Here is a 109473-nt window from a genome sequence, read left to right on the forward strand (position 1 = left end):
CTGATGCATAGTTCATACACCCTAGTCTTGTATCTTGTAAAGCGCTTTGTGATGCTGGTCCACTATGAAACGCGTTATATAAAGATTATTATTATTATTATTATTATTATTATTATTATTATTATTATTATTATATAGTTTGCTTATTATTATAGTTTGCTATATATTGCTAAGAAGCAGGGATGGCAAGTAAATATGCACCAAGTACTTACATTATGAAAAGGATTTATTTTGCCTTATTGAATATCTATCTAATTATGCAGCTGTGTCTTTATTATACATTTTAAGGCAGTGCATGCTTGAACAATCTTAAGCCCCTTTGACACTGGCATGCTCTACGCAGGTCAGAACCCAATGTCATGTGGTTCAGCTACATGATTTCAAACTGCTTTTGATAAAGCAGGGCTGACCTGGGTGCAGAATGCTTGTATCAGTGCCCTGGAAGCAGTTTGTTCCTGACTTTCCATCCAAGCTTCTCTAGATTGAACCATCAGCCGAGATGTCGATTACAGCAAATGTTTCTTAATCTATGCTGCAATCAGTCTAAACAGAATAAACAGAAATGTACCTTGCAGAAGTTGTTGTTTGTTATTGCATTGGCTCATCATGCATTGTGTCTCGCTCAACCCGGGTCAAAGTGTGTCGACCCACACCATGAGGTGCGTCACTGAGACCTGGGTTAACGGGTACAGCCCAGGTATGTGGCTTCGCACTACACGGGATTGGGACCGGGGTAGCTAGGCTTTAGAATGTAATATTTGGGAAGTCTGTTTCATTGTATATCCTCTTTTTAGACATGTCAGAATTGTATGATGGTTAAACTCATAGCTGAATCAACTGTTCTGTAACATGAAAAACATTCTGGAAATATTTGATGAATCAAAAAGTAATATGTAAATGTACAGTGGTCTAGTGAAAATCAATTGGTATTACACATTAACCCATCCTGGACATAACAGTTCATTGCGATCATTTGTCTTTAGCAGGTAAAGATGAGTTTTTGACATTCTATCAAAATCTGTGACAAATGTACATGTAACAAGTCTCTTTGTGTACCGAGGTGCACAAAGAGAGTGCCGGTATAGATTGTTTAAATTCAGAAACATGTGGAAGAAGACTTCTAGGGGAATAGGTTGATGTTTTTGTTTGTGGGAGGAAGGGTGTATTCAAAGTGTATACAGTACTTAAAGTGGCTTAAACAAGTATCCAGTATTTTCACACCAACTTTTGCTGTTTCTGTCAAGTACTGTAACATTTAACAATATTCATCAAAGCTTTTTTTTTTCCATATGTATGCAATACTTAAAGTAAAAAAAAAAAAAAAAAAAAAACACTACAAATCTTATAGAATAGATTGTAAAAGTGAACAAGTTGAGACATTTGCTTTAAAAGCATGATTTTGTTTATGTTGTTAAATGTGTATTAGCTGCTCTCTTTGCTGCCTCATTCTTTTAGAGATAGCATTTTATCTTTTGTTGTTGAATTATGTCATGTTTGCTTTGTGTTATTGTTATAAGTAATATTATAATTATACAGTTATTATGTTTAAAAGTTATCTATAAGAAGTGTGTAACTGCTTCTGGTCACAAAATGTAATGATACCTCAATCACAAAAAAATGTCCTACTGGTACTTCAGCAGTCAAACAACAGTTGATTCTGCATCAAGAATTCACATTTTTTCAGTGTTATATGTTTCATTCATTCTGTGTTTTGTCAGAGTCTTATAATAAAGTGTATTTTTCTTGGCATTGTGTGTTCTTGATAAGTCAGGAGTTCCAGACCCAATACATTGTTTTTCTGTTCAAATTTTCTAACCAAATGTATTGGCTCTGGCTGGGATGAAATTCAACAAATAAGTGCAGGTACTCATAGCACAGCCAGGTGTAAACATTAAAAAAAAGAAGACAATTTGATTGCAATGAATAAATACTTTAAAAATGTATACATATCAGTACACGATAAATTTATGAATACAAAATAAGCCTTAAAAAATAACTGATCAATTATAACCAATTCAACATAAACAAGGAAGCTGAAAATACTGAAAGTGTATCCCCTGCATGTAACACCCAGTCATGTACTGTAATATGTCACTTAAATTAAACCTTAAATGACAAGCATTAAGAAACATTACACTGTGTGGTAACTGCTGTTGAGAGGGAATTTTGTTTGAAGATATCCTAAAAAAGGGATGATATTATAAAAAATGGTATTAAAAAAAAGCTGCTATGAAAGAAATTATACAAAAAGGTCTAAGTCACAATACGGGTGAAAATACTCCTCAATTGTTTTATTTTTTTAATGTAACAGGCACTACTACAACTAATGATGTCCTTGACTAGGCCATTTTAATATCCACAGTATTCTCAGCAATCATGGTCATACTTTCCAGACCCTGGGTAGTCACCTACAGCAGGACCTGGCCATGCTACAATAATAGCCTTGGATTAAAACATATACACCTGTTTCTTTTATTTATTTTTTCTTCTTACTTCTCCTACAATAATAAGTTCTGTGTTTCTCTGTTGTGTTTCTGCTGAGATTAATTACCATGATCTATTTCATGGTAATTCCAGGAAGAAACAATATAAAAGCAGACTTTAAAAAAAAATAAAATAAAATAATAATAATAATAATAATAATAATGTATACCTGGTATTATGGTTTCTGCACAATAGACAAAGTGGCAAGAGTCATAGTTTCATAAAGCAATGTTATTACTGTGGTTTACTTATACCTTTTAAAAAAAAAAAAGATGTGAAAATTCATGTTTAACTTAAATCAATTCTTCAAAATGTTTTAAAAAAGGGGGCATTGCACAAAAAAAACACCTCACTGTTTTGATTTCTTGTTTATTACAGTCCTCATAACAGAAAATACTAGGATCACAACAAAACAAAAAGTTGATCACTATGCTTAACATGTACCTTGCAAGTTGGGCCCGTGTTTGAAAAGCGTGAAGCACACCTACATCTGTATCCCGGTTCTGACTCGCTTATCCAAAATCTGAAGCAACACTTTCTGATCCTGCTTTTTTATGTTAATCCCTACTGTCCCACACATCACTTGCCATTATAGAAACTTTCATGCAGATTCTGGGAATGTGGTAAATCGTTGCAAGGCAAAACGCGTTATGATAATTATTTCTAATATTTATTAACTATGTAATTTATGGAAAACTCTGATGTGGCTTTTTGCCTTCAAATTAATGTTTAGCAATGTTCATTTCAAATATTAGATAGTTTCTCTGCCACACTAAAGAAAATAATTATTATTTAACAATAATCAACATTACTCTATGCCGCTGTTTTCGTATCGCACTGCTAAGGTCTTCTATTGTTGATCAGCAAATGGGCACTGACACAAAACGAAATGGGTGGAGATTTGTGACTTATGCTACAATGAAATCTGATCAGAATGAAAGCTTGACCAACCAACATGCAGTGATTATACTGACGTTAATGGTGGCCAATATCAGCTAACAGAAGCAGTGTGAGGAAACAGAATGCAAGCAGCATAAACTGTGCCGAATGAAAGTGCATTTGAGAAATGTTGTGTGAGTGGGTTGAATGCATCTGCTTTGGATGAAAAGCAGATTAAATAAATCCTGGTACAGAGTACCAGTGATACTGGCAGAATTTCACCGTTTCAGTCACAATGCAGTAGAAATTGCAATGCTGCCCGGTGGTAAGTGAGTTTGACAGCAGTGACTCTAGAGAAGACTGAAGATTTTCTATGGTGAAAATGAAAACAAACCAAACGATTGGTGGGGTGTGTAGTAACTTGATACTCTGGAGCTGCTGGAATTGAAAGGTGTCTGTGTTCAAAGTTGCAGGCATTGAAGTGATGTGTTACCAGTGTTGAGGAGCAACACATTACTGTAATCTGATTACATTGTTTAGTAACTTGTAATTACAATGGTTCAGTTTTCAGACAGATAGCTAAATGTGGTAATGCATTACATTTTATGTGAAAAAAATTACTTTGTTTCCTTAAAAAAAGACTGCGGCTAATGCGTGACATGGAAATCAGAAAGTACATTACATGCTTTTTATATTATCTTGCTAGAAAATTCCATCAGTGGAGGGAATGAGTGAGTTTCATAGCTGGATCTTAAAAACATATTTCATGCTGCGGCCTGATAAAACCAAAAAAAAAAAAAAAAAAAAGATTAAAGTAATAAATTACTGTAACTAGTTACAATTTTGTTTGAGCAACTTGTAACTAACAGATTACTTTTGAAATGTAACTTTCCCAACACTGTGTTACAGAGAGGTTTTAGATGTCAATTAAATGTATATTGTGCCCTCTTGACATAGGCAACTAACAGAAAGAGGAACATGCAGCAATTAGGACCTGAACAGATTCATGGGAATGTTTTAGAATTCCTGGAAAAAATAAAACACAACCATAAATTAACACACTTGACAAAGGTGTTTAGTTTTTTGGTTATAATTTTAAATAGCGAAATATTTATATAAAATATACTAGCATGCTCCATCAAAGGTGAGAAGTGGAAACTGAGGTACTGTAAAGAAAGTTTCCTCTTACAGGTCAGTTGAGCCTTAGAAAAATCTATATTACTGTGTATATAAGACTATATTGAGCTCATGGTGCAGATGTCATTAGTACACAGAAAAAGTGAAGAAAAGGTCCTACTGATACCACACTGGAAATTAAGTTTTTCTTCTGTTTATTGTTGACCTGTTATTCACGGATCAAACAGCGACCATGCTATTTGAATGAATCATTATTCCAATTTTAACAGCGGTTATTTAATATTTTCCTAAACTTTTTACAAGATGTTGTACATGCTTTGCTATCTTTTGGCAGGCAAAAATCCAAATTGTGCATGTCCTTAACAAAGTGAAGTGAAATATTGAAGAATAGAACACAAAGTAAACCAATCCTCAGACCAGACAGGTGGCAACAACTTGGAGCTGCTTGAGCCATGGGAGGGGGATGTGATCTGGAGGTTGTGATTGTTTCAATCTAACAGCCAAGTGAAGGCGATGCATCATCACTGCTGGAAACTATCTGAGAAACAGGAGCTGAGTTATCACACTGGAAAATGTGTAAAAACCTGAGAGACTACCAGAACTTTATTGAAGTCTGTCTACTAAATCAAAACTATTTTCTGTGGAGGAGAATGTGAAACGACGTTGCAGTGATGTTTTACAAAATGGGGTGAATGATTTCCATATGAAAATATAAGGCACTTGCAGTGTATTTAAAATGGAACAGAATCCCATCAAATACCTGTAAATAAATATGCCAATGTTTTTAATAAAGCTCTTTTGAAATGAATCCAGTGCTGCCACCTGCTGATGCTAAGTGTACTAAGTGAAAATGATCAAAATCCATGGGTCCTGATCTCACAATTAGCCTCATCACTCTGCGCCTCGTGACTCACAATGCATGTGACACGTTGGCTATCTCAGGATAACTGCAGAACTTCTTTAGTTCTGTTTCATGAACGAAATGTTATCCATTACCGAATGGGGTATTTAGCTCCTAGAGACCTTGAACCTGAATATTTTATACCAAAGCTACTCTTAGGAAGCCTCCGTAATGCAACCACACTGGTCAAAATAAAAGGCACAAGGGCCAAAACAAAAGGTTTGACAAAAACTCACGAAAATGTAAACAAAATAGACAGCCCTCCACCTCTATCACCAACATCAATCCTAATCCTTTATAATTACCACCCGTGAATACGTATTTTATACACCTATGGTTGGAGCCTAATTCATCACTTAATCATTTATTCACTTGTCAGGTCCAGCAACATTCCTACATGTATTGACAGGTAGAAATTTATCCCCCTCCCTGCCAACCCAATATTCCCCACACACAAACACGCACGCACGCACGCACGCACGCACGCACACACACACCCCGGCATGGCTTTCACACTGCCACATTTTCCATTATAACTTATCTATTTACATGTGTTTTCTGCACTTTCAATCTGGTTCTGATTACATCCCGTTGTGGCCTAGTACCCCACCAGAAGCCAGCGAGTTTCGCTTGCTCCTTCCCCAGGGATCCGTATCCAAAATTTGACTGACTTTGTGCTCTCCTCCCAGGCTGCAATCATTCCTCAAGAGCATTCGTTTTGTCTCATTTTTTTGTTTCTAGCATTATAAGAGAGTGTGGTAATATCATTTAATTCCTCCTTGTGTATTTCTTTCTGTTTTTCAGATTTGCGTGCGGGCCTGTCTTCAACATGTTGCTTTTGCACACAACACAGACGGCTCTGCGCAGGACCGAGATACTTGCTGTGAAAAACCACAGTATCTTGATGTCATTCTGCTATTGGTAGCATCACCATTACAAAGGCTTCCCTCTAACAAACAGGCATCTCTCAGTCTCGTGTGGATACTGACTGAGTATGAACCGATTCCGATCGGGTTTGTGGCCCGCTCAGTTGGTATATAGGCAGATTTCAGTTACCTTATATTGCAAACGTGTACTCTGTTTTTTGCTTACCCCTTCCCTTGCACCATGCCCGGGTTTCACCCCTGTGAGCTATGCAAGGTCAATCTGCCTGGAGGACAAACATGACAGGTGCTCTCCCTTCCTGTATGCCAAGGAAGTACTGACAGACTGCAGTTTCTGTGATTTGTGCTTCTCTTTCGCCAAGTGCACGCTTGAGAAGAGGCTCTCTCGCCAGTCTAAGGACCATTCCGCGTCCCTTACTCAGCAGCCCAGGTAGGAAACTGCCTATACTGCGGAGTTCCTCATGTTCAAACTCTGCCTCTCGTTCCCCCTCCTATGCGGAAGAGAAAGAGGAGTCGCCATTCCAAGCTATCTGCAAATAAGGAGCAGCTACAAAACCAGATGGATAAAATCTGGTCAGCTGTGTCTAATCAGCAAGCTGTACTTGCAGAGCTGCTGCAGGAACTGGGGTCCAGGGGGCTATGAGCAGAGAAGAGCACGTGGAATCAGACAGCATGTCTCCAGCGGTAAAGCTCTCTCTTTTGGAAGAGCTCCTGCCACTGATCATGAGGGCCACTGCAGTTTTGCAAGTGCCCAGGCTTACAGAAAGTGAAGCAAGGCGCTCCATTTTCGGTAAGGCTCCAGCTGCCTCTCAACAGCCCCTAACTCCTTCAGTTCACCCGGAATTTTTATACGAGGTATAATCTTCCTTGGCTCATCTGGCAGCAGCTCCTGCTGTCTCCTGCATGATTGATAAACTGTACAAGGTGTATGACACAGAAAAGCTGTGCCTAATCCATTTTCTGCTGGTTAAGGCTTTGATTGCTGCCTTGGTCCAGGCTCCTAATCTGGCTCTGCTGTTCAAGGATGCCTCCTGCCGTAACAAACAGTTAATCCTCAATAAAGCTTGTGCAGCCGGGGCATTCTCCACATGGCTAGGAAACTATACCAGCCTCTTGGTGGCTTGACACCCAACCTTGCTTCAGTCCCTCTTCGCAGACCACAGGCCCTCGCCACAAAAGTTGGACGAGTTGTGCCTAGTGACGAACAACCTGCTCCAATTATCCAAATATAACGGACAGGCTTTAGGAAATAACCTGGCAGCGCTAGTAGTTGCCCACAGACAAAGCACCACTGTTGGATGCCCCAGTCACTCCAGGGCATACGTTTGGCCCCACAGTAGATGAGATGCTACAGCGCTGTTTCTGTGCGTGAGAATACACCAAGGAGTTGGTCCGTCTTCTACCTAAGCGAGCACCTCACACACTCAAACCATCGGCACACTGGCACCCCAGGGCCTGCAGCCCCAGAGACCGGCACAGCTGGCTGCATTTGTTGCAACAGTTGAAGCTCAAGACCAGCCCACAGTCTCTTATGAGGAAGGCCGCTGTATGTTCCGCTGCTCTGCGCCCAAACAAATAGCGCAGGATGAACCGCAGGCAAAATAGAAACCCCTTCAGCCAGCAGTGGAAGCTGCCGACGCACCGCAACCTGCTCAGTCAGATGCGGGGGACCCTGTGGCACCCCGACCCATTGAGACGGCAGCTCTGGGTCTGGCCCCTGAGTGGCTGTACTTGAGTTGGTTGGGTTTGTCTAATAGGGTTATTGACACCCTACCGAATGCCAGAGCAGCGTCCACATGTTCCCACTACGGGTCTAATAGGGGCGTCTTCCAGGCGTGGTGTCTGCCTCATGGGTTCAACCCCATGACTTGATCCAAGGCAGTTATACTGCAATTTTTACAATACCTTTTCAATGACCTCCACTTTAAAGGTTTATTTGGCAGCTATTTCAAGCTTGCCATGTCAAAATTTACTCAGTCTCCCCAGGAGCCCACTTCCTGGCGGATAATTTTGTAAAAGGGCACAGCAGCTTCGGCCACCTGTAAAGGACATTGTTCCTCACTGTCGGTTGAACATGGTGCTTAATGCACTAATGAAACCTCCGTTTGAGCTCCTACATTCAGTTGAACTGAAATTTTGATAATTAAAAGCAGCTTTCTTGCTAGCCATCACCTATGCGAAGCGAGAGAGATGCAGTCATTCTCTGTTGCAAAAGCCTGCTTATTTTTTACAGAGGCCAGAACCAAGGTCACACTTTGTACCAATCTTTTTTTTTGTGATCAATTGTTTTTTTTATTTTCAATAACAGAAAAAAGCATAAAAAAAACCAAAAAAAAACTAAAATAAACTATTTGCAACATTGCCAATGCTTGCACATTAAAATAATAAGAAAATAAATAAGAAAAAGTTACTACAATATTGATATCTAAAAATAAAACTACATACCAAAAATAGAAGCTGGTATGAAGGCAATGGAAAGGAAGCCCAAGTCATTTTAACATCAGCGTAGCCAAATCGGCAGCAGTTGCATTCCAAAAAAACAATGCTTCTAAAGTCCGAGAGACAGGTAACAATCATAGAAGGAGTAGGGTCTATCCAAAGTCATAAAATTGATTTCTTCCAATCCCACCTTTCTACCGAAAACTATTTTGGCTTTCCATGTCAACCAGTCTGTGGAAATGGAGGCATTCCATTTCATCTACATATAACAATGTTATCTAGGTAGTGTTACCACTGTGTAATAATTATTACTGCTGTTTTCAATGTGTAATGTTAAAATATACAAGAGAGAACTCTGATAATGGCTTCTTTAAACACAAGTCCCCTATACAGTATTCCCTTATCAGGAATTACTTACAATATGTTCTAAACTGATAGAATTCAGTAACTAATTAATTGTACAAATAATTTGTTATAATCAATTTTAATTGTTAAACGGAATTTGCTATAATGTAGTTTCTTTTCTTAACCGCTCTAATAAAATAAACATAGACGGCAAATAGAAATGCAGCTTTATTGTTATCATCAATCTCCTACAGGCTGCTGACGCACATTGAGAGTGCTTGGTTTAAAAGGCATGCCATTATTGTGCCTGCTTCCCCCTGGGGTTTAATGGATTCAGTTACTCAGAAGAAATCACCTTCCTGACCTTTCTAATTGTATTTTCCATGGCTTTGAGAGAATGAGATTCAGGAGACACAGTATTTTTTATGGTTGGTTTATTGGGCTCAAAAACTGATCAACCTCTATAGCTTTATATTTTGATTGTATAAACAATAAACCATTTTCTTTTCTTTTGCAGCCATTGTATAACTCACATTATTGAGACAAAAGATCCATTTTGAAATCTGTGCAAAAGTTGCCCCATTCTTATGAAAGGAATAAACAATTGCTGTTAAGAAGTTCAAATACTTGATCTCGTCTGTTGTTTTTTATTTTTTATTTATTTTTTGCTTGTTTTAGTAGACTATTTCTGCTGAGAGCTCCCGCTTCAAAGTAGTGTGGAGGTTCCACAGGACTAGTTGCTTTAGTTGAAAAACAGTTACAATAATAACAGCATTTGAAGCTATTTACTTTTTAAGCAACATAAACAACTCTTGTTTCTTTTTTGTTTGTTTGTTTTGTGTTTGAATACCAGCCATAAATCTGGAAATAATTTATAGTTGAAGAAAGCGATGTTTCCAGTTGTTGGCTGTATGGAACAGATTTCAGTTTTAACATGACCACACACACTCTCACAGTTTGATCGAACTCAGTTAACAATGCTGTTTTCAATTACTTTGGCCACAGTGAATTTTCATTCTTATTTGTCAATTTTCTGACCAATGCACATAATGTGATCATAGCTATAATCAACATTCCGAAGCTCATAAACACACATTTTCAGATTTCTTTGCTTCATGTGAATTGGCTATGGAGGAGACCCATTTTCAATGGGGAAAAAGAAGAACAATACTGCCTATTAAATGTTTTCTTTTATTTATTGGAATGAAATAAACTGAAAGAAATTAATAACTAACTTGTTAAAAAAAGGACACAGATGGGTTAGTCTGGAAGCCACCCACGGTTATCATATTTACAGTTTGGCCACCACCAGGTAATGTACTGAATGTCTGTAAAAGAAAACGCCTACTATAGACAGCATAGTCCAAGGATTATACCAAACAGGGTTAGAAAAGCGTCACACTTTAATTGTTTACTTACAGATGCCACTGTGCTTCTGCATATGGTATTGCAACTGAATTTTGATCTTCAGGTAGTATGTGGCTATTTTACAGATACAAAATGACGTCTCAAAAACCTTCTCTTTCCATGAATCTGGTATACTCTAGTGCAGTGGTGCGCAAAGTGGAGAGAGTCGGTAAGGGGATCACGACTATATCACTAACGTGGCAGTTATGTCTTTTTTTTTTCTTTTTTTTTTTAAGATAGAACATTTAAAATAAATATATAATTGACAGATAATTCGTCCAAGTTTTAACCTTTGAAATGAGCAGTTGACAATCACTCTAGGATTTGTAGAACCAGAGAAATTAGATTTGAAGTGTCTAGTGTCAGTGAAAATGCAGTCACAGAGCCGAAATTGTGGCTTCCATGCATGGGGCGACAAATGTAAATAAAAAAATAAATAAAGGTGTTTTTTTTTCTGGATTTTATGTAAATTGCATATTTTTTCCTAGATTTAACCAAAAGAAGAGTCCAGATTTAGCTAAATACATAAATGATAACAAACACATTCTTAAAAGTTGGGGTGTAAAAATGCAGCTCTGCAGCAAAGGCCAAATCAAATGCATCAATGGGTGTGGGCTTGCAAGTTAGCCTCAGATATACCGGTGTGATGTAGTGCTATGTTCAGATACGACATAAAAAGTGGTACGCAGCGGGGTGCGCTTGCTCATGCATTCCTAAAAAACTTTCGCTAAGAAAACAGGAAAACGTCTGGTATACTACGTCTTTTTTAAAAAATTAAATGTATCATATTTTCCAGTTTTTACGCCGTTGTTATTGTAATTTATCATATTTTCCCACCATTAAGAAAATAGTATGCAAATATTTATCATATGCAATACATTGTGTCTTGCACATTTTTTTTTACTTCTGCAGCTTTGCGGTGGACTTCTCATTGTCTTGTTCATCGTGAATTTATTTTTTTATTTTTATTTTTTTAGAGAAATTGATTGTCCGTTTCCAGTTTAAGTTTGCAAAAAAATATGTATAATTAATAGCCCATGTGACAACTTATCTCTTTCCGATGTTACACGTGTCAGGATTTATCTGTTAGGTAAATGTTGAATTACCAAGTTTAAAAAAGATTTAAGTTACATGTATTTTTTTCATGGATTTATTTGGTAGAAATGTTAAGGAAGTGTTGACTGGCCACGTTTTTAAACAATATTTAAATTCACTGATTTATTTGTTAGAAATCCAGATTTAACATGCCAGCTAAATATTTCACTCACTAAGTGTCAAATAAATAAAATAATAATAATAATAATAATAATAAAGAGATTTGTAGATTGATTTTAAATGTTTAATTTGTTATACGCTATGTATTTAGCTAAATCTGGAGTTTTTGTAATTAAATCTAGGGAAAAAAAATGTGATTTACATTAAATCTGGAAAAAAAAAAAAACACACAAAGTATATAAAATATAAAGTTAAGTTCCAACATTTTAATATCTGCCATCAGGTGGGTGCAACAAAATGTATGCTAAGAAAAGGGGCCATCATTTAAAAAGTTTGCTACCACATATACATATATATATATATATATATATATATATATATATATATATATATATATATATATATATATATATATATATATATAGTGTGTGGCATGAACAATTTGTCTGGTGATAAAAAAAAAATATATACAGTATCATTTCCTTCTAAATGACCAAAAACAATGTGCATGGTTGCAATTACTGTAGTTGTGAAGCAGAAAGATAATTGCCCCGTTCAATCATACAGTCGGGCTTTGGTGTGTTCTAAATGAATGGTTGCTTTTGTCCAGTCGAAAGGGATCTTTCCAAACTGTGTGAATCATTATAAATAGCAATATTTGGTTATTGATAAAAAAAAAATGGCAAGTTAATTTTTACTGGGCCAAATTAAACAGTTGCTGGCCGCCTGTGTGTGTATAGACTCTGTTACTCCTGCGTACAGTCCAGGTTTGAGTATTTGATGATGCTAGTGTTAAATGCATTTTGTTGATGGTGAGGCTGGCATCACAAATGCATTAAATAGAAATAAGTGAGTGCAGTTGCCATGGGAGCAAAAGCCTATAAGTACCTCCACTTTGTTTTCAAACATACTTTCTATTGGCAAAGGTATGTTTTGCATACCAAAGCGTTGGGAAGTTGGCTTGGGCAGAAGCCCTGCACATTAGAATATATGTTTTTGTAGCTGGCAGCCATCTTGAAATCAAAAAAACATTTTATGCCAGTGCAAGAAGTTAAATTAAGGACCAATATTCAGTCTCCAGTTTTTTAATGCTGAGTTTGACTAAACACGTATTTTAACAGTAGAAGTTCTAACATCTCTGCTGACAGCAAGTTTAAAACCAGCAGTAATGTATTCATGTCAGTCAGGAACTCAGCAGGTAGCGACAAGGCCAGACACAACCCCCCGAATTACCATCCTGGATTTTGAACATCTGAGGGAAACTGCGGTACTGTCCCCCGGTCAGATTGGTGCGTAAAGTCTGGTTCGATCGTCAACTTAATCTGGCACGACTTGGACGCGAGGGGTGTCTGATAAATAACAAAAACATATTTTGAGATCCAAAAGAATGAAAACGTACTAGAATACGTGTAAACTTTATAGTAAATGCTTGCACATAACGAGTTAACAAACTCACTTCAAGATCTGGCTTTTGTCTCTATCAGCTGCTCTCCTGACTTCCTTAGTGTAATTTGAAACTCTGCCCATCATCCAGTTTGTGCTCAGCCCTCTAGTTTCTACTGAGATGGCACTTTCCATGCAGAAATTCACAATAAACAAACATTTGCAATTTATTTTTAATAAGTGAACAATTAATTAAATAAAATAAAATTTGGGACTATAGTACACTGCGGCTATATACACTATAAAAGTTTCTGGTTTTGTCTTAATTTTAATGTGTTTTAATTATTTCTTGTTATTTTTCTTCCCTCAAAATGACAGGTTGCTGTGTTATAAGTTGTATAAACCACTTTGGGCCATGCGGTTCCGATGATATATACCACTTCTGGGGTGGTTAAAAGCACCACCCCAGGCGTGGTATACAGTGCTGTGAAAAAGTATTTGCCCCCTACTGATTTTCTGCATTGTTGCACATTTTTCACATTGAATTTGGTCAGATCTTTTTGTGGGTTGTAGTAGTACATAGAGGGAGTGCGAGAGAAAAAAATGACACCAAAGTTTGGTGCTTCTTTCATTTGTTTGGTGTGCAAGGTAATCAAACATGCAATCTTCAAGTGTGAAAACGTTTCCCCCCCTAGTTAGCTCAACCCAATTAAAGGGATAGTTAAGGTCAGCTGTTTGAATACTTTGGTTAACAATCAAGCCTGATTTGGGCCAGCCCTGCCAAATATAAATCTGTCTAACTTTGGCCCTTACCATCAGAGTGAAGTTGTGAGCACACAGGTTCTAGAGGCACATCATGCCACGATCAAAAGAAATTCCTGAAGACCTCCGGAAAAAAAAAGTTGTTGATGCCTATTAGTCTGGAAAGGGTTACAAAGGCATTTCTAAGGCTCTGGGGCTTCACCAAACCAAACACTGCATTCCACAGCAAGAACCTCGTACCAACAGTCAAGCATGGTGGTGGTAGTGTCATGATTTGGGGATGCTTTGCTGCATCAGGACCTGGACAACTTGCCATCATTGAAGGAACCATGAATTCTGCTCTGTATCAGAGAATTCTACAGGAGAATTTAAGGCCATCCGTCCGTGAGCTAAAGCTGAAGCTCAGCTGGGTCATTCCCATTGAGATACTGTGGCAGGACCTGAAACGAGCAGTTTATGCATGAAAACCCAAAAATGTCACTGAGTTGAAGCAGTTCTGCATGAAGGAGTGGGCCAAAATTCCTCCACGGAGCTGTGAGAGACTGAACAATAACTACAGGAAGCGTTTGGTTGCAGTTATTGCTGCTAAAGGTGGCGTAACCAGTTATTGAGTCAATGGGGGCGATTACTTTTTCACACGGGGGAATTGGGTGTTGCATAACTTTCTTTATTTAATAAATAAATTAAATAAGTATAAAAAATTTGTGTTATTTGTTCACTCAAGGTACCTTTTATGTAATATTAGATTTTGGTTGAAGATCTGATAACATTCATTGTCAAAAATATGCAAAAATACAGAAAATCAGACAGGGGGCAAATACTTTTTCACGGCACTACGGGCAGAATGATATATCTTTGGTGTGCCGGGCAGAACCAAACGGCCCGTCTTGGTTTATATACCATATAATATAATATATATATATATATAATGGGTGCTCAGCATTACCAGCAATTGCAATAGATAAGTAACAAATTGTACCGTGCATATTTATCCAATGACATTGCAACAGAATGTGAATATAAAAATGTTACCGCAGTATTACCAGTCTCCCAATGGGTCATCATTATTGCTGTGTACGCGATGCAAGTTATGTGTCTGAAGTAGCAAATGTGGGCAATAACATCAAACTGACAGCCTTTCATTTTCCCCAATTACATGAGCTGCCTGTGTGAAATGGTGACTGAGAAGGTAGCGCTTTCATTAGACTGAGGCCTTTGCACTTAGCAGCGCACTGGGAGTCTTATTAAGTTAGATGAACATGTTGTTTAAAGCAGAGATACAGAACACGTGGCCAGTTACACAAAGTCGCTGTCTGTGCCCTTCCTATTGATCTTGTTGACATTCAGCAGTTTACTTTTTTTGTTAGACCTTCAAGCAACCATCGGGTGTTTGTGTTAAAAAACTATCAAGGACTATGATGGGACCTTGTGTTCTTCATATTTTCAAGGACAATATTAAGGACAGACCCCAGACTAGTACTGCAAAAAAAGTTTGTTGGCATAAATGGCAGAAGCACATTTTTCCCAGTTTACTCCGTTGAATACATCATTACCTTCTTACAAGAGCTGGTCTATTAAACAAGAGACTGCAGTACACTTAGCAGAGTGAATAAAATGTTGAACCAGCAAATGACCAATCCTAAATTGCCTTGGAAACATGCTTGTTTCAATTAGATGCTTCAATTGTTCATACTTATTGAAACAGTGTAACATATTTGGAAAAACAATGGTGAACAGTACAGGTGCAGGTAAAACAGTATGGGATTCCAGAGGATTAAATGAAAACGGCACAGACAATATTAAACTGTTTGTGATATAAAACCACAGGATTGTGTTGTACACATAGCTGAAGAATACAATATGCATGTTTACTTATGCAGCTATTTTTCCTTTCTATATGTGTAAGCCCACAGGTATGTGGCCAGGTTTGCCCTGCTGGCACATTGCCACTCTTGTTAAACCTCAGAGGCAGTGCTGACTTCTTGCTTTTCACAGCACTTATGTAAACATTTGATTTTTTCAAGCATTCTGAATGAACAGGTCTCTTCTTTGGTCAAATACGTTTGTCAGGGCTAGTTTTAGCATTACAAGAGACAATTTTAAAACACTGTGAATGTAGAAGCCTTTCGACAACTTTCAAGTGATTTGATTGGCTTGTATAATACTGAAAGTTACATATCCTGTTTTCCCATAATTCTACAGTTACTGCTTTCTCCCACCTTAATTCAGAAGCTTACTTACTCTCCTGAGCTTTTCACTGGCTCAGAGAACAGTTACACTGCAATGACATGCCTCAAACAGTGTGAAACATGTGTGCAATTCCAAGTTGATTGGCTCTTTTTTATATATATATATATATATATATATATATATATATATATATATATATACACAAAACACACACACACACACACACATATATATATATATATATATATATATATATATATATATATATATATAATATATTATATATTATATTATAATTGTTTTATCACCGTTTCAGTGGTGTTTAGTAACAACTATAATAAATCAATTACCAATGATTTTGTTTATTAACAACTAGTTTACTAAAACATTACCAGATGTTCATTTTGTGCTAACAGTTAATTAATACTGTATGGTGACCAATTTATAAACAATTTAAAATATATAGTATAGATATAGATTTAGATATAGATTTAATTTGCCCTTTAAAATACATCATGCTCAGTTCAGTTCATTTTACCAATACTTTGGCAATTTAGCCTTCCCTGCACTCAGCTGTTACTCTTGGCACACATGTCAACTGTTTTCATACCAAATATTCAGCTGGTATTAAAATAACACCAGTTCATTTCAATTAATGTACAGATGCACACAACAGCTCTGAACAGGATAAACCAGCAGTGGTCACGACAACAAGACCATTTTCTTACTAAATGCTTTCCTGCGTTCAGTTCATCCTTGTGTGCATTCTTGACACCCGCCCTCCCGTTTCTTATCGTTTGTCTTTTCCTGTCAGGAAGTGCAAACAAGAAACAATTTGATGCCAGACTGTATTTGGCTTTTTTTTTTTTTTTTTGAAGGACGTTAATATAAGGTGAAACTAAACAAACAAATAAGTCGTTGCAGCAAATGCATTACAACTGAAGTGTATGTTGTATCCTAGACACTTTACAACAGTACTTGCGGCAGTATTTATTACAGTAAATTATGTCGTAATGACCCGTGCCCTTGAAGATTGAACAGGGCGACAGAAACGTTGCCGGGTCAATTGTAAAACAATTTATTAGTTGAAATGAACACGGTTTCTGTTTTGGCCAAGACCACACCACCAAAACAATAAAATAAATTATCCCTTTCTGTCACTACTCTACACGTTCACTTTTTCTGTCTCTCACTCGGGCCCTCTTTCTCTGTAATGAACCCAACTCCATTGATTCGTCCGTTCACCACTCGAACCTGTAACTTTGCCTCACATTCCCGCCCATGCGGTACTTAACTCTTCCACTGCTCTCGCCCACTCCACTCAGACTGACCAACCAGGTCTATCCCGGGTTCTTTCCTCATTCTGAGTGGCGTGGTTGCACCCTTACAACTCTGTACATCTAACACGCACACAGGACAAAACAGACAAGACAAACAAACGGGACCACATCAAAGTCCAGTAGATACGCCCGGCACCCAGGTCGCTACAATATGTTGTATTTATATTTAGGACACTTCACAACACTATTGCAGTATTCCACACATAGTAACACACTGAAACCTGCTCCCAGCAACTTGTTTTAAACCTAATACTCATGCACATATCTTTAACATGTAAGATAAACTTTGTACCTTGCATTTGACTTCTTGTGTTTTTTCAACATTTGACCCTGCAATCTCCCCTGCATTAATATCAGAAAGGACGAACTATTGTTTATGGCACATTTATTTTGTACTTTTTTATTTATGTATTTATTTGTTAATCGAAAATGGAAAGTAGCACCCGCGTTAGATCCACAATAAAGACTTACAGCTATCACAAATAATCATATCCTTTTGTTCAGTGGAGGTTATACGCTGCAACGACCTACAATGTATTTTTTGCTTGCAGACAGCGCTTCATTGAGAAATTGCTTGCAGTTTCTTCGATTTTTTTCCCCCTTAGAGTACAGCTACCACCTGGTGACCATATGTTGTTATTGCAGTTCCTAATTTTTAAATATGAAGTAAAATCTAAATAGTCTGATTTGAAATGAAAGTAGTAACAGACATACAGACTGAGAAGTTGTGTTGCGCAGATTGGAGTAAATTGTTAGAAAGCATAGTCTTTTTCAACGGTTAGGAACTGAATAGTACTGACAGATCGAGGCAGACCAGTTTGATATTTAATTATTTGGATTCTTAAGGGATTACGATCAGCCCATACAAACGTTAATATACATGGAATGAGAACGACAGCTTTTTTTTTCTTTATTAAGGCGAGTTTATTACGTCGGCGGGTTTTGTTGGTAGCAATTAAAGAGCGTGTCTTCACCGTGTGACAGCAGGCGGCGCGCGCGTGCATATATATATATAAAAGATTAATAAAAAACGCGGGAGGATTTACTGTCGCTCAAGACAAATTGTAAACGACCAAAGTACTGGAAACAATGTGTAAAGTAAGACTGGGTACGTGGAATAGAACATAAATACACGTACATAAATAAAGGAATATATAAGAAACGGAGAGTGTTATGAATATCCTCGGACTGTGACGTCGTGCTGTGGCCACGATTTATTTAACCTGGCTGGCTACACTACCTGTAGTTTTGGCCTTTCCAAAGCATTACAAAACATAGTTGAAGACACATAGTGAAAAATACATTCACAATGAAGAGGGTGAAAGCAGTAAGCCTTGACAAAGTTATTGAAGATTTCTCCTTGTTAGAGCAGGTAGGGTTGAGGAAAATAGCCTAAATTAAGTTTAAAGTTTAATTTTAAGAATAAAAAATAATCAAGAGATTTTTTAATTTGCGAAAACCCAATTGCCCGACATTCTACGACATAAAGATTAACTACTTCCAGTCACTTGCTTTATTTTTATGCAGAAAATAACAGAACTTCAAGGAAATAACAATATATTGGACATAAAACTAGATGAAGCCAGCAGGCTGCTGAAGTTGGGCCAAACTAAAGAGACTTGCATAAAGGAAGGTACGTGACAAAATAGTAATCAACAGCAGGAAAAAAAAGTGGACATTCTCCATAGTAGCTAACTATGCCCACGCTGAGAATTTCTGTCTAAACAAACCTGTAGTATACATGCCTATTGTTTGAACTAACATGTGGAGACTGAATAGCTTATATTTAGGAGTGGTTTGTCCTGCATGGGCTTGAATTCCTAATTGGAAACAAGGAGGCCTACATAAATAAAGGATTGTTAAATTGCATGTTTATTCATTTTTTATATACTAAAATAACTGACATTAACAACAATAAAAGTACAATATACATGTAGTACCTGTAAGTAAGTACTGTCATTCAAAGTCTCCTAAACATTCTCAAGTTCTAAAGGCTGGAGAATACACTTTTACAATATGGTCATTTTGTATTTATAGAATTCAGGAGGAAAATAAAATCTACCAAAGACCAGGCATACCAAACAAAAGCTCAGCCGCTTGCTAAGAGAATACCTTCTCTTGTAAAACTGTATAGAATAAATCAGTACACAGTTTTACTGTTTTCATTTCAGAATGTGCTACTCTTCGGGCAACAATAAAAGGACTTCAGGAAACAATACAAACCCAGTTTGACTTACGAGGTGAGGTTGGGAATATAACGATTTTTTTTCTTCTTTTTGTTAGTAAAAGTCTGAAAAATAAACTAGTTAATGTAAATAAAACATTTTCATTGGTCGTGTTTTTATGCAGTGTGACAACCACCTCCCAGCGATTGTAGGCAAACAAATGGCAGTAAAATCTATTAATTGTGCAATAATTACCGGACCCCACTTTTATTGTGCTGAAAATGTTTTAGTAATGTTTCTAGTTCTTTTTACATTTTTTATTTACTTTTTAATTCAGGAGGATATGTACATATTTAAAATACAAATCAGTAGACAAAGAGTGTTATTCTGGCACCATCGCTGTAGGTCACATTGCAGCCAGACCACTGGAGTGAGTTTGTACTACAACACTTGAACTGCTGAGGTGCCAAGAAGCAGCAGCAAGTCTTTGTCTGTAGTGTTGTTTTTGAGCTAGCTGCATACTCTAAATTCAAAGATAAAATACAAACAAAGAACCCAAAGATATTCAACACAGTTAATGGGGGATACGGGGTAGAATTGTTACTGCTAAATAGTAATACATGTTATAATCTATGTTGGCACTTAAAATTCTTTTTTTTTTTTGTAGATGAAAATGAAAAGTTAAAGAAGAACACTCGTACTTATGAAGAAAAAAATAAAATTAAGGAGCAGGTGCAGTTTTCTTTTTATTTAAAATTCCATACATTGAACTATAAATGTGTGGGTTTTTTAAATTAGCTGATCTATTGGAAGTCACCAAACCGACTGTGGGGAAGAACTTACTGGTGCACACCCCTAGTGCAACCCTAACATAGTGGTCACTTGGCCGCATTACATAAATTCACCTTGCCCAGGGTTAATCAGATATTGCTTCAAGTTTAAATTTGTGGGTAACTTGTTAAACATGCAACACATTCATCAGCTCAGAAATATGAATTGATGATGATTAAGAACACATGTAATGTGAGAAGAAATATATTATAAATACATACTAATAAATCTTATAAAGATTCAGAGTATATACAGTATTCCCTTAAAGTAAGGTTACAAACAAGTGTGCTTTTTATTTGAGTCTACAGCACTATCAGAAATACAAAGGTTTTATTACTATTTTATCAGTTATGTTACATTTTTGTTCAGAATTCTTTTTTGTAGTGTGTTTTAAATCTAAAGGTCTTGACAGAAGCAATGCTTCTAAATTTGTACAGTTTGTGGTATTTGGGTATTATCACACGTTTATCTCTCAACTAAAATGTTCTCTAATTTAGTAGAATATTGGTTAGGTTTTTGTTAATAGTTAAGTATACAGTAAGTCTATCAAATCATAACTTGGATGTGCTTGGATCACACTGATTAATAATAATGGGTATATGAGAAAAGGAGTACACATTTTTTATATGATCCGCTAGTATAAAGATTAAAATGAAATACTAAAAAGAAAATGTATTAACTTGTATGGAAGTATAGACATCTCTTACATACTCTTTCTAACTGTAGAACGAGTATGTAAGAGATAAAGAATGTGTTAAGTGATGTGTGAGGGGCACAGAGAGGGTGAGATTTTAGTACAGTTAGCTTGGAGGTGCTGTTATTTATACCAGGAAATTATTACCTAGACTTAAACCGGAAGAACTATTTTGCAAATGTTTTCAATATACTGTTTGTGTATGCATGTCTCTAATGCTATAATAAAAGCTTATACAACAATTCAATTTCAATGTATGCTCTGAACACAGGAGCATACATGTCATGTTGAGAGAATAATGATGGAGATGAAGGCCATGCAGCAGGAACATAAAACTGAGCTTGCTGAGGTTCAATGTGACATGAGAAGAAAATGTAGGTTGGTTTCCTGAATGTTATTTAATATCAATAATTAGTAAAAGTACTTACCGATGGACACACATGATGCTTGTAAAACATTAGCAGATGCTACAATAGTTTACCTGTTGTTTTGACATCTTAGACAACCAAGTGTCTTATTCATGGTCCTTTTGTTAGGTTGGATGTGTTTTACTCTTTCACAATTAACAAGAAATACTGTATATATTCTGACAGAGAAAGTAAGACACACTGCAGTCCAAGCAAAATTGCTAAAGCTCTTCTGCACATCATTTTTAACAGCTGAGATGAAAGAAACAGAGTTGAAAGATGCCGTTGTGACAAAAGAGGCTGAAATTCAGGCAGTGAAAAAGCAGCTGAAGGATCAAGAAAGGGAGAAACAGAGTGAAATAATTAAACTTCAAATGGAGGTGTGTGGCAAAGTGCCAGCCCCTGTGTGTATTTTGTGTTATGTGTTGTGTTTTAATGTTGGTGTATAGTCATTGGTACACGGGATATAAACGGGTCTCTGTAACACGAGTGTTTCAAATGTATATTTGTATTTAGGCACGAGGATTGCACAGCACTTCACGTGCAAGTAAAAAGTAATAATATGTGAGCACGGGGAATTGCACTTTATTAATTCACCTGCAGTTGTATCGAGACTCCAATTGAATGATTGATTAGCAATCGAGTCTCAGTACAGCTGCATAAAAGCTGCATGTTTTTACCCACTCGAGGTTGTGTGTTAGGTGAGTGGAGAACGGGATTGGAGACAGAGGTAATTGTAACAGTAATAAGTAAAATAGAAGCTCACCGTGTTTTGTTTAGTGTTAGTCCGTTTTGTTTGAGGTAATAATAATAGTAATAATAATAATAATAATAATAATAATAATAATAATAATAGTCGTAGTTAAATATCCTCTCACCGTGTTTTGTTTAGTCGGTTTTGTTTGTCTGTTTATTTTGGCGAATGTGCAGTGTCCTGTTTTTGTTAGTTACAACCGTTTATTTTCTGTCTGTCTGTTCATTCATTAAATGCTGAGCGAGACCATTCGCTCAGCTCCACCAAACTCCACCTCTCTCTTTGTTTATTTTCCTGTTTCTGGTCGGACGACCCCCACTAGTACAGTGTTGCAAATTAGAGACCGTTTTTTACGCCTCTGTTTGCTTTAAAGTAGTATTGAACTTACTTTGTTTGAATGCTGATTAATACAGTTATTTCCTTTTACTTTGCTATTCAGTTTAATGCAAAGCTGGTAAGAATTCAGAGCACCTCAGTGAAAGTCCAGCATCAAGATTCCTCCATCTTAGCACAGAACATTTTCAAAAGGGTAAGTTTTATTTATTTATTTTTTTACTTTCGAGGGTACATTATTTTACCCCATTTTATTCCACAATTAAGAATGTGCAATTATGTTCCTTCTTTACAGCAACTCCCCACAAAAGCTCAGGAGCTCAATATCAGATATGCAAGTTGTAATTAATTGATGACTATTGAAAAGGCAGCAGTTACAGTTTATTTTTTATTTTACAGAAACTGCAGTTTCTGCAAGATGAGAAGAACAGAGAGAGTGAAGCCTTGCGCAGAACGATCAAAGAGCTGGAGCAACACCTCAGTAGCCCTCATGATTCTCGCCTGAAACGCAGACGGTTTTAATCCAAGACATTTAGAAAACAAAATCAGCTATAGACCATTTTCCATTATTTCCAAACCCCAATTCTTAGATATCTTTAAAGAATAGAAAATATTACCTATAAAAAGTATAATAGAAAAATGATACAGACCACTTACAATTAAAAAAAAAAGATTTATTGAAACATCAATGTATTGTTTTTTTCATGTGGCTAGCTCTTTCTTTCAAGGTCTCTGCAGAAAAAAAGGGATGTCCACAACCTCCTGCTGGGAGATACCTTCAGGCAGTTTTTTTTGCTGACCCCTGTGATTGTGGGAGAATCTTTGTGTTTGGTGACTCTGCCTATGGTGGTGGCCATGCTGTCTGCCAAGGTTTGTGCCGTGGGAGTCACTGTGGCCCTGGCTGTGCTCGTGGCAATGGCTGTGGTGTCTGCCAGGATTTTCAGTGGCCTCTTCTGGCTTCTCTGTTGCCATCACAGTGTTGTTACACACTGTTAAATCTTCAGGGCTCTATAAAAAAAAAATTATTATTATTATTATTATTATTATTATTATTATTATTATTTACAGTTTAAATAAAGTTTAGGAAAAATAATTAAACATAACATTGATTGTGTATAAAAGTGAAAAAAGCTATTATGATTAATTTATTTTGAAATAACACTACATTTTAAAAAAGAAAGCTTGCAGCACTTATTCTGGTTACTGCTGGTGTTTGCCAGACAGCAACAATGCATGTACCCAAAGTGTTCAGGTTACTTTTTACATTTACTAATGACTGATGAACAGGTAACTTTATGTTTACTACTGCCACTGATTATAAGGACATTTTTATTTCAGCATAACGTTTGTCATTTTTTTTGAGGTTGTGATTTTTACTTGTTTTGCTTGAGAACTGGTCTATAGTGAGACAACATTACCTCAAATGAACAGTTTCCACAGACGCTACTGCAGTATGCTTGTGTGATTGATTGCTCCACATATGGAAAGGTAAGTAATGAATAAGGCAGACCAAGGTGGGAAGTCAGACGGCCACATCTGAAACAAAATAACGAGATCAATTTATTTACCCATAATTGATGTTGACATCCTTCCCTACACTCTAGAATTGCTAACTGAGCTAAGGAAGAATGAATGTAAAAGCTTTGTGAATCCACCCAGACCATTTAGTTTTTGTACATCGCTTTACTAAATGTTTGCCTCCAACAACAATTTTTTTTTTTTTCCCCAACAAAATAAGAGTTGCCAAGAATTTGCATCCAGGTGATATAATGCACAATGCTGAAGAAAAAGATGGGACATACAAACCTGTCATAGATGAGGAAGTCATCTTTATCACCAGCCAGGAGTTTCCAGACATCTTCCTGGAGGTTATCTTGATTATACACAGGGATATTCACAGAAACCTTTTTCCGGAGGAGGGGATACAGATGACGAGACTCGTGATCCTGGGAATTCACAATCATGTAGGATATGTTGTTCAGGCCCCGCTGCTCTAACTTCAGACGCAGGTCATCTAATCTGGGAAGCACAAGAAAAGCAAAAAACCACAAAAAAAAAAAAAAAAACGATAAATCAACACCAGTGAGGTATTGCCCCATTTCACAGGATTTTTTTAAAATATATTTTGCAGTAGGAATGTGGTATATAAATCCCCTTCCTTTTCTTTTTAGCAGTTAGCTAAAAGTTTTGGATATATCGAAATAGTTTCTACAAGTAGGTAGATGATAAACAGAACTTTAAAATCAAATTTTACCTGCTCCCTCCCCCCCAAAAAAAGAAGCCACCTTATTGCTTACACTTTCGTAGGTATACAAAGGATAGAAAGCTGTTTATAAACTTAACCTTGAATACAAGCACTAGGAGGTGCTTATATTGGCTCTAGACTTATCCCTGCAATTACTGGTCCACTGGTCCACTCCAATTACTGGTGTTAGGAATTTTAAACCCTAATTCCAAGCAGGTGTAGCAGAACCAAGGCTGTAGTTTATAAATCTCACTGAAGTTCAGCATGTATATAAATTCAGCAACACATAGTTGTTTTAAAATTCGTTTTAGTTTTGTCTCGCTCTTATGTACAGATTAAAATGTACTGAGAAGATAACCAAGTGCATATCGGGAATCAAAGCTAGCAAGGTACCAGGGGGAATGGCACTTCTTTCTCTTTCCCAAAATGGCTTCTCCCTGACAAGAGAACATTGAGTGCATCTTCATTATTGTCTTTATTTTTTTTTTGATTCTCCCAGTATAAAAAACTGTTCAAAAACTCATCCCAATTCTGTGTCCTGAGGGTGCAGTGGCTGATCGCCTAAAACAAAAAAATTACATGATGCAGAGCTTCAGTCAAAAAAAGTGCTACAGTAGACCAGAGTAGAACCTGCATAGTAGGACTCGCTACACAGGCTAGTGACTTTTAGTTTTCTGGTGGGATATACATAATGTAGTTACCTGGATGCCTGCACCAAACAGAAAGAACAGGTAGCCTGGAGGAGTGCCACCACTGTCACTTGTCCCAGTGACTCCTGCATAGGGTTCTCCTCTCCAATGGTCCATTCTGGGGGCTTCTTACAGCGTCTGCCTTCGGCTTCACTCTCTGGCCTGCTACCGGGCAGAAGGGAGAGGGCCAGGACCAGGCTCAGCCCTGTCCACATCGCTGCAATGGATTTCAGCTACAAACCACACGACAGGTGAAGAGAGATCTTTTTAAAAGCTGATAGGAAATGTACCTTGCTAAGAGTTAATGGTCCATATTGTAAAAGGCATTTATTCTAGTCTTAAATTAACTACATTAAGTGCAAAACATGCATGTTAATGTTACCAAATGAGAAACAGACCTAATGGGTCAATTGCAACGAACTTGCAGAGTTAGTACAGAGCTGCGTACTAAGTTGCATACCATCTCGGGATCATCCCCAGCTGCGTAGTAATTTAACACCAATTTCACAGAAAAAAAGAAGTGGAACAAAGTTTGGGATTAGCTGTTCTCCAGCTCTAGTACGGTACTAAGGATTGTGGTTTGTTTTGGTGTGCTTCCAAACAGGAACTGAAGAGGACCGGGGCTCAAAATCTGAGCGATTGGTACAAATGATAATTTAAAAGTGTGGTTTTTCGTAAAAGTTTTTTTTTATTTTTTTTATTTTTACGAAACCTAAACATCTTAATTATTTTACTTATTTTGATTTATTCATGCTTAAGTTTTAAACTTGAAAGGCTATATTATTTACGCACAACAAATACTGAATTGCACCTTAAGGTTTTTATTTTTATTTTTTTTGTTTATTTATTTATTATCAAAATGGACCCCCCCCCCCCCCCCCCCCCCCCCCCCCCTGACAAACTGTTTGGTGTTGTATGTAGTCTAAACATTGAATACAATATTTTATTTATTTTAAATATTAAAAAAAAAATGAAAATGCATTGCACAGGCAGAAATTGATCCCAGCACCTATAGTGCCGATCCGCTAAAGAGCCGCGACGCCGTACGAGTGTATCTATATTGTTGTGTTGCGTCACCTACCAATCCTGACCAATACCCCATTACAAACATACTCATATATTAAATATTGCAATTTTGTTCCACGTGTGTAATAAATTATTACTGTACGGCTTTAAATATGTTCTAAATTATTTCATGATATTTGTAATAATTCCTTTCAACCGTAATTGTAATATTTTGCCGTTAGATTATTTTTTCGCTGTGGAAGCGTTTTGATCAGTGTGGGGGTAACAAAAGTTGTCAGTACATTTTGAGTTTTTTCACATTTGTTCCACTTAGTACGATACTATAAATCGTTAGTCTACAGAAAGGGTTAGAGTTGACCTAACTTTGTCTTGTACTTTGTATCCTCTAGAGGGCAGCAACAGTTATTTAACTTTTTAACTTGAATACAAGTTTAGTACGGAGCTGCGTACTAACCACGGGATCACCCCAAGTTAGTACGCAGCTTTCAGTTCGTTGCAATTGACCCAGTATTACCCAGTTGTTTGGTTGTAGCTTATTAACAGGTGTTTTTCTCCATCCAAAAAATAGGAGTTAATTAAAGCCTGGAGTAAAGGCTTTGAAAGCATAGATCTGCAGGGTTTAACAGATTTTCTGCAGTGTTTTGCAAACAGTGTGTGTGTGTGTGTGTGTGTGTGTGTGTGTATACAACTATATATATATATATATATATATATATATATATATATATATATATATATATATATATATATATATATATATATAGTTAGTGTTAGTTGTTATTTTGAACAATTAGTTCTCCATTTGTTGGCTACCTCATGAAACATAAATGCAGCTTTAAATTGATTATATAAAAGACAAACTAGCATTCGCTGATCTAAATACAAACCCAACTAAATATGATTATGTAACATTTCTAACATAACAGAATTTGTTAGTAAACAATACCCCCTGCTCTCCCCTTGTCCCACCAAAGCTGAAAAAAACATAAATAGCAAAGCACCTTGGCAGGAAGAGCTGGGGATACATAGTCATGGTAATTCATGGAAACAATCCAAGCTAGTTATTAAAGAACTACTGGGAATGAAAACTTAAGACTTACTCAATACAAAAAGAGTGTACTTTACAAGATCTAAGCTAAATTGTTCCTGGTACTGGACTTAAAATGCCAGAAATGCAAGGTTCAGAATGTGACTCATACATGCTTTTTGAGCTTGTACATAAATTATATTTTGGACACTTGTATTAACGTGATTAAAGCAGATCCAAGCACTTTGGAAATGTTGTTTTTATAAGCTATAGAAAGCTTGTACATGCTTACTTCTTGTTTAAGAAACTACACATATTACAATAACACTCAAACTGGAAAATACATAAAAAAACTGTTTATAATACATGGCTTACATTCCCTGTAGTTCTTCAGCTCTTTCCCTCTGTCCTCAGTCCTCTCAATAAACACCCTACTGCTGCTCTCTACTATTTATACACCACTTGTTTTTCCAACTTGGACTTTGGGCAAAGTTCATTCAGTTTTATCTTTGTCTACTTTGGCAAGCTTACAAGAGTGCAAAACTTGTTTTATTTGTGTTTTTTAATAAATTATCAATTTTCACCCTCTTAACCCTCAGAGTGGTATGTTCCAAGGAGGGAACAGCTGCAGAATCATGCTTTTCATGATTAGTTTTTTGTCTATTTCTCTGGGGCAAAAAATAATTGGAAGTCATAATAAATCTATTTTGAAAAGAAAAAACAGAACAGTAGTGACCCTTTTAAAATGAATTATTATAAAGTGTATACAGTATCAAGATAAAATAAAAAGGTTGCCTTGCTCTATAATATTATGGACCTAGGAGGTGTTTTAAATGGTTGTGGCAAAGTGGTGAGTAGATACAGGTGAGTGCAGTGCAGGTACAAATCACAGACAATTATGAACAGGTGCAGGTGCAAATCACAGACAAAACAAACAAGGTTTTCAAGACAGACTAACAGGTTTCTTTTAAATGCAGGGACTCCTTTTAGGTTGTTTTTCTAACTATTTACAAAGGAACAGATTACTTTGCTACATCCTTATTTTATACCCTCGCTCATGACCCCTTGGTTAACGAGCGCATCCGCTTCTCCAATCGCAGGATGCTACACCGTTTCCCATTAGGGTCTTTGAGTTCGGTACCGTAGCTCGGTCCCTTTTCTACGTGGCCAACTACCACCTACCTAGTGGAATAAAGTCTTATGCCTTTTAGTCCAGGGTATTCTGCTCCCTTTATCTAGTACCCTCTCAGGTCGGAAGGGAGATCTAACACCAAGCGTCAATCGATCTCTGTCACAATGATAGAGAAATGTGATCTCTCTATCCTGTCAAATCCCTTAAGAATTGAAGGAATTAAGATGTTGTGGCAAAGTGCCCGCCCCTGAGTGTATTTTGTGTTATATGTTCTGTGTTAATGTTGGTGTATAGTCATTGGTACACGGGATATAAACGGGTCTGTGTAACACTAGTGTTTAAAATGTATATTTGTATTTAGGCACGAGGATGGTACAGGACTTCACATGCAAGTAAAACGTAATAATATGTGAGCATGGGGAATTGCACTTTATTAATTCAAGTGCAGTTGTACCGCGACTCCAATTAAATGATTGATTAGCAATCGAGTCTCAGTACAGCTGTATAAAAGCTGCATGTTTTCACCCACTTGGGGTTTTTGTTTGTTACAACCGTTTATTTTCTGTCTGTTTGTGCACTATTAAATGCTGAGCGAAACCATTTGCTCAGCTCCACCAAACTCCACCTCTCTCTTTGTTTATTTCCGGGTTTCTGTTTCTGGTTTGACGTCCCCCACTCCGGCTGTATTTGTGACATGTGGTGTCAGAACCAGGAGCAGGGACCACATTTTTTTTGGAATAAATGAATAAATAAAAAAAGAAATAATAAAGAAATAATAATAAAGAAACGGAAGGCTGGAGCTGGAGAGATGGCTGCCAGGATCTGGAGGATCTCCTCAGTCTAGAGGACCAAGGCTGGTGCCTTGCCTGTGGGGAGTTCGGGCACCCGATGGTGTGCTGCCCCTACCAAGAGGGAGAGGAGGAACCGGCCCAGGAGAGGAAGGCGAGGAGAAAGAGGCAGAGAGGGGAAAAGGTGAGGAGGAAGCAGAAGGAGGCAAGGTGGTGCAACCTGTGCATTGCCTATGGGCATGAGGACGAGGACTGCCCAGAGCAGGAGCCAGAGGATGAGGAGCCCGAACGTCCTACGCCTGAATGGGAGGAGCCTGAGCACCCAATGCCCAGAAGCAAGGAGCACAGGCGTCCACAGCCCACGTCTCCACCAGCAGAGAGAGAATGCCTGCTGTTTCCACCTCCTCCAGCAGAGGGAGAATGCCTGCTGTTTCCATCTCCACCAACAGAGAGAGAATGCCTGCTGTTTCCACCTCCTCCAGCAGAGGGAGAATGCCTGCTGTTTCCATCTCCACCAGCAGAGGGAGAATGTCTGCTGTTTCCACCTCCACCAGCACAGGAAGAATGCCTGCTGTTTCCACTTCCACCAGCAGAAGAAGAATACCTGCTGGTTTCACCCCAAGAGGGAGAGCCGCATCAGTCCCCTGCAAGAGAGGGAGAGCCGCATCAGTCCCCTGACAGAAGGGCAGACTACACGTCGCTCCCACCTCCATCGCCAGGAGACTACACGCCCCTCCCACCTCCATCGCCAGGAGACTACACGCCCCTCCCACCTCCGTCGCCTGGAGACTACACGTAGCTCCCCCCACCACCGCTTCCACTACCAGGAGCAGAGAAGCAGGAGCTGCCTGTGCCTCCGCCACCTCCACTGCCAGGAGCAGAGCAGCAGAAGCTGCCTGTGCCTCCGCCACCTCCACCGCCAGGAGCAGAGCAGCAGGAGCTGTCTCTGCCTCCGCTAACCCCACCAGCAGAGGGTGAATGCCTGCTGGGTCCCTTTCCACCAGCAGAGGATGAATGCCTGCTGGTATCACTTCCCTCACCAGTAGAGGATGAATGCCTGCTGGTATCACTTCCCCCACCATCACGAGGAGAGGAGCTGGAGTTGCCTCTGCCTCCATCACAATCAGGGGGAGAGGAGCAGGAGCTGCCACTCCCTGCATCAGGAAAAGATGCTGGTGTTCCCCAGCAGCTCTTGCATAGGCTGCTGAGGGAAGCACGGGGAAGAACCGCCTGGCCGCAGTGGCCGAAAAGAGGGCCAACGCCCGCATCCCAGCTTGTCCTGACTCCCTGCCTCGCTTCGCCCAAGGATGCCTGCCTCGCTTCGCCTGGGGTTGCCAGCTGTTCCGCATCGCCTGGGGTTACCAGCTGTTCCGCATCGCCTGGGGTCACTGGAACTGCTTCGCCAAGGGTTGCAGTCAGCTCTGCTTGGCCGCAGGGCTCAGTGTGGCCGGAGCCCCACCAGAGGGAGCTGCCAGCTATTAAAAAGGAGGGAGAGGTCAGGAGACCACCTTTTCCCGCAGCAATTTCGCTTCAGGAGTTCTGGGGGCTGGAGTCTCCCCAGAGGGAGCTGCCAGCTATAAAGGGGGGAGAGGTCAGGAGACCACCTTCCCCCGCAGCAGTTTCGCTGCCGGAGATCTTGGGGGAGGTCTGGAGACCACCAACCCCAGCAGCTTTTCAGCTGCTGGACTTGCCTCGGCTGAAGGCCGCTGCTAGTGGTACAGCGGGAGGAGAGATTCGTCCCACTGTTAGCATGTCTGCTGACAGCATGGCCAGTTACAGCCTGGCTACTGGCAACATTGCCACACATCAACCCCTTAAAGTCCCTGTTCTTGGCCCAGGACTTTGAGCGAGACTTTTGAGATTTTAAGGGGGGAGGTGGCCATTGAGGCCACATGTGCTTTGCACAAGGGGGGGTATATGTGGCAAAGTTCCCGCCCCTGTGTGTATTTTGTGTTATATGTTGTGTGTTAATGTTGGTGCATAGTCATTGGTACATGGGATATGCTCTGTGAGCAAGGGTTTATTTTTGTTCAAATATTTTGTTTATTTTTGTTCTTTAATAAAACGGTGCACACGCCACTGCATCGTACCTTCTGTTTTGGTTGTGCTTCTTCTGGTCTGGGTCCCCGCAAAGCCATTTCCTGCCACAAACTCACACATACTTTAAATGATCTACAGTGCATTTGATATCGACTAATGACTTTTTAGACCCTGCTGTTCATTTTGATGTTGTGCTTTTTATTTGTACTGTAACCCCTGTAAGTGTTTGTTTGTGCTGTTAAACGGGACTACCAAATATTGGGATATACACACACTCTCCTGCACATTTCTGCCATATTACAAGAACAATGTAAGTATATGGAGCTGATCAAAGTTGCTGCTGAAGCTTTACTTTTCCTTCCATTACTTGTCTTTATGACAAACACCATGTACACATCTTTCTTGGCTTATTGACAGAGATGGTGCAACAATGACCCTGCAGGTAAAGCATGATTAGTCTGCCGATATGAGGAGGGTTCAATGTCGTTAGCCCTGGAGACTAAAACCCTTGTGCAACACCAGTGCACAATGGTACAGAGCCAGCAAGCTTCCCCACAATGCCATAAAATGTGTTTCAGCTTCCTTTGTTTTAATAATAATAATAATAATAATAATAATAATAATAATAATAATAATAATAATAAAGTCTGATACGACAGTCTCCTATAAGCCCAGTCACTAGATAGAAATTACTTTTTAGGTTGAACTCAACCTTTGGCTGGAAAGAAACCCCAACCCACAGATTGAAGTCTGACTGTTGCATTGCCAATACAATTGGCTTGACTGTTTAGTATACATTGCCAATTAAATTTGATAACATTTTGAAAAAGAAATAGATAAATACATTTATCTGTGTTTGTCATGGGATTTTCAAGTTTTGGAAGGAATATGTCAAAGAAATGATTATGTTTTGATTATTGTGATTTTAAGAAATACTAATATTAAATAAGTGATAATATTGCTATTAATAAGTAGCAGCAGTATGATTTAGCATAGATTAGTGGGTCTTCTAGACTCTTAAAGCAAACACTGCATGAAATATTGTTGTTTGTATATTTCTCTCGTGATAAATGTACAAGATTAATTATTCATTTGCATGGGTTAGTGTGTTTACAGAAACACATGGCAGGATCACATGTTTTCATTGCAAACACATGAAGGTCACCCAGTTATTTTCTATTGCTTTGGGAATGTTCAACTTGGGAGGATAAGTAACTTCATGAAACCTGCTTAATGTAACTATGTTATAAAATACTTCTTGTTTTTGTCTTATCCTAATCTACAAATGGTGTCCGTCTCATGAAAAAAAAACAGAACAAAACAAAACAAAAAAACTTGCTTCTATTGTTAATTCTATTTTTAATTTGCTTATATTGTATAAAAGATAGAGATATTTGTGTATCCTTAAGTTCAATCACTCACCCTTTGATGGCCTTCCATTTCTTCCAGTAAACTGTGGATTGTGGTGGCACTGACTGCAGTTTAATGTTATCTTTTCCAAAGTAAATAATTTTGTTGTGCAGTTTTGCATACAGAAGCACAATTATTGGCCATCTATCAAGGCCTGTGCGGTCTTTGCTCAGCATGACTGAAACAGAGTTGAAGATGGGAGATGCAGCGTTTCTGTACTGTCGGCACCCGTTCGTCCACCTCTCATAAATCAGACTCTCGTTTAGCTGTCGGTTAGTGCTGTAACACATTGATTTTAATACTAAGCACTACATATAACCATCACAGTGAATGGCTAAACAAAAACGTTCAGCAAACTTTCTTTTAAAGACTGTGGGTGCAGTAGAAGTAGTGAACAAGCAGCACATAGTGCAGCACAGTTACAATATTCTTGTTCCAGTAAATTTCTTGAATACACTTTTGCTGTTAGCCAAGTGTTAAATGTTTGGATTTTAATCATAATGTTTAATAGTTATAAGAAATGTGCAGGGCAAATGTGGCTGTAAGCCAATGGAATTAATATTCAGTAGTTATTTACAGTCGTTTCTGTATTCAATTTAAAGCTGTACACATATATACATGTTGCAGTGCTATACAACAAAGTTATGATGGGCTTCTTACGATGTTTTTTTTTTCCTGACTTGATTGCAAACGTTCCTAGTATGTTAATATTTAAAGGTTCAGGAAATGAAACAGAAATAACTACCTCTAATTCAGTTCTAAAAAGCCTTTTTTAAAAGAGTACGTAGTGGGGATCCAAAAAAAAATACAGCGCCCCCACGTGATGCTACAACTGTTTAAATAACGTACCTATAATCTTTTCATTGTTAAAATCCTGACAACGTTTTACTCTTATGACTAATTCTGTTTCATTTTTTTGTGTGTGTGATTGAGATCTGTCCTCTAAATCAGTGGTTGGTTCCCAACCCCGGTCCTGGGGACCCCCTGTGTCTGCTGGTTTTCATTCCAACTGAGACCTCAGTTACTTAATTAGACTAAAATATTTTTATTCATGTTCCAATTTTGGAATGTCCAATTATTATTCAACCTGGCTCACCATGGGAAATATGGGCAATAATCCTTAATCAGTGAACTACAGCGGACATTTTGAAATGGGTATACACTGTATAGGAAAGACAGGCAGGACAGAAGAGGAGGAGGGGTAGCGCTATACATAAGAAACAGTCTTGAAGCCCAGGTGTTAAACCTGGACAAAGAAAATAAAACCGAATCAATATGGGTCAGAATAACAGACAAAAATTCAAAAGGCATAATAATAGGAGCATGCTATAGACCGCCAGATTCAGACGGTGAGCACAATAATCTGTTATACAATGACATTAGAAATGCGTGTAGCAAAGGAGAAGCCATACTAATGGGGGATTTCAACTTCCCCCAAATAAAATGGGAAAACCCGGTGGGTAGCGCGAAGGATGAAATAGAAATGGTGGAAATGACAAATGACTGCTTCCTAACATAATTTGTGAAGGCACCCACTAGAGGGGAGGCATGCCTTGATTTAGTCTTTTCAAATAACGAAGATAGAATAACTAAAACAGAGGTCAGAGAACCACTGGCAAACTCAGACCACAACATGGTCTCATTTGAAGTGTTTTTTAAATCCCCAAAAATAAAGACTAAAGTTAAGGTTTACAATTTTAGAAAAGCAAACTATGAAGGTATGAAACAGAGACTAACAGAAGTAGATTGGAGTAAAATAGAGAAAACACCCACAGAAGAAGGATGGTTGTTCTTCAAAAATGTAGTACTAGAGGCGCAAAACAATTACATCCCTAAAGTAGACAAATCTAAATGTAAAACTAAATTGCCAAAATGGTTTAATAGATCAATTAAAAAAAATATTCAGCGAAAAAAGGCACTTTACAGAGCATTAAAAAAGGACCAAAAAGAAAGTACGCAGAAAGAGTACACGGAACTGCAAACGCAAGTCAAAAAGGAAGTTAGAAAGGCCAAGAGAGAAATAGAAATGAACATTGCTAAGGGAGCTAAAACCAATTCCAAAATGTTTTTCCAATATTACAACAGCAAGAGAACATTCAAAGAGGAGATTAAATGTTTAAGAGATACAAATGGCAAAATCGTAGAGGAAGAAAAAAAATAGCAAATATGTTAAATGATTACTTTTCACAAGTTTTTACAAAGGAAGATACTGACAACATGCCCCACATGTCATCCAGTTCCTATCCAGTTTTAAATAACTTTAGCATAACTGAGGCAGAAGTGTTAAAGGGACTAGGAGCTCTTAAAATAAACAAATCCCCTGGGCCGGATGAGATCCTCCCAGTAGTACTCAAAGAAATGAAAGAAGTAATTTACAAACCGCTAACCAAGATCATGCAGCAGTCTCTTGACACAGGGGTGGTACCGACAGACTGGAAAATTGCAAACGTAATACCGATCCACAAAAAGGGAAACAAAACTGAACCAGGTAACTACAGACCAGTAAGCCTGACTTCTATTATATGCAAACTTATGGAAACTATAATAAGATCCAAAATGGAAAATTACCTATATGGTAACAGGGTACTGGGAGACAGTCAACATGGTTTTAGGAAAGGGAGATCGTGCCTAACTAACTTGCTTGATTTTTTTGAGGATGCAACATCGATAATGGATAATTGCAAAGCATATGACATGGTTTATTTAGATTTCCAGAAAGCTTTTGACAAAGTCCCGCACAAAAGATTAATTCTCAAACTGAACGCAGTTGGGATTCAAGGAAACGCATGTACATGGATTAGGGAGTGGTTAACATGTAGAAAACAGAAAGTACTGATTAGAGGAAAAACCTCAGAATGGAGTGTGGTAACCAGTGGTGTACCACAGGGATCAGTATTAGGTCCTCTGCTATTCCTAATCTACATTAATGATTTAGATTCTGGTATAGTAAGCAAACTTGTTAAATTTGCAGACGACACAAAAGTAGGAGGAGTGGCAAACACTGTTGCAGCAGCAAAGGTCATTCAAAATGATCTAGACAAGATTCAGAACTGGGCAGACACATGGCAAATGACATTTAATAGAGAAAAGTGTAAGGTACTGCACGCAGGAAATAAAAATGTACATTATAAATATCATATGGGAGATATTGAAATTGGAGAAGGAATCTATGAAAAAGACCTAGGAGTTTTTGTTGACTCAGAAATGTCTTCATCTAGGCAATGTGGGGAAGCTATAAAAAAGGCTAACAAGATGCTCGGATACATTGTGAAAAGTGTTGAATTTAAATCAAGGGAAGTAATGTTAAAACTGTACAATGCACTTGTAAGACCTCATCTTGAATATTGTGTGCAGTTCTGGTCACCTCGCTATAAAAAAGATATTGCTGCTCTAGAAAGAGTGCAAAGAAGAGCGACCAGAATTATTCCGGGCTTAAAAGGCATGTCATATGCAGACAGGCTAAAAGAATTGAATCTGTTCAGTCTTGAACAAAGAAGACTACGTAGCGACCTAATTCAAGCATTCAAAATTCTAAAAGGTATTGACAGTGTCGACCCAAGGGACTTTTTCAGCCTGAAAAAAGAAACAAGGACCAGGGGTCACAAATGGAGTTTAGAAAAAGGGGCATTCAGAACAGAAAATAGGAGACACTTTTTTACACAGAGAATTGTGAGGGTCTGGAATCAACTCCCCAGTAATGTTGTTGAAGCTGACACCCTGGGATCCTTCAAGAAGCTGATTGATGAGATTTTGGGATCAATAAGCTACTAACAACCAAACGAGCAAGATGGGCCGAATGGCCTCCTCTCGTTTGTAAACTTTCTTATGTTCTTAAAAAAGCTTTGAAACCTACTTTATAAAGGTATAAGTGTAAAAAGCTGTCAAGATGTTAACAATGAAAATAAATTACAGATACGCTATATAAACAGTTGTAGCAGCACATGGGGATGTGTAACGCTATCTTATTTTGGGGACCAGGCTACGTACTATTTAAGTCACTGCTTGTGAATGATTGGCAACAATAACGTTAGGTTACCGTAACCCTAGTTCCCTGAAAGAGAAGACGACCACCACTGCATTAGGTATGGGATATTCCTGCCCTTTGGGCAGGTATTGCTGAGCTCTCTATACCAGAGCTGCTGAAAGACCCCTTCCTGGGATGACGCACTCGGTCCTGCCCACCGAGGGAATAGAACCATCACCCAGATGAACCTCTTCCTCTTTTTCCATCGAACCCGTGAGGGTGACCAAAGCAACCTCGCCGGTGGTGGTCGTTTTCTCTTTCAGGGAACCAGGGTTACGGTAAGTCACCTAACGTTCCCTTTCAATTTGAAGATGACCACCACTACATTAGGTATGGGATAATGTATACCAAAGCCATTGTGACGGAGAAGGAATGGCAGCATATGAGGGACGCACAACACTGTCTAGACCAGAGGTTAGGGGTGTGAACTTACACCCTCAAGGACCCTTATGCCTACAGAAGCCAAGGCAGGGTCTACCACATTAAGGCGGTAGAACCTGGAGAAAGTATGCGGCGTAGCCCAACTAGCCGCAGTACAAATATCGGACATCGAGGAACCTTTGAAAAGGGCCCAAGATGTAGCCAACCCTCTAGTTGAGGGTGCGGCTACCCTACCAGGAGAGGGCAAGCTAGCACCATTATACACAGTTGAGACCGTGTCCACAATCCAGTGCGACAGACGCTGCTTAGAGAGGGGTTGTCCTAGGAGTATAAGGGCTCAAAAGGGGCCTTCGTGAGAGCCTCTAGTACAATATTAAGGTTCCACTCGGGGAGAACAGTCCTCCTAGGAGGGCGTAATCGCTGTGCGCCTTTGAAAAAATGGGTAGCCAAAAAATGTGCACCCGGGGACATGGAATCTACAGGGGCGTAGCACACAGAGGTAGCCACTAAATACACCTTCAAAGTGGAAGGTGACCTTTCAACATCAAGCAGTTCTTGTAGAAACTGCAAGATGACTTGCATAGGGCAAGAGATGGGGTCATGGTTTCTAGCCAGACACTAAGCTTGATAAATACTTCCACTTACAGGTATGCAAAGACCTAGTGGAGTCTGCCCTAGCGCTCTGCATCGTACCCACAACCACGTCCGATAGCCCTAGGGCTAGCCAGCGGTCCCTTTCAGGGGCCAAACCCATAGCTGGAAACTGCCCGGTTCTGGGTGCCAAAGAGAGACTTTCACCCGACTGAGGAGACCCAAACAAAGTGGAATCTCCCAGGGCTGGCCATGCAACAACTGGCACAGGGTCGAAAATCATATTCTCCTGGGCCAGTTGGGAGCCACTAGGAGAACTGACGCTTTCTCTAACCCATTTTTTTTTTAGAAAAGCCGGGAGCAGTGGTATAGGTGGGAAAGCGTACAAAATATTTTGGGCCAATTGTGCTTTTGACACCCTCAAGGGTGACCTGCGATCCCTGTTGAAACAGGGAGAGGCAACCCTGGATAGCTGCAACTCTGTTGTCCGACAGGCATGCACACATCATAGTGGTCCAGCCGGATCCCCTAGTACGCGGTGCATTGCACTGGTGTAAGCCGACTCTTTGCATCGTTTATGGTGAGGCCCAGCCTGACCAGATGCTCTGTCACAACCATTGTGTGGGCCAGTGCTCCCTCTCGTGACTGGGAACAGATCAACCAATCATCAAGAAGTTTATTGCTTTGATCCCCTGCAGGCGCAGGGGAGCCAGGATAGCGTCCATGCACTTTGAAAATGTACGTGGAGCTAGGGAGATGCCGAATGGCAGCACAACAAACTTGTACACACTTCCTTAAAAGGAAAAGCATAGATACTTTCTGTGCTCTTGGCGAATGGGAACATGAAAGTATGTGTCCTGTAAGTCCACGGTGGTGAACTAGTCGCCCGGCCGGACAGAATGGAGGATGTGACAGTGCGTCAGCATTCGGAACCTCTTTTAAGTTTAGAATATGTGGCGAAAGCCGACGACTTTATTGGGTACCAGAAAGTACCTCGAGTAGTACCCCTCTCCGTGGGAGATGGGGTCTACAAGACAAATGGCTCACTTCCACAGCAAGGTGGCCACTTCTTTCTGAAGTACCGAGGCTTGTAGAGGGTCTATCATGAAAATATTTGTGACAGCTCAAAAGGGAGGCGGTCCCAAGTGGAATTGAGCGCATAGCCGTTTTGCACGGTGGCGAGCACCCAGGAGTCTGAGGTGCAAGTGCGCCAGTACTGCAGCTGTTGTACGGAAAAGGGGGTCTGAGGCCACCAGCCTTCAGGGGCCCTGCTCGGGCTACTGAGGCTGGTGCTGGGCACTAAGTGCACCACGTACCGTGCAACGCTATTGTGCACTACCACTGAGGCACTGGGCACCGTATGCCTCTTGCACTGAGCACCTGCGCACAGATATATAGATATCACGGGCTACGCATGCTATAGCAGGGAATAAAATACTACTGTTTATTTTATATAAAAAAAAACAAACAAACAAACAAAAAAAAACTACTGAATGTGTTAATTTCATTTATCAGTATTAACGTTATAGAATCACAGCATTATCTACCCTTTATTGCCATTGTAGCGGTAATTAGAGGGAGCATTGAGTGTAGGGGAAGAGAACAGGCTGCCAAGTGGATAAGAGGCAGGTGAGATTGTGTGGCAAAGTGGCTGCTGATAGTGAACAGGTGTACTGCAAGTGCAGTGCTGGTGCAATAATCCAAAGAAACCAACAGACAACAAAGTACAGGTGAAATGGTTTGTTTATTATTTGTTATTATACAAGGGTTATTTTACAAGGGTCTGATGACCAGACAGTAAATAATAACAAGCTTGCAATACACAACCATGTGTATTGCGCAGTATTGAAAAAGGGTTGTAGTCCCATAAATAATATGCACAGTACTTAAACACACACAATTAGACACACACAATCTCCAGTCCAAAGTGAGTGCTCTCAGTGCTTGTGCTGCAGTATAATATGTGCTTTATTCGTGAACCACAGTGATAACAGTGTTAATCGTGACTGAAGTGCAGTGTTGATCCGGTTTGTGCTGACCCTTGGCGACAGCTCCGGATTTGTGTTTAGCCATCTAGTGCTATAATCAGAAAATACAGACTTACTAAACAGACACGGACAAACAAACAAAAATACTCAAAAATATTTCCAATACGCTTTCTCTGCGTCTCTCACAGTCCTTCCAGTTTCTAACCCAAAACCAAGCGAAGGAAAAGATTTGCGTTTCTCTGGTCCCTTTTATGCTATCCCGCATGACCTCTTGGTAAACTATTGCAGCTGTGTCTATTACTTGCAGCTGCTACCTCATTTACCTTCCAGGTCAATACGTTCCTGCAACAGAGTCTCGCTTCCTTTGAGGCTGACTGACTTCCCAAGATCGGAAACGAACTGTCAGGGCAGCCTGTCCAGAGACTTCTCCTTTCACTATTTAGCACCCTCACAGGTCAAGGGAGATTTACAACCAGAACTCACTGTATTTCTGTCACAGGCTGACATAGTGTTTGCTGTTCACAGGAGTCTGCAGGACAAACTGAGACTGTAAAAAACTTGGAGGAATATTACATTTAAAAAAAGAAAAAGAAAAAAAAGGAGACTATTTTGAGATTTTTTATATTTTATTCAGCATTTAAATAATTTAGATCGACCCGACAGCTTCTTATAGAAGCAGGTGGAGTCAGATTGAAAGGTCAAACCAGCAAAGGTTAGCAACAATTCAGAATCTGATTCAGCAAAATAATAAAACTATGCAAATCTCAGTATTAGAGCAACATCCGAACCACTCAATTATTGTGAACTTTGTAAAGAGGTAAGGGAAGGTAATTTAAAAAAAAAAAAAACACATGAAAATGACATTTTTTAAACACTTATGTCCTTAGGAAGGAATGCAGGTACAGTACATGGGGGAAAAAGATGCCCCGAGAAGCTTCTTATTGCATAACATACACTGAAGTTTACAAATTAAATTTCGGGAGGAGGGAAAACCGTCAGCACACCTGCTTTATTAAACAATCAACACATTATCAGCACACTCCACCTATACAATAAACCCAACAAAATAGTCCATAAGGTTTCTTACTAAACCCCCAGTTCAAACTCGCAGCCTTTCTTTGCTCCGCAAGGATTTCCTGTAGACATCCAGGACTGTTCCAAGTTAGAAAACAAACAGTCCTCTACATTGAATCAGAATGAATTATAACCCACAATGTTATCTTCACTCACTGCTTTGCAGGAAGTCAAACTCTCATGGAATAAGGAATGCTATTTTCAACCAGCAATCCTTATAGCAGAGAAAGAGTTCCGCAACTTTTATTTTGTTGAATAAAAGAGCAAACGTGCACCAAGGCATGTCTGTCTTGTAACGTACCCCTGATTGATTGAAAAGGGTTTCATTTATAGACACCTGGTTGTTCATGTGGCTTGGTGAGGAAAACATGGGTCAATGAACCTATTAACAAATGAGATAACTAAGAAATCACCCAGCTGGTTACATTATATTCTACAACAGAACATTTAAACCTGTGTAACAAAACATAGTACAATAGCACTAACTGTTTATCGGTTTGTGTGTGTGTGGAGCTCCACCCAGTGGCAACTGAGGAATTAAAGTACACCTTTATAAACCATGTTCTATCTCTGGACCACAATACTCATTTTTTAAATATACTAACATTTTTGTTTGTTTGTTTTTGTTTTTTTTTAAATGGAAATATATAAAACATATCTTGTTGGAAATGGGCAAAAACTACAACCAGATTTTCAGAAATGTTATTTGAAAACACCACTATATACGCTAATGAGGTTCTTGTAACGACTCTCATGATAGAAATGATAAACCGCTCTGATCCGCTAGAATGCATTGTGTGTGTGTGTTTCTTAAATACAAGTGAAAGTTTGCGATCATTTATTTGTAGTGTTTACTACTTTCTACTAGTTTAAGTGATCTGCATTGTACTTATAAATCATTATTAAAGAGACCTTGTTGACTGTTTAGTTTGTTTACGCAAACATTATGGATGAGAAACCGAGGTCGTGCTAGTACTTGTGGACAGTGACCAGCCCATTACAAAATGATCAGGGCATTAAAAAAGAAGGGTAATCAGCACACCGGAGCTGTTCTGTGACAGGACGCGGGTATTTAACCAGTTACTTCTGAGGATTAACTAACAATTAATCTTTTCAATTATTAACATTTTCATTAAAGTCACATTTTAACAAGTAAACAACTGTAGTTTTGGAATTGAGGAACCTGGCGCTTTTAAATATAAATGTAACAATATACTGATTTCCATAAATAAAAAAAAACAAATATAAATAAATAAATAAAATAATTACATATGTCTTTGGCATTGTAATCAGCGAAGTATGTTTCGTAGCTATTCTTCTCTGGCTGGAAGGATGATGCTGATGAGTTTGTACCAATCCCAGTTTAAGAAATTTCCGCGTTACGGTTGCCCAGCAACGTGACCAATCAGCGCCCGCGCCCTCTCGTAGCGAGGGGTCTGCTGGGAAGCCGAGGCAGATCGGCAGCGACCGCCCTTTTTCTCTTGATCGGGGGAGGTTTGGCAGAGAGAGAGCATCGCCGGCAGAAACTGCTACGAGCGGCGGAACGCAACAAGAGGTGGGTTTACCTATTGGTTAGTTAAAATAACCTGGACTCAACCGTTTTTATTTAAGATCTACCTGTTAAAAAAGCGAATTTTAATGCGCGATTTGATGACGTAATGGCGGCGATCAAACAACAAGCAGCGAGAGTAGCGGCGGCCTAAAAAGATATTGTAGTTCTTTTACATTACATATTTTGCTGAATAGATTTAAAGTAAAGAGTTGTCATTAAATCTGCACCAGTGTTGTTAAGGGAAACGTGCAGTGTTTGGTATTTTTTATTTTGCTTAATATAGTCACGTTTTTGAAGTTTACTTTTGAATAGGCCTTCCGCTCCGGGTACTTATTAAAGATGTGCTATTGGAGACCACCCATCTGCGCCCTGATTGGTCAATTTCTTCTTAGTGAACGCTTTGTCTTCTATTATTGGCGAGTTGTCGTCACCAGGCTCGGCCCCGCTGGTTGTCCTCATTGGTCTGGTTTTCTCTTGATTGATGGTGTTTCTTGACATTCGCTTGCAACGATTGGATGAATGTGAAAGTTGTCAGGCATTCCATCTGTGTGTTGGTTTCTTTAGAATTGGCATTTTAACAATTATAATAAATATTCAGTAATTGGAGTCCTCGATTCACAAATCTGTATTGAGCAATTTGCAATCGGTTTCACGCATTAGTACTATCTCACACGAACCGGACCACCTGCCGTTGTAAAATAATCAATCATATTACAAGACGTTAATGAACCATTTCTTTCCTATCTATATATTCTATTGTGCATACATGACGCAATGACGTGACAGCGGTTGAGCAGGCTGCGAGTTGCTTCCTCTTGTGAAACAAGTGAATAATTTGATTCGAAATATATTAAAATGAAAGCATTAGAATACCTTAACTTTAAGTTACACATTTTACAGAACCTAAACACTTTAGGTCATGCCAGGCTGTAGCAGCGGCGTTTGTAGACTCGTTTTATAGGCATGACATTCAAGCTTGCTCAGATTAATGTGTTAAACTTAGAAACTAGTATTTATTGGGATTGGGTTCAGTATGTGTTGGTCAAACTAGAATATTAACCAGAGTGCACTGCACCTTTGACATAAACTGTTTAAGTGGCTTAGTTCTGATCATCATGATAATCCTGATCATCGTGGTTACCGGATTTGAATGATTATTAAAGAAACAGATATTGGTATGTATTTGTTTCATGACTCTGTGTAACGTCAGAAATGACATTGTATGTTTTTTGTTTGTTTTTTTTCCAGGAGGAGTAGCCAGTCATGTCTGCAGAAGTGATAGTGGGCTGTGGAAATGAGTTTCCAGCCCATTACAAGGTGATGCTGGACAGACTGAATGAACAGCGGCAACTGGATCAGTTTACAGACATCACACTGATTGTGGATGGTACGTAATCAGAATACATGATAACAATATTATCTTCATTTCGCCACCCAAAAATCACTCTTTTGCAGCACTCCAGATAAGGTTTTGGTCATTGAGCAATTTACACTCCTATTTTGACACTACATGAGTAAAATGTATTTTGAGTGAGCAAAATGAAACATTACCTTGAAGTTATGAGTTCTTTTAGTAAATACTGTACATGCAAACTCAAGCATTGCTGTGCATATTCTTTATGCATTACATTTAAATGACATGTGTAATTCCTGTTTGTTCATTGGTAACACCCAGTACACAGTTTATCTGGAGATCTGCTCTTTTGTTTGTTTACATTCAGGATTTTAGATGCCTGTTAAAATTAATTATGTATTGTACCACCTTTTGTCATTTATGCATTAACTTAATTATTATTATCATTAATTTATTTGAGAGTTTAAAAATAAATAAATACCATATATCCTTATTGATTCCAGGCAGATGGAGCAAGTGCATTATACATGTTTGCAGTACCTAACAAATCTGACTAGATGTCACTCTTGCAAAAGCCATATTTAATTCTTCATTCACAATTTCCATAAATATCTAATTATTTCTGCAAGAGAAAATTAGTGGCAACATTTAATAAATATATATATTTCTATTTGAAGCTTGTATTTGTTTCCTTGCATACAACCGTGATGCTGCATTTATGCTGTTAAACCTTGTCTATGGTTAGATACTGTGTGATGGTACATTCATCCTCCTATCGACGTTCCCATCAACAGGTCACCAGTTCAGGGCTCATAAGGCGGTTCTTGCTGCTTGCAGTCAGTTTTTCTATAAATTCTTCCAGGATTTCAAATTAGAGCCTTTGGTGGAGATTGAAGGTAGGTGTTTATTAAAATGTGTGGTTTTATGAGCCTGTAAACAAGATGACATTGTTAGTTACCATATTCTGAACAGAATTTCCAGCCTTAAAATATTTCACACACTAAACAGTTAGATAGACAAGGATGATTAAATCAGGTACATTGTCATATTCAGTATCATTTTCAGGAAAAGTCTTTTGCTTTTAGTTTTCACTTATTAGACTGGGACATAATGAAGGTGTCTATACATATGTCACAAAGTTTGTTTAGCACAATGTTTAGTATTCATATGTGATTCTGTGTGTGACAGGATGGCATCACAACCTAATCTGTTACTGGCAGGAATTAGAGATTCGGAGACAAAACACAGGAACAAACAAACTGTGGGACAAGGACACGAAATAAAGATTCAAAGAAAACAAGCAAACGTAGGCTGAGCAATCACCTTCATTACCATTCATCAAAATGCACTTCACAACACAGGTCAAAACCACTCCCCAAACGTGTGTGTGTGTGTGTGTATGTATATATATATATATATATATATATATATATATATATATATATATATAATATATATATATATATTATAATATATTTAAATATAAATAATTTTTATATTTAAAAAAACTAACAGAAAAGTCACTGTTTGTATTTTGCTGTACTCTTGCAGGGGTCAGTAATTTGGCCTTCCGTCATTTGATTGAATTCACCTACACAGCCAAGCTTGCAGTAAGTGGAAATGAAGAAGTCAGTGATGTTTGGAAAGCAGCAGAATACCTACAGATGCAAGAGGCAATCAAAGCTCTCAACAGCAGGTACTGTTAAAAGTGTGTGAGAAAGTTAGTAATTCCTAGAAATATTCTATCTGTCTATCTATTCTGTAGTAAAAACTTTTTTTTTTTTTTTTAAAAATCCAGGTATTGATTAGCTCCTTTTTTTCCCCCTTAAGGACCAGGAGCAGTTCACCTGAGGCCTCGAAGCAAAGTCTGACGGAGAAGCACAAAGCCAAAAAGAGGAAGATAGCGGAGACCTCAAACGTGATCACAGAGACGCTGCCCTCAGTGGAGACAGAGCCAGTGGAGATAGAGGTGGAGATTGCTGGTGGGACAATAGAGGTGGTGGAGGATGAGGGCATTGAGGTGGTGGAGGAGGTGGCAGTACAGCCAGACAAAGATGCCAGCTCCCAGGACACCTCGGACGATTCTGCCCTGGTTCTGCTGGCTGACATCACCAGCAAGTACCAACAGGGGGAGTCGACCCTGCATGTGATGAAGAAGGACGATGAAGCGAGCTGCACCACTGATCTGGAGGCGGCTGCCACTGCCAAAACTCTGGAGGGCATCGAAGTGGTGGAGGTGCAGATCTCCCACCTTAACAACCTGTTCCGCTGCGAGAAGTGTGACCGCTCCTTCAAGCTCTTCTACCACTTCAAGCAGCACATGAAGGTGCACTCGGACAAGGCCTTTGTTTGCCCTAACTGCAACAAGACGTACACGCGGGAGAGCGCCTTGAAGCACCACCTGGCTTGCCACCACTTTGAGGTGGAGGAATCGCGCCGCCAGCGGCCTCAGAAGAAAGTGCATGTATGCGGATACTGCGAGAAGCAGTTTGACCACTTTGGCCATTTCAAAGAACACCTCCGGAAGCACACAGGTGGGCACTTGAGGCTGTTTTGCAGGATGGTGTAACACTCCAATGGCATCTTTATTATTACATGAGTAAGACTAATGCAGCCTCTTGTGTGACTTCCAAAGGTTAAATAGAGAAATTAAGTGAAACCAGTACTAGGATACACTCACACTTAAAACAGTAGCGTGTTCTCGGTGGCCATTACACTGTAAACTCTGATAAGTCAGGTTTACTAAAGTGAACTCATTGCCTTAATATAATTAAGTTTAGCTACTCATTTAGTTTTTGTTATGACAACTTTCTCTGGGGCTGAATGAACTCATAACATGTATTCATGTAACTTAATCCATTTGAGTTAGATTTCCTTTTTAATAGTCAAGTTAGTTTCAACATTTTTATTTTATTTAAACAATAAAAAAGTTAGCTGAAGCAACAGACTATGCAATCAACAAGCTATTTTATTAGTTGCCAGTGCAGCACTTCTGCTTATGCACTGATGGCAGCATTTACAAGTTCTGGCACCAGGCAGATGCAAGGCTGTAAACAGGGAGAAGGGAGGGAGGTCACATCCACAGACTGACCACCGAATGGGGATGGCCACACACAACACAAGGAGAACAAACGTAGGGGAGCAAGCGGGGGCAGAAGAGACAAGCATACGCAACGCACTTGTGTAACCACACATACACAAAACAACAACACAATAAACAAACAATTCCAAAAATAAACTGTACATGTCCCGCAAGATCTGATGGGAATCTTGTCCCCTGATTCTACTTAAACCATTTATGTTTGAACAACTAAAGTAAATTGGAACGTTAAATAACTTAAAATTAATGATTGTTATGAATACAATTTGAATTAAGTTAATGTAATTTGATTTAATTTCTTTATAATGCCTTTGGGGTTTACAGCGTACATTTAAGAAAAAAAAATCTTAATAGAAATGTTAAAGGTTTGTCTTGTTAACTAACATGATTTAGCTGCGCCTTGGATTTCATGGTGTACAGATTTACCTAACCGGTTGTAACATTTTCTTTGTTTCCAGCCCATTTCTAATTGAGCCTCAATGATGATATCAAGATTATCTGGATTTGCATGATCAGCTTCAGTGCAACTGTGGCTTAAACCAAAATAATGAGTTTTGACAGCCAAAAAATTAGCCACCAGTTACATTCCAGCAGTTGCAGCCTAGAAAGTAGTTTCAAGTAATTTTTTAAAAAGGATTTCTAAGGAGTATACATCCTTGAGATATTCTTTTTTGGCTGAAGGTTCAGATTCCTTGCCATTACACTGGCACCTACACCTGTTTGAGCCAGTGTGTAAGCTGTAAATAGCACTGCTTCATAGAGGTGCAGTTGGTGTATGATCTGTATGTATCTTTGTGATGACCTGGTTATGTCCTATTGCTATGACTGAGTATTCCACTTTTTTTTTTTCTAGGTGAGAAGCCTTTTGAGTGTCCAGACTGCCATGAGCGCTTTGCAAGGAACAGCACACTGAAATGCCACATTGCAGCGTGCCAAAATGGTGTTGGTGCGAAAAAGGGAAGAAAGAAGCTTTATGAATGCCAGGTATTTATTAAATAGTGCAATGTATATGAATGCATACACACACACGTAAGCGGTCAGATTTATGGTGTCATCAGCCTTGAAACGGAATGATAGGATATTTGTTTCCTCTTTTTTATCCCAGTCAGTCCCTGTACTTAATAAATATCTTAGTATCCATACATAGCTAATCACCTCCTATGTAAACATATGCAAAGGATTTTATATGATCAAACCATCTTACAAATCCAGTGGTACTCCAAAATTGTACTTATTTTTTAGGAATGCAGAACGACTCAGGGTGGGACTTTTATTGCCCAGTTTTTCCTCACTCTGACCCCTTCCTCTCTAAATGTTTCTGAATACATAGGTCATCATCTTGTCTTTAAATATACGTTAAAGGGTTTATGAACGACCCATTCCAAATGTAGTGGTGCTGCCAGATGAGACACTTGTTCTACATTTTACCTCAAAATAAATGTTTCAAAATGGTGATACAATATTGATAATTGATAATATTTTGTACCAGTTTTGCCAGTCACCATACTCATTAAATACATGGACCCTTTTGCACTTACTGTGTCTGTCTGTCTCACTGAACACAATAGCACTCTTGAATTTTTACAAATGTTCACCATGATGTGTTACTGCATTCTAGCAGTTACTATCATATAATCCGGCATACTGAAACTACAGAAACAAGCATCTTAAATATGACTTATCCTGAATGGCTGTCATTCATCTTCCTCCATGACCATTTTATAATTCCCTCCCACTTTGCCTATTGCAGGTGTGCAGCATGGTGTTCAACAGCTGGGACCAGTTTAAGGACCATCTGGTGATCCATACAGGAGATAAACCCAATCATTGCACTATGTGTGACATTTGGTTCACCCAAGCTGGAGACATGCGTAAGCATCTCCGGGAATTCCACGCCATTCATGAAAGAGTGGTGACTGAGGTGGTGGTCCCGGAGCAGGAAGATGTGGAGGATGTGCATGTGGAGCATGTGATGGTGGAGCAGGTGCAGATTGAATCACCGGAGGTTCTGGAGACCATCCAAGTGCAGGTGGAGTCAGTGGAAGGAGAGGAGGGGAAGGAGGAAAATGTTCACATGGACCAAGTCCAGGTGGAGGAAGAGAAAACAGCTGAGATCAAGGTGCATCAACCACAGGATGAGCAACAATCCTCCGAAACACTGATAAAAGAACACATAGAAATCCAGGTGGAGCACGTCCAAAGCAATGCAGTACAGCACTACCTGGAAACAACTGTGCAGGATAGCGAGGTCCCAGTGGAACAGGTTGAAATACAGGTGGAGGAAGCAGAGGTTGGGGAAGTGCAAGTAGAAGATGTGTAAACTGAGGACTAAGAACTGCATAATTGTCTGACTATTTATCCTGTGAGGTGCTCGCCAGGCTTTGCTGGTCCAACCAATACAAACGGCCAATATTTGAACTCCAGTGGCTTTCAATAGAATAATTTATACCAGAAAACAAAAAAAAAAAACTTGAAAGAAATGCTGGAAAATGTACAGGAATTCTAGGATCAGTAATAAATCTGACACGGAAGTGTTTACTTTTTACTTCGTTTATGATGAATTTGTTGCTATTATATATATGACATTGGATGAAAAGTAATCTTTTAGTTGCTTAACACTGCAGCTGATTTTCCATTATGATTTAGAGAACAGTACATATTCTATCTTACTTGGGGAAAGTAGAGTTTATTAAATGTGTGTTTGTGGCTGAAATGCAGTGTACTGGTCCTGCTTGCCTGTTGGTGGAAAGGACATTTACTACTTCATTACATGAACCCCACTATTTAGCAAGGATATAAATATAACTCTTCAATCTGTGCTTAAATATTCTTGGAACAGGTTGGTTAAAGTCATATGACCCATTTACAGATATGCCAGCGTAAAGCTATGCACCAGAGAACAATCATTTTAAGTATATAACTACAGTAGTTCTTCAGGAAAATGAAACTGATTGGAATTTTGTGTCACCTTATAATTGCTCTATTGAACATACCTTTTCTCTGGCAATTGTGAACCTGCCAGGTTTAGGGTACTGTCGTTTTACTTTATAAAACACATTCTTACATTTCCTGCTGGATTTTCGTATGTCCCTTTTTAATATCAAAAATCTATTTATCTATGTTGTTGTGTTTTTTTTTTCCAGTGGATAGTGCCACCAGGTTTTCAGTTTATTTGTCTTCTACTGGCTCATTGAAAAGCTTGGCCAATAAATCTCCATTCACTAATTTGTCAAAGGATTCCATTAAGCTTTGTAAAAGGAAACAAAAAAAAAATTCAATACTATTGTGTGGATCAGATCTCTTTACCTTATGCCTTCCTTTGGATGAAAACCAATTGTATCTTCTGTCAAAATACAGACTCATTTTGTTTATATCATGAGATACATATTTTAAGTATGTAAGAATGCAGTTTATAGATGTCATCATGGTATTTTTGCATATTGCAGTATAGTAGAACTTTAAAACTTTAAAATTAAATAAAAAGCAGAAAACTTCATATTATATTTAGAAAAAAAAAGTTGTAGATGTGCTATAGGTGTGGGGAGGAGGACATAATCCTAGTATATACAGTGCTATTAATGGCATGAACCACAGAGTTTACACATTCTGCACACTTGTACATCAATCTGGAATAAGGGTTAGAGCATTGCAGATACTCAAAATTTTTGGGGGGCTTTAGTTTGTTGATATTTCCAGCGGTAAACCTCAGCTACCGCAGATTGGCTCCAGCCATGCCTTGCATACATCATGATCAGCAACAACCTCTAATCTAATGGTCATTTAAACAGCTTAATTCCCATACACAACACAAACTGTTTTCCTACAAGTAGTATTATTCCTGACTTCTGAATAACATTGTATTACTTTGAGAATGTTTCATATCATCAGTTATGTAATGACCCAGCTGAATGCCCTGGCCTTGTATTGATACATTGTTGCAAATATTTGTACCCCAAGCTCTTTCTGTATTACCTGAGGTAACAATCTCTTAATTTACCATGCGTGCTTGTTGTCAAAAGAGAAATAATAAGACACTGTTGTCAAAGATGGAACTCTTAAAAATTCGGTATGTATTTTATCTGTGTGTAGTGACAAGCGAATGGTAATTATTTATTCAAAATTCTTACCAAAATGCAATGTTCACTGTTTCCCTTAAATTACCAAAATTATGTTTCCCAGCCAAGCAACTTACATCTCTTATAAATGTTATGTTGTAATTAATATTTAAAGAATGGTAATGGACTGCATTGCCAAAGTTTATACATAAGTTTGTGATATTATTAGGTAAGCAACTAGGTATTATTTTTTTGAATAGTTCACTAGAATTCCTTTCCATTGTAGGTTTTATGAAAAACAAACCCAGGGCTGAACTTAAATTTGTGCATACAGATGATATCCTACTTATTCTTCATTCTGAGAAATACAGATTTGCCAAAAAGCAGATGATAACCTCGGTGTCAACCTTTCTCAAAGGTCAATAGCTGACGAGTCTCCACTACTTGGACTAAAACACACTGTGAAAATAACTGCAAAAATCTGCTTTCTGGTTTGTATTGAAAAAGCAGTTGCAACACAATTGAACTTTAGGAGATACAAAGCATTGTTTCTGTTTTGTTAGAAACATGTTATTTACTGATACTGACTTCCACGGCTTAGCTTATTGTTTTATATTAAAAAATGTTGGTGGATATCTGTGTGTTGATAATAACTAAATGCTTGTCTGTATGGGTAATGGCTTCAGGTATGTGACTAACCTTCATCATACAGACCTGTACATGTACAGACTATACAAAAATGAATGTCTAGAAAATGTACCATGAATTTCCAGTAAATATATTGCAAATAAACAAGTACTGTACCTGTGCATGTCCAAACAAACGTTCAGTTCTGCAGTGACAGGAATTTATAAGGAAGTGGCTGTCAGCAGTGAGTTGTCTGTTATTTTTTAAAGTGCACTGTTCTGTAATACAGCTCCTTTTCAACATTGGTAACATATTAAAGTACATATATAAGAGAAGTAGTGCTGAATCATGGGTGTACAGTTTGGTTTGTAAATAGTTAAATCAATGTGTACATTAGAACTTTTACTAGTACATTAGTTTGCTTCTTGAATTCTGATTAAGTAATAAAGAGCAAAATGCATCACAAAATGGTCTTTTCCTACACCTTGGTTACACTTAAATATTACATTTGCTCAGATTTATGCAGAGAAAAGGATTGAATCGTGTAGGTAATCCAAAATCACTGCTAATCAGTATAAAAAAGCAGCCCTTAATTTGAAAGGAGTTACCTTTTCAGACTGTTGAATGATTAATCACAGTATCATACACACCAGCTATCTACAATGTTTTCTTAGAGCGATCCTTCAGATCAGCTGGCAGGTGTTGTTTTTTCATTAAGTTGCACACAAATGACCTGTTCAGTACAGTATATAAGAAGACGTGTATGTCAAACTTTTGCCTCAAGTTGCACTAAAAATAGCATTGCAGCTTTTTAAACCATATTATTTTAAACCTAATGAATGGTAGGGTATATTTAAACTGTGATATGTTTAGTATAGCAAGCAGTATTTACAGTCAATGTCTGGAGGTTTATAAGCACAAATGACTTGGCAACTACACACCTGTAACTTATGCCAAGGGCTGGAGAGGTGATATTTTCAATATTCTAACTTTTTTAACAGACAACACAGAACTGGGCTTGTTGCCGGTAATATATTTCATTGTTGTAAAAATAATTGTAAAAAAACAGTCGTGTCATTAAAACTATAAAGACTGCTGTGAAAGAAGTATGTTAAAACATTCTTAATGAAAGGAAACAGCATGTACATGAATTGAGCTTTGATGAAATGCTTTACAAGTCACGCATGTTACTACTAACATGCAATAGCATAAGGTTTGACGATCCCCGGCCTAGAATCTAGACAAAGAACGTTACTGGTATGAACAAAAGGTAGTTTGAGCTGGAAAGAAAATGATTGGATTACATTTGCAGACTCCTTGTTTTGCATGTTTCAACTGCGTATTCGGTTTTGCAACACAAGACCAGGCTTGCACTTTGATTTAAAAGAATGAATTGCCCAATACCGATCCAATTTCAGAACAGCGATCCAATTTCAGAAAGACATACGTAGGGAACTTGAAACCACTTATTTAAAAAGTGACAGTCATTTAAAAAAATGTCAATTCAAAATTCTTATATGCTGCAAAAACAAAACAAAATGTAAGTTAAAAATATCCAACATAGTGCAACATACAATCGGCCTTTTTACATTATGACAGTGAGTGCTGCCAATGTTAAACGGCGTATTCAACGTGTAGAAGCGCCCGTGTGGGTTCCTTGCGGTTTAATACAGTACCTTGGAAAGCTCCTACAACATAGCGGTGAACAAGTGAAAAACAGTATGGATCACACTCTGGTAATAATGGCATTATCTCGGTATGCTGCGTCAGTTTAATTTAAATAAAAAACATACTAAGACCCGTTCAATTACATGCACAGTTAATACACTAAAACTAATTCTGGCTAATACTAGGCAAAGAGCAACAGTCATAATATTTTTAAACGAAGAATATTATGTAGTATAATATTGATTTATAGATTCCTTGTTATTACTATTTCTGATGCCCACCGTTGTGCAGCAAGCTCACCCACTTCTATTTAGGCTGCTATAGAAACCGTTTTTTTTGTTTTTTTTTCTTTAATCTGTCTACATCCCAAACCAGCTGCCAGTCTAATTCTCCGATCTGGTTGGTTAAATGTAAGCAGAAGTCCTGCCCCGTTCATTGTGTGATTAGTCAGTTTGGTTGCCATTGGTGAGCGAGGATGACAGGAGGTTTGGTTACGAACAGCAAGAGAATTTTTTACGACTATGGATGTGGGTATGTAATCAAATTGACAAAATGATGAAGAGGTGAAGGCAGTCGAATGCGCCCTCGCGGAGAAGTGTTTGCTGGAGCAATTGATTTAAATCGACGTCACCAAATTGGATTTCACATACATTCAAGTACAAAAAGGTAAGGGATGAGGTTTTGTCTATGTGTGTGTGTGTGTGTTTTAGTTCCATACTTAAGTTTATTTGGATTAAAAAAAATCATGAAGGTAGTCATATTGACAAATATATTGGCTTACGGTTCTTGGTGTTTTTTCCCCTCTTAAGTGTATCCGTTTAGAATAGATCATTCGAGCAAGAAGGACATTAATGCTTACGACTTAATTTGCAGAGCACCATCATCTCTTTGTGTTTTGGGGAGAACATGATGCCTCCAGTTTGCTTTTTAAGACATGCAAGTGTATAGAACCCTCAAGTGTACCCTGTTACCTGTGCTTGCAGGAATCCTACCAGCTGCACAAATTAAAGTTTAGCTAAAGACATATTTTAACAAGTATGCTAGTAATACACACACACACACACACACACACACACACACACACACACACACACACATATATACAAGGGTTCCCACCTCTGATTTACAAAAAACCGGGACACCAGAGTCACTTGGAACAAAACATAAATAAACAAACAAACAAATAAATAAATAAAATCATATTCTTTAATGACATAATGTCCTGTGAAGTCTTACAAATTTCCCAGTACAGCTGCCTCAAAAAGAGAACAATCCAAGCAAAACCAGAACAGGTGGCAACCCTAGCACACACACACTGCTGTGCAAAAGTTTTAGATATTTGCATTTTTCTACTCTGATGCATTATGAGCATCAACAATTTACTCAAAGCCTCCACTACTGTATTTTACTATTATAACAACCTTGGTTTGCATAAAGGATAGTCCAAAGCAGCTTTAACCATTGTTGCATAGTCCAATTTTTGTGTTCTTGTGCATATTTTAGTCTTTTAGTCTTGTTCCCCTTTCTTAACAGAGGTATTCTTACTGCAACACATCCTTTAAGTCTTGATTTCAAGAGAGACCTTCGTACTGTTGATTTGATGGACAATGACACCTGTGCCTTCTGCCAGTTCTGTTGTCAATTCAATGCTTGTCTTCTTTCTATTCCTTAAGGATATTATCTTCAAGTATCGCTCATCCTTGTTAGACAGCTTTTTGGGTCTTCCAGTCCTGGGTTTGTCAATTAAAGATGATGTTTCTCTGTACTTGTTGATTATGCTTCAGATACCACACCTTGAAAATCAAGTGATGCAAGCTATTTCACTCAATATTTTTCCTTCTTTATGCAAGTCAAGGTTGTTATAATAGTAGAAAACACTAACGGAGGCTTTGAGTAAATTGTTGATGCTCATAATGCATCAGAGTAGAAAAATGCAACATGTCTAAGACTTTTGCACAGCAGTGTGTATTTGTGTGTGTGTGTGTATGTATATATATATATATATATATATATATATATATATATATATATATATATATATATATATATATATATATATATATAATGTAAGTTAACACTGGCAGCACGCATTGGTCACAGACTTTCCACTTGAGACGTAAGGGTAGTTTCCCTTTCAGAACCATGTTTAATCTTCCAAAGGCACTCCAGCCCATTTTTGCTCTTCTGTTCACACATTTGGTTCTCCATTGCCAAAACTAACTGTCACAAGTATACGTAGTTATTGTTATCTGCTAACTTACGGATGCGAAACCTGGACCCTCAGTGCAAAAATGACTAAAAAATTACAACAACAAGAAGAGACAGGAAAAGGAAGGAATGGATAAGAGCACAAACAAAAGTATGCAATGTTATTATAAGAGCAAAAAAATTGAAATGGCAGTGGGCCAGACATGTAGCAAGAAGAACAGACCATCACTGGACCAAGGAGATACTAGACTGGATCCCAAGAGATATAAAGCGACCAAGAAGAAGGCCACTACGAATATGGTAAGGTGAAATTAGGAAACATGCTGGAGCAACGTGGATGAGGGACACAGCAGACAAGCTTTTGTGGAAGAATCTTGGGGAGGCCTTCATTCAGCAGTGGATTGAAAAAGGCTGAAGATGATGATACATATGAGTAAGAATTTAAAAACAGATGAGTGACAGAGGGTTCCTGTTTATATCTCGAGATTCTGATTAAAAAATGCTAAAGAATGCCCATCCCTTTTTTAACTTCTGGATGAGAAAGGTCTAACTCTTTGAGATATTGGCTTCATACTCTGCACATAACTGTTTTCAATGATTCTTAAGGTCAAGTTCCATTGACCTAACAAGGAAACATGGCAGACTGTATTCATTAAAACTAAACCTTAAACTTCCAGTGCCACAGAGATCAGTTATAGTATCCCTCTTAAATATTTCCATTGGGAATACTTTGATTTTGCTCATACAAAAAACGATGGAGGTTTGTTTCTGGGTAAGCTTGTGACTCCATTTAATAAATTGCAGAGGCCGTCAAGAAGACCGAATGTTTTCTTTCAGCTACTGATGAAGGCATGTTCCCAGCTTGCCATTGTTTTTGACTGTAATTAAATAACAACAGATGGTTGAGATCTATTATTAAAAGACTAAAAATAAGAGCATGCTTGCAACTTTTGTTGATTATTTAAACATTCCTATGAGGGGAGCTGAAACGTTTTTGGAAATCCATTGCTGATGCTGCTCTTTTCTCAAAACGTTTGAGATCTGTCTGATTTCAATGTTGAATTGTTTTAATCTCTGGCCACATCAGTATTACAGATCACACACTTTGACATCTTTATATTTGGTTCACAGTTGTCCTCTATAATTCACTCAGTCATCATTGTCTAATACATAATTACTGTCAATATACTATAGATATTTACATAAATAAAGGGGAACAAATTAAAAAACATTTAAATCTTTGAGCCAGACCCCTACTATGGAAAATAAATCAGCTGATGGGTAAGCAGACAGATATATATTGAAGCTATAACTCTGTGCTTCTTGTGACATATGCCTGTAGATCTAGTCTTAAAAGGATTAACATCTTACATTTCCTTCTGGTTGCAATGGTGACATACTTTGAAGCTTTAATGTTCCTTGTTAATCCAGTTTCTCATTGACTACTACTATCGACACGCAAAGGTTAGTGGAGGACAAAAACAGTTTTGTGGAAAAACAATCACAAAGCAGGAGAAGCAACTCTCAAGTGATTACAACACCAATAATGTGTCACTAAGCAAGACACCTGATATTCAAAGATTTAGCTAAATTATTTCAGACATACTGGACAAAAAAAAAAAAAAGTAACTTTATCCTAACCTTTTTGGAGAAATTTTCCTTACGTTTTGTAAAAAATTGCATTGGAAATGGGGTATCATTATTATCCCAGTATACTACCCTGAACAAACCTAAGGGGAACCATTAATAGGCCAGAGCAGTATCTGTGACAACATAATTGATTTGGTACAAAAATGCTGCTGTTGTACTGAAATAGACCCTGTTCATACTTTCGATTTAAGGCAGCCCAGGGCTGCCTCAAGGCTGCCTTTTCTCATATGTGAACACGCTAGAGAAGTGGTTTATGTGTTGTTCATGTCGTTGAGCAGCGTATTTGATATGTGATGGCATATTGCTGTATTTAGGCTACGCCACTTCCCTTAATGAAGTTGTCATTTACATGTGTGACAAGGGTTTTGTTATATAGCCATGTGTATGGTAATCTTCCAAGAGAATGGTTTAATGCTAATGTTCAGTCTTTACTGGTAATGGTTAGGGACTAGAGAATAATAATAACAATGATAATAATAACGAGTAAACAATAGACTAGTTTAACAATCGTGTTTATAAACAAAGACAGTATGCAGTTTAAACAAATATGTGTAAATGAAAAGAAACATGTGTCATGTATTTAACATTATTCAATGCTGTGTCTTTCCTTAGGAGGGAGCAGTAGTACTATTAGGTAGTCAGTCGTGAGTTTGTCTTGTGAATGTCAGTTATTGTACGCAACCTGATAGTCATTTGCAATCTGAGTGAAGTATCCATTACAAAAATAAATATCTATACCTGTCAACACTAGCAAGTCGCTCTTACCTGCATTATAAATATCCCTGTGTTCTGAAAAGAATAATGTGATTGTGGGGGCAAGCTCGGACCGTCACCCTGTTACACACCATAACATTAAGTCAAAAAAGTCAATATGTTTTTTTAAAATATACCATAAAATTGCTACTGTGCAACATCTGCTACAAAAGGATTCTTCCATTCTGTGTGCAAGCTGTCATTCCATAAAAAAAAACAAGCAGTCACATAGTGAACGCGCAAATGTGCCTTAAAAATGCAATGTGGACGGGGCTGCTGACCAGAATATGGGCCGGCCCTGGGCCAGACCAGTAGTGTGAACAGGGTCATAGATACTACTGTTGTACCTCTCCACCAAAGGCTTAGTTTTAGTTTCCCTTGTGCTACCATTGCCCCTCAGAACAGAACTGTTACATACCGTTATACTGTCATTCTGCTGCAGTGCCGTTGAAGATAATGGATACAAGGTTATGAGGTCATGAGCCTCTATTGACTGCTTTGGAATTTGAGTGTCCTTGTCCTTGAGTGTCCTTTGATGGGGTGCAGCTTGTGAGTACATTAGCTGTGTGCCCATATGCAGCCATATTTGAGCCTCTGTCGCAATATAGAATAGAAAACATTTCAATGTTGCACAGGCTTCAGCGCACAATGGTCTCCAGTGCAAACAACAATAGGCTTTCCCACTTCGCTTCCCCATAGTCAGCCTTGGAATACTTAGTAAGCATCTAAGCAGTATAGAACACACATTAAAGGATATAAAACATGAAAGGAATTCAATATTAGGAACATGTAAATGTAGAACATGTAGATGTAGATTGTCTCTGAATAGATCAGGTTTGAATCAAACTTAAGAATCTACAACCAGCTGTGTTTGACATATAGACTAGAGCTCTTTAATGGGTTTTCATCCTGTATTCTTTTTGATCTTTTATCTTTTTACACTCTCACTCGCCACCTCCGCTCTGCTGATCTCAGACTGCTGTGTGTCCTGCCTGCTCCTGTGGGCTCTATGGGCGACAGGGCCTTCTGTTGCTACGCCCCCAAATTATGGAACTCTATTCCACTCGAGATCAGGGACTCGGCTTCTTTGAGTGTTTTTAAAGTTAATTTAAAGACTTACTTTTTCAGAAAGGCGTTTTTATGATTTTTATGATTGTTTTATCTCCTTGTGTTTCTTTTATGCATAATCTGTTTATTTATTGCTGTACTATTAATTGTGAAGCGCTCTGATAGGACTGCTTTTAAGGGCACTACACTAAAGTTTATTATTATTATTATTATTATTATTATTATTATTATTATTATTATTATTATATTGAGCATTTCTCCAATGATTTTGCAAGCTACAGGATAATCTGTATGTCTGCTTTTAAAAACGAGTCTAAAGCAGTCGATTTGTATGTCTACATGAACTCCTTGTAACGTCTTTGCGCGTGACCTGTTGTCTGGCACGTAGTAGTAGTTTTGTAATTGTCGTTTCCTGACATTAGCTAATGAGATGAGGATTCCTGTTCCTGGTAATCTGTGTTAAGAGCACTTTCATGGTTGGAACAGTCTACGTATACTGCACTTCTCACATACTCAGTAAACTTGTATATTCCTAAAAATAGGTCAAACTGTAGCTGTATGTATGTGCATGTATGTTTACATGTATGCATACATGTAATCTATTTGTATATCATTTAGTAGGTATTACAAATAAAACATTTGCGCTGCTTAGCTTTTTTTTATTATTATTATCCAGTGTATTATAAACTTATTTGGGTCTTTCATACATGTGCACCTATTGAGTTTTTTATTTGTTTGCCTACAATTCCCGCTGGTATATTTTAAACACAGTATAATCTTACAAGGTAGCAAGTGTGCAGGTTGAAATGGAAGGTGTGGTGCGCTGGGGTTTCTGTTGCCAGGTAATTCAGACCTGGGAGAAATCCTAATGATTTATATCTTCTTATGGAGGATTCACACGAACGTGGCCTGACCTGTTGTGTTAAACTAAGATTTTTCCCCCGTTTCAGGCTTTATACATTTAATAAATGAAGGTTGAAATATTTTAAGAAAATAATACTGTGCATTTTCATTTTTTAAAAAAAGACTGTATGACTATGTAGCTGTCACAGTTTTGACTTTTGTATTCATTTCAAATGCTACATCACTATTAAAGTATTAAAGTATAGTACTGCACAATATATCAAACCGTTATTGAAAAGTTTAAAACTCAAAGTGAGAGACCCTCAGAATTTCTGGTTTAGTGTTTAAATAACAGTGAAACATTTACACTTTCTTTTCCATTGACTGTGTATACATTACTTTTTATGAAATAAAATATAATATGCACCCTAACATACAGCTATGGCCAATAATTTTGCATCATGTAGAATTTTGGGATTGAGACATATTTTTAAAAATTTTGAATAAGCACCCTAAATTCTCAACGCAAACCAATTAGCATGAACTACTGTTGTTACTAAATTAATAAGCTGTCAACAGAGCTCATTCAGAAATAGCGAATCATGACTTTTTAACAGATCACAAAAAAGAAAATGTTCTTCTGTGTATAAAATGTGAAAAATCTGTTATAATTTAGTGCTGCTTTTAGAATGGGACGCACATAAAAAAAAAGTGTGCCTCTGCATTGCTTTAAATATCTGTACATGGTACATGCTTCAGTTTAGTTTTCGATGTGTTTACTGTGTACATGCATCTCTTAACGTGTACATGCTATGACACCTTAAACAGTAACATACTAATGTAGTGTTACGCTGTACCAAGCCTTGGACAGACAATGTTACAGGCTCTCTGTGCAATTAAGCCTGTCAGATCATAACCTATTAAGAGCTGTAGTCCTCATTTGAGTACAAGGCTACTTTGTAATTTAAATAAACAAGTCTGCTTCTCTGTTTTACCCTTCAAAAGCAGGTAATGCAGTAATTCTCCCCTGGCAGGAGAATGGGAGGCTCTGAAGTTCAGACTTCCCATCACTGACTGTTTTGTTGTAACCATGGGCAAGTTTTCCGTGCACTTCACCTCTATAAATCCCCAATGGCCATAAAAGTTTATTGCACTGTTTATTTGGGAATAGGGGTTATGCTTCTAGTGTCTGCTGTTGCTTGGCACCTGCAATGGTTTTGGTTGCTGGGGGAGATTTGGTGCCAGTTCTGAAAAAGTGAAATGGTCAGTATCAGACTAAAAGAGAGTCTTTGTTTTGTGTCTGTGAAAGACATCCTATTTAATTTAATGGATAAGTAAATTATGCTGAAAGGGCCCTTTTTTTAGTATTAAAAAAAAAAAAAAAAAACTGGTCACCATAGAATTTTGTGATAAATCACAGAAGCCTTTTCCTTTTTATAGTACTTTCTTTTGCTTTGTTTTTGGGTAAATTAACATTATTGAGTCTGGAGCTGTGGGTGAAATGCATTAAAGTGTAGCTCTCTGGGCTTTTAGTGGCTTTACATAAACTTGTTAGGACAATTGGGCAAGCTTCCCTGATCTCTGCAGTGTTAGATTTGGGGGCTAAAGATGTGTTACTGTACTGTGGTAATTTGACAGTACTAAGGTTTCCTGACAGAAAGCATCACTTGGTCACAGAGCAGAACTAATCATGTGTGTATACACCATTGCCTCCTGCTAGACACTAACTATATATTAATTATATGTTTTTAAAAAATGGTTTAGTGCAGCTTCACTTTATTATTGTACATACTGTGACAAAGTGGAGAGGTCTTTGTCACTTGCAGGACCTTTTCACACTGTAGTGTAAAAGAAGTGTTCCAGACCACAGACAGGTTTCAAAACAAGGCAGTGCCTGTATATTTAGTTATACAAAATATACTAACTCAAGAAGTACTAACTAAACTTTGACAAGTTTCAGACTAATACACTGGATGGCTACCGTTTACCAGTCACCAAAGCCAAGACTTTCCAAGTGTTTAACACATCCCTTGCTTTGAGGTTGCCCACAGGTCTCCTCTTAGGCCTTAGCCTTAACACAGACCAAGACCAAACATTTTGACCTGCTTTATATACCTGCCCGTCTAATTACCGACAGACATGTCTAATTAAATTAGTGCCAGGTGTAATTCATCCTGGCTCACTTCCGTGGCATTCTGGGGGATGTAGTGCTGAATTTCAAGGACTATACCTTTCCTCCCCCTACTCTGCCACAATACACAAAGTGAAGGGGGAAAACAGGCCTGCATATTCAGTGACCTTTATGGCAGCGGTTTTAGTTCAAAATGTGAACACACTACGGTTCACTTTCTCACCCCTGGTAACAGGAGAATCTTAACTTGAGATATCTGAGTTATTCCATGGCACTGGCATTGACAATAAAGTAGGCATTCATGTCTGGAGCTCATGAATGATTTGCTTTACCAGTTTATAGTTTGTTATCATCAAGGTATTACTATGATAATGAGGACATTGACTTATTTTATTGTAGAATAATAGCAACTATATCTGTTAGGGGGAGTTGGTACAGTTTCCCACAGTATAAATCCACACAACACAGAAAAAGCCTGGTCATGCAACAGTTTACTAGCAGGATTAAGACAACCGAAGAAAATAGGAGATGCCAAAAATAGACTAATAAGGTTGATGTCTTTCAAAGCAGATTAATTTCTACTGAAGTGTCAAGAAACATGGTAGGCCTAATTAGCTGAGGTTTGGATTGTTTTATCAAATTGTATAAAAAGCCATCCAGGTACTCTGATTGCATTGATATTCTTAGCTTAAAAGAAGAAGAGTACCAATTAGAATAACTGCATGAGAGGACAGCGCAAGGAAAATAGCATCATGCATCATTGAGTGAAGCTGCTGTTTGTACACAATTCACATCAGCTGTTGTGAAAGTGTTGTGTAAATGATTCACAGCAGAATGCACAGTCTAGTTTGTGTTACTGAACAATTCTATTACTCTTTCTCTTTGTTTTTTCTCTTCATCTCTGCATTTTTCTCCACCGGTGTAGTTTATAGAGGAGGGTCTGTCAGATCAGTTTTAACCAGAAAGCTGGTCTTGGTGAGTTGCTATTCTGAGACCCTCTGCATTGCTTTATTTGTAAGCAAAACAACAACTGCAAAAACAATCCAGCCGTAATGCATTCAGTGCTTAGTAACCATACACTGACCTATAATGATTTAAGTTTTTTTTTTACATTTGGGCATACCTAAAACCAGGTTACTGGTCTTCCATATTGAGTTCAGTTATCTTTCCTAGACTTTAGTTGTGGTCTGCAGTTATTGTTTCTAAACCTCTATGCTTTTGTACTAACCCTTAAAAGTACAAGGGACATGTGTGTCTCACAAATGAAATGTTGCTAATTTACTTACTTTTGCAACGAGCTGCATGGAACGGGGGTTAAAATTTACTGACAGGTTGGATCTGGTTATCCAAATGGTCAGTTTCCTTGTGCTACTTGAGTAACTCAAATGTATTTTAAGAAAAAAATGTTTGAACAGCCGCTCAATTCCTTGTGTACCTTGAGGAGTTAAAAAAAAGTAACACAACACATAAAAAAAACGAATCAGCTGTTCATTCCCAAGTGTTTGTAGCTCTCAATTATTCTTCAGTGAGCTGCCTACTTGTCTCTGAGCCACAGTCTCTGTTATGTTCCAAAAGGAATCCCGTTCTTTATTCCCAGGCTGTGCGGCTCAATTAGCCAGCACAGGGGAGCATTGTGTAGCGACACTCTGGTGAGTCTGTGCAGGGAGAGGGTCCCGAGGTAGCCTCAACCGAGCTGCTGGCACGCAGCTTCATTGCACGTTCATTCACGATGCAGCTCACGCCAAACTACTGAAGAGTGTGATGCTGTCCCTAATTAAACTACCACACAAGTCTTGCCTTCTTTAATGAACTGTCTTCTTTGACAGATTCAGCGACCCCTTTCCTCCTTCGCTTTCCTGCTGCCCTGTCGGAGAAATATAGAGGACTGCTCTTTGCTCTTTGAAAGACAAGGATTTCTGTCTGCTGGGTGAGAAACTGATGTTTTTCTTTTGTTTTTTAGAGCCGTATGGGCAGCCTCCCAGAACAGACGGTAATCTAAACAGCATTTGAGCTGTTTTATGCCTTGGGGCCTCTGTGCAGCATGTGTATATAATCTGGCTGACAAGGCTGAGTTTTTCTGTTTTCTTTCTTTTTTTTTTTTGTTTTTTTTTTTTGTTTTTTTTTTTTGTAATTTGAAGTGTAAATTTCATATCCGTTGTAAATTCTGTGCGTACAAACAAGTGTTTTCTATTAATTAAAAAAAAGGAATTCCAACAAAATCACATTTAAAGCATGTCCTGTTACAAAAAAATTCATAATACGTGCACGCTGTTGTAAACATATCTATGTAGCAAATAATGTGATTCAAAAAGGGAAATTAGCATTCTTGCCACTCCTTGTTTACTGTAGGTAGTAAGAGATCAGTAATGTATTATTTTGAGGTATTCCTTAATTCTTTTATACTAAGTTTTTACCTTTTTAAGCATGCTCCGATGTACTGTGTGGTTTTTTTCTAATTTGCAGGAAGAGAGGTGGCATCAGGTAATGTTTCAATAAACTGTATTGCCAAGAAACCGACTTGTAAATACAAGAAATATCCCTCAGTTGTGTAGATTACTGGAATCATTGTTGACTTTTAAAGGGAGTTTGTAGCAAAGTTTGTTTGTAGCAGTTTGCAGTTTCTTCTTTCCAAATGGTCTCTTATGTTGGTATTAACTGGTTACTCAATGCACAGGATTAAGATGAGCTCATTTTAATGAAAAAGCAAATTTCATTGTCTGATCCACGATGGTTGAATATTTGTTTTCTATTAATCAAGAACGTTTTCTTTTTTTTACCATTAATATCAAACAAGATTTCATGGTCGCTAGATTTAGATGGTCACAAATAACCCTTACAGCTGTGGCTGCATATTTATGAAGGAATGATTGATTGTCTCAGCAGGTTTACTCAGGTTTTAATGTTACACCGGTAATGTTTTTAAAGCAAAAATGATATATAAGCAGGTAAACTCAATTGCCATACATAGCTTTATAAACATTTGTCCAAAAAAAAAATATATATATATACATACATATATATATATATATATATATATATATATATATATATATATATATATATATATATATATGTATGTATGTATGTGTGTGTGTGTGTGTATATATATATATATATATATATATATATATATATATATATATATATATATATATATATATATATATATATATATATATATACACACACATGTGAAACACTTTTTTGTAAAAACATAATTACCTGTAAAGTTTTTCCAAAAATTTGTAATGCACACATTGTCCGGATATAAACAGGAAACTATATTCCCCTGCTTTGTGAGATCGTTTGGTGCAAACCAGTTATTTTTAACCAGACTTCTGAAACTACAGATCGAGCTAGCTCCATTGAGATTTGATTTGATTTTGAAGTTGAATGACTGTTTATCTCCCCCCCCCCCCCCCCCCCCCAAAAAAAAAAAAAAAAAAAAAAAGATATGTAGATTTTGAACATCAACAGCATAATACATAGCACTTTTTGCATCTACAGTAAGAACCAGATCATGTATAAATGTTTCCTTAGTACAATAGTGCACATGGAGTGCAGTTTAGGGAGCCCGTATCATGACTGTATAAATTATAACATTACCTATTAGATGTACTGGACCTTGCTGTGCTGTTTCTTATCTTCCTGGATTACCTGAAATAACATCCAGTACTTTTCCAGAATTATGAACTGCTTTTGGCAATAGATATCATCTGGGATGAGCCTGCTGATTGAACTTAATGGCCTATCAGTTTTAAAACTGATTTTATGTGTTTTAAGATGCCATGAAAAAGTCATTTCAAAGTTTTTGTAAAATGCCTACTTCAAAGGTAATTTTTCTAAATTTATTTCTAAATTTCTAAATTGTTTATAATTGAAAAAAAAAAAAAAAAAACTGTGCATAAAACCATATGAGGGTTAAACTATGATTTAGGGTCTTTAAGCTGGCTTTCTTTCATTGAAGAGGTTTTTGATAATTCAAGTATTCCATTAATCTTACCAGATGTGCATTTCCATTCTCTATGTAGATTTCCTGTCTGCAGTTGTGAAAGAAGCACATCTTACAGCAAAAAAATAATTCAATCTGGTATCATACTAGGTCAAATACAGCTCTCTTATCAAAGCGTGTCACTGGCTGCTAATTTATTTGAAGCTGTTGGAGAGGAATATGTATCAAATTCTCATTGCACATATTTCAATGACGTACTTCCGGTCAACTTCCATCGCATGAAAGAGTTAAGTCTCTATTGGAAACACAGTCATAGGAAAAGCAGTGATTAGTACTCAGCTGTGAGCCACAGTTAGGTTTGTTTGTACAAATGTACCTGTAAATAAATACAAAGCGGGGGTCCCCGAGAGGCTTACCTGGTAAAAGTACTGCCACGTGGTGTGCAGGGTGAGTCATACAGTCAGGGGAGCGCAGAGTCGCTGGTCTTTACTGGGGATTCTAGAGGGAGCAGTGCTGGCTCTGGCATTTCCAAAAGATAGGACGACAACAACAGCATGCACTGTTTCTCCTCATTGCACTGCAGTGGACCCTACCTGGCCAGGCTGCTGGTGAGGTCACTAACATCCGCTTTCGAGTTCCTGGGCATAAAAAGAACAATTGGCTTGGCTGTGGGGAGGGCAGCCAATGACCTTCAGATCTCCTCATCTGTGGTGAGGAATTTCTACGGTGAGCGAACGTCATTGGACATAAATTGTAGAGAAAACCAGGGATAAAATAATTGGGCAAAAATACATTTAAAAAAATGAAAGCTTTATTTTCAGTGTTACTGTCTCTAAGTGTTTCAGGGCTAAATGGACCATCTGCTGATGTGAAAACACTTGACAGAAAGCTGTTTGTCGCAAGAACAGTAAATAATAAGACATGACCTAGCATTTCAAATAAATGTTACAGCCATATTTACAAGTTGTTTTCCTTTTTGGGGGTATATTCATTATATTTGTTCATTTTAACATGTAATGTACATACTTACTATTGCACAGTGAAAGTAGGACACAGTTGTGCAGCCTAATTCTACCATTTGTTATATAACCTCCCAGAGGAGTTCTTCTTTGACAGCTGCACTTACAGTAACTACAGTGTGCCTAATGGGATGCAGTGTCAGAGAGTCTAATATATATGATGGAAGCATGCAGGGATTACAAAGCTGCTGGCCTTGTGATCTGAGTACCACTGTTTTGTACAGTGCAGTACAGTATTGTATATAATGGACTGAATGTAATGAAGCAGCATTTCACAGAGGTTATCAGACAGGTGGGTGATGGGAGGGCGGGTTGTTTGTATATTAAGGGCTTCTGAGAGAAAGTTACCGAGGGAAAGGAGGAGATATTGTTGTAGATGATGCAACAAGTGTTTCAGTCAGTTCTCTTATGGCAGGTGTGTTTACTGATCTACACTGTTGCAGTAAGGATTGCTAGATTCAGATGTTGAGAATCAGACCCGATGCAAAGATTATTATTATTATTATTATTATTATTATTATTATTATTATTATTATTATTATTATTATTATTATTATGTATTCAAATTGATACATAATGCTCAAATACTTACAGCCCCACTTTTAACACCTCACATTTACAGACCCCACCAATTGACCAACAGTTTCAGGTATTGGTTTTACATTTTATTAAAATTGTGGGTACATTTGAACTCTCTTGTGGCCATGTTATTTCTGGATGGTAGACATTTTAAATAATACAAACCCATTTATAAGTTTTTATGATTAAAGAAAATGTGAGAATAACTGAATATTAACTAAGAATTATGTGTATTGGCACTGGGAGCTGTTTCTATATTAAAAAGGCAAGTAGCTGTTGGCTGTTACAAAACCCATGTTTCAAAGGCGAGGGAGATCAATGGTAGATTATGCAGACTGAAAAATAAATGCTTCCTTTATTTGGGTATATGTGATTGAGACTCTAATTAGGACATCTGCTTGTTTTGATGATGTAAACTGTTCTGTTTTGAAAGTCATTCTTTCAGCTCAAAGATCAATAGAAACATGTGTGTTTGCAACAAGGCGGCGAGGATGTGCAGTGCGTTGTTTGAAGAAGGTTACAGTAAACAGGGTATTCATGAGTTCCTACCTTTTGATTTTAACCAGACTGCTCTAGATACACAGCCTGTCGGATGTGAGTGATCGGCTGGCAGAACTAAATATGAGTAACGCTATAACAGGGCCAGGAGCCCTGTACAGGATTATTTATTTATTTTTAGAATGGGCTCTCCCCCTCCGCCTGTGTCTCATTTTGAATTGTTTTGTATTTATGATTTATTTATATATATATATATATATATATATATATATATATATATATATATATATATATATATATATATATATATATATATATATATATATATATATATGACAGCTCTGTGTGTTGTGTTTTTGTTTATTTAAATGTGTTCTATCAGAGGCGAGGTTGGCAGCTCGTCCTCTGCCAGTAATTAAAAAAACTTGTGCAGAATGTGATCGAGGGATTAATAAATAATTGGTAGCTAACTAATCCCTCGGTCACTAATATAAAAGCCTGCAGCTCTCGGCACTCGGGGTGGGGAATTCAGAGGAGAGTATGGGAGAACGAGAGGAGAGAGAGAAAGAGAAATTTTAAACCAAACATATAGGTTTAGTGAAGGTGATTACCCAGCCTGATCAGGGTTTTGTATTTATTTTGTGTTTGATTTCTTTTTTTTTTGTATTTAAATAAAAAGCGAGCAGTGTGTTTTTGCCCTTCAGTACTGGTGTCTTTGTTTCTGTTCCTGTATCTGGCCTGACGTCACCACAATGCCATTCCCCCCCCCCCCCCCCCCCCCCCCAGGGGCTTCCTTAATTCTGTTGACATGAATTACATATTACTTGCCAGATTATTACTGAAAACCCCCCAAGATTCAGTTACAGCTGTTGGCAACCACGGCAGCGTTGTTGGTCCAAGAAAATGTTCTGTTATTTTGTCAGTCATGTTTGCCTTTTGTCTGTTAAGCTGCCAACTGTTTCTTTGGAAGGTGAATATTTGTTTCTGGTTCTTGTTGACAGATGACGTCTCTCTTATTCGCTGAACGCGGTTTTAATTTGGTTCAGGGCATTCTGCACTCATCAGTGTTTCTGCTTGTATTATTCAGCATAAGTACCCTTCAGAAGGTGATGATTCAGTGCTATGTACTACAGCTATCAAACAGCCCATTACAGAAAGGACACTGAAAGGTGAAATAGATTGTTGATTGCTTAAATGGATTTCCATCTTGTTGTCATTTTAAATAAAGTGTGGCTGTCTGTTAAATGATTGCACCTGAGATCTATGTTTTCTGAGTTTGCGAATGTGTGGTTATTGGATTTGAACTGTACTTCCAACCAGTTCATTCATGGGTCATAGCATGCAACTGTGGGTTATAAATGAAATGCTCTGTGCTTGTCTTTACTTAAGTACTGACTTTGTACCTGCCAATTCATGTGACACCACGTCTGAATTTACAGGTTGTATTTAAAAGGTAGATGCCACTCAGTTGACCTGTGAAACTGCAGCTATGTACCACAAGGACAAGAGCTGCTTCTGTAATGGAGATCACATGGAGACTAGCTCTGATGTAAAGACAAGGCAGTGGGGCAACCAGTGCTTCTGTAATGGAGATGATCATGTGGAGACTAAAGTGCCGATCTGTCTTCAGAAGCCTGTGAAAATCTGATTAAAACCCTTTACAGTTCTGTACTTCTGAGAACTCTCTTGTGCATATGTAAATGCATGTTTAAAATCCCTGCCAGCTGTTTTACATTTATAGCTTAATTAGACAGTATCCTCTGTCAGCATGTGCCTTTCAGCAAATTAATTCCTTTCTTCACTTTCTTACATTGCAGGATTTCATGTTCATGGGTTCACTAAATTTGTGGTTTATTCAGGGTCTGATCTTCGACACGTGAAACTCTAAATATATTGAGAATAAACAAATAAATAATAACGGTTTTTGTGTCAATTTACATGTATTATATACATGTGTATGTGTGTGTGTGTGTATATATATATATATATATATATATATATATATATATATATATATATATATATATATATATATATATATATATATATACACACACACACACACACACACACACACAGTACTGTGCTAAAGTTTTAGGCAGGTGTGAAAAAATGCTGTAAAGTAAGAATGCTTCCAAAAATAGACATGTTAATAGTTTATATTTATCAATTAACAAAAAATGCAAAGTGAGTGAACAGAAGAAAAATCTACATCAAATCAATATTTGGTGTGACCACCCTTTGCCTTCAAAACAGCATCAATTCTTCTAGGTACACTTGCACACAGTTTTTGAAGGAACTCGGCAGGTAGGTTGGCCCAAACATCTTGGAGAACTAACCACAGTTCTTCTGTGGATTTAGGCAGCCTCAGTTGCTTCTCTCTCTTCATGTAATCCCAGACAGACTCGATGATGTTGAGATCAGGGCTCTGTGGGGGCCATACCATCACTTCCAGGACTCCTTGTTGTTCTTCACGCTGAAGATAGTTCTTAATGACTTTCGCTGTATGTTTGGGGTCGTTGTCATGCTGCTGAATAAATTTGGGGCCAATCAGATGCCTCCCTGATGGTATTGCATGATGGATAAGTATCTGCCTGTACTTCTCAGCATTGAGGAGACCATTAATTCTGACCAAATCCCCAACTCCATTTGCAGAAATGCAGCCCCAAACTTGCAAGGAACCTCCACCATGCTTCACTGTTGCCTGCAGACACTCATTCGTGTACCGCTCTCCAGCCCTTCGGCGAACAAACTGCCTTCTGCTACAGCCAAATATTTCAAATTTTGACTCATCAGTCCAGAGCACCTGCTGCCATTTTTCTGCACCCCAGTTCCTGTGTTTTCGTGCATAGTTGAGTTGCTTGGCCTTGTTTCCACGTCGGAGGTATGGCTTTTTGGCCGCAAGTCTTCCATGAAGGCCACTTCTGACCAGACTTCTCCGGACAGTAGATGGGTGTACCAGGGTCCCACTGTTTTCTGCCAATTCTGAGCTGATGGCACTGCTGGACATCTTCCGATTATGAAGGGAAGTAAGCATGATGTGTCTTTCATCTGCTGCAGTAAGTTTCCTTGGCCGACCACTGCGTCTACGGTCCTCAACGTTGCCCGTTTCTTTGTGCTTCTTCAAAAGAGCTTGGACAGCACATCTGGAAACCCCTATCTGCCTTGAAATTTCTGCCTGGGAGAGACCTTGCTGATGCAGTATAACTACCTTGTGTCTTGTTGCTGTGCTCAGTCTTGCCATGGTGTATGACTTTTGACAGTAAACTGTCTTCAGCAACCTCACCTTGTTAGCTGAGTTTGGCTGTTCCTCACCCAGTTTTATTCCTCCTACACAGCTGTTTCTGTTTCAGTTAATGATTGTGTTTCAACCTACATATTGAATTGATGATCATTAGCACCTGTTTGGTATAATTGTTTAATCATACACCTGACTATATGCCTACAAAATCCCTGACTTTGTGCAAGTGTACCTAGAAGAATTGATGCTGTTTTGAAGGCAAAGGGTGGTCACACCAAATATGGATTTGATTTAGATTTTTCTTCTGTTCACTCACTTTGCATTTAGTTAATTGATAAATATAAACTATTAACATGTCTATTTTTGAAAGCATTCTTACTTTACAGCATTTTTTCACACCTGCCTAAAACTTTTGCACAGTACTGTGTGTGTGTGTGTGTGTGTGTGTGTGTGTGTGTGTGTGTGTGTATATATATATATATATATATATATATATATATATATATATATATATATATAATATAAAAGCATCACTTGGCAGTGTAAGGTTATTTGTAAGTCAGATCACTTGGCAGTACATTAAGGTTATTTGTAAGTCAGATTATTTGTAATCAGATCAACCCCCTTAAGGTACTCAAGGAATTGAACAGACAATTTGATGGGACACGTGTGTTCCTTTTACCTTAAAGAGTTAAGCAGCCTACATGGCATAAGCAAACTAACATGATCCCTTCACCACTGGCCCAAACCACTGAGCAAATGGGTTTATTGAGCACAATTCAAAATCAGACAAAATAATACATGATAATATTTGAAATCCATGTTACTACCCTTTACTTGCTTCAATGCCATTTTCAGTGCATTCGAACTGAGGAAAACATTTTTTAATGTTCTTCAATTGGAAAAGTCTGTGAAACCCCCTCTCCCATGTCCTTCTGTGCCTATTGGACGCCACTTTTTACTTTGGTATAAAAAAAGTGCCATTCCAGTTGACACATGACACTGTTGCACAGGTGACCAGAGCTAAGTATTTCCTGTGAAAAGTACCAGCAGTGAGAGCAATGGTGCATTCTTAATACAAATAGATCAACACAGAGTGAGATACTTTATGGTGTTGCAGTTGGAGCATTATTTTTTTAATTAAGAAAACTTAAGGAAGTGAAGGAAATACAGGGAAGGGAATGTTTTTCAAACTGAACCTTATTGTACATGTGCTGAAAGATAGATTCAGCTTTACAGTGAAAATAAGTTCATGGATAATCTAACCCTCTTTTTTTACACCAGGTGCTCATGCAAATTGTGGTTGTCCTTCTCATGTCAGAAGTTTCTGTTTGTGGTGTACTCTGAGTCTTCCAGATGGCAGTGCTACTGGGACTTCAGCAGTGCGTCTGCAAGCTTTCAGTACAAGAACATTTGGTGACAATTGCAGGTCATTACTGTTGCTATGGTAATGGTACATACTGGGTTGGAAAGCCTCAGCTTTGCTATTGCAAAGCAACAGTTCTTGAATACAGACAAGCCCAGGCAGCTGTTCATGCTGTCAGTGGAGGAAACATGTCAATAGCTGCAATTGGACTCTACACAATAGTGACACATTTTTGACATCATATTTCTGTATAATTACAGCTAATGTCTGTTTGTGTCCTTAGTCACATTATTCTTTACTCATAATGTAACAGGGAGAATCAGATGCAACAGATATAAAGCCAAAGTCCACCCACATAAAAATGGAAATATATATATATATATATTTTTTCTGTTTTAAAGCCATCTTTCGGTCATTCTCTCTCTTTGCATTGTGTTATAAAACAAATCAATTAAAAATAAAAACCTGAAAAGTCTTCATTAGATAAGTATTCACCCCCTTTGCTATGACACTCCTAAATAAGCTCAGTGGCAACCAATTGCCTTCAGAATTCACACAATAAGTTAAATGGAGTCCATCTGTGTGCAATAAAAGTGGTTCATATGATTTCAGATTAAATACACTTGTGTCTGTAAGGTCCCACAGTTGGGTAGTGCATTCAAAGGAAATATACTACCATGAAGACCCAGGAGCTTTCAAAACAACTCCGGGATAAAGTTGTGGAAAGGCATAGATCAGAGGAGGGGTATAAAAAGATTTCAAAGGCATTGAATATCCTTTGGAGCATAGTCAAGTCGATCATTAAGAATTGGAAGGTATACGGCACCACCCAGAATCTGCTTAGAGCAGGCTGTCCTCCCAAACTGAGCAGCTGACTAAGAACAGCATTGATCAGTGAAGCCACCAAGAGGCCAGTGACAACTCTGAAAGACATACAGCATTCCATGGCTGAGATGGGAGAAACTGTCCATATGTCAACAACAGCTGAGGTACTACACAAATCTGGCCTGTATGGAAGAGTGGCATGAAGGAAGCCATTCCTGAAAAAAACCCATGTAAAATCCTGCTTGGAATGGGTGAATATTGCACAATATTGCACAATAGTATCAAAGTGTTGTAGGTTGTGTAAATCAAAGGAAAAAAAATCCCATTTAAATGCATCAAGATTTCAGGTTGTAACACAACAAACTGTGAAAACATCCAAGGGGGGTGAATACTTCCTATAAGCACTTTACAAGTTAATGTTAATGGCATCATCCATTCTTTCATTAGCAGATTTCAGTATTGTCATGCCAGACAAATACAGGCCTCCTTGACAATTAAGTTGAAAGGCTGATACTGTTTATTTATTACAAACAATCATGTTATAGCTGTCAAGTCCTCACAAGACATTCTCCAGAAGAAATTTAATATTAAAATGAATAGATATTTTGCAATACCTGTACAATACAGATCAAAAAAAAAAACTTCCTAGCACTTTATTTTAGTACTGAATGAATTAATGAGCTGTGACATATTAACAGTAGTGAAGAATTAAAGTAAAGCTGTACTGTAAACAGCAAGACATTGATGACAGTAATACATGGATTACATGCAAACATATTAGATCTGCACCTGATCAGAATATCTTGATGTGAATATTAAAACTGCATGGTGGAAATATAAGATTAAGATTCCCTTCTGTTTTCATCAAAACTTCCCAGGAAACTTAAAACCTTCCCATCCCCCAGAAGGAATAATAATTTGAACGCCTAATCTTGATAAAAACAGTAGTGAGTTTGGATATTGAATGAAAAGATGTTTCTCTTTCAAACTTAGCTGAGACACATGAAAGACGTCAGTATTTCATGCTGGAACATTAGATGTGTGCTAGTTTCAAGTTTCACTTGGACTGCAGAAAACAATATCTGACCTGTGCCGCTTAGACTGATACGCATTTGGATCAATTGTGCAGACAGACTGCTGATCAGGGTTCAAATACTGCCCCTTTCATCAGTTTTTCAATATTTAAAGAATTTATTTTGAATGTAAACCCCAGGGATGTTACCTACCTGCGTCTGAAGAACCTCTGAATTGGCACCTCATTGACTGTGCTAGTTTTGAGGTGGTCTTATTGATTTATGAGCCTGTAGTTGGTTTATGAAACTGTCAATGGAAACCTTCTAGGAGGGCTCTTACCATACAGAGAAGGTCAACTACTAAGGTAATGCCCTCTAATCAAGTTTATTTTTGTGATGTGAAACTGGTAATCTGCAAGTTTACTGTTATAAAAAAGTTGAAATTTTGTAGTTACGTATTGATTTAACTTTTCAATATTCTGTTGTTTGTCTTCGGTTTCATTGTCACATTGTATCTGAATTTTCTGCGATGTTGTACCATGTGGCAGTGCCCCTGGTGGAGCGTCTTGATAAGTGGATGAAAGTGAAGTGGCTATTACTATAAGCCTGGGCTGTGATTTTAATTACAAGCTGTTTATCCAGTTAGAAACCAGCAAAACCCCAATGTCCCAACTCAACAGAGGTTGTTGGAATCGACAGGGTAGCAAGCATGCAAGCATCCACACATTGCAAGATAGGACAATCACACATACAACAAACACAAATATATTTCAAAAATCATTAAAGGCTCAGCATTTTTCAGTGTCCAAGAAGTCATTAATCTTAAGTGAACGGCATATTGCTAAATTAATCACTAAGATTGTTTCTTTGAAAGCAAAGCTGCTCCACTGCAGCTTCCTCTGAAATCAACTTTGGCAATTAACATGGGATGCATCTCAGCAAAAAAAAAAAAAAAAAAAAAAAATCAGATTCAATTTCTACCTATCAAACAGTCTGGCCTAAAACAAGAGGTCTGACTGTAAGCTATACTGTGAAAATGATCCCAGTCGGGGTACTTTCTACTGTATTGATGGTGAGCCACCTAATACAATTAATTATTATTTTGTTTTGTCTTGCATTAGGCTGAAGAGGAATCCCAGCCCCAGGATTTACGACTAATTAAAGAACAGCTTAACGTGTGTAAAGTTGCTGGCCCTTCTAATAACCTTGAGTCTGACAATAGGAGCCAGGGAGACTGCTGGCCACACCCCCACTGCAATAACAATGACTCGGAGACTCAGGAGTTACCTGGTGATGGGTAGAAGAAAAAACAAAAAATGAAGGAAATGCCAAAGGCAAAGCAGTCTTCCTGTAAGGAAAGCGGACCCACGCAGCGCTTGAGGACAGCTCACTCTGAGCCTTACCATTGCCTTGATCTGAACAGGAGATTACTGTTTTACTTTGAAAAATAATAAAGTGAACCATATAAATCAGAATGCATTGACTGAGTTACAGAAGATCTTGTCAGAAAAAAAATCAGAAAAAAAACTCTTAAAACTTGTATCAAGTTGTCTACAGATGTTGGAGGTCCTTGGAGATTTTCATAAGCAGGTTTTATCGAATTTTTATTATTATTTTTTTACTGCATGTGGTCAAGAAGCCCATTTACAAATGAAACATATATGAAGCAAAGGAATCTTTTAAAAGAGATTTGAAAAAGCTAACAGGACTTTTTGAACATCATCTTTCTACATGGGACATGCATACCTGATAACGTATGTTTAGTAAAAATGAGGGTCTCATCTGCAGAACTGGACCTGGTTTATATATATATATATATATATATATATATATATATATATATATATATATATATATATATATATATATATACAGTGCCTACAGAAAGTCTACACCCCCTTGAACTTTTTTCACATTTTGTTGTGTCAGTGCCTCAGAGTTTCATGTATTTAAATGAGGATTTTTTCCACTTATCCACACACCATACCCCAGGGGAAGAAAGTTTTTATTGAGAAAAAAAATTATATATTAAAAATACAAAACTGCAAGATCATAATTGGAGAAGTCTCTCCCCTGAGTTAACACTTGGTGGAAGCACTTTTGGCATCAATTATAGCTGTGAGTCTGTTGGGATAGGTCTCTACCAACTTTGCACACCTAGATTTGGCAATATTTGACCATTCTTCTTTACAAAACTGTTCAAGCTCTGTCAAGTTCCTTGGGGAGCGTTGATGGACAGCAATCTTCAAGTCATGCCACAAATTTTTGATTGGATTTAGGTCGGGGTTCTGACTGGGCAACTCAAGGACATTTACATTTTTGTTTCTTAGCCACTCCAGTGTAGCTTTGGTTGTGTGCTTTGGGTCATTGTCATGCTGAAAGGTGAACTTCCGTCCCAGTTTCAGCTTTCTTGCAGAGGGCAGCAGGTTTTCCTCAAGGACTTCTCTGTACTTTGCTCCATTCATTTTCCCTTCTATCCTGACAGATTCCCCAGTTCCTGCCGATGAGAAACATCCCCATAACATGATGCTGCCACCAACATGCTTCACAGTTGGGATGGTGTTCTTTGGGTGATGCGCTGTGTTGGGTTTGCAGCAAATGCAACGCTTTTCATTTAGGCCAAAAAGTTTTTTGTTTTATTAGACCACAAAACTTTTTGCCACGTGACTACAAAATCTCCTGAGTGTTTTTTTGCATACTTCAAACGGGATTCATGGTGGGCTTTCTTGGGTAATGGCTTCCTTCTTGCCACCCTGCCATACAGGCCAGATTTGTTGAGTGTTTGGGATGTTGTTGTCACATGAAAACTTTAACCAGTCTTGGCCATAAAAGCCTGTAGCTCTTGCAAAGTTGCCATTGGAGCTGATCAGTCTCGTTCTTGCTCGGTTATCCAGTTTGGAGGGACGGCCTGATCTAGGCAGGGTTTTGGTGGTGCCATACACCTTCCACTTCTTAAGAATCATCTTGAGCATGCTCCTAGGGATATTCAAGGCCTTTGATCTTTTTTTATACCCATCTCCTGATCTGTGCCTTTCAACAACTTTGTCCCAGAGTACTTTTGAAAGCACCTTGGTGCTCATGTTTGAGTCTTTGCATTGAAATGCACTACCCAGTAGAGGGAACCTATAGGAACTGCTGAATTTATCCTGAAATTATGTGAGTCACTACAATTTAACAGAGGTGGAGGCCACTTAACTTGGTGTGTGATTTTGAAGGCGATTGGTTACACCTGAGTTATTTAGGATTGCTCTTACAAGGGGGATGGACACTTATCCAACCAAGCTAGTTCAGTTTTTATTTTTAATTAATTTTCTACAAATTTCTAGAATATTTTTTTCACTGGAAGTTGTGGGGTAGGATGTGTAGATAATTTTATTTTAATGCATTTTAATTCCAGGCTTGATGGCAACAAAAGGTGTACATTTTGAAGGGGGGTGTAGACTTTCTATAGGCACTGTATATATAGGTTAGTTTACTGGTCTGCTGTTTTGAGTGGAGTTATCACAGGGTCTGCAGTTCTGAAACAGTAAATTATAGATAGTACCAGGGCTTTCATGTTCTTCCATTGCTTTCCCTCCAGTCTAAGGTTACACACATTTATTTTTGTTCCTTGTGCTGGACAGGCTCATACAGTGCCTGCCTCTCTTTTACATTAACGGATCCAGCCTGTTTTGACCAACAGACACACCTGACCATACATACCTGTTTCAATTCACAGTGTTATCTCCAGTCTGCTTGAAAAAGCCAGTGCTGTGTCTGAAGATCTGCTGTGATGGGTATTCATTGGTCCCATGTAATTTGATTGCACAGAGTGGTTTTAATCTGTAATGTCAGGCTTTGAGCATTTGAATAACTTGTTTGAGGAAGAAACCCATGGTATGTGTGCTCCAGCTGACCCTTATTGTCTTTACTATTCCTTCCTACTGTTATGTGCAGTAGGACGCCTACAATTAGCTGCCTTTCTTTTGCAGTAGACAGGTTAATTCTCTGCCTTGTAAAGAACTCCCTCTTACACTGTAAAAAAACATCTGCATTTTCATGTTTCAGTGCCTTTGTATTGAAAAGGTGATTTGAAGCTCTTCTCTGTGTGAAGAGGAAATGCCTCTCATACCTCTGTCACCCCTGTCCTCTCAGTCACCACCTGTTTCTACAATATTTTGGTCTCCTCCAGCACTGTGATGTACAAACAAGAAAGAAAATTCATTTCACTTGTTCTCATTAGACATTTTTGAAGCGCATACTAAAAAAGGTAACATGATCATTTGTACATGTGCAAGGAGGAGCTTAGCTAAGTGCTGGTTATCTAGGGCCCTATTTAGCAGCTAGTGCAAGCGCAAAGGCAACGTTTGTCAAGGAAATAAAACTGTTTCAGTTGCAGCTAGGAACAGATACAGTGCCAGTTTTATGCTGTTAAAACTGTCCTATTCCTATCAGTTGTTAAATAGAGATCACAGTGTCGCAGCATCACAACTGTTTTTTCTAGGAAACTCTTCTGAAATTCAGGTCACTGAAAAAATATTACAATTTAATAGGAGAGCATTAGTGTACAATAAAACCTCCACAGAAGAAAGAGAATTGGGTGGGACTCTGTATAATAGCAGCTAAGTGTTGCAAGTGAACCTCATTTTGATGGTTGGTTGGATTTTTGTGTTGTTGCAGGTATTCCGGCTCTTTCCATGGGAACAGCTATGGAGAGCTAAGTGAGTGTGGAGGATGACGGCGGTGTACATGAATGGGGGGACTCTGGGGAGTCAGCGTTACGCCCGGTGGAGCCGGCAGGACAGTGCCGAGGACTACCCCTACAGCGAGCGCTACACTGAGGAGGAGGACGGCAGGCAGCGGCGGCTGACTCCCTTTGAGAAGCTGACCCTGGACATGTCCCACGATGAGAAGGTGGTGAAAGAGCTCACCCTGGGCAAGAGAATCGGCTTCTACCGGGTCCGTGGAGAGATTGGGAGCGGCAACTTCTCCAACGTCAAGCTGGGCATCCACTCCCTCACTAAAGGTACAGGCTTAGAGACATGTTGGATTTTACATGGCACTTTATTGGAACCATTAGGAAATAAAGGAAAGGCACATCATTAGGGGATGAAGGCCAATCTGGAGGCAAATAAGCTGAACTTAAAATGTTGTCAGCTTTGTGCCGCACCGATTTAAATCTTTTACCAGAATACATGATAGTAATGCTTTTGGTGCTAAACATTATTAGAAAAATGACATATAAATGGTGAAAAATGTACGGAATTTCTTGAATTAACGTTCTGTGTTTGTCTCCCAGAAAAGGTAGCGATTAAAATCCTGGACAAGACAAAGCTGGACCAGAAGACACAGCGTCTGCTGTCAAGAGAGATCTCCAGCATGGAGATGCTGCACCACCCCAATGTGATCCGGCTGTACGAGGTTGTGGAGACCCTGTCCAAGCTGCACCTTGTCATGGAGTATGCAGGAGGAGGGGAGCTCTTTACCAAGATCAGCACAGAGGGGAGGCTCTCCGACACAGACAGCAGAATCGTCTTCTCTCAAATCCTCTCTGCAGTCAAACACATGGTGAGCTTACAAAAGGTTTTTTTTTTTTGTTTGTTTGTTTTTTTAACCCTTTCATGCATGGTGACCTTATATGGAGACAAATGATCTCTAGTCTTTATAGAGGGACGTATGGAAGACACAAATGTATGACAGCAATCATTCTTTTCTCGTTGTACATGTTACCGCTGGGTGAGATAATCCGTAAACATGGTGTTAACTTTCACTGCTGTGCCGATGACACACAGCTCTACATCTCTGTAAAACCTGATGATGCCCTGGCTGTGTCAGCCTTAGCTGAACGCTTTACTGATGTGAAGAGGTGGATGGTCCAACATATTTTACAGTTAAACTCTGATAAGACAGAGGTTCTGTTATTAGGTTTTCAGTAGCAACTAGAGGCCACAAAATCTCAAAAAATAGATCTGAGCAATTTGACCACAAACATAAAATCAGAAGTGAAAAATCTAGGGGTCTTATTTAACTCTGATTTATCTTTTGAGTTCCATATTCTCAATGTCACCACAGTGTCCTTTTACCATTTGCGAAAACATTGCTAAAATTAGGTAATTTCTCTGTTTGTCTGACGCTGAGAAACTAATTCATGCCTTTGTGTTTTCCTGACTTTTGCAATGATCTCTTCACTGGGCTTTCGGGTCACGCCATAAATCATCTGCAGCTGATACAGAATGCAGCTGCTAGACTTCACTGCAGCTGATGCAGAATGCAGCTTCTAGACTTCACTGCAGCTGATGCAGAATGCAGCTTCTAGGCTTCACTGCAGTTTATACAGAATACAATTGCTAGGCTTCACTGCAGATTGTACAGAGTGCAATTGCTAGGCTTCATTGCAGATTTAAAAAAAAAATAGACCATATAACTCCTGTGCTGGTTTCACTGCACTGGCTCCCAGAATTGATTTTAAAATGTTACTTCTAACTTATAAAGCACTTACAATGATTATACAACTTTTACAATTATACGATTTTTACAACGATTATACAACTTGCCAAGATACAAATGGCAAAATCGTAGATGAAGAAAAAAAAATAGCAAATATGTTAAATGATTACTTTTCACAAGTTTTTACAAAGGAAGATACTGACAACATGCCCCACATGTCATCCAGTTCCTGTCCAGTTTTAAATAACTTTAGCATAACTGAGGCAGAAGTGTTAAAGGGACTAGGAGCTCTTAAAATAAACAAATCCCCTGGGCCGGATGAGATCCTCCCAGTAGTACTCAAAGAAATGAAAGAAGTAATTTACAAACCGCTAACCAAGATCATGCAGCAGTCTCTTGACACGGGTGGTACCGACAGACTGGAAAATTGCAAACGTAATACCGATCCACAAAAAGGGAAACAAAACTGAACCAGGTAACTACAGACCAGTAAGCCTGACTTCTATTATATGCAAACTTATGGAAACTATAATAAGATCCAAAATGGAAAATTACCTATATGGTAACAGGGTACTGGGAGACAGTCAACATGGTTTTAGGAAAGGGAGATCGTGCCTAACTAACTTGCTTGATTTTTTTGAGGATGCAACATCCATAATGGATAATTGCAAAGCATATGACATGGTTTATTTAGATTTCCAGAAAGCTTTTGACAAAGTCCCGCACAAAAGATTAATTCTCAAACTGAACGCAGTTGGGATTCAAGGAAACACATGTACATGGATTAGGGAGTGGTTAACATGTAGAAAACAGAAAGTACTGATTAGAGGAAAAACCTCAGAATGGAGTGTGGTAACCAGCGGTGTACCAAAGGGATCAGTATTAGGTCCTCTGCTATTCCTAATCTACATTAATGATTTAGATTCTGGTATAGTAAGCAAACTTGTTAAATTTGCAGACGACACAAAAGTAGGAGGAGTGGCAAACACTGTTGCAGCAGCAAAGGTCATTCAAAATGATCTAGACAAGATTCAGAACTGGGCAGACACATGGCAAATGACATTTAATAGAGAAAAGTGTAAGGTACTGCACGCAGGAAATAAAAATGTACATTATAAATATCATATGGGAGATATTGAAATTGGAGAAGGAATCTATGAAAAAGACCTAGGAGTTTTTGTTGACTCAGAAATGTCTTCATCTAGACAATGTGGGGAAGCTATAAAAAAGGCTAACAAGATGCTCGGATACATTGTGAAAAGTGTTGAATTTAAATCAAGGGAAGTAATGTTAAAACTGTACAATGCACTAGTAAGACCTCATCTTGAATATTGTGTTCAGTTCTGGTCACCTCGCTATAAAAAAGATATTGCTGCTCTAGAAAGAGTGCAAAGAAGAGCGACCAGAATTATTCCGGGCTTAAAAGGCATGTCATATGCAGACAGGCTAAAAGAATTGAATCTGTTCAGTCTTGAACAAAGAAGACTACGTGGCGACCTAATTCAAGCATTCAAAATTCTAAAAGGTATTGACAGTGTCGACCCAAGGGACTTTTTCAGCCTGAAAAAAGAAACAAGGACCAGGGGTCACAAATGGAGTTTAGAAAAAGGGGCATTCAGAACAGAAAATAGGAGACACTTTTTTACACAGAGAATTGTGAGGGTCTGGAATCAACTCCCCAGTAATGTTGTTGAAGCTGACACCCTGGGATCCTTCAAGAAGCTGCTTGATGAGATTTTGGGATCAATAAGCTACTAACAACCAAACGAGCAAGATGGGCCGAATGGCCTCCTCTCGTTTGTAAACTTTCTTATGTTCTTATGTTCTTACTTAAAGGTATGGCACCAGACTATATAAAGGAGTTTCTAGTCACATATATACCTTCTCATGATTTCAGATCAGCTGGTGCAGGCCTTCTGAGCCTCCCACAAGTGTACACAAAAAGTGAGAGGTTTTAGTCCCTGTGCTCCCAGATTGTGGAATGCACTGCCACCTCATAGCAGAAGTGCTACATCAGTTGATGACTTTAAGTCAAAATTGAAAACTTACTTTTTTAGATTAGCTTTTTTAAACTGTGTTTCTCTTTAATTTCTGCACAAATGTGATCTATTTAGGGTTTCTTGTCTTTATATTCTTCTTTAAACTGAATTCTATAATGTATTGCATTTAGATTTTCTTCTGTTGTGTTCCGTATAGCTCTTTGATATACTTTTTGTATGAAAGGTGCAATGTGAATAAAGTATTGATTGCTTGATGTAGAGTATTAATGATACCCCATATATTCCAAAACTACTTTTTTCAACTATTATAAAAAATACGGCATACATGGAAAGGTTAATAATAATAAGAATTATCCTTCAACATTCTGTCTGCAGCTCATCTTTCTTCCAGCAGGTGTCACTTATCTCTTGGGGTTTTGTCAAATATTTGAAGTATGAGTTTAATTTTAATGAAAAATGATTGCATGTTTATATGTTCCTTAACAACAACCTGAACTCATGCCCACACAGACATCATTTAAAAATAAAATAAAACTCTGAATATAATTTAGATATATTATTTAACATAATGTAATCAAATAATCTACAAAATGATATTGCAAAGGTCAAGGAAGCCATAATAGTAGTACAGGATTTTGGAATGTCACATTTTTCAATTTGTGTCAGTTTCTCGTTAAGTATACTACAAAGCAGTATGTTAACATAACATTATTCAGCAGGTTTCACTCTACTTTAGGAAGCAATATGTGTTAATTCGATAGGGTGCTGGAAAATGTTGGGCCAAAGCTGTAGTTTACTCTTGCAAGCTCTGCATGCCTGTAGAATTAAAGCACTCAACCCAACCTTTTTTCCTGTATTTTCAGCATGATAACAGCATAATTCACAGAGACCTGAAAGCAGAGAATGTGTTTTATACCTGCAACATGTGCGTGAAGGTGGGAGACTTCGGCTTCAGTACCATCAGCAAGAAAGAAGAGACCCTCAACACGTTCTGTGGCTCTCCACCTTACGCAGCCCCTGAACTGTTCAGAGACGAGAACTACGTGGGCATCTTCGTGGATGTCTGGGCGCTGGGCATCCTGCTCTTCTTCATGGTGACTGGCACCATGCCTTTCAGAGCAGACACTGTAGCTAAGCTGAAGAAGTGCATTCTGGACGGCACTTATACCATCCCCCCTTATATCTTAGAGCCCTGCCAGAGACTGATTCGAGGCATCCTGCAGCCTGTGCCTGCCAACCGCTACACTATAGACCACATCATGACCAGCGAGTGGCTTCACTCGGTCCAGTTTCCCAAAGCTATGGAGCCTTTCAAACTGGACCCCATGTATCTGACTGAAACCTGTGACCTGAAGGCAGAGGAGGTGGAAGTTAAAGTGGCTTTGGAGAATCTGGGTATCACAGAGGAGCACATTAGGAACAACCAGGGGAAGGACTCGCGCAGCTCCATCACTGGAGTTTACCGCATCATCCTGCACCGTGTGCAGAAGAGACTGGCAAGCGACAGCGTGCCCATTATCACACAGCTGGAACTCAAAGACTCCAAGAAAGAGAGGCACAAGCCTAATCGAGAGATCAGATACACATCCAAACTCTGTTCAATTTTATAAATTGAGAAGATGTCATTGTCAATCATACAGATTTTGTACTGAAAATAGAATGTGTTTTTTTGTTGTTTTTTTTTACACAATGTTTGTATTACATTTTTGTAATGTTAAAATAATAAATTGTCTCGTAATTCAACTACAAATCTGAAGTCTTGACCCATCCATAGTCATCACTTTTGAGATGTTGTTTTATGAAAAAGCACCTAAGCCAGCGCCCACTACTACTGTCTGTCAGATCTGCTGTCTTACCATATACAGCAGGACATTACCACAAACCGGGAGCAATTGCTGACTGGGAGAAATCAGCAACATGGTAGAGATAGACTGTTGTTACGACACTCAGATCACATGGCTCAGTCATTTCACATTGGTTCAGTACATTGTAGTTCACATTTTTGATTTATTCACCCTTATTATGAAACCAGTTTTCATTTACCCTTTTTTCCCCCTTTAATATGCAAATGAGGAACAGTATTTGGATGAGTGAGTCATTAAAATAGTCTCCTTAAAAGGCTATTTATGTGAATAGTTTCGATTTTATTATGAGAATGAGCAAAATAAACTGTCAAGTTGTATCAACGGGGCTTAATACCTATAATGGCTGTTAACTAAAGAAAAGTTAGACATGTTACTTACCAGTTCTGCAATAATATCCATCTTTCCTATAAATGTATTTCTGTAAGCCAATTTTTTACCTTAGACACCCATCCTTAATTGTTCATAGCATATACGTATTTTATTATAACACATGATTGCATGGAATGTTCATGACATTAAGAGAACATCACCAATGTTAGGTTTCATGAGACAAAGGATTAAGACCAGAAAAGAAAAAAAAAACACACAAAACCTATTTGAAATGTATGTAGCATTTTTACTCTCACAAAGTATTCAAGTTCATATTTCAAGTTTCTCTAGTCAGCCTTATATACACTACATTCATATAATTAGAATTCATTTTTCTATATTAATTTATGCACTATTGACAAATTCAACAATAGTGATCAGACACTGATTCACTACACAATATTTAACCTGAAACAAAACAAATAAACATTAATAATACACATTAGTTTGCAACTTTAAAATTAAAAAAAAAAAAAACATGAATCTGTACATTATTGAGATTATTTTTGTTTACATTTCTTACATGCTTACAATAAGACCCATATTGAAACTTGAGCAAATTCTAATGCTGACAAAACATGCCTGACTGTCAACCCTCCTTAGAGTTACAGTGCATGTAAAAATGTTCTTGCTTTAAAACCAGATTGGTATAAATGTCAATTTGCACCGATCAATAATTTGAAGACTGAAGAGACAAACCCAAGGGAAAGCAAATAAACAGGATATTTGACTGGTTCATACACTGCTTTGAAATGTCACTACAAGCTTTGGAAATACAGTAGTGTCTTTTTATATTCCAAACAAACAGGGCTATCCAAACAGTGTACCAAAACACCAACACCAGTGTACCAGCTACAACACCATTTTGGTAAGTAAGGCCTTTGTAAAAGGTGTATATCACACTGCTTTGGTAGGAGTGAAATGGAAAAGCGTACTGATGCCTAAAGTATCCAATAATTGTTATATCACAGTTGCATAGCTGAATCAAGACCTTGTGTAGATAGAATCGGAATCTGCCTTTGCAAAAACTGACAGAAGTCATCAATACAGGGTAGCAGAGCATTGTTCTCACTACCTTATCGGATTAAATAGCCAGCCCAGTTAAATAACAAAAAGAAGCATGCATTTGGAGGGACTAAAGTGGTCTGCAGTTTGTACTTTTGAGTACAGCCCAAGAAAGGGCAGTGTACCTTTTCAAATAAATGTAATAAACAGTTACTTATAAGAAAAACACATTCCTATTATAGAATGAGCTGCAATTTGTCTTTATTTTACAATTGTACATCAACCAATCCCTTTCTCCTCAGGCTGGAACTCAAAATTATGCTGAATGGAAAAAGGCCACTCAGTTTTAGACCATCCCTTTTGAGCAAACCACTGAAGAATGTTCATTACCACATTATACAACTGATTCTATCTATCCATCAATAAATAACTTGGGCAGTTACACATGACTTTTCAGATTAGACATTTGCAAATGTAAAGTGGACTCTATGCAAACAGTACAAGAACAAAAAACTAAAACATGAGACCCTACAAAGCCCTCCGAGATGCTAGGCTAAAAAATATGCACAAACATTGCTGGTGCTTGTGGTGGTGGGACAATCTACTGTTTAGATTTTAACACAACTGGATAGCACAAAATGATATGCATGTGTACTATAGCAGCATTTGATAAAAAAACACAAAAAAACACAAACTGTTATACAAGTCTTTGAACACAGCCTGTACATGCGAATATGAGTATATTTTTACATAGCGTAACATCAGTTGTCCCATACCCTGATGAGCTCATGTGTTAAGTGTTCCAAAGTTTGTAGCAAAATCTCGGCATGGACAAGGCAGCACAAGATAATTCCTGCATATGCTGATTAAATAATAAATTGTTGTGCAGATGCTTAATTTAGCATAAGGGATTAAGGAAAGGGCTGTCTGTTTAGTATTTTCCCCCTTGTGAGCCATCAGTTCTTCACCTCACAGAGGTAACTCAGTGCTCTCCATTGCTAATGGCAATGGTTTCTGACCCATTAGTGGTGGAAGGAATCCTTGGAACTTTCTTAGCAGGACTGGGTATGTGCTGGTAAAGAGGAAACAGAAAAAAAAAATAACATACAAATAGATGATATAAAAAGGAAATACTGTTTTATAACATTTGATAAAACTTTGAGCACAGCAATGTAAAGTAAAGTAGTTTGGATAAAAGTCATGTCCTGCAATAGGACTGACTCTGAAGCACACTGGTACAGTCATTCATTGTACTCCTCTTTCATTAATATTTGCTATGCAATTAACAAAACGGTATATTGAGGTAACAGTAAGTTGCTTTAATGGTTTGTAATTACTCAAAATAACTGGTGGAACAGAAGTTTCAATGAAAACGTATAAGTGGAGTCTGCTACCCCTTGTGGATTTTACTTGAACAACGTGAGAATGTATTACTCAGCCCTGAAACTGAATATATCTGATTTTGTTGAAAAAAATATAACACAAATACAGAGCAACCTTTTCTTCATACCTCTGTAGCAGTGGACTGAACGAATCCAGCTTCCAGAGGTCCATTCTCATTCAGGGGCCGTCTCGCATACTGCCGCCGGTGCTTCTCATCCACTCGTGTTAGGAACCATGTTCCAGGGAACAAATCATCCACTGAGCCCTGAGGGATGTAGTTTGCTAATAAAGGCAAAAAGGGCAATGCAATGAATGTAATTGTATGGGAAACCCAAGAAAAACATTACACAATATTTATTTCTTGCGCTGGTAGTATCCCATTATGGCTTATTCTCATGTACTGGATATGCCATTTTGGAGGCTATGGTTAGAATCTGGGGCAGTTATTTGGAAGGTCCCTTAATAGGGTAATAAAGTGACCCCTAATTGAAAAGATCACATCTCTAACTTTGAATTCAGAATCAATTTACCAACTTAATGCAAGGAACAAAGTGCAGGTAGATGTTTAAAAATCTGAATATAACTATTACCAAGTTTACCTGAAAGGTTTTCCTAACATGAAGAATATTTTGTTAATTCTTTACATTTTGACTGTCTGGTCTTTTAGACTATATTTAAAATTAGAACCTTTGCATGAAAGAGAATAATAGGTAAACTAAAAATCACACATTACACTTCTGATTCTTGAACTTTATTTGGAAGGTACACCATGTCCAGTTTATAAGCTCTAAGAGGAATCAAGAAACAGCCATACCTAGGTGGTGAGTCTCTTGTCTAAGTTTCATATTCTCAGCAAAGAGCTCTGGTGCTACTCTCCTCCTTGAGTCAAGACGGGACTTGAGGTCACATAGGCTGGCAGTAAGCTTATCCAACAAGGAGCCTGAATAAAATATTTAAAAAATACTCTTTACTGATGTACTGGCCACACAAGGATAAAGAGTGTGGATAAGAGAAAACGTGTTTACACAGGTACATTGCAGAATTTAGACAGAATGTGAAAATGATGCACTTTACAGGACAGCAATCATGTGGTTGTTAGTGTGAGAGTCCTGTCATTTAGCACATAAGACCTGTTTTTCCTAAAATTATTACACAGAGGGGCAAAGCCGGCCATTAATAAAAACACACAAACTTACCAGGAGTAGCATCTTGTGTCACTCGAATAGAGTACAATGTGGCAGCAAAGCCAGACCCATAAGAGAAAATACCAATCCTCTCTCCTGCCAACTGCTGTGGGCTGTTCCTGAAGAAAACAAATCATTTAACTGTTTGCGGTCCTATGTCGGACCAGGTCCGACATTACAATTTTCCCTTTCTAGTCCGATGTCAGACCCTGTCCGACATCACCAAAAAGACATACAGCACAGGTCTCTAATTGTTTTTTCTCTGGAAAAAGCTGAAAAAACCTTTCAATGGCCGAGTGAGACCGATAGGAACCAAACGAAGCAGGAAAAAAAGGCTGCATCTGATAGCCCCATGCATCACAGAGATAACATGGCCATAAACAAAGGATATAGCTGCTGCTGCATTCAGCACTCAAAGAAATATCACAGACATTTGCAGAGATTTTTGAGATGTTACAGTAATAAAATAATGACTTGGATCACATTATTGAGGATTTTGGTGATAAAACGAATAATCAGGAGAGGATTTATTAGTATGCACGTCTATAAGAGGTATGTGAAAAGTACAGCAAACAAGGGGTGGGGCTAGGCTGAAGATACAGTACTGAGTGTCCTTTTGAGATTCAATGCCTTTTAAACCTGTTTTACTCTGAAATAAATAAATAAACAGCGCGTGTAATATAAACAGCACATGTGAAAATAAATTAGTCCTGATGCGCCTGACAAGCTGTGAATAAATGGACCAAATGGGTTAAAAATCACTATTAAACTAGATTTTTTAAGCATGCAATGTTTTTCAGAATGAATTTGGAATTTTCTGGGCATGTACTTACTGTGCAAGGACAGAGGCAAGGCAGCCATACACAGACGGTGTGTACATATTGCCATTCTGGTTTGAAACAAGCAGAGACGCCTTGGTTTTCTGGTTATACAGTTCTGCACTAGCCTTCATGAAGGCCTTTTCCACATCTCGATCGAAATAAGTGTCTTCTGGTTTCATATCCCTTAAAGATTTAGAAATGACTAATCATTCAATGGAAATGGGGTACTGAAAACCAGAGTATGTTTTTCAGTTTGAGGATTAGACATTAAGTACAAACAATAATACATCTGTATTGTACTTTTAATGTTCGCAACCAATCAGAAAACCCACCTGAGAAACCCTCAGATAATACACAAGTGACTCCAACATTTAGCCAACTACATGTGTACAACTCTTGTGGAAAATAATGTTATATTTAAGCCTTTCAGTGTACCCATACTGTATAAACGATTAAACAAAACATTAAACACTTGGCTAGCTGTTAAACATTCAAACTCTAAATGATTTAAACACCAGGCTGCTGTAATGATACACAATTAGTAATGCAGTAATAAACAGCTGGAGTTATTTTTTCTAGAACAGAGTACAGTATTTCCTCAATATGGCCTCTACCAAGATAATGGACAAAAATAACAGTGATACAAACTACAGTGCTTGGAATTAACATTTAGAATGATTTAAACACTGTCCTGAAAATCATACTTTGCCTAACCTAAAGGCTTCCAGGCCGCTGAAGATCCCACTCTCTGTGTTGGGGCTGGGGTGGTTGAGGAAGTCATTCAGCACTAGACGGGCCAGTGATTTCTGCACCAACTTGCAATAGGGTGAGTGAAAGATCATGAAACCGAAATCCTCCAGGCTGAAGCGCTTGTTACTGCCCTCTGAAAACAACGCACAGAGAAAACTGAGTTCAACAATCACCTAGAGAAGTGAAACTGAAATCATCCATAACATACTGTACAATGTCTTAATCCAGTCAAACTGTCTATTAATTTTGTTGCATCTCATAAAAGTATATACGCCTAGCCAACATATTTCACATTTTTTACCACTTAAAAAAATATGCATGAAAAGGACAAAATCTATAATATAAATGACACTGCTAGTATCCCGACAGATTTACATCTACAGTAACTACATTATGTAGTGCACAAAAGAAATTGGAACATACCTTTCTGCCATTGTGCATGGATTTTGTTGCGAAACACAGTATAACACCGGTCTAATGCACTGAGGTAACACTGAATGGACAACTTTCCATCAACAACTGGATATTCGGACACCATATCAGGCTTGTAGAAATCATAGGCATGCTGCATGTGTGTTCCGCGCAGCCCTACAGAACAGAAACAGTACATATTCAGTAACATGGTATTTATATTTAAGCATTTGGATTTGCAATGTAACTATTTTTATGGCTTTTATGTGTCACCATTCTAACGCATCCATGATAATATAGATAATGTAATACTCCTATTGTTTTTTATTAGTAAAACATGCATCTTAAACAATTACTTACCTCTGTCAAAAACTAAAGGAGCATTGGGACCAACAAGCATGGCTACAGCACCAGCACCCCCTGTTGGCCTAGCACTTCCAGTAGCGTAGACAGCAATGTCTCCTGCAACAACTAGTGCATACCGTCCTAGATGAAATTAAAAAAAAAAAAGAAAACAAGCAAGAGATAAAATCTGATTGAAAAACTAATTGTGAACTCATGGCAAAGAATAACACATTAACTTACAGCTTACTACTGGAGATAAAAATGCAAAGAAATTGAATTATTTGATAAATTAAGTGAGTTAGTGAACATATCAACCCCTCACAAACTATGAAGTGATGTCAATTTCTTACCATCCCAGGAGCTGGACTCTACCCAGTTGACTGCGTTGAAGAGAGCTGCTGTTCCCCCATAGCAGGCGTTGGTCGTGTCAATGCCTTCCACATCTGTGTTGCCTGACTCCTCAAACAGCTGCATGAGGACTGTCTTCACAGACTTGGACTTGTCAATGATGGTCTCAGTGCCCACCTCCAGCCTCCCTATGCTTTCGTAGGACAGGCAGTTCCTCTCCATTAGCCTCTGGACCACGGTCAGGCACAGTGAGTTGATGTCTTCTCGGTCTGAACAGAAGCCCATCTTGGCCTGGCCTAGACCGATGGTGTACTTGCCTGCATCTACACCGTCGAACTGCTCCAGCTCTGCCTGGTCAACGTACTGGGAGGGAAAGTATATCTCCATGGCTACGATGCCCACATCTTTGGGCCAGCTGGCTTCCCCGTTAGCTGGGACGGATCCAGGCATCTTGGCAGGGCTGCGGTGGCGACATGGAATTTGCTTCAGTCACTTTTTATTTAACTCACAAATATTTTGTTTCCCTTTGCTTTACTTTTATTTAACTTAAAACTGTGTTGCACTCATAGAAACCCACACACTGAGAAATAAATATTTGGTGACCAATTCTAAAACTATTTATTAATATTTTTTTTTAATAAAATAAATAAATAAATAAATAAAATGTCTTAGTTTTTTTTTTTTTTTTTTTTTTTTTTTTTTTTTGTTTGATGAAACATCCAATTTCCAACTTGTTTACAATACAAAGTTTCAGGTTTGGACAGTTTTCTGAAAATGTTGCCAAGTGGTAGAATATAAGAAATATAATCCCCCACAGTATATTCAATTTCCTGTTAATGCAAATGTATTTATATTATTTCACAAACAAGTGAAATTTTAAAATAATAAAAAAAAAAATATATGTTTTTAAGAATGAGGTTTTAAAATAAATCAGATGTCTAAGAAAATGTAACCTTTAGACAATTTGGGTTTTATATGTATAGCACTTTATTCAAGTATGCCTTATAGTAATAAACATGCAGCAACAGTGAAAACGTTTGTTTGAATAGACTACTGACTTCTCTTGGGGTAAATCAATGGTAACTGCGTTTCCAAGGAGATTAGTAGTATGTAATGTTACGCTAGTAAAATGTACTGCACAGTGAGCCATACAAGCACACTGACCACCTCATCCACGGCACTACCGTATTTAAATGACAGCGTTTTATTACTGTAACCCCATGGATGTTAAATAATTTCAACTGAGATTATCTACTAAACCCAGCTCGTTGAACTATCCCTATTAAAAGATAACCAGCCAGAAACGTTCCCGTGTTGTATTTTTCAGAAATCCACCTCACATTAGTCCAAAGTTGAAGTTCCACTTCAGCCATGAACTTAGTAGAACACACCCTTTGCTTTTGGGTATCAAATTTGGATACAGGTACACAAAAACATAGTAACAACAAGGCCGAAGTCCAACGTTTTGTTTCAAGCGCAAATATCCTTACTGGTACCTATTTCACAACGTTAGATACAAACTTTAGAGGTTAATATAATGACCTTTTACCTACATGTGACAACTATAGTGAACGACTTTGTTAGTGTAAGTATGTATCCCAATTATTTACGCGTCTTTCAGCCAATGTCACCTAATTTTATCAGGCAATAGTAATCTTATCTCGTGTTGGACGAACAAAAACACCAAGTAAATGAACAACACAATTTATTCTGCTTAATGTATTTGTTGATTTTATAAACAAAACGTTGCTATAGGTCCTAAACCGTTATTTCTTGAAATGTAAACATGCAAACCAGACAACCGCAACAAAATGACCGCACACAGGCACGGTACAGCGTACAGTACCTTTTTGTCCGACCTTCTCGCCAGGCACAATGAAGGTTACGTCATTGGATTACATTCTTTTTTTGTTCAAAATGTTGGATTGCATTACTTATTTTAAAAGTAGTGTAAAAACCATGTCCATTATTTAATTACATTAAACGTTTTTTGTTGTAGTTAAATTTACCTGCCAGCCGTATACGTCGCTCCCTACTGCCCTTAGAAATTCAACACACAACAAAAAGAAGATATTCCGGACTGTCAATGTCCGTGACTCCGGGGGAAACATGTTCAAGGACGGACCAATTTCCGTTCTGGGCCAGTTAAATATTGTTTACATCAACGTTATTTTTTTTCTTTTCTATCTATATTAATCCGATAGGATAACCTGACAATTAATTACTATAAACTGTTTGATTTGCATTTTCCGGTAAGAATGACATACTGTTCCTCATTTTTAAATACCAAGGTATACGGTACAGATAAATGTGCAACTAAAAATATATAATATATTGAAACACAGATATCTGTGTATACAGCAGGGTATTATTATGTACCTCTCCTTTGCAATATATAATTTGCATTCATACTAACAAGTGACAGTCTAAACCTACAAACAATACGGTTACTTTATATAGAATATACTTATGTGACTCAAAATCACCCAGCTGAAGTTATTCGATATTCGGATGTGACTGAAACCTTAGACGTATTCATTATTTAGTGTTAATTGTTTAACTGATTATTTGGGATAAGAGCGCTTTCTGAAGCAACATGTATATAAAATATATAAATTATGTTGCTATAGGTTTTATTTTTTATTGTGTCTGAATCCTAAAATTCTGATGCAAAACTTTTGACCACAGCTGTATAGCTTTCCTTATTTTCCATATTAAAAAAAATCCAAGAGAGAGGTATATATATATATAACTCTCTCTATATATATATATATATATATATATATATATATATATATATATATATATATAATATTATATAGTATTATAGTCCCGGAAGTTACTACTCTCGATGTAGTTAGCTGTGCATTCACAAAGCCCCACTAGTACGAGGCTACTGTTTTTATAGTTGTTAGCTGTACATTTTCCTCAGTCCATTGTGCTCCCCCTTTCTAAGTCGACAGACACACTCCCAAAAATATATAAAAACAACTGTATCGATACTGCGCAAACAGAGAAACAATAATATTGTTTTCGTTATTTATCGCCTTGCTATAGCTATATAAAACTCCAAACACAGAATATTGTATGTATAACATACATTTAATTTCCAAAGTTTTGGTTTTAAGATAGTTTAGGTTGAGGGGGCCGAACGCTACTAATTTGTTACTAGTTTGTTTACTATTTTGTTTTATTTTTTTCATAGATTGTGTGAACGACTGAAGTTGTGAATTAAATTACTAAAACATGCACTTAAATGTCAGTTGCAAAGTTGTCTGTGTGAAAAACTAATATATTACAAAGCCTGTTGAAAATGCACATGTTCTTCTAGTCTAGAAATATACTATATTGGTGTTGGATCAATGATTTTCTGTTGTCAAAATAAATACTAATTACCACATCTTGTGCTCCGAGTTTCAGACAAGTGTTATTTTAAAATGTATATCCATGCTGTACAATAATTAGATATCTACTGTAATAAACACATATCAAATAAAACCCTTTTTGGTATGTTGACAACATGGGATGTTGTTATGCAGTAAAAGAAGACCAGGACACCAGTCATGAGACCCCTGCTCTTTTTTTACGATATTTTGCAACTAAAAAGTGAAGGCACAACCTAACTCAAACATTAATATATCCGATCTTAAAATAGTCCCTATATTGTTAAGAAAACAAACAGGATCCTAATTTGCACAATGTTTAATGCTTTTCACTTACCCAACATTTTTGAGAATAAGTAATAAGAAAGGCATTTTAATACCATTATTTTGTAAAAAATAGAAACTGTTCCGGGGACAAGGGTAATACATTTGATTTCAATTTTCCCTGTAGAGTCTGTACTTTCATGTGGCAGCAGTGGTTAAGTGACACAGCAGCTGGTTTGTATAAGAAAGGAATTTGAGTATCATTATTTGATGAAAACAAATGCCTTTTTAGTGAAGGGAGCAACAGCAGTAAAAGTGTGTGGGGGGTGGGGGCGGTTGGCGGGGGGCGATTATATATATATATATATATATATATATATATATATATATATATATATATATATATATATATATATATATACATACAGACACACACACACACATGTTGTGTCAGAAAGCGCTCTTATCCCAAATAATCAGTTAATAAACACTAAAAAATACATACGTCTGACTTCAGGTTTCAGTCACATCCGAATATCGAATAAGTGTCAAATAACTTCAGCTGGGTCTCAAAATCTCGACTTATTCGACCCTGTTCTTAAAATGCAAAAAGGGGTGAACTGTATTTGCATTATGTATAAGCCGGTTGTAGGCCTTTCATTCTTCACTGAAATGAATTGCTTAAGATCCCAGACCAGTTTGTCTCCTGTGTCAACACAACCCTTAACTCCTTCAGCAGAAACTAACACTTCAGAAAGATTACCCAAGGTTGATTGATTAAGTAGTGAGGGTGTCTTAAATAAAAACAGGAATATATTAGGTTCTGCCTGGTCTGCTGTTTTGGGTTGAGTTTGCTGTGGTATAGAGCAGTCCGCAGTTTTGAGTGGAATTCTCTCTCATAGATCTGCATGTAGGTGTCCAGTGCTGAAGGAGTGGAAATGAGACCATGACCTCTACTGTTTACACTGAATGGGAATGAAGCAGCATCAGCAGTATTAGAAAGAAGCAAAAGGTGAATGGTATGGAGGTTTTATACATTTATTACATCACTCAGGGTTTATCAGGAGCATCTAGTACATACCTTTAGTGCTGCACCTGAATACTGTGCAATAAAATAATCCAGGTACACACTATTTTCGATTTTTAAACAAAACACTAGAGTGGAAATTAGTCCTGTTTTTGTGTCAAATGTTCTACACACTTTTCACCAAAAAAAAAAACCTACAGATTTATATCTTTAGGGTTTTTTTTTTAAATATCTATTTCTGTAAGGCTGATTTATAAAACAGAGACTAAGGTGAAACTTTTGAAATAGAATAGCATCCATTTAGATGTACAAGACAATACACATTATAGCGTTAAAATTAACCAACCAACCAATAGTATATGATAGTAAAACAAATATTACGCAATAGGTTTAGAATAAGCAGGAGTTTTAAGCACTAGTGACAGTGCCTAGACGGTAGACCTGAGGTCAAACATAACATAGTCGCCTTGGATAAAAACATCTGCTAAATGACTAATTAATAATAATAATAATAATAATAATAATAATAATAATAATAATAATAATAATAATAATAATAATAATAATCACAAGAGGGAAATACTTGAATTCACAGCCTCATTGAGAAAATATCCAGTCCTAAACCAGTAACATTGTTTGGCTAAATAAAACCAACCTTAAAAAAAAGCTAAATGCTACTTTTATTTGGGCTTCCAGATCTTTAAAATAGATATAATTCCTTGTTTAATAAATATAATATAATTCAGAAAGATAATACAAATATAAAAACATTTTGTTTTAATAATAAAACAAGTCAGTAGAGGTTCATCACAATCAGACATCTATGTGGCAATCAATCACTGGATTTCAGCACACATGAACTGAGTAGGGTTATCTTAATTTTTAATGACATGCTGGTTTTGGGGTGAAAATGACTTCAATACATCCGTGACTTGACTTCTGGTCCGACACTGTTTACAGAAACTTGACGTGGTTTAAGATGCAGCTAACGACGTCTGGAATGTAGTCCATCTGTTACACCTTAAAAATCAGACAGCCGATAAAAGATGCCCTTAATCTAGACACTGTAACGAGCCAGGTGCAAACAACAAACCAACCCACCTTCTCTCTTACATCTGCATTGTACTTCAGTTTTAATGTCAAGATTTCCCTATGCTATCATTTTTATTATTATTTTTTTTTTGTTGATATTGTCCCATGAAAGTATACCTGAATATCTGAAATGTACTATGATGTTCATAATATTTCTTAAACATCTTAATTGCACTTTTGTTTAATTAAAAACAGTACCACCACTTATTTAATGAGATACAGTAGTGTCTAACATGTAGTAGGACTACGATAAAAAGCTAACAGTACTCCTAGACCCTCACTCAGTGTTACACATGGTCTGGGTTTATGAATATTGTACACACCTTAAATATATATCAGAAAGAAAACACTTGTGATATATAGCAAATCAAAATACTCTGTAGCGAGTAAATGAAAACTGTACTCACCGTGGTGATATTGGGTTTAACGGTATTTGAAATAAAAATGACAGCTCACTCCACGGTTCGGTTTGGTGACAAGGTTTCCTCCAAGCAGATCATCGAGTATATCTCTGAGGCGCTGTATTTCAGGACAACACCCATTCCCGGGAATGTATAGCAAAACATCCAATCACGCTGACGAGTTTGCGCTCTGCAGGTTCATTCGACCCTCCCCATTTGAAAATTTAACCAAGGACAGTTCTGGGAGGCGTGCCTTAGTGTAGGACAACTCTGAATGGCTGAATGGTGTGAGTAAGTGACGGTATATGGTGAGAGTGGTGAAGCCAATCAGAAAGGACGTTCGATTCCTCGTGATGTAGTGAGAGACTTTCTCGCTCGAATCCGTGAAGAAGCTGTAGATGGTTTCCGTGGCAACGAGAACGATGACGATGAGGTGCATCATTTCAGAGCATCTTTGATACACCTATGGCTTTGAACTTGGCAGGTGTTGAACTACACCTGCAGTATATAAAACAGGGGCAATTACAAGAGAACACATTTGGGTGGAGTGTTATCCCATTACAATGTATGCTTACTGTGCATTATGCAATTTATAAACATGTTAACATGGGGTAGTGTATAAACATATGGTGTTCTTTTTATTGTGTTTTGAAAAGTGAATTATTCTGGTCTGTTCATTTTGTTCCTAAAACGCTCAAAGGGACATATTATTTGAATTATGTGGCAAAGGGTTAAAAAATGAATTGGATGTACATGTTATACAAATAAATAATTTTCAACTGAAAGGTGTGGGTTTACCAAGTAAATATGATAACACTTTTCGATAGTCATACACTGTTTTCTCCAGCATTTCTGCATTCCTCCCAACAAGGCATACCACATTGTTTGACTGTATAGACCTAGAGCGTTATGTACTTCTATTACTGTGAAGGTTATTATGGAATATCCAGGACTAGATTGGATCTTTGTTAAAAATTATATTTGATATCTTCCATAACAAAATAATCGATAATTAACAAAGTGCTTGAATTGTTTAAAACTTAAATCCATTATGCCCAGTAGTTGTGCAGTAGTTGTTTAAAAGGATCAAACACATTATTACACTTCAGATGACCCAATATGATCAATAATAAATAACTGCAGTGCATCAAAACACCAGTAACATAGGACATTGACAGCAGTGGTAAATCAGTGTGTCTCTGTAGACTGGGCATCCTTTTATTTACATGTTCTGAAACTAGATATTCTGTTAAAACTGAAGTGCAACATCAAGTCACAAAGTCAAAAAATATTTATGTGTATGCATGATGTAATGTCTCATTCAGCCTTCTTAATCTGGGTATACACATATGGGGCCAGGGGTTAACAATTGGGCATGTTCACACAAGCAGCCAGGCAGAGATGATGACTTTCCCTGAAATTTAACCAGAACTAAGATCTGTTGTCTTGTCAAATACAAACTGCAAACCAATACAGGTATTGTAGGGCAAGCTGTGGAGAGCTATATAGTTTCTGAACTTGTCAGTCTACCCGAGGACGTGAGCGCCGCTTACTGTTTATAGACTAGTCGGGTTTTCAGAAAAGACAACTTTAAGAGGCATTTCTTGTTAAAAGTTGGTAACAGACCTTTCTAAGACAATTTGGGTGTGCTGAATCTAAATTTGATTGTTACCACACTGTATTTTAACCCTTTAACCCCCAAAATTACTAATCAAAATGTCCGCCAACATTTTCGTTACACTAATTAGATATTACAGCATAAACTTTTGTAAAAGGTTGGTATCAACTGTTTTTAACATAACCGGGACCTGCTGAGTCCAAACTTTATTGTTACTAAGCTTTATTTGAACCCTTTCACCCTCAAAATTGCAAACAAAATAGCCACCAACATTTTCGTCATACATGTTATGTATGTATTACAATAGCCTTTTTGGTTAAAGGTCAATAACAACTGTTTTTTAACATAAAAGGGACCTGCTGAGACCTGGACATGGTTCTTGATATGCATAACATGCTTAAAAATACAGTATTATAACAGAAAAACTCATTTGTGTCCATCTTACTGCAAGAGAAAACAAAGTTATGCGAGCATAACAAAAGCCCTTTAAACCAAAATCAGAGCTTAGTACAATGTTTAAACAAGTATTTGACAACACTTCAGTAACTCACTATTAAATGGCAGGTACATTGACACACCCTTGTTTGAGTTCTCTACATTTGCAAGCGGAAGAGCAGCTATGCTTCACTTGCATCTCTGACTCCTGTGCTAACGCCAGAGGAACAGGCATTTACTTGAGCTTCATAACGTGTTGCAAATGAACAGTCCTGCCAGCTTCATATGCTGTAATAAGTCGATGGAGAATGTTTCTATCTGCCTTGATGATTGTGGACTTTCCTTTGACCTAATTCCCTACTTCATAGGGTTTGGAGAATGTTAGAGCTTTGTTTTTTGGCAGTGGATCATAAAAGTGCATGTGGCCAGGCTCCTCCTCTTTTGACACAAGCCTTTTCTCAACAAAGCTTTTTAGCTGCTTTTGGCCTAATATTTTTGCATTCAGCAGAGCATCTTGGATTGCTTCAGTAGCTAGATCTTTAGTCATAATACTTTGCAATGAAAGAAGGGGCTGTTCCCAAGAGAAAACTTTAAATCTGAGAAAGGTTCTTACGAGTGAATTCTCATCATCATTATCACATTGTCTTCTTGCCTTTCCTGACTCATTGTGAGCAAGTTGATCATCCATGCCAACATGAAATTTTTTTCTGGTGTCTGCTGCAATATGGGCTCTTAGGTTTTAAGACAAGGCCCACCTGCTAAGAGCTGAGTGTGTCCTAGTGATGCCTACAATTCAACCTCCTTTCTTTCCAATGCCATTAAGCCACTCTTGACTTTGATCTGGGTTAACTTGATAACATTTTTTATTAGATCTCTTTACAACAAAGTTTCCTTGCTAAAACTCTTGAAGCACTGCAGCTGGTAGTTGATGTATTTCAGCTATGTATATTGCACCCCACCTTGCGTAGTTAGTGTGATCATATCTCATGAAGAAAGGCAACATGAATTTGAAGGTGTCAAGATGCAGCTCCCAAATGCTTTCTCGCTGGGATCAGGTAAACATGAACAGTAAGGCCACCATTTCCATATATTTCCACCAAAATTGAAAGTTCACACTGCCTTCGGGTTGGAATATCACAAATGCAGAGATCTGATTTTGAAATCTTTGTGAAATAAAAAGAGCCACAATCTCATCATAAGAATCTGACTGATCAGCTTGGACAATTTGTCTTTGCATTCTTGGTCATGTTTAGCTATATGCTCCATGAAATATGGAAGAAGGATGTGCCACAATGCTTGAAAAGACAGCTTGTGGGCTCACATAGCTCTGGCATATGACTTGCCATTCATAGCTTGCTCTGTTGAGTTTTGTCCTCACACTCCACTCACAATTCAGGCATCTGCCAGACCTGAAGCCTGCATATTCTGACTGATTACTTTTTTAAAGTCCATTGAGATATGGAGGCCTCCTAAACGTGGAATAAGCTATTGTCTGTAATCTGGAATGGCCCACTTAAGATCCATCATCTTACAATAGAGAGCTTCATCAACAGTTAGAACAACATACGGTTGACCATGAACTGTTGACACATGTTTACATCTTTTTACAACAGTATTGAGGGTATCTAGCTCATGAGCAGGGGCTTGAATGATTGGCATGTATCCTATTGTTGTAATTTCTGGTTCTGTGGTCTTGTGTATTTGGTTGAAATGTATCCATCCACCTCTTGGGTTGTCATTTTTCAGTTTAATGATAATGGTCATATCAACAGCTTTTCCCTGCACTGCAGTGTTGCAGTTTCCCTTGTACAATTTTTTTGCTAACAGGATCAATAAATACTGGTTTGGTTTTAATGTCTCCTACATAGGTTGGTATGATGGAGTCCATTGCAACAGGAACAATAAGTGTTCTGTTCTTTGATGGCTGTAGATCATTCAAGGTAAGGTCATATGCTGGTCCTCATTGCCAAGCAGCAACTTGAGTTATATACCGTCACTTACTTCCAGAGAAGCATCATTGATGTCAATATTGTCTGCTGTATAATGAACAAACTTACAAGGGATCAGGTTTGGGGGAATAACAAAAACACTTTCAGCATTCTTATTTTGAAGGGTTTTCTCTGCTAGAGCTGTGTCTACCATGCAGTGGCCAGCTTTATGAAACAGTTGAACAAGCTCTTTTGATCTTGTTGCTTGATAGCATGCCACATTTTATATCATATACAAGGTCTTGGGCTACACTTAGAACCTTACTCTTTAGTGATTCTTGCTCTTCAGGGTTTTCATCATCAGCAACGTCCTCAAGAACTGATTGGCCATCATATAACAAGTGGAGGAACATGTTCAGCCAACTGCATCATCTTCACTCACATTGAAACCTTTATGACCAGGATGTGCTAAAATAGCTCCCCAAATGTTTTTGTGCCACATGTACCATTGAAAGAAAGATGTCCTCGTGAGGATGGTAAATGGGGATCGACATCTCATCATCCTGTGATGAATCTGTTAAATGTGAGATAGGTACATAGTTATACTTGGATAAAACTAAGAGTGTTTGCCTTTCTCTAGGAGACCGATCAGACAAGGACATGAACTGAAATAAATGCCCAACTTGAGTTTGGAGCTTTTTTTTTAATGATGATTGACGACTGATATATGAGGCAGGGATTTCAATGCCAGCTTCCTCTGCCAGATTACAGTAGTGATTCCAAAGTTCAGATAGCTCCAAAACATTGCCCTGGTTGGCTAAATCACCACTATTAGAACTGTTTACACTACTTCTACTGTCTTCAGTAACAGGGTCAATAAATACTTTTAAAGACAGGCATAAAGGGTGGCGGTGTTTAGATCCAATCTTTACATGTTTAAAACAGACCCCCCCCCCCCCCCCCAATGAATTATTATTTTAATTAACAACTCCCACTCTTACATGCATAGTTTTAGTTTTATTATTTTTTATTTCCGTTTAATTTGTGCACAAAAATGTCACGTTATTATTAAATTAAGAGGAAACATAAGAAATACAATACAATCTGTTGCTGTACCCAAATCCTTTCATGTTTTCTTGTCACTGGATGTGAATGCAGCTGATGATGTTTACAGGTGGTTCATGTCCAGTGTTGTGCCACAGGTTGCATAAGATTAAAACCCAGGATTTTTTTTTTTTTTGCACACCAGCATTCCAGGACCCCAACCTAAAAACCCACATGATCTAGACAACATCAGGACATGTGGCAACCAGCTAACAGATGCAATTCACTATATGGGGCACATTGGTCATTGTAAAGTACTTCAACATACATGACTGCTGAAATAATGCATGGGTGTAAAGCTGGTTTAATATTCTGAGTCAAAAAATAATGTACATGCTGTCTGAAATGATTTGTCTTTGTATATTTCTAACAACGCTACATGCGGTTCAACAACACTGTAGTGTTTCTTAACCCCCTTCTCATGAGGCATCTTTTCTTTTAGATAACACTCTCTCTTTACACAATACAGAGTTTTGCAGCTCAGACTTCCAGAGAGTCTGCTTTCAGTGAGAGTTATCCTGTTGTTGTTCATTGCAGGTCAGACCTTTGCAGAGAAAGAAAGCTGTTTGGTTTGGTTTGCGCCCCAGGAACGTTTTAAGCATATCCATGCCATCCACTGATCCGCCTCTCTTCAGGATTACATTCCTGTATTCCATGCCAACCTGTTGAAACAAACAAAGAATACCAATAGTCCTGACTACCATTTGTAAACCAGCAACATTTATATTAAACCAGAGAGTATGCAACCCCTAATCAGTGCACTGCTATCGAGAGGGTTTGTTCCTCTCTCTTCCTGTAGACAACCAATTTGTCCATTAAGAGATGCTGGGAGTGGGGGATATGTCATAAATTTGATCTGACCATCATATTGTGAGAGATTCATTCTGTGTATTTTTTTAGCATAAGTTGTGGTTAAGTTTTTAATGAGTGCTGGACCAAGCAGCAAGAAAAGGAAACCTACCACTTTCACAATGAGTGGGAGGAAGATTATTTTTTCACCACAACAAATTCAAAATGTGTGTGTCTGATCTGCCATTCAAGCGTAGCTCTTGCTAAGAAGGGAAATGTTGAGAGGCATTTCAAAACTATTCATGAGAAATAGGAAAGCGACTTTCCAGCTAAAAGTGAACTATGAAAGAGAAAAGTGAAAGAATTGAAGTCTCAGCTAGCTGCACAACAATCGATCTTTACAAGGCCCAGCTCAAAATCAAAGGCAGCCATGATTGCATCATTCCAGGTGAGTCGCATACTAGCAAAGCACAAGAAACCGTTCCAGGATGGAGAAATGGTAAAAGAGGCCTTTTTAGAGGCAGCAGAATCACTGTTTGATGATTTCAAAAATAAACTGGAAATCATTTCCGCTATTAAGGATGTTCAGCTATCCAGAAATACTGTTACACGGCGCTGTGAAGTGATGGATAAGGATTTGGGGGAGCATCTTAAAAAAGACTTAAATGACCGTGTGTTCTTTTCAGTTTGACGAATCGACAGACGTGATCGACACATCTCAGTTGTGCATTTTCATTAGAATGGTGTTTGAAGATATGACTGCCAAAGAAGAACTGCTCAAAATCATTGAAAGGAAAAACTCGAGGGGATGACATTTTTCGGGCAATCAAGGACTTTATTAATAGCTCTCAGTTACCCATTTACAAACTTGTGTCCATAACTACGGATGGAGCACCAGCCATGACTGGCCGCATCAGTGGATTTATTGCCCTTTGCAAAAGTGATGATGTCTTTCCAGAATTCCTCACATATCTGCATAATCCATCAACAGGCTTTGTGTGGTAAAATGCTGAATATGAACGATGTCATGGATATTACACTTTGAATCATGTATTCAATTTGGGCCAGAAGTCTGCAGAGGCGCCTCTTCAGGTCTCAACTGGAAGAAAGTGAAGCTGAACACACAGACCTCTTGCTACACACAGATGTAAGGTGGCTTAGTAGAGGTAAATTCCTGCAGAGATTTAGGGATCTGTTATTTGAAATCAAGGAGTTTCTGGCCTCAAAAGATGCGGAATATAAGCAGTTGGAAGACGAAGTGTGGCTGTTAGATTTAGCTTTTTTGTCTGACGTAACTGTTCGGTTGAATGAGATCAATTTAGAGCTGCAAGGAAAAGACAAAACCGTTGTTCAAATGATTAGCTCTGTGACAGCTTATGGTGTAGATCCAGCACATTTTAGCAATTGTTTCCTATTCTCTTTAAAGTTTTACTTTCCTCCTGACTCGTTCAGCCTCTCGAATACACTCTACATCATGCAGCAAAACTGTAGATCATTTATAATCTGGCTGAAGGGTTAACTAGCTAGTAATTATATTATTACCCCTCAGCCATAGTCTGCACCAGTTTAGTAATTTGCGTGCTTGCCAGTCAGTTAAGCAATCAGTAGCTGGCAGTCACGCATTCTCACGATGTATTTAAAACAAACAATAATAAAACAATAACAAATGTGGCAGGTTTTTCATCTGCGTTGCAAACAATAATAATTCAATAAATCATATTATAGGAAGAGTCGGAACACTCTGTCACTGTAGGGTACTTCTCTGGGGTCTTCAAGTGGGCAACTTCCATCCTTGGTGTTTCCCACGACACCTCAAGAGGGCTCCACAGTGATTCTGGCATCCCAGCATCACCCCCCTCCATCCCCCACTAGGCTAAGCCATGCTTACTTATCTTCCTTTACATCTACATGTTTTTTTCTACTGTGATTGAGGTCCTCAACCAGAATCAGCTAGAGCCAGTTGCTGCTCCTGTCTGCTGCTTCAGATAAGTTTGCAACTTTTGACCACTGAATCCGATGTCTCTGAGAAACCGGGTTGTGGAGTGTTCCACAAATCCTCGACAACCCATCTCCACTTGGTAAACCTGGACTCTCCATCCTCGCTATTCCTCTTCAGCAGCTAGTTGACCGTACCAAGGTTTCTTCCTTTTGTACGCCTCATCCACAGCATCCTCTCATAACACTGCTAACTCTACCAGGAGAACAAGGCTTGCTGATCCAGACCACAAGACAATATCAGGTCGAAGGTTAGTGATGGCAATCTCGGGTAGTAAAATAAGCCGTTGTCCAACATCTGCTATCATTTTCCAATCTCTAGCAGCTTCCAGTTGTCCTAGATGAGTTTTGGTTTTAATACCTTTTCTTGGAGAAATTTCAAAAAACACCTGCTGGATACGGGCATTGTGTCCTGAAGAAATGATCCTGTCCATATCAGTCTTCCATTAACTTTATTTTTGTTTGTTTATTTTATTAAATTAAACCTTTTATTATCTGGCCATCTGGATATTGTCATGTACAGTAACTGTTTATTTTGTATACCTATTTATCAGGCCAATTTATATAGCTCCTTGAGCACATTTATATATGCCAGATTTGTTCATGCCATAGACTAAAGTCATTTCAGAAATATTTAATAAATTAATTACTTTCATAACCTTCCCCAGTTATGGGTGTGCAGTTTATTTGTATATGGCTCTGCGGATGCAATTATATTTATTTAGTTAACCAGGAGATATACCCATTGAGACCAAAGCCTCATTTACAAGGGGGTCTTGGAAAACAATAACAAGTACAAACAACGCAGTAAAAACATGTGATTCAGACTTAATCAGCATCATACTTAGATCAGAGAATCGAATACATAAGACATCTGTATTTGTTAATGTGGACTGAAGGCAAATCATTGGCAGGTTGTAAGCAATTCCCAAATACAATACATAGAAACCAGAGGAAGAAAGATGATCAAATGCCATATTTATGGTGGAAACATAGTTGATATGCAAAAGATAATTTTCCCACACATTTTTGAACCCTTGGAACAGCCAAATTAACAGAATTCTGAGGGTGTAAACTATAGCCAATGCTAGTACTTTCTGCCAAAGCACTCAAATATGGAGGTACCAAGTCTTTAAAAACCTCACAAAACAATAACATTGAAAAAGCCTCCGGTTCATAAGTGAGAGCCAGTCTGGTTTTATGTACACCTGACAATGATGTGTCAAAAGGGAACTCTCTATAACAAATCTGCAACATGAATTATACACTACATCTCATTTATGTAGAGACTGTTTACAAGCAAACTGGTAAATATAATCACAATAACCTAAAACAGAGAAAAAGTAGAAGTCACTAACTTTAGGAAAAAGCCTAATTTAGGTCGTAACTTTAAAACCAATTTATAATATGGTAATTAAAAGTAAGATGCCTATCAATAAATATGAAACTAAAAGGAATTCCACAACAAGCAACAGAGAACTTTAGAACTCTGGCAGAAAAATAAATAAATAAAAATCACCAGAGTATAATAAATACTGCATGGGTGTAGTGTGTGATAAATGAGAAGTTACTCTCACATCACACACTACCCCATGCATCATTCTCTATTTAATTTGATTGTGATGTATTATTATTATTATTTTTTTTTTAAATGTCCACTGCCCACAGAGCATAATTATACAGTACAGACACTGAATAAGGCATAATAAGGGCCAGGTTAATACAAGAGGTAGTAGCTAATGCAACATCATTTAAGAATTTAAAAAGTGTAGTCTAGTAGGCTGAAGTAACTTAAAAAAATACATGGTGATTAAGTAGATTCAAGAAAATGCACAGAGTCCTTTTCTTCAATCAGTTGTCAGGTTTATTGAAATATGCAGGGAGTCTGGTCCCAGGTACAGGACAAACAGAATACTCATCATTCCAATGTTTGCATGACATTAAATACCCTTCTGTATAGAAGGTCCACCTCACCAATTGCAAAGGTAATTTAATTTATTGTGTGTGTGTGTGTCTGTGTGTGTAGGCTAGTGTGACAACCTCTGAACTCAGTGCATTCTTCACACTCCTGGAGACAAAAGGTCCATACATCTGCCTTTTGTTATCTTCTTGCGACCCCCTTTGATCCTAGAGGCATTATCTCTTCCAATCTCTCTGAAGTCTTTAGAGCCTGTTCCCTTCTAGTCCACAGCATTGTTATCTCGTTAGCTTGCAGTCAATGTTGGGCAAGAGCCTGTAGACGCAATGTCTCTATCAATGGTTAGCAGTACATGCAATTTGAACCAAACAGCCTGCTATCTGCAATATTAGTCTCTTTTCAGAAAAGAACACCAGTATAGCTCTGCCAGTCCACATGCGTAGCAAACTGCTAATCAATTCTCAATCCATGTTTTCCAACATAGGCCACTTAGTATTTTAGCTTTATTAATTATACAACCACTCAACACTTATTCACCAAGTTCCAGTCAACTCAGGATGCAGCTGTATATGTTGGTGATTGTGGTTGAATTTTAATATGTGACTAAGTGAATCTTTTGCAGACTGACTGCTGATTCAGAACGACACCCACAAATGAAACTGTGTGCTCATTTCTATCAACAGTATTTAGAATTTTAAACACAATTGGAAGGGCTGTAGATTGCTGTTGCTATGTTCACTGACGTGGTTGCATTTCACCACACAGTCACCTCTATTGGATTAGGATCAGGTAATTTGCAGTTGTGGCTGCATTGTGTCTCTCATGCTCTGATGGGGCATGGTTACCACAAGATGACAATGCACCTACCCATCGATCCAGGGGTTAATGCATGGTTCAAAGAGCTCAGTAGGGAGTTCACCACTGACCTTCCCAGTCTCAGCATCTCTCTACAATGAACCCCTTAATGAGAGTGACATCTACAAGACACTAATCCACCTGCAATCTATAAAGGTGGTATGTATTGGTTACTGGAATGTTTCTATAAGTGTATTGTTAGTAGCGGTGGTGGTGGCTGGGCAGGGAAGGTTCGTTTTTGCAGCCTAGTCTGGAAGATGCATCCGTAGTGTGTGTTGTTAAAGGGAGATGCTATAATACATTTAACAGTCTTTAAAGGGTTAAGGCCCAAACTGAAATGTGTGTGTGTCTGTCCACAAACTCTGTGCATTCTTCGTTCTTTTGTATCTGCCACACTGAAATGCTGAAGCAATAAAAACTACTCTTTGATTTTTTCACAAGAGGGCAGTCTTTGCCTGTTCAGTGTCAGTACTGTAATACTGTGGAAGAAACAACTTCTAAGAAAACTATAATATAACACTGTTATTCAAACACACTATTCAAATAGGGCTGAGGTTTATTTAATTATATTATTAAAGGTTCCTTTAACAGGGGTGATCATACATCTCATTCTACACATTGTCACCAAGTATTCACTCTCCTGGTAAGCAGTGAAGTCACACAAAAGCTACTGATTGTATTGAACTATTGGTCTGCTATTTTAGTACTGTTTACCACATTAAATGGGTTATCCACTGTGGCAGGCTGGTGAGTGGATAGAGGCCCAGTGACAGTCTGCAGTTCAAAAAAATACTAATTTTATTATAAATAACACAAAATAAAAGTGCACAAGGGCAAAATAAAGGGATTTAAACACAAAAAGAAAGACAAAAAACAAAATGTACAAAATAAAGGTTTCCAGGCTGGGCAATGCCGTCACTGGATTCACAAATCGCAAAAATACACACAAACCAAAAAACTACCAACCTGCTCCCCCAACTCCCTTCTCCAAATGAGATGCAGAGGCCTCCTTTTATGTCAGGTGGCTGGGCGCTGATTGATCGTTAATTAACCTAATCAACTAATCAACCCCAGCCACCTGAACATAATAAACCCAGGCAGGTAGGGGAAATTAACCCCATCCCTGCCAATTTAAAAAGGGCAGAGCTTTGCTCTGCCACATCCACATATTAATATTACTGTCATATTACGAATAAAATAAATAGATAACAAACAAATTCCAACAGTAACCATCATTCAATCGATCTTTATATATAATTGTTTTCCTGTAACTCACTGAAGAGGCGAATC

General features: G+C 38.0%; 5 protein-coding genes across 9 annotated transcripts; 3 read left to right on the top strand and 2 right to left on the bottom strand.

The window, feature by feature from the left end:
• Positions 1 to 18675: 18675 nt before the first annotated feature.
• On the top strand, positions 18676 to 23106 carry LOC121318477 (coiled-coil domain-containing protein 152-like). The gene is made up of 7 exons (XM_041255234.1): positions 18676 to 18738; positions 18894 to 18999; positions 19538 to 19611; positions 21328 to 21430; positions 21716 to 21843; positions 22657 to 22746; positions 22950 to 23106. Exons 1-7 carry the CDS (start codon positions 18676 to 18678, stop codon positions 23070 to 23072), a joined length of 687 nt encoding a protein of 228 aa, XP_041111168.1. The 3' UTR covers positions 23073 to 23106.
• A 103-nt stretch (positions 23107 to 23209) lies between these two features.
• LOC121317137 (selenoprotein P-like) lies at positions 23210 to 27993 on the bottom strand. The gene is made up of 5 exons (XM_041252774.1): positions 27913 to 27993; positions 25497 to 25717; positions 24357 to 24569; positions 23969 to 24086; positions 23210 to 23558 (listed from the first exon to the last, which is right to left on the bottom strand). The coding sequence occupies exons 2-5, from the start codon at positions 25697 to 25699 to the stop codon at positions 23274 to 23276; spliced, it is 819 nt and encodes a 272-aa protein (XP_041108708.1). The 5' UTR covers positions 25700 to 25717; positions 27913 to 27993; the 3' UTR covers positions 23210 to 23273.
• Positions 27994 to 42417: 14424 nt separating this feature from the next.
• Positions 42418 to 51456, top strand: LOC121317144 (zinc finger protein 131-like). Of its 3 annotated transcripts, XM_041252785.1 has the most exons (7): positions 42418 to 42520; positions 43766 to 43904; positions 44666 to 44767; positions 45423 to 45567; positions 45702 to 46405; positions 47825 to 47955; positions 48722 to 51456. In XM_041252785.1, the coding sequence occupies exons 2-7, from the start codon at positions 43781 to 43783 to the stop codon at positions 49289 to 49291; spliced, it is 1776 nt and encodes a 591-aa protein (XP_041108719.1). In that variant the 5' UTR covers positions 42418 to 42520; positions 43766 to 43780; the 3' UTR covers positions 49292 to 51456. The 3 variants fall into 3 exon arrangements, with proteins under 3 accessions (XP_041108719.1, XP_041108727.1, XP_041108736.1); XM_041252793.1 differs by lacking the exon at positions 44666 to 44767; XM_041252802.1 differs by lacking the exons at positions 42418 to 42520; positions 43766 to 43904; positions 44666 to 44767 and adding an exon at positions 44781 to 45232.
• A 2348-nt stretch (positions 51457 to 53804) lies between these two features.
• Positions 53805 to 84503, top strand: LOC121317161 (serine/threonine-protein kinase NIM1-like). The gene is made up of 4 exons (XM_041252814.1): positions 53805 to 53987; positions 79127 to 79472; positions 79746 to 80014; positions 83757 to 84503. The coding sequence occupies exons 2-4, from the start codon at positions 79181 to 79183 to the stop codon at positions 84501 to 84503; spliced, it is 1308 nt and encodes a 435-aa protein (XP_041108748.1). The 5' UTR covers positions 53805 to 53987; positions 79127 to 79180.
• Positions 84504 to 85353: 850 nt separating this feature from the next.
• LOC121317171 (hydroxymethylglutaryl-CoA synthase, cytoplasmic-like) lies at positions 85354 to 97703 on the bottom strand. 3 transcript variants are annotated; one of them, XM_041252824.1, is made up of 10 exons: positions 97548 to 97703; positions 91377 to 91834; positions 91042 to 91167; positions 90694 to 90858; positions 90235 to 90403; positions 89533 to 89703; positions 88712 to 88818; positions 88330 to 88455; positions 87643 to 87797; positions 85354 to 87204 (listed from the first exon to the last, which is right to left on the bottom strand). In XM_041252824.1, exons 2-10 carry the CDS (start codon positions 91822 to 91824, stop codon positions 87115 to 87117), a joined length of 1557 nt encoding a protein of 518 aa, XP_041108758.1. In that variant the 5' UTR covers positions 91825 to 91834; positions 97548 to 97703; the 3' UTR covers positions 85354 to 87114. The 3 variants fall into 3 exon arrangements, with proteins under 3 accessions (XP_041108758.1, XP_041108767.1, XP_041108776.1); XM_041252833.1 differs by lacking the exon at positions 97548 to 97703 and adding an exon at positions 93384 to 93606; XM_041252842.1 differs by lacking the exon at positions 97548 to 97703 and adding an exon at positions 93221 to 93331.
• Between the last annotated feature and the right edge of the window lie 11770 nt (positions 97704 to 109473).

The sequence above is a fragment of the Polyodon spathula genome, chromosome 1 (assembly GCF_017654505.1).
Source record: "Polyodon spathula isolate WHYD16114869_AA chromosome 1, ASM1765450v1, whole genome shotgun sequence".
In the NCBI taxonomy this organism is placed as follows: Eukaryota; Metazoa; Chordata; class Actinopteri; order Acipenseriformes; family Polyodontidae; genus Polyodon; species Polyodon spathula.

Bases quoted from the DNA above. Each gene is read 5' to 3' on its own strand.
- LOC121318477 (XM_041255234.1), top strand. From the start codon at position 18,676: ATGAAGAGGGTGAAAGCAGTAAGCCTTGACAAAGTTATTGAAGATTTC. The intron at 19,000-19,537 runs GTACGTGACAAA...TTTTCATTTCAG, and splicing joins AGAGACTTGCATAAAGGAAG to AATGTGCTACTCTTCGGGCA. The intron at 21,431-21,715 runs GTAGGTTGGTTT...CATTTTTAACAG, and splicing joins ATGTGACATGAGAAGAAAAT to CTGAGATGAAAGAAACAGAG.
- LOC121317137 (XM_041252774.1), bottom strand. From the start codon at position 25,699: ATGTGGACAGGGCTGAGCCTGGTCCTGGCCCTCTCCCTTCTGCCCGGT. The intron at 24,570-25,496 runs GTAACTACATTA...TGTGCTTCCCAG, and splicing joins TGTTTGGTGCAGGCATCCAG to ATTAGATGACCTGCGTCTGA. The intron at 24,087-24,356 runs GTTTGTATGTCC...ATTTTGTTTCAG, and splicing joins GACTTCCTCATCTATGACAG to ATGTGGCCGTCTGACTTCCC.
- LOC121317144 (XM_041252785.1), top strand. From the start codon at position 43,781: ATGTCTGCAGAAGTGATAGTGGGCTGTGGAAATGAGTTTCCAGCCCAT. The intron at 44,768-45,422 runs GTAGGTGTTTAT...GTACTCTTGCAG, and splicing joins GCCTTTGGTGGAGATTGAAG to GGGTCAGTAATTTGGCCTTC. The intron at 45,568-45,701 runs GTACTGTTAAAA...TTCCCCCTTAAG, and splicing joins ATCAAAGCTCTCAACAGCAG to GACCAGGAGCAGTTCACCTG.
- LOC121317161 (XM_041252814.1), top strand. From the start codon at position 79,181: ATGACGGCGGTGTACATGAATGGGGGGACTCTGGGGAGTCAGCGTTAC. The intron at 79,473-79,745 runs GTACAGGCTTAG...TTTGTCTCCCAG, and splicing joins CATCCACTCCCTCACTAAAG to AAAAGGTAGCGATTAAAATC. The intron at 80,015-83,756 runs GTGAGCTTACAA...CTGTATTTTCAG, and splicing joins TCTCTGCAGTCAAACACATG to CATGATAACAGCATAATTCA.
- LOC121317171 (XM_041252824.1), bottom strand. From the start codon at position 91,824: ATGCCTGGATCCGTCCCAGCTAACGGGGAAGCCAGCTGGCCCAAAGAT. The intron at 89,704-90,234 runs GTTAGGCAAAGT...TAAATCTTTAAG, and splicing joins AGCGGCCTGGAAGCCTTTAG to GGATATGAAACCAGAAGACA. The intron at 88,456-88,711 runs GTAAGTTTGTGT...TATTTTATTCAG, and splicing joins GACACAAGATGCTACTCCTG to GCTCCTTGTTGGATAAGCTT.